General features: G+C 45.7%; 6 protein-coding genes and 1 non-coding gene across 12 annotated transcripts; 3 read left to right on the top strand and 4 right to left on the bottom strand.

Annotated features, from left to right (window-relative positions):
- Positions 1-40,684: 40,684 nt before the first annotated feature.
- On the top strand, positions 40,685-40,757 carry trnav-cac (transfer RNA valine (anticodon CAC)). The gene has a single exon. It is a non-coding gene; the product is annotated as a tRNA-Val (tRNA).
- A 6,682-nt stretch (positions 40,758-47,439) lies between these two features.
- On the top strand, positions 47,440-67,307 carry LOC144480967 (uncharacterized). 5 transcript variants are annotated; one of them, XM_078200589.1, is made up of 5 exons: positions 47,592-47,618; positions 48,918-49,029; positions 49,236-49,389; positions 59,000-59,106; positions 60,944-67,303. In XM_078200589.1, the coding sequence occupies exon 5, from the start codon at positions 61,293-61,295 to the stop codon at positions 62,091-62,093; it is 801 nt and encodes a 266-aa protein (XP_078056715.1). In that variant the 5' UTR covers positions 47,592-47,618; positions 48,918-49,029; positions 49,236-49,389; positions 59,000-59,106; positions 60,944-61,292; the 3' UTR covers positions 62,094-67,303. The 5 variants fall into 5 exon arrangements, with proteins under 5 accessions (XP_078056716.1, XP_078056715.1, XP_078056717.1 ...); XM_078200590.1 differs by lacking the exon at positions 49,236-49,389 and having other exon boundaries at positions 47,440-47,618; positions 60,944-67,307; XM_078200591.1 differs by lacking the exons at positions 47,592-47,618; positions 48,918-49,029; positions 49,236-49,389 and adding an exon at positions 58,449-58,589 and having other exon boundaries at positions 60,944-67,307.
- Positions 67,308-71,849: 4,542 nt separating this feature from the next.
- Positions 71,850-72,969, bottom strand: LOC144480867 (uncharacterized). The gene has a single exon (XM_078200493.1). It carries the CDS (start codon positions 72,572-72,574, stop codon positions 71,984-71,986), a length of 591 nt encoding a protein of 196 aa, XP_078056619.1. The 5' UTR covers positions 72,575-72,969; the 3' UTR covers positions 71,850-71,983.
- A 5,323-nt stretch (positions 72,970-78,292) lies between these two features.
- LOC144480657 (uncharacterized) lies at positions 78,293-87,711 on the bottom strand. The gene is made up of 2 exons (XM_078200254.1): positions 86,749-87,711; positions 78,293-78,649 (listed from the first exon to the last, which is right to left on the bottom strand). Exons 1-2 carry the CDS (start codon positions 87,664-87,666, stop codon positions 78,293-78,295), a joined length of 1,275 nt encoding a protein of 424 aa, XP_078056380.1. The 5' UTR covers positions 87,667-87,711.
- A 13,335-nt stretch (positions 87,712-101,046) lies between these two features.
- Positions 101,047-107,070, bottom strand: LOC144480963 (uncharacterized). Its single transcript, XM_078200581.1, has 2 exons — positions 106,945-107,070; positions 101,047-103,367 (listed from the first exon to the last, which is right to left on the bottom strand). The coding sequence occupies exon 2, from the start codon at positions 102,994-102,996 to the stop codon at positions 101,959-101,961; it is 1,038 nt and encodes a 345-aa protein (XP_078056707.1). The 5' UTR covers positions 102,997-103,367; positions 106,945-107,070; the 3' UTR covers positions 101,047-101,958.
- A 2,909-nt stretch (positions 107,071-109,979) lies between these two features.
- LOC144480656 (uncharacterized) lies at positions 109,980-126,141 on the top strand. The gene is made up of 2 exons (XM_078200253.1): positions 109,980-110,902; positions 125,250-126,141. The coding sequence occupies exons 1-2, from the start codon at positions 109,980-109,982 to the stop codon at positions 126,139-126,141; spliced, it is 1,815 nt and encodes a 604-aa protein (XP_078056379.1).
- On the bottom strand, positions 115,564-124,083 carry LOC144480960 (uncharacterized). Of its 2 annotated transcripts, XM_078200577.1 has the most exons (3): positions 123,970-124,002; positions 123,342-123,417; positions 115,564-119,332 (listed from the first exon to the last, which is right to left on the bottom strand). In XM_078200577.1, exon 3 carries the CDS (start codon positions 118,983-118,985, stop codon positions 117,915-117,917), a length of 1,071 nt encoding a protein of 356 aa, XP_078056703.1. In that variant the 5' UTR covers positions 118,986-119,332; positions 123,342-123,417; positions 123,970-124,002; the 3' UTR covers positions 115,564-117,914. The 2 variants fall into 2 exon arrangements, with proteins under 2 accessions (XP_078056703.1, XP_078056704.1); XM_078200578.1 differs by lacking the exon at positions 123,342-123,417 and having other exon boundaries at positions 115,570-119,332; positions 123,978-124,083.
- Positions 126,142-144,179: the final 18,038 nt, after the last annotated feature.

Genomic DNA, 144,179 nt, shown 5'->3' with positions numbered 1-144,179 from the left:
GGAAGGTTGTTTGCTTTTCTTCTGTTACACCCCCTTTTTTTGTTTTATCTCCCAAAAACTAAAAAGGACATGGCTGGGTATGAGTGGGAGGCCAGTATACTGCATTCGGTGTGGGATGTGGGAGTTCCTGGAGACAACTTGCCTACCGGAAGTCCATATCTGTGCCAGATGTGTGGAACTGCAACTCCTGAAGGATCGTGTAAGGGAGCTGGAGCTGAGGCTCGATGAACTCAGTTTAGTAAGGGAAAATTAGAGATTAATAGATAAAAGTTATAGTCAGGTAGTGACACCAGGGTCTCGGAAGGTAGACACGTGGGTCACAGTTAGGAGGGGTAATAGTCAGAAGGGTGATGTGCCAGAGCATTGTCGGGCAATACAGCAGGATATAGATAGGCTGGAAAATTGGGCGGAGAGGTGGCAGATGGAGTTTAATCTGGATAAATGTGAAGTGATGCATTTTGGAAGAAATAATGGAGGGAGGAGTTATACAATAAATGGCAGAGTCATCAGGAGTATAGAAACACAGAGGGACCTAGGTGTGCAAGTCCACAAATCCTTGAAGGTGGCAACACAGGTGGAGAAGGTGGTGAAGAAGGCATATGGTATGCTTGCCTTTATAGGACGGGGTATAGAGTATAAAAGCTGGAGTCTGATGATGCAGCTGTATAGAACGCTGGTTAGGCCACATTTGGAGTACTGCGTCCAGTTCTGGTCGCCGCACTACCAGAAGGACGTGGAGGCGTTAGGGAGAGTGCAGAGAAGGTTTACCAGGATGTTGCCTGGTATGGAGGGTCTTAGCTATGAGGAGAGATTGGGTAAACTGGGGTTGTTCTCCCTGGAAAGACGGAGAATGAGGGGAGATCTAATAGAGGTGTACAAGATTATGAAGGGTATAGATAGGGTGAACAGTGGGAAGCTTTTTCCCAGGTCGGAGGTGACGATCACGAGGGGTCACGGGCTCAAGGTGAGAGGGGCGAAGTACAACTCCGATATCAGAGGGATGTTTTTTACACAGAGGGTGGTGGGGGCCTGGAATGCACTGCCAAGTAGGGTGGTGGAGGCAGGCACGCTGACATCGTTTAAGACTTACCTGGATAGTCACATGAGCAGCCTGGGAATGGAGGGATACAAACAATTGGTCTCGTTGGACCAAGGAGCGGCACAGGCTTGGAGGGCCGAAGGGCCTGTTTCCTGTGCTGTACTGTTCTTTGTTCTCTTTGATCACAGAGGCACACCGCTGGTCACAGGCTTCCAGTTTGAAAACAATCCTCTCCAACCACTCCATGTCTTCTGTAATCAAGCCAATTTGTATGCAGTTGGCTACATCACCCTGGATCCCGTGAGATTTAACCTTATACAACAACCTACCATGTGATATCTTGTCAAAGGCCTTTCTAAATTCCATGTAGACGAAGTCGACTGCACTGCCCTCATCTCCCTTCCTGGTTACCCTTCCAAAAAACTCAATCAAGTGTTTACTCTGGAACGACTCTACCCATATTGAATGTGGACACACTGATATGAACTTCTGCAGCCAGAAAGAAACTAATGTTAATCTGCGATAGGATACAATAAATTTACAGTCACTGAGGAGGACCTGTCCATGTCGAGTACAAATCTGTGGAATTAGAATTGTTTACACTGAAAACAGATACAATGAAATAGGGAAGAATGCACTCTTAGTAAACATGATGGACTGGGTCTGTAGACATCAAATTTTGTGTGTTAAACTGCACTAATCCACATTGAACGCACGGGCAAATTCATGAAATAAAGTACGGTCCAATATTATGTGGGGCCACTGCTGATCCAGCTGATGCAAACATGATCATCCAAAACTCCACTGCCCGGGGCTTAACTCACAGCAAGTTCCAACCCACTCTCACCCCTCAGCTCTTCTGCATTGGATGCCTTTCAAGCGCTGTCTTAACTTTAACATTGATCCTTGTGTTCAAACCCCTCCATATCCTTGCCTCACCCAACTCTGTAATTCCAAAAGCATCTGAGATACCTGTGTTCCTCTAATTCTGGCCTCTTGTGCATTCCAAATCAAAAGAGGAAACATTTCACTCTTTTTTATAACAGGCTTTGCAGCAAGGGGAACTGGAAATCAGAAAACAACTGAGAGAAATGAGGATTGTCTGAATAAGAGTAAACTTCCTTTAAATATTCGAAATGAATTCAAATGCAAAGATTTTATTTATTCTTTAATTACGAAAAGAGAATAAGAATCCCACCTCCAGTTCTTCATTTCATTGGGTCGGGAGAATGTTAGTAATTTTCATACACTGTGCACAGACACTCCTGAAGCTCCTGCACCACTTGCAATATTACTTTTCTGAACTCAATTTCATAAGGGAATTAGACAATAATTTGAAATGTAACATGCATCGTCATCAAGAATGGTTAGCAGTGGTTAGCACTGTTGCCTCACAGCGGCAGAAACCCAGGTTCAATTCCGGCCTCGGGTCATTGCTTATGTGGAGTTTACACGTTCTCTCAGTGTCTGCATGTGTTTCCTCTGGGTGCTCCGGCTTCCTGCCACAGGTCCAAAGACGTGCAAGTAAGTTTGATTGGCCATGATAAATTGATCCTATTTTCAGGGTATTAGCAGGGCACGTATCTGAGGTTACGAGAATAGGGTGTGGGGGGATTGTGGTCAGTGCGGACTCGATGGGCAGAATGGCCTCCTGCTGCACTGTAGGGATTCTCTGATTTAGGGATGATGGGCAGAAACAAGTGTTAAATGACTGAAATTTCAAAATTCTGTTCCTGCATCAATTTCTCCACAACATTCCGAAATATCGCTCCCCAATTCTCTTGCTGGAAAGCAATATCTGGAAGTGCAGCAAGAGAACACAGTTTGGATTTCTAATCAAGTCCCTTTGGCTGTTTTCAGCAGAGTGTAACCTTGAGGTTGTTAGATTACCTTACTCGTGAATGGTCTCTGGTTCAGAACGAAGGAGAAGTAATATCCTTTCAATTTCAGAGTGAGGCGATTGATGCATACTTCAGTTTCATTGCTGAATATTTGCTACTGCACATTCCTCAGAAAAAAGAGACTCCAACCCGGCCCAGAACACAGGTTTGAAAAAACGCAGGTTGATTATATCCCACTCACTAAAGCTCCAAACAGCGTTTACACACTACCCGAGTGAATGAAACTTTATTGGAGTTTCAACCGGGAAACCGGCTAATGCTCCTCATGAATATTTCTTCTCCTGTGAAAGGGGCTAAAATCATTTCAAAATTCCTATCGGCTGCAGCAAATACTTCATGATCTGACAGCCTCTGAAGTATCGCAAAGCAATGTCTCTCTTTGCAGTATGCCGGATGACTATCTGGTAATATCATGAGAGGCATTTGGGAGATTTTCCTTCTCTTCTCCCTCGACTGCAAGCCATCAACCTCCATCTAATAAACATTCACTAACTGATTAAGTTACGCACTGTATGGCAACCTTTTCAATATGTTGTCCTTGCTGATAAAGTGAGCTGGCCACTTTAGTATACAACAGAAACTGTGGAACAAAACTCTTAGAATACAGTCTGGAAAATGAGAAGTACTAAAAGATCATGGCACTCAGAGCAAATAATGTGATGGAAGTGTTGATTGTCACTGGGCAGAAACTTTATAATTTCTGACAGTCTGTAACATACATGAATGTGCTTATTCGAGCAGGCTGGCATACTTATTAGTCGTTCCACTGAGTTACTCAATGTAATATGGACCCCTAAAAATGATGGCACCACTATTAACATATCAACATTGAACAATAAATCTTGGACATGGATTACAATGTTCGAAAGGAGGCGCAGCTAAGAAGTGGAACATGCGAATGATGTTATTGTTGATTGAGAGGAATGCATTGTAACCTTGGGGCTTTTGTAGATCGATTACTTTCTAACTTTTCAATGCATAACATGCCGAGAAATGAGGTGGAAAGCAATGTTTTGACGGTCGACAGAGAATGAGGCTTTTAATCTCAGGGTCGTGGGTTTGTCCCCTACATTGAGTGCTATCATCTTTAAATTTCGCTGTTTGCACGGATGAACTCCACCTCCCCTTTCCCTATTTAGAGGCAGCCAAAACTGAGGAGGACGCTCCATAATCCCTCAAAATTGAAAGCGTCGAAGGCCTGTGTGAGGTTAGGAAGGTCATGTCCAAGGATTGTGCGGTTCCCTGCTTTTCTCTTGGAGTTGCCATGCGGTGAAGATCATTCTGTTACCAAAAAATAAATCAAATCGAACACATATTCAGTGTAAAATGTAATTAAATCAAATCACTCGGAGCTTATGTTCTCCAGTGGCGCAATTGGTTGGCGTGAGGTACTTATAAAGCAGTACAAACAGTGGGCTATGCCGAGGTTGTGAGAACCTCACCTGGAGCAGGTGTTTTACTGCAGTTGTAACTTGTGGGGAATAGACTCTGGCATTCGATGTCCCGTTTACAGCAGATAACCTCACAGAGGAAAATAACAGAAAACAAGCGACCCTTATCCAGGAGTGGATTGGAGAGTCTGGAAGACCACCAGTGACTCAATTAATTCATCTCACATATAACATTTTCTCACTGACGATAAAGGCCAAGAGAAACTCGGTCACTGGTCAAGGAGTTGAATTAACCAGTACATATCAATCGGCTGGAAATGATTCACTAATTTTGTTCCCCATGCTCCAGGGTGACAGAAAGCATGTTCCTTTGTGCAGAATTGTAAACCTATGGAGAAAGCATACACCAGCTGGCTCTTAATACACACATGGAATAACATCAAGCTGACCCTGAGGGCGAAGCTGATTGTTTGAAGGGTGTGTGTTCTCAGCATCTTGCCGAGTGACTGTGAAACATGGACCATTCACAGACCTCACAAAGAAGCTCAATCGTTTCCATCTTGGCTGTGTGTGCGGTGCATTGTGGGTACCTACTGGCGGGACAAATTCAGGAACGATTCTGTCCTCCCACAGGCACAGCTCCCAAGTCTGTGAGACTCGTCAAATACATGCCGTGGCTGTGCTCCGTCCATATGATGAATGATTGTCACAAATACAAGGGCTTTCTGTATAGTGATGTGGCTGGAGAAAAACAGACGCTTAAATCTACTTCATGAAGTTTTACGAGCATGACACGAAGTTCCACAACATAGAGATTCTATGAGTTATAATGTGGATTTTCATACAGGAATGCCATTTACTGACTCCAGATAGAATGAGTACACTTCCCGTGGGCGGCCGTGCATCACCAAGATGACCACTGGTTACAGGGGTTTGCCAATGGAGCGAACGAGAAACATCAATCCACAACCAAAGCTGCCAGCTCTATTCCAGCACTTGTCACATCGGCCTCCCAATATTGGCCTCCTCAGCCATCAGCAAAGCTGCACAAAATGGAGACATCCCATTTGACATTGATTTATTTGTCATGAAACTCTCATCTTATAAATAGAAGGAAGCCAATGTGTTGGATATTGAATTGAATATCATTTAAAAATTAGGACACCGGATAGGCAGATATTAAATCCAGGAACAATGCTTGAATCACAATATTCTCTCTATTCCCCCTCCACAGATACTGTCTGACCTGCTGAGATTTTCCAGCATTTTCTGTTTTTGTTTCGGATTGCCGCATATTTTGCTTTTATATGTATTTATAAATCCTCATCTTCTATGTTAACAAATGGGCAGTTACGAACGGTCTATTTCATGTCCCAGCGAACTCAATCGGCGTTGACATTAGCTGAAGCAGTCACTTACGTTCCATCCAAACAGGACATATTAAGTGATATATGGGAAGTCATTTTGAAAAACACAGTTCACCCGTGACACTGGGAGTCCAAGTCCAGTGAGTTGTATTCAGTATTCCCCCAATGCTGTTTGGTTTCAATTCCCGCTCAGGGAACGAATATTTATTGATTTCAGCAAACTGTGAAGAATAACTTGATTTACTATCTGATTGAAAGCAGATCTATTAAATTCAACCGAGTGACGTTTGAAAGTTAACATCACAGCTGGAAATGTCACATGCGCAACAGGTCAAGAACAAACGCAGTATGAGAAAGATATTTACAGCCTGCAAAGCGCTGACGAAAGGGATGGGATGTAAGGTAACATCTGGATGGTAAATTGGTCAGATTTTGGCGTTCACACTGAATTATTAAACTTTTCCCTCACTCTGCAACGAAAATATTTGGAAAAGTTTCTCTCTAGTTTCGAACGGCCAGAAGCGAAAGTAATAACGATCAATGGAATGCCTGTTGTATGCTGTCACTGATTGAATGTATCACTGGGGTGGAAACCGAAAGTGCCATTTTGCAGAAGAGACTTGCTTGTGGTGAGTGCGGTCTGGCCTGGCGCGAAAAATAAAACAACAAATGCAGTATGTATAAAGCAAGTTGTGAAACAAGCTGCAAACTGAAGGTCTGGTGGTTCGAGTTTGACACTTTCACTGCTGTTTAGATTGCAGGTCAGGTAATGGAGATTTGTTGCTCTCATCCAAACCGTAAAAGCAAATGTCAGTTATTGCCTGGTGGAACATATAAAACACAATCTCGCCTCGTGTCCTGAAGTCAAGACTGAGCAAATTCAACAGGAGGGTTTCTTGTCATTTCTGGCAGGATATTGGGAACCAGACCAGGTTATGGGCAGTTTAAATGGTGCCGTCCTTCACTGCAGCTCATTCGGTTTCTGACTGGATGCGATTTCTGTTTGTTACACAGTTCAGGATGAATAGATTCAGTGAAGGAGCAGGTTCAAGCCAACTGATGGACTTTCGCAGCTCCTTTGCTGCTCATGAATTTCAGTAACAATATTGATAAAGGACATCGTTGCTTATGTGGTAGCGTAGCCGAGCAATCTAAATCGATGGATTGAGGTCTAGTTTTTGCGGAGTTGTGGGTTAGAATGCAGCCGCTGCCAGAATGGATTTGAGTTTTGGTCCCTGCAGATGAAGCCCAGCATTTTAGGTTGAAGTTTGTGCCGTGTCGTTTTTGGCAGGAAGAAAGAGGAGAGATACACCAATGTGAACAGTTTTGAGGTAAAGGGGCGTGTGCGGAAGGAATGGAGCAAATTACTGTGGATGCTGCAATCGGAAACAAAAATAAAATGCTGGAATATCTCACCAGGTCTGGCAGTATCTGTAAGGAGTGAAGAGAGCTGACATTTCGAGTCCAGATGACCCTTTGTCAAAACTGGGAGGAGTGGAGTTGCTCCGATAGAGAATACAAACGGGAACAGAGGCTGAAAGGCTGTCTGGCGGAATAAAAACAGGATTGCAAACATTGAGACTGCAATCCCGGCCCAAGGGATAGATAGGGATTTTCGAACTGAGGTTCAAATCCTGTCATGTAGCTTCCCGTCATTCCTTATTGTGACCTATTTTTACTGAAAGTTATTGGAAATGAAGCAATGGGTACAGAGATGATCAAGTCATTGCAAATCTCTCACATCCGCGTCACTGAGGGTCGAGTGATCAGGGTCGGCGCCGTGACGCGGTTTCGATGCCCAGTCATGAGTGAATAACTCTTTGTTAATTTCTTCATTTAATGAAAACACGCCTCACAGCGTCTGTGAAGGGAGCAACAAGTTAAATCTTCCAGCTGGATGAACTTGCATCAGAGCTGGAAAAGTCAGAGATGTAACATTACCGATAAACTCTGAAGATGAAGCTGGAGCCTGTTGCTAAATTTAGCTAATAGAAGCTGTCAGGAAAGGGCAGAACTGAAAACGGAAACATGGAGCTTTGATCAGTGGAGGCTGAGATCGGGTGCAATTTTCGAAAGGGAATCGATGTTCCCTTCTTCGTAAAAAAAAAAGGAAAAGCAGGACATATTTGAAGAGCTGAAGATGGTGTCGATATTGAGAATAGAATATCTGCGATTGTACAAGGAATGCATATAGGTGCAGGCAATGATTAGAAGGGAAATTACATTTTGGGCTTTATTGCCGGCAGACTGGAGTCGAGGAATAAAGAGGTGATGCTGCAGTTACAGAGGGTTTTGTTGAGACCACATGTTGACTATTCTGTGCAGGTGTGATATTCACATTTAATAAAGGATGTGTTTGCATTGGAAACGGTTCAGATAAGGTTCAGCAGATGATCACTGGGATGAGGGAGTTGTCGTGTGATGAGAGGCTGACTAAATTGGGCTGAAAGTCTCTGGAGTTTGGAAGAATGAGAGGCAATCTCATTAAACCTACACAAGTCTGATTGGGTTTGATAGGGTGGAGGCTGAGAGAGTTTTTTCTGCTGGTCGGGAAATCTAACGCACGGCAGCAGAGTCTCAGGAAGATGAGCTGTTCATTTCGGGCGAAGGTAAGGATAAATTACTTCACTGAAATGGTTGTGAACCTTTGGAATTCTCTATGCCAGACAGTTATGGATGCTCCATCATCGAGGATATTTAAGGTTGGGATAGACAGGTCTCTGGTCTCTCGGGGAATTCAGGGATATGGGGAGCTGGTGGGAAAACTGAGTTGTACCCCAAGATCAGCCATAACGGTGTTGAATTCCGGAACAGGTTGGATGTACCGATTGGTCTATTCCTGCTCCTATTTATTGTGTTCATGTGCATGATCAAACTAGTAATTCATGTTATAATAAAACGTTCTCAGAAGGTGTTGCGGCAAATGTGAAGCAGACAGAGAGTTAAGGTTCCGAGTCTAATATGACTCTTATTAAACCAGCAACTGAGAGTGAGTTACAGCATTTAGCACAATATCGAGACAGGGAATTGAATTGAATCCAGGCAGTGAAAGCCCTGAATTTAAACTCCTGTATTATTTCTGCAGTAAACTTGTTCAGGAAACTTACCTGCCAGTTGAAAGTGTGGAGGTTTGAGAGCACCTCGAGCCAAATGGACTCCCGGTATTCCTGTTTCTGCTTATATTCCCCGAAATAGATTTACTTTGTCCCCTTCTGTAACAGTGAAATATTGTCCAAACTTTGCCAGTCTTGCTGTTATTCAGTAAGTTACAATACTGTTATGACACAGAGGTTAAACCCCTATACCTCACATCGTCATCTGGAAAAATATTTGTGAAGCTGCTAACTGTTCTGAATTAACTTTCAGAAGTTTATTAATTGAAAAATACTTGTCACACACTTCGAGTGAATAATTAAACTATTAACAAAATAATTAACAAAGTATTTTATTTAAATAACCAAGAATTTTAAGTAAACAGGTAACATGTTAATTAAGGCACGGTTCGACTGAAATATTGTTCAAATAATACTAGGAACATTCATTACCAAAACTGTAACAACAAAATTTTAGTCACTCTCAAAAAAATTATACAACCAGCCTTGATGGGATTCTCAGATTTAGGAGTTCTTCAGTAGTTGTGCGCTGTCTGTAAGGTCTTTCTAATCCCGTATCCTTCTGTTAGATAGTTTTCTTAAGCGATTTTTAAACTGGCAGAGGGGGAGAACTGCTATAGAGACAAATATTTTTTTGACTGGCTGCCCTGGCCTCTGGAGATGTTCACCCAAGACGTTACCTAGAGATGGCTGTTCCTCTGGCCTTTTTTATCTGCCATGAGCTCGCAGTTATCTTGCACCACGATTGGTTTGATGCTGACAACAACAAAAATTCAAAGCTGATAGGCTCCTCTTTATCTGAGTGTTTACTTTAAACTCATAGGTTGTTAGCTGATGTCTTCATTGACTCACATCCCAACAAAATGCAAAAACTGTGGAGCCTGTCACTAAGTCAACCCTGATGTTTGGTCCCTTTCAAACAAATGTTGCAACCTGAAGTCTGTCTGTAATCTACATTTTAGCACAGAACTCAAAACCAGCATTTGAAGGACTGTTTTTTTCCCCTCCAGCAGTTTTTTACAACTCTTTTATATCTTTACAAATATTATTTTATATGTTTAGAAACTCAACTTGAAACTGGCAGATACAAACTGGGGTGCTGGTTCTCGTCTGTGTCTTTTCAGGATGGAATTCGTCTGCTCTTCATGCTCACTGAAGCACCAACGCGACAAGGAGACCATTTGCTGATTCAATCCATCCGAATAGTTGCACGGAAATGTACTGCCCAATAAGACATTGGTGTCCATACGTAAAGGAGAGAGTCCAATTGAAAAATGGTGTTGCGGAAGACGTCAAGGAGAAAAATTAAGTGAGGTATGAAGTTTTATTTGATGTGAATTTGAACTGACAGTATATGGAACATGTTTATTTTGTTTGACTATTTGGAATGTGCCGTAAACCCAAATGAAATTCTTATATTTGACCAAGCTACGTGTTAAATTGGTTGCTCTGGAAGAATATTCAATTCCTTCACTCTTCACTCACCTCCTACCCAATTTGAACATACTAGGCATAGCCTTGCGATGAGTGCATTAATTTCAACATCATGTTTCTAATGACTGGCGATAGTTTTGTCTAGATATATGGTATAAGTGATGATAAAGGAACACTGATACCCCCCGGCCCCGCACCAACGGTTGGGGCGGTACATTGGCACCGTGCGCAGCACTGCTGCCTCAGAGCGCCAGGGACCCAAGCTCGATTCACGGCTTGGGTCACTGTCTGTGTGACGTTTGCACATTCTCCCCGTGACTGCCTGCATTTCCTCCCGGGCTCCGGTTTCCTTCCAATGTCCAAAATTGTGCAGGTTAGGTAAATTGGCCATGCCATGTTCTCCCTGTGTATACGAACAGGTGCTGGCGTGTGGCGACTCGGGGACTTTCACAGTAACTCCATTGCAGTATTACTTTGACTAATAAATAAACTTTACTTCCATCCGCCCCACAACGTTCAAGTCATTATCCGATCAACCATGATCCATAAGCAGTTCTGCAAGTCTTTTTTCGTGATACTTTTAAAATCACATGCAAGTCTCTCCAAGTATCAATATTTTGATGTTTCGCGACCTTTAAAACTATTTGATTTCACATTAGCAGGGCGGAACAGAATAAGCTTGCAGACTGTCCTTTCTTACGGTTTACCGTCCACAGTTCACCTCGCCTGGCATCATCAGAAGAATGCAAACATTTGCTCTGCCTCTTTGTATAAGTCGTTAAAATAGGCTGCAAATAACTGAGGATGAGGGGCTGACCCGCGAGGCACGTCATTGTTCATCGCCATCCAACTGAAAGGTGTAACATATACCTAGGTTGTGCTTGTTCTAAATAATTTGTCTTCTTTCCATGCTGATATATTGGTCCGACTGAATGAGCCTTTATCTTGCATCTTAACTGACGTACGGCAGCATATCAACTAACTTTTGGAAATTCAGCTTATGTCATCGACTTGTTTCCCTTTAACTGACAGATCGTATCATCTGAAGATCCAGGCGGAGGGGTGGGTTGGGGACGGTGGGGGTGGGGGGCGTAATTAAGAAGCAGAGTAAAACCCTTTTGGATGCCAGGTTGACTTTTTTTTTCTCTTTGCAATGTGCAACGTTGATACTTCCTCAGTAAGTTGCCCTGTCACTTTCACGATATTGTTGTCAAGTTAACTGTCCTCTCGTTGCCTGATTTGAGTTGCATTGCTGCTCATTAAGATTGCATCCACAATTGAAAGAAGAACTCCTCAACAACGTCAATTTTCTGCGTGATGTCTTCATAGAATCGATGTGCATCCACAGGTATCGAAACGGTTTGTCCATTCAGCACTTCCAAGCAGTTTTACTCCTGCCACTGGAAGTCCACATCGAGCACAGGCCCCACGGAGTCAGCTGCAGCACCCAGAATAAGACATGATAGAAAACGTAGACAACATAAATGTAAATGGATAGAGGTAGAATAAGAGTCACTGAAAGAGTGAGAGACCAAGCCCGATGCACAGAAAAAAAATCAGCGGGGATTGAACTTGGAAGGGGCAGTTTAACTTCACCTGTCCATAAGATTAAAAATGTATATAGGCAGGGAAAACGAATATTTAAAAGATGACTCAAATTTGAACAGTGCCGAATCCAGACACCGGGACACAACTAAACGTTTTAAAACAGAATTCAGTATCTCTGAACAGTAATCCTTGATGTCATCTTAGGATGCCTTTCTTTTTACAAATGATCTGGTGCAGAAAATACAAAACAACGATATGATGAATTACTTCTTGATGGACATTACCTCTTTATCCATCTATAAGAGAATCATTTTTTGATGCAGAGTCAGCAAATGCAACCGTGAAACTGACTGAAAATATCATCACAATTCGCTGTCTAAACAGCGGCAAATTATGTCACTTCTAATAAGTCGACCACCAACCTTCTCTTTTGCATAAAATCAAAAGAATGCTCAGTTTCTCCTGAAACCTGGTGATAAATAATCTGTCGCTTTATGTAATAGTTTACAGTGAACTTTGACCTTCACGTTGGAACTGAGAACAGTGTCTCTCAATCTCTCAGCCCAGAAACCTCCCCCTCTCTCTCATTCAAATTGCACATCTCACTTACTCGCCTCAATCTGTGTTCCTCGGCCTATTACCCTCTCTGTAAACATCACACTCTCAGCCCACTTTGATTCCATTTGGTTTAATTTGATTTATTACTGCCACGTCTATTAGTATGCAGTGAAATGTATTGTTTCCTGCGTGCTATACATACAAAGCATGCCGTACATTGAGAAAACAAGGAGAGGGTGAAAAATGTTGTGTTACAGTCATAGCTCGGGTGTAAAAAACAGTGCACTTAGTGTGCGGTAGTTCATTCAAAAGTCTGATAGAAGCAGAGAAGAAGCTGCTCTTGAGTCGGGTGGTATGAGACCTCAGACTTTTATATTTTTTCCCCGACGGAAGAAGGTGGAAAAGACAATGTCCGGTGTTCATGTGGTCCTTAATAATGCTGGCTGTTTTTCAGAGGCAGCAGGAAGTGTAGACAGAGTGAATGGATGGGAGGCTGGTTTGCCTGATTGATTGGGCTAAATCCAAGCACATTTGTAGTTCCTTGGAACCTTGGGCAGAGCAAGAGCTATACCAAGCTGTGATACAACCAGAAATAATTATTTCTATAGCACATCTGTAAAGGTTGGTGAGCGCCATGGCTGACATGCCAAATTTCTGAGAAAGAAGAGGCATTGGTGGGCATTCTTAACTATAGAGTCGACATAGGGGGACCAGGTCAGGTTGTTGGTGAACTCGACGTCTAAAACCTAGAAGCTGTCAACTACTTCTACTTCATCACCATTGATGTAGACAGGGAAAGATTCTCCACTATGCTTCCTGAAGTCGATGACTATCTTCTTCGTTTTGTTGACATTGAGTGAGAGATTATTGTTTTCGCACCAGTTCACCAGATTCTCTATCTCATTCTTGTACTCTGTCTAGTCATTGTTTGAGATCCGACCCACTACGGTGGTGTCATCAGCAACTTGAAAATCGAATTGGAGAGGAATTTGGCCACACAGACATAGATGTATAAGGATTAGAGTGGGGGCTGATGATACATCCTTGTGGGTCACCAGTGTTGAGGATAATCGTGGAGGAGGTGTTGTTGCCAATCCTCACTGATGGTCTGTGGGTTAGGAACTTCAGGATCCAGTCGCAGAGGGAGGTGTCGAGGCCCAGGCCACGGAATTTGGAGATGAGTTTCGGTGGAATAATGGTGTTCAAGTAAGTATTAGGGGACATAGGTTTAAGGTGTGTGGAAAAAGTTTAGAGCAGATGTGCGAGGCAAGCCTTTTACACAGAGGGTGAATGTCTGGAAGGGGCTGCCCAGGGAGGTGGTGGGAGCAGGTATGATAGTGGCATTTAAGGGGCAACTAGACAAATACATGAATATAATGGGAATGGAAGGATATGGACTCCGTAAGTGCATACGGTTTTAGTTTCGGCAGGCATCATGATCGGTGAAGGTTTGGAGGGCCGAAGGGCCTATTCCTGTTCTGTAATTTTCTTTGTTCTTTGAAGGCTGAGCTGTAGTCAATAAATAGCAGTCTAGCACAGGTGTCTCTGTTATCTAGGTGTCCCAGGGTTGAATGCAGGGCCAGGGAGACGACATCTGTTGTGGACCGATTGGGATGGTGGACGAAATGTAGACTTCATAGAAATCATCATAGAAATCATAGAAATCATAGAAACCCTACAGTGCAGAAGGAGGCCATTCGGCCCATCGAGTCTGCACCGACCACAATCCCACCCAGGCCTTAGCCCCACTTGTGCCATGAATAACATTTCGAAGTGCGTCATAATGATTTTGAATTGATTTGATTTATTATTGTCACATGAATTAGCATACAGTGAAAAGTATCATTTATTGCGCGCTCTGCAGACAAAGCATACTAGTCATAGAGTCATAGAGGTATACAGCATGGAAACAAGCCCTTCTGCCCAACTTGTCCATGCCGCCTTTTTTTTTAAACCCCGAAGCTAATGCCAATTGCCCGCATTTGGCCCATATCTCTCTTTCCCCATCTTACCCATGTCACTGTCTAAATGCTCTTTTGAAGACAAAATTGTACCCGCCTCTACTACTACCTCTGGCAACATGTTCCAGACATTCACCCCCCTCTTTGTGAAGAAATTGCCCCTTTGGACACTTTTGTATGTCCCCCCTCTCACCTTAAGCTTAGGCCTTCTCGTTTTAGACTCCCCTACTTTTGGGAAAATGTATTGACTATCTAGTTGATCTGTACCCCCCATTATGTTATAGACCTCTATAAGATCACCCTTCAGCCTCCTATGCTCCAGAGAAAAAAGTCCCAGTCTATCCACCTCTTCCTATAACTCAAACCATCAAGTCCGGGTTGCATCCTAGTAAATCTTTTCTGCACTCTTTCTAGTTTAATAATATCATTTCTATAATAGGGTTACGAGAACTGTACACACTATTGCAAGTGTGGCCTTAGCAATGTCTTGTACAACTTCAACAAGTTGCCTCAACTCCTGTATTCAATGTTCTGACCGATTAAACCAAGCAGGCTGAATGCCTTCTTCACCACCAGTGACTCCACTTTCAAGGCGTAATGAACATGTACCCCTAGATCTTTTTGTTCTGTAACTCTCCCCAGCGCTCTACCATTAACTGAGTAAGTCCTGCCCTGGTTTAATCTACCAAAATGCATCACCTTGCATTTATCTAAATTAAACTCCATCGGCCATTCGTCAGCCCACTGGCCCAATTGATGAAGATCCTGTTGCAATCGGAGATAACATTCTTCACTGTCCATGCCACCAATCTTGGTAACATCTGCAAACATACTAACCATGCCTCCTATACTGTCATTCAAATCACTAATATAAAGGACAAATAACAGTGGACCCAGCACCGATCTCTGAGGCAGCCGCTGGCCACAGGCCTCCAGTTTGAAAAACAACCCTCTACAACTACCCTCTGTCTTCTGGCAAGAAGCCAATTTTGTATCAATTTAGATACCTCACCCTGGATCCCGTGAGATTTAATCTAATGCAACAACCTAATATGCGGTACTTGTCAAAGACCTTGCTAAAATCCATGCAGACAACATCAACTGCACTGACCTCAACTACCTTCTTGGTTACCCCTTCAAAAAACTCAATCAAATTTGTGAGACATGATTTTCCACTCACAAAGCCATGCTGACTGTCACTAATCAGTCCTTGCGTCTTTAAAGGCCTGTAGGTCCTGTCTCTCAAAATACCTTCCAACACTTTACCCACCACAGATGTGAGGCTCACTGGTCTGTAGTTCCCAGGCTTTTCCCTGCAGCCCGTTTTAAACAAAGGCACAACATTTGCCAAACTCCAATCTTCAGGCAGCTCCCGTGTGACTATCGATGATTCAATTATATCGGCTAGGGGACCTGCAATTTCCTCCCTAGCCTCCCACAATGTCCTGGGATACACCTCATCAGGTCCCGGGGATTTATCTACCTTGATGCGCTTTAAGACTTCCAGCACATCTTTCTCTGTAATATGTACACTCCTCAAGACATCACTATTTATTTCCCCAAGTTCCATAACATCCATGTTTTTCTCAACAGTAAATATGGATGAGAAATATTCATTTAGGATCTCACCAATCCCTTGTGGATCCGCACATAGATGACCTTGTTGAACCTTAAGAAGCCCTACGCTTTCCCTTGTTACTCTTTTGCCCTTGATGTATTTGTGGAAGCTCTTTGGATTTTCCTTTGCCTTATCTGCCAAAACAATCTCGTGCCCCTTTGTGCCCTCCTAATTTCTCCCTTAACTCTACTCCTACACCCCCCTATACTCTTCAAGAGAAGAGTTCATAGAGAAGGAAATGAAAGACTGCAGAATGTAATGTTACAGTCATAGCTCGGGTGCACAGAAAGAGCAACTTAATGCGAGGTAGATCGATTCAAAAGTCTGATGGCAGCACGGAAGAAGCTGTTCTTGAGTCGGTTGGTACCTGACCTCAGACCTTTGTATCTTTTTCCCGATGGTAAAAGGTGGAAGAGAGAATGTCCGTGGTGCATGGGGTCCTTGATTATTCTGGCTGCTTTGCCGAGGCACCAAGAAGTGTGGACAGAGTCAATGGATGAGAGGCTGGTTTGCGTGATGGATTGGGCTATATTCGCGACCTTTTGTAATTCCGTGCGGCCTTGGACACAGCAGGAGCCATACCAAGCTGTGATACCACCAGAAAGAATGCTTTCTGGTGCATCTGTAAAAGTTGGTAAGAGTCGTAGCTGACATTCCAAATTTCCTTTGTCTTCTGAGAAATTAGAGATGTTGGTGGGCTTTCTTAACTATAGTGTCAGCAATGGGGACCAGTACAGGTTGTTCGTGACCTGGACACATAAAAACTTGAAGCCCTCGACCCTTGCTACTTCGATGGATGTCAGAGCCACCGGACGGTCGTCATTAAGACACGCTGCGTGTTTTATCTTTGCTACTGGGTGAATGGTCGTCTTCTTGAAGCAGATTGGGAACTCAGATTGTTGTAAAGAGAATTTGAAGATGACTGTGAATACCCCCGCCAGCTGATCCACGCAGGGTGTGAGTGCTTGTCCGGGTACCGCATCCAGGCCAGTCGCTTGCCATGGGTTAACTTTCGAGAAGGCTGTTCTGACATCTGAAATGGTGACCTCAGATACATCTCCATCCGAGGCTGCCGGGGTGGAGGGCATTCTCTTGCTGACCTCATGCTTAACACGGGCATAGAACGCATTGAACTTATTAGAGAGGAGTCCGATTGAGCCAGCGATTTTACATGCCTTCATCTTGTAGCCTGTTATGTCTTGCAGACTTTGGCATAGTCGGTGGGGGCCCGTGTGGCTAGGATGGGACAATAGCTTGGTCCGGTACTGGCTTTTTGACATCTTTGATGGATCTGTGTCGATCATATCTGGCTTTCTTGTATCGGTCAGAGTTGAACGCCTCAGATCTAGACCTCAGTAAGCAGTGGATATTCCTGTTCATCCATGGTTTCTCGTTGGGAAACGCAAACAATACATTCTTGGGCACACAGTCTTCTGCACACTTCCTAATGAAGCCAGTTACTGTGGTGACGTACTCGTTCAGGCTGTTCGCAGAGTTTATAAATACTAACCAGTCCACAGACTCTGAACAGTCACATAGGAGATCTTTCGATTCCTGAGAACAACATTTCACGACTTTAGTTAATGGATTCTCCCGCTTTAGTTTCTGCTTGTAAGCCTGCAGCAGGAGCACAGACTTGTGGTCTGATTTGTCTCACTCTCTCTTAAACCAGTTGTGTCTTTCCTGATGCACACTCGCAAAGAACAAAGGGCAAAGAAATGGACAGCACAGGAACAGGCCGTCCGACCTAGGGCGGCATGGTAGCACAGTGGCTAGCACTGCAGCTTCACAGCTCCAGGGACCTGGGTTCGATCCCCTGCTTGGGTCACTGTCAGAGTGGAATTTGCACATTCTTCTCGCGTCTGCGTGAGTTTCCTCTGGTTTCCTCCCAAAATGTGCGGGTTAGGTTAATTGGCCATGCGAAATTTTCGCTTAGTGTCCTGAGATGCGTAGGTTAGAGGGATTCGTAGGTCAATATGTAGGGGTATGGGGGTAGGGCCTGGGTGGGATTGTGGTCGTTGCAGACTTGATGGGCAGAATGGCCTCTTTCTGTGCTGGAGGGTTTCTATGATTCTATGACCCTCCGCTGATCATGATGCCTTATTTTAAAATAAAACCTGCTGCACTTACTCGGTCTATAACCATCTTACCTCCTATCAATGTATCCATCCAGATGCCTCTTAAAAGTTACTCATATGCCTGATTCCTCCCCTGGCAGCGCATTCCAGGCACTGACACTCTCTGTGTGAAAAACGTCCCCCGCACATCGCCTTTAACATTACCTCCTGAATTTGGAACCACTTCCCCCTTGTAATTGACACTTTCACCTTTGGAGAAAAGCCTCTGACTATCCACCCTGTCTGTGCCTCTCACAATTTTGTAGACCTCTATCAGGCTGTTCGCAGAGTTTATAAGCCTCCGTATTTCCAGTGAAAACAATCCTCGTTTATTCAACCTCTCCCCATAGCCAGCGGAGCTGACTTCTCTCTCAGTTAAGTTACTGTTATAAACACAATTCCTCTTACAATAACTGCTTCCCCCATCAGGACGCCCTCACCCCCGCCCCATCAATCCTTCTGTCTTCCTCTTTTTGACTTTCACTCGCTCAGGGTCTTCCTCTCGCACTCTTATCCATTCATTTTCCCAGCCTCGCACCTTTTCGAGATTAAGCCCATCCCACAATTCGTCCCTCTCCCTCGTGCTCATCTCTCTCCTTCCACATCTGAGCACGTTTCTGAACTACTGTATCAGATGTGGGTCCAGTGTCATTTGGAGCCTGTGCATTGTTCGTCACAGTTAAATCTGTTATTGTACTGCTCTAAGAGGTGATGTGTTTGTATCTGCTGCAGGGCTTGAATTTTCTGAGATGTCCCATTGTTTCCAAATATTTTCTCAGTTTGAGAAGCTGCATTAGATTTCGGTACAAAAAACAAATTTATTTGCAGACTAAATAGTTCCATGTTATTGATCAACAGAATATTGCAATTTATGCGAAACTCTAACCCACTTAAATCACATCACAGAATGTGCACAGTTAAAGTTCAAACAGAGAGACACGGTAACAATTGAAACTCAATTACTGAAACGTCACAGTCCAGTGACAGATATCACTGAAACTACCTGAGATCTAGAGATGGGACTGATGATGTTTGAGTGTACAGCATCTTTCCACTTGTTATTAGTTGATAAATGTGATCAACAGAATCCAGTGCTTGGAAAGAAGTAAGTCAATTTTAAAAATAAATATCTTCCATCACTGAAATCAATGTCGTAATCTGTTTGTTCATTTTTTTTTTAAACTTCAAACCAAGTTGTTGCCACACTGTCCCTAAGGTGACTTTACGGTGTATAAATTAAAGGCTTTGGGAACATATAACGTCAGATGTGAAAGTCAGAGAGACTGCCAGCAGCTCGAAGGGACACATCACTTCACACTGAAAATGCTGTATCCAGTTCAGATAGCTGTGAAAATATTCTACCCAATCATTGTCACTATTGGTGTTCCCGGTGAGTGACTCTAACCATTGAGGTTGTGTAAATCTGTGTGTGAACGGCTCTCTAATTTTAAACTCTGACTGAAAATGCTCCATGCTGATGTCGTGGTCACTGTTATAAAGACACCAGGTGAACAATGTAATTTACTTAAATCAAATGGCTTGAAATATCTCTGTGGTTTTAACCCTTTTCATCAGCTGACAATGAGCCTCTTTGTGTTACTCACGGGTTCACCTCTCAATGAAGTTAATGTATTGAGTCGTGAACTACTCAATCTTATCTATTGTAAGATTGGACCTCAGTGAAGGTGATCTCTCTGAAATAATGTTTAGTGGGAGTAAGAATATAATGGAAATTTGAATGTGGATCACTAACCAGAGCAGAATACCTGACACCAGTGAACAAGTATTGCAGGGTATATTTGTCAGTGTATAATTGTACTGATTGTTGTTCTTTCACCTGAGTGGAATATCTGATCAAAGTCTCCATTAATATCTGGCACTATCTGTCCATGTAGAATTGTATTGTGTTTAGGAAAAGAATGGAATGAAATAAGTTGGTTCAATTTTAAATATATACCAATTTAATTTGGTGAGTGAGATGTCCATCCTGTGGAGCTGCCTCCATCGTTTATCTTTGGAACATGTTGAAAACAGGAAGAGTTTGGCTTTGTTTGGTGGTCAGGGTATGATATGAAATTTCTCCATACCTTGGCTTTGTATTGAAAAGAAAGAAGTTTCAGCTAGTTCCTGATATTTAAACAAACCAATTACAAACCGTGCAGTATTCAGCGATTGTCAAACATTTTGTGATTTGTCCACGTTTCCATTAATCTATTAATTAACTCCAATGTTTTTTTTTTCTGGATTGTTGTGGCTCTGTCTAAACTGTGTTGTTTCTTAAAGCGGTTTGTCAATCTGATCAACTGAAGCCCTAAACTCCTCGAAAGTATTGAGATGCTTGATTTCCATAGAGTGATTAGGAAACTTACTGTTCTGATCAGAATGCAGAACCTGACACTGAGCTGTGGTGAAATTAATTTCCAATTCTAATACCCAATTTGCAACTTCATAATTTATTATTAATGTGTTATTGTGTTTCAGTGTATTCTTCCACTCTGGTCATTCTCACTCTCAGTTTGGATTGGTTTATAAATTTTGAAATTATAATTTTGCTTCCTGATTCCATATTGGTGATATAAATGGTGAAGGACAGTGATCCCAGCACTGATCCTTGTGGAAACCCACTTCCCACCTTCCAGCAGTCAGAGAAAATCCCTTTAACTCCTACTCCCTATGTTGCATCTTTGTAGCCAGCTTCTAGTCATTCTGCTGCTGTTCCTCTAACTCCACTTGAACTAAGATTACTCATGAGTCTGTTAAGTATTCACTTACTGAAGGCATCTAGAAACGCCATGTGTCGGACATCAACATTCCTGATCATTGTTAAAATTCTTCAATGAAATCTGTCAAGAATGATCTTAATTTTGGAATATGTGCTGAATGCTCTTTATCACAGCGTGTGTTACTAACGTATTTTTTTACCCTTTTGAAGTTAGTTCATTAATTTATTTTTATGTTGAGGTTGTGACTGGACAACGGCTCTTTGGATTTTTAAAAATTAATTTCAGTGTAAACTCAAGAAAGTAGACATAAACCTTCTATTGTTTTCCATTCCATTGGGTAACTCCTGATGATCTGCTGCTTAAGAAGGCAGGCATGACAATTTTCTTTATTAGTCGAAGTGTGGAAGATAGGAGCAGGGAAGTCATGATGGAGCTGTATGAAACGCTCATTTGTCTTCAGCAAGAGTACTCTGAGGAGTGCTATGACCTCACAAGAAGGAGGATGTGATTGCTCCGGAACGAATGCAAAGGAGATTCACCAGGATGTTACCTGGCCTGCAGTTTTTCAGCAGTGAAGACAGTCTGGTTAGGCTCGGGTTGCTTTCCTTAACACAGTGAACACCGAACGTGGTCGCCACTGACGTATACAAAAGTAAGAGGAATGTAGATAGGATAGTTAAGAAGAAACTTTATCCCCTTAGCAGAGGGGTCAATGTCCAAGGTGTGTACATTAAGGTCAGCAGCAGGAGGGTTAGAGGGGCTCTGAGGAAAATAAAATGTTCCTGTATCATTTCAGAAATCCTGCTGGTCATCCTGCACAAGCACACTGCAATGTGGGAGCAGCCAGATTTGAAACACAATTGTAGCGAGATGATGCCTATTGAGGGATAGGGATGATTTGCTGCAATTTATAAAGCATTGGTGAGGCCACACCTGGATTGGTTGGGATTATATTCAATGGAAATTTGTAGAGTGAGAGGGGACCTCATAGAAACGTATTAAATTCTAACAGAATGAGGCAGGGTCGATTCAGAAAGAATGTTACCAAGGGTTGGGGAGTCGAGAACTCGGGGTCATAGCTTTAGGATTAGGGGGAAACCTTTTCGAACTGAGGTGAGGAGAAGTTTATTCAGTCAGAGGGTGGTGAATGTGTGGAATTCACAACCACAGAAAGTTATTAAGGCAAATGCATTCAGAATAATGAGAGGGAATCTCATAGAAACTTATAAAATTCTGACAGGATTAGACAGGGTCGATTCAGAAAGAATGTTACCAATGGTAGGGGAGTCCACGACTAGCTGTCTTAGTTTGATGATAAGCGAAAGCATTTTTAGAACTGAGGGTAGGAGAAATTTCTTCAGTCAGAGGGTGGTGAATGTGTGGAACTCACAGGCGTTCTGTGATTTCAAAAATAAATTAGATATAGCTCTAGGGGATAAAGGTATCAAAGGATATGGGGGAAGGATGAATCAAGACATTAAATTTGATGATCAGCCACAATAAAAATGAATGGTGGCGCAGTAACTGTATGGAATGAAGAGAATGGAAAAGGCATCCTGAGGTCCCTGAGATTAGGCCCTGAATCGAGGCCTACTCACAGAGGATTCAATAAACCTTGGGACCAAGGAACAGGATTCTCCCCACCCCAGTGAAACAAATCTGTCCTTTCCAGCCCCAAAACATCCCACACACAGATGGAAGGGGCAAGAGGGAAAAGAGAACCACTGTTCCTCACCTTCTGTCCCATCCGCACACACCTCATGCACCCCACAACAATAAAACAAAACGCAAGGGTATTTTATTTTACATTAATTGCAGGTTGCAACATTGAAGCAAATGGATGGAGAGAGAGAGGAAAAGTTGTGGTGACAGAGGCTGAGACATTGAATGCCTTCCCTACCCACTCCCTCAAAAAATAATAAATCCTCCAACTCGCAGCACTCTGTCTAAAAATGCAAACAGGACACAGGGATTGAGAACAAGCCTTTATCAAGGCCTGAGGTTTGATTTTTATCCCCTCCTCCCTCCCATGTGCTTTATCGTCACTGAGCTAATTTGCCATTTAAGTTGTGTGGTTACCATTTGCAGTTCTGTATATGCTGCAGGTCACTGATGCACAGCAGAATCCCACGGGCAGCAATGTTTCCACACCGCCCAAACTAGTCAGCAAGTGGCTAAAACCTCAATCGGGAAGACACTGTTCATTTCCTGAGGATACATTTCAGGATTGGAGTGTTTGAACATCACACTTTCTGGAAAGGTGTGACAGGGACATCAGCAGTGACTGCACACAGGAAAACCTCTACCCCAAATCCTGTGCCTTTTTCCCTCCACCCCAATTCCACAATGTTCAGCTATCTCTCCCCCTGTTTAACCTGATCCTCCCTTTTCTCTCTCACTCCGTAACATCAACCCTGCCTCAGCCTGTCTCCCCACTCTCTCACTTCCTCTCTCACAAGCCATACAATGGTGATACAGAGACACAGATAGAGATAGAGAGTCATGAGACAGAGGCTGAATCTATTATGAGATATTCGAAGCTGGAGAGAGCTGCTCTTTCCCTCTCTCGGCTTTGAGAGGTGGCAGCCCTTCAGATGAACTGCAGGCAGGCAGTTGATCTCTTGTTTTTATAACTGTGATGGCCTATGAATTTACCTGCATCAGGATTGATCTGATCTTTTCCACGACAATGAATTAACATTTGATAGCTTCCTGAAAGCTGAGTGTCTTCTTTGAACAGATAGGCTGAACTTAAAATTCAAGAGCCTGCAAAGCATGTTACAAAGGCAACCTTGATGCTTGGTCTTTACTACAAATCTTGCAGTCTTGGTATTCTGTCTGTACCTACATTTTAAGCCTCCAAGCATTGACACAAGTCCAACTATAAACGGACACAAAACCAGCTTTTAAAGGGACCACACTTCACAAACTCAGCTTCGCCACACCAGACATAGAGCGAGAGCGCCAACAATCAGCACCACAACAAACTGTATTCAGATGGAACCCTGTGCATTTCATTTCACGCTCAGATTTATCACTCAGACTCAGACATTTTTATTCCACAATTATACCCGCTTCAGGTTAAAGAACTTTCATTCCAGGCCATCAAGAATTATTTACAGTGAAGAGATTAATTGTTAATCTGACCTCACTGCTGTTAGTTTAGAGATTTCTGATGTAACTTGTGCACAGGAAGATCCAAAGCACAGAGGCAGTTTCAAAATTCAGTTCAAAGTTTATGATTGTTTTTTGTGTTTGAGTGTTTCTAGTTTTAATGTACAAACTGAGGCCGGAATATTTGTCGCACAGTAAGATCCCACAGGCAGTAATGTGATATCAGCTGAATATCCCCTCAGTCCGCTGCAGAAAGTGTTCATGAACTCCCTCAGTCCCATTTTTCAAGTTTAAGCTTTTTTATATTCACGGCCTTGGAACCTTCTTTGCAGTTAGTGAACTATTTTCAAAGAGGATGATCATTGTTACAACATAGAATATAGAACATTACAGCGCAGTACAGGCCCTTCGGCCCTCCATGTTGCGCCGACCAGTGAAACCAATCTAAAGCCCATCTAACCTACAATATTCCAATATCATCCATATGTTTATCCAATAACCATTTAAATGTGCTTAATGTTGGCGAGTCCACTACTGCTGCAGGCAAGGCATTCCACGCCCTTACTACTCTCTGAGTGAAGAATCTACCTCTGACATCTGTCCTATATCTATCACCCCTCAATTTAAAGCTAGGCAGGCAAAAGGCCCAGGACAGTGCATGCACAGCATGATCCCACAGCAGTTGCATTGTGAAACTTATCGAATGAGACACAGACATTCCCCCGCCTCCATCCGCACACCTTCTGTGAGATCCTTCCCTCACTGCACCCGATAAAAAAACCCACATACCTACCACTCTGTGTGCATTGTCCCAAGTCTGGAGAATTCCCTTCACTTCCCTGGAAAGATGTAACTCTCTCTTAACACTGAGACAACCTTTTAAAACAAGTTCCGCAGCAAGATTGCACAAGGTGCAGTTAGCAGTGTGGAGTGTCTTTTACACTGTTTAATGGAATGTACCCCTGAAAAGTGTGAGCTGATACACTCTGGAAGGAGTAATTTGATAAGGAAATACTCCATGAACGGTCGGACTCCAGGAAGATCTATGGCAGAATGTGATCTTGGTGTATTTGACCACAGATCTTTGAAAGCAGAAGTGTAAGTTAGTAGGGTGGTGAAAATGGCATTTGGGACACTTGCCTTTATCAAACGAGGCATAGATTACAAAAGCAGGGAAGTAATGTTGGAATTGTATAGATCTTTGGTGAGGCCCCAGCTGGAGTACTGTGTGCAGTTCTGATCGCCACATTATAAGAGGGATGTGATTGCACTGGAGGGGGTGCAGAGGAGGTTCACCAAGATGCTGCCTTGGATGGAAGATCTACATTCTCAAAAGAGGTTAGGTTATATTAACGATATTAATATTTTAGCAGAGAAGACTGAGGGGCGACCTGATCGATGTGTACAAGATCATGAGGGACGTGGACAGATTGGATGAGGAGCAACTGTTCCCCATATCTGAAGGGTAGTCACGAGGAGACATCGGTTCACGGTGAGGGCAAGGAGGTTTAGGGGGGATGTGAGAAAATAATTTTCGACCCAGAGGGTGGTGACGGTCGGGAATGTGCTGCCTGGGAGGGTGGTGGAGGCGAGTTGCCTCACATCCTTTAAAAGGTATCTGGATGAGCACTTGCCACATCATAACATTCAGGGCTATGGACCAAGTGCTGTCAGATGGGGTTAGGTGGGATTTCAGGTGTTTCTAATGTGTCAGTGTGGACTCGATGGGCCGAAGTGCCACTTCTGCACTTTATGATTCTATTATTCTATACCTCTCATTCTTGCTTCTCATCATTCTCTCTCACTCTTTCCTTCCCTCCATTTCCTCCAATCAGACAGAAACATTGAAATGGAGAAAGAGAGAGATCCAGAAAGAGAATCTTCTAAACCTGAATTAAAATGCCAGTCCTGCTGCACACTGCCCACCCCCCCCCCCCCCCCCCCCACCCCCTGTTCCTTCTCAGTCTCTAGAAAATGCTCAACTCCCTCTTTCAGTTTGGGAAGCGGCTGCTGATTCCTGCAGCACACTTTTTAAATTCTCCCAGGATGTTTCTCCACAAGTCAGACTACCTGATAGCGTTTGAGTGGAGCTGCAGTTAGTGCCTACACAGTGGAAACCCTCACACCCTGCCTCTCTTTCTCGAATGCTCTCCCTCCATCCCCATTTCTGCTTTGACCTTCCACTCACTTCGGGCCTCCCTCTTTCTCTGTTCCACCCCCTCCTTCTCTTTTCTCCTCCTGCCACTATCGCTCTCTCTAATTGTAAAGATGGATGTTCTTATCTCGGTCCAGGTCTTTGCAACTACACTCACCAGCTCTTACTCCATCCCTCTCTCTACCTTCCTATTTCTGTCCATATCTCTGCTTCTTTCCCTCTCTCTCATGTGCACTGTGTTGAAAGGAGCGATGCAATATTTCTGACCCACATTGCCAATAACCACAAACCATATTGATGTGAGGGGGTGGGAAGAATCACATCATCTGGAGGTCTCCAGTTAGGGGTCAGTGCCCAGCTCCCTGGCCCTGGAGAATAGCCTCAGTCAGAAACACTGAGATTCCTTACTTACAGAAATCAATCAATAGATCAATAAATCAATGAATTGATTAATTTATTAATTAGTAACTGCTGGGATGCTCATTTTAAAAAGTCTACCGAAGGAACGGACCCAGCTTGTTCCAATTTAAAGAGGGGAGTTTATCTCTTTCTGTCACTGAGTGGATATGTATCCAAACTCAGAATTCACATGGCGCTCAGTGGCTGGGTGGAGATTCCACCAAGCACTAGGCTGGGGGAATGAAATGTCTCCACCACCCCGCCCACTTTGTCCTCTCTGGATATGGCCACAGCGCTGCCCATGGGATCATGCTGTGCTTAAAAGCCCCACAAAGAAAGCTGGAAAGGGAGATGCAGAGATTCTGGAGGGAGGTGAACAGAAATGGGGAGAAAGCAAGTTGGAGAGAGCAATACTGGAGTGAGATAGAGAGATATGGGGAGAAACAGGAGGAGAGAGACAACAATTGGAGAGCGATAGGGAGATATGGGGTAAAGCTACAATTAGAATGAAGAATGGAAATGCACTGGATGAGCGAGAAATCCAGATACAGTGGAATAAAGCTGGTCGGAGAGAAGAAGAGTTTAGCAAGAGATAGATAGAGAAGGAAAGGAGAAAGCATAGAGAGAGGGAGAGGAGGAAGAAAAAAAGAGACAGACAGAGGATATAATCTGTAAATTAGAAGCAGGAAGGCTGCAGGGGAGAGTAAGAATGGAGAGGAAATTTGGAGAGGGAAGTTAACTAGACAAATCCTGAATTGACATCCAACTCCATCAGCTGTCCAGTCCAGAGACGTGTTAAATCTGGGGTGGGCTCTGATAATTGGGTGCAGGAAGGAATTGCAGATTCTATCTCTGTCCACTTTGGGTCTAATTGGGATCCCGTCCAGTCTGAATTAATCCTCACAAACAGATCAGATGTGAAAACCAATCTCTCTGAAATATTTGAATGATCAGAATTTGCAGATTTGCACCATCAAAGTGAGAGATGTATAATTCACAGCTTCCTGTCCCCCAGTCCCTCCTTAACCAGCGTTGTGACATTGGCTACTTTCCAATCTGCAATGTTAATCTCTAGCACAACTCCTCCAACAACACCAGCACCCCCGGAACCCCATTGGATTGATACTGAAATCCTCTTCTTACTTTCAGATCAGACTTGGAGAATGTTTACTCACTAATTTCCCGGCTATTATCCCTTTTTCTCTGACAGTTAATTTACTGGGAATTGCGATCCTGAGTCGGGGAAAGTGTGGCCTCTCCACCTGCACCACTCGCTACCTGGTGGCCATGGCAGCGGCGGATCTACTGTTCATCATCTTTAACCCCATTCTCACCATAATAAATGGTTATTATTTCCCCCTGAATTTCCTGTCCCTCACCCCTGTGTGTGGTGTTAAACAGGTCCTGCTGTTTGCAGCCAGAGACTGTTCAGTCTGGTTCACTGTCACTTTCTCCTTTGATCGATTTGTGGCCATTCGCTGCCAGAAACTGAAAACTAAATATTGCACTGGGAAAACTGCGGCTGTGGTTCTGGCAACAACCGGCATCCTGCTCTCTGTGAAAAACATCCCCCTGTACTTTACAAATAAACCTCGAAGGATAATCGAAAATGTCCAGTGGTTCTGTCAGACAAAGGCAAACTATTTCACTGATCCCGGCTGGGTTGTATTTTCCTGGTTTGATCAGGTTTTAACCCCATTGCTCCCATTCGGTTTAATCCTGGTGATTAACGCTCTGACAGTCAGTCACATTTTGGTGACCAGTCGAGTCCGGAAGGGACTGAGGGCTCAGAGTCAGGGAGAGAATCGCAGAGACCCCGAGATGGAGAGCAGAAGGAAGTCAATGATTTTACTCTTCAGCATATCCGGAGCTTTCATTCTCCTCTGGTCGGTGTCTGTTGTATATTTTATCTATTTGAAAGTGAAAGGATTAATTTACCTCACTATTCCTGAATATACATTGCAACAAGTCGGATATATGCTGCAGGATATAAATTGCTGCACAAACACATTTATTTACGCAGTGACTCAATCCAAATTCAGGGAGCAGATCAGAATCGCAGTGAAATATCCGATTAAAACAATTATTCAATGAATGAAGAAACAAAACTGACTGACAGCCAATCACAGACGGCGATCATTAACAAACTGCTTCAGCCAATCAGAGACTGGGTTGCTAACTGACCGCCTCAGCCAATCAGAGACTGGGTTGCTAACTGACCACCTCAGACAATCAGAGGCCAGATCGACGTTTGAATGAATCAGCCAATCAGAATTGCCGCTCGCTTCCTCACAGCCAAGTTCGCCAATGACTGGTCTCCGCACTTTGACAGCGGATGAGCCAATTAGAGGCTGGGCTTTCTGACTGACAACCGTGTTAGCCAATCAAAAAGCCAGCAGCTAACGGCACGCCCCCAGAACAAATCCGGGAGCTCCATTCGCTGAGCGACAGATGCTTCAACCAGTCAGGGAGCTGGTGTGAGTTTGTTTGAATCAGTGTGTGCATGTCAGTGTCAGAGTCTGTGTGTGTGTGTCTGTCAGAGTCTGTGTGTGCGTCTGTCAGAGTCTGTGTATGTGTCTGTCAGAGTCTGTGTGTGTGTCTGTCAGAGTCTGCGTGTGTTTCTGTCAGAGTCTGTGTGTGTGTCTGTCAGAGTCTGTGTGTGCGTCTGTCAGAGTCTGTGTGTGTGTCTGTCAGAGTCTGTGTATGTGTCTGTCAGAGTCTGTGTGTGTGTCTGTCAGAGTCTGCGTGTGTTTCTGTCAGAGTCTGTGTGTGTGTCTGTCAGAGTCTGTGTGTGCGTCTGTCAGAGTCTGTGTGTGTGTCTGTCAGAGTCTGTGTATGTGTCTGTCAGAGTCTGTGTGTGTGTCTGTCAGACTCTGTGTGTTTGTGTCTGTCAGAGTCTGTGTGTGTCTGTCAGAGTCTGTGTGAGTGTCTTGCAGTGTCTGTGTGCGTGTCTGTCAGAGTCTGTGTGTGTGTCTGTCAGCGTCTAGGTGTGTGTGTCTGTCAGAGTCTGTGTGTGTGTCTGTCAGTGTCTATGTTTGTGTGTCTGTCGGAGTCTGTGTGTATGTCTGTCAGAGTCTGTTTGTGTGTCTGTCAGTGTCTATGTGTGTGTCTATCAGAGTCTGTGTGTGTGTCAGTCACTGTCTATGTGTGTGTCTGTCAGAGACTGTGTGTGTGTCCGTCGGTGTCTGTGTATGTCTGTCTGTCAGTATCTATGTGTCTGTATGTCTTTCAGTTTCTATGTGTGTGCCTGTGTCTGTCAATGTTTGTGCGTGGCAAGGCATTTGATAAGGTGCCACATGCAAGGCTTATTGAGAAAGTGAGGGGACATGGGATCCAAGGCGACATTGCTTTGTGGATCCAGAACTGGCTTGCACACAGAAGGCAAAGACTGGATATAGATGGGTCATATTCTGAATGGAAGTCGGTCACCAGTGGAGTGCCCCAGGGATCTGTTCTGGGACCCTTACGCATTGTGATTTTTATAAACGACCTGGATGAGGAAGTGGCGGGGTGGGTTGGTAAGTTTGCTGATGGCACAAAGGTTGGAGGTGTTGTGGATAGTGTGGAGGGATGCCAGAAGCTGCAGCGAGACATTGATAGGATGCAAGACTGGGCGGAGAAGTGGCAGATGGAGTTTAACCCAGATCAGTGTGAGGTGGTTCATTTTGGCCGGTCAAATAGGATGGCAGAATATAATATTAATGGTTGGACTCTTGGCAGTGTGGAAGATCAGAAGGATCTTGGGGTCCGAGTCCATGGGATGTTCAAAGCAGCTGTGCAGGTTGAGGCTGTGGTGAAGAAGGCGTATAGTGTACTTGCCTTCATGAATCGAGGAATTGAGTTTAGGAGTCGTGAGATAATGTTGCAGCTATATGGGACCCTAGTCGGACCCCACTTGGAGTACTGTGCTCAGTTCTGGTCGCCTCATTACAGGAAGGATGTGGAAGCCATAGAAAGGGTGCAGAGGAGATTTGCAAGGATGTTGCCTGAGTTGGGGGGCATACCTTATGAGGATAGGTTGAGTGTGCTCGGCCTTTTCTCCTTCGAGAGACGAAGGATGAGGGGTGACCTGATAGAGATAGGCGGCAGATTTCCTTCCCTAAAGGACATTAGGGAACCAGATGGGATTTTCCAACAATCGCCACTCTGGCGCAATGGTTAGTATTGCTGCATCACTGCGCCAGGGAGCTGGATTCAATTCCGGCCTCGGGTCACTGTCTGTTGTGGAGTTTGCACGTTCTCCCCGTGTCTGTGTGGGTTTCCTCCGGGTGGTCCGGTTTCCTCCCACAGTCTAAAAGTATGCGGGTTAGTTCGATTGGCCATGATAAATTGCCCCTTAGTGTTCGGGGGATTAACATGTTAAGTACAAGGGATTACAGGGATAGGGCCTGGGTGGGATTGTTGTCAGTGCAGGCTCGATGGGCTCCATGGCCTCTTTCTTCGCTGTAGGATTTCCTTGATTCTATGATAATCGACAATGGTTTCATGGTCATCAGTAGATTCTTAATTCCAGACATTTTTTATTGAATTTAAATTCCACCACCTACCGTGGCGGGATTAAAACCTGGGTCTGCCTGGGTCTCTGGATTACTAGTCCAGGGACAATACCACCATGACACTACCTGCCCTATCAGTAGATTCCTGAGAAAGAGGGATAAATTATAATATTACAGTAAAATAGCAACATACAAAGAGATAGGCTGAGAATTAATCAAAAGAAAGGTCTTATTTAAGTTTCTGTTATTCCCTTAGAGGATGAGACGATGTTAGTCGTAAATGAGAATTACGGGATGTCGAACTATGAACCAGTATGATTTGATCTGATTTATTATTGCCACATGTATTGGTATACAGGGAAAGGTATTGTTTCTTGTGTGCTGTACCGACAAAGCAAAACGTTCATAGAGAAGGAAAGGAGAGGGTGCAGAATGTAATGTTACAGTCATAGCTCGGGTGTAGAGAAAGATCAACTTAATGCGAGGTAGCTCCATTCAAAAGTCTGACAGCAGCAGAGAAGAAGCTGTTCTTGTATCGGTTGGTACATGACCTCAGACTTTTGTATCTTTTTCCCGACAGAAGAAGGTGGAAGAGAGAATGTCCGGGGTGTGTGGGGTCCTTGATTATGCTGGCTGCTTTTCCCAAGTCAGTGGGAAGTGTAGACAGAGTCAATGGATGGGAGGCTGGTTTGAGTGGTGGACTGGTCTTCGTTCAGGACGCTTTGTAGTTTCTTGCGGCCTTGGACAGAACAGGAACCATACCAAACTGTGATACAAAAAGAAAGAATACTTTGTATTGTTCATCTGTAAAAGTTCGTGAGAGTCGTCGCTGACATATTGAATTTTCTGAGGCTCCTGAGAAAGTCGAGGCGTTGGTGGACTTTCTTAACTATAGCGTCAGCATGGAAGGACCTACTGCACAGTAAGGTACTCAAAACGCGTTGCTTTTGGAATCTGAAGGGTCAAAATGGAAGTTCAAAATAAAACAATCACTCTCAGGAGCTAAAGACAAAAAGTTGACTCAATGATTGAAACTGAAAGGCTGCTTGACTCAATAATTTAAAGTAAAACTTATTTTTTGAGCGTCACACGTAGGCATACATTAACACTGCAATGAAGTTACTGTGATAATCCCCTCGTCGCCACACTCCATCACTTGTTCGGGTTACACTGAGGGAGAATTTAGCATGGCCAATGCACCTAACCAGCACGTCTTTCGCACCGTGGGACGAAACCGGAGCACTCAGAGGAAACCCACCGAGGCATGGGAGAATGTGCAGATTCCACACAGACAGTGACCCACATGATCGGTGCGGGCTTGGAGAGCCGAAGGGCCTGTTCCTGTGCTGCATTGTTTTTTGTTCTTTGTTCTTTGTTCAACCCAAGGCTGATAAATTCCCGCCGAGGTCAACAGACCTTTGCATGGTCTTTCTCGCCCGCTACGGTTCCTGTGGCTGGCGGGACGGGAACATTCTGCCCAGGGTGTGAAAGTTGAAGGTTCAGGGTATGTTGTCTGTCTTTTAAACATGTCCTGCATCTTATGGGCTCTGGTCTCTGGATGGCGTGTTTATAAAACATGGAGAAGGAATGGGAAATAAAGACTACAAGGCTTTTATTCCATTGTTTATTTAATTATTTCATAATTGTACAATTTAACTTACATATCAACCATGGAAGAGGTATCTGCCGCTGTAAATCTGCACTTTCACAGTCTTGATTGATGAATACAAGGAGGATTGATGAATAAGAATTGTTTCGCAAGATCATGACAGGAGCTCACTCTCAAAATGACTCTTTGCCTAAAGGATTCTCTCACGATGGGGTGATTCCAGACTCTGAGTCCCGCTTGTTCACACAGGCCATGTTGACCCTTACACTGCTGTGTTGCCCTTAAAAGGACAATCACCACAGCCGTACACACGCATGCTGTGAAAATTGAACGTTCAGGATCTGTGGTCCGTCTTTTAAACAAGTCCTGCAGCTTATGGATTCTGGACTGTGGATGGCGTGATCAAAGAACAAAGAACAATACAGCACAGGAACAGGCCCTTCGGCCCTCCAAGCCTGCACCGATCATGTGCTCCTAACTAGACCATCCGTTTGCATCCCTCTATTCCCAGTCTGTTCATGTGCCTATCCAGATAAGTCTTAAATGATCCTAGCGTGACTGCCTCAACCACCTTGCTTGGCAGTGCATTCCAGGCCCCCAGCACCCTCTGTGTAGAATACAGCCCCCGCATATCTGTCTTGAACCTTGCCCCCCCCCCACCCCACCCCCCCCCCCCCCCTTACATTGAACTTGTGACCCCTTGTGTTTGTCATTTCTGACCTGGGAAAAAGCTTCCAACTGTTCACCCTATCTGTGCCCTTCATAATGTTATAATCTTCTATTAGGTCGCCCCTCAACCTCTGTCTTTCCAGGGAGAACAACCCTAGTTTACTCAATCTCTCCTCATAACTAATGCCCTCATTCGGTTTAATTGGTTTTAATGAGATGATTTTGTTTCTATTAACTGTTCACAATCCAGCTCAGAGATCGGATTCAGTGTGAGGAGGTGAGAATGCTTTGCTGGTTTTTGTACGGACTAACTGCGACTCTGTAACTGCGGTTCAGCGCACACTGTTACAGATACACGGCAGAGACAGAGACACGGACCCCGGTGATATTTAATGGAGCTGTTTTCTTGTCTCTGTCCAAATTAGCAGAAAACTGGTCCGAAAAATCAGGAGACTTATCCCCCTTCCCCTTGCCGTAACTTTTCAATAAATATCTCGGAGCTTCTCCGGGGTACAGGATGTACCAGAATAGAGTTTGGTCAATGTATTTAGCTTTATAACTGCAGTTCAAAATTACCGTCTGTACTTCCTGAACCGTTCATTCAGGCGGCTCCTGGGAAACTGAAGTTTGGCCATTGGTTCCTGTAACAACATATAGACTGTGTGAGAAATCTGTGAGTGAATATAACCCATTGAACACACACTGAGGATTTGAGCTCAGACTCACGGGGCAGCATGTCCATTATTATCAGTAGAACACGCAGGGAACATGTGGTTCCTGACTGGACAGGAACAGCGACACTGTTTAAAATATGTTGTTGCTTCTAGTCTTATATCACGGAGTAAACTCAGATCAGAGGCAGCTTCAATAATTGGCAAATTGGGGGGTTTTCTCAGTGTTGCAATTGGCTGGTCCCCTTGAGATGACGTCAGCTGTGGACCAAACACTGTTAGTGGAGGACTAAACACAGCTGGCTCCCTCCAAACACATTCCATCCCGGGCTGTGTGTGTTTTTCTCACTCTCTTTCTCTCTCCATGAAAGGTGAATAACGTTATCAGTTACACTGTCTCTTTCTCGGTTAACCCTCTTTCGTTCGAACTCAATGTCCCCCTTTTTATAGATAGATTATCTTTCTAAATAAAGTTAAAAGTGAAATAAATAATTTACCCTCATTTACTCTGTGGGTATTAATGAGTGCATCCACTGCATGAACATAATAGTAGTTACTGCTTTATTTATACCGGGGATAAGTATTCACCCAAGTCCACATTGACTTGCGTTTCCACTGGGATTACTCTTATACTGGGAAAGTACTGATTCAATCAGTCATTATTTCTGTCCAGAAACTTCAAAATGTGACAAGTCTCAGTGTGCCTTTAATATTGGATCACATTTAACAGGTTCCCCTGACAGATAGGCATCTGATACAGAAAGATTGGAAGTACTGATTTATTAAGTTATTCACTCGGGACATCTGTGGGTTTTGTGATTGGGATCAGGAAATGATTGGATTTATCCAGGAATAATCTGAGCGCCAAATGTCACATTTCCCCAACAGTGACAATCACTGACGTTAGGGAGGGAAAGCCACTCAGCTGGGGCAGCATTGTCAGGTTCATCATCTGTACATTTTCTCTGAAATTCAATGCAATGTGTTTTGCGGACAAGGAACCATTGATTGAGGACCTGCGCCAGTTTTTGTACGAAGCCCGCGGGATCCTCATTCAGTGTGGGTCTCAGTGCACAGTAATACACGGCGTTATCTGTCATCTTCAAATCTTTCATGGACAAGTGAAAAGTGCTTTGTGTCTCGCTGAGATTCCAGCTGAAATGTTTAAAGCCGGGAGCCGTATCGGTAAATCCATAACTCTCGGCTCTGAGCAGATACTGAGGAGCTCGGTGTGGATACTGGCGATACCAGAACAGGACACAGACTGTAGGTAAACCCTATACAGAGTAACTGCAGGGTATTGCTGAATCTTCACCCTCTGCTGCTTCAACTCTTGGTTCTGACTGGGACACAGTCGCCGTTACTCATCTCTGAAAATAGACAACAGACACGCAGCGGTTTAGAAGGAGTAACAACAACGGAATAATCGCCTAGAAATGGAAATGGGCAATTAATATGGTGATTGGCGGATTTCAGTCAAAGGTTCAAAATGACCGTCCTGTGATCAGGACAATAAGAAGTTTCACAACACCAGGTTAAAGTCCAACAGGTTTATTTGGTAGCAAAAGCCACACAAGCTTTCGGAGCTCCAAGCCCCTTCTTCAGGTGAGTGAAGGGGCTTGGAGCTCCGATAGCTTGTGTGGCTTTTGCTACCAAATAAACCTGTTGGACTTTAAGCTGGTGTTGTTAAACTTCTTATTGTGTTTACCCCAGTCCAACGCCGGCATCTCCACATCACCAGGACAATAACCAGAGACAGACAGACTTTCACCTCCATAGTTCCAGTCTGAACACCAGAAACAGAGTGATCACTGTCTGCATAAGACCTGGAAATGGAGAAGTTGAAACAATCAGTGGAATGGTATGAGGCCGAAAGTCACTTCGTCTCTCCGCCCATTTTTACATCTTCAAACAGACGCTTCCTCTCGAAGGGAATCGTGATTTTTCATAAGTGATCAGAGAGCGCCCTCCCGTGGACAGCAATGCCGCATATTGGAAACAGATACACACACGGTCACCTGTAAAGGCTGATAGATAGATATCTAGATAATAGAATCATAGAATCATAGAATTTGTACAGTACAGAAAAATGCCATTCGGCCCAACGAGTCTGTACCGATCACAAACCTACCCAGGCCCTCTTCCCGTAACCTCATACATTAACCCCGCGAATCCCCCTGACACTAGGGTCAGTTTATCATGGCCAGTCAAACTAACCTGCACATCTTTGGACTGTTGGAGGAAACTGGAGCACACGGAGGAAGCCCACGCAGACACGGGGAAAGCAGATACACACACGGCCACGTGCAAAGACCAACACGTGTCAGGATATATAAACATATAGATAAAAGCCCAGACACAGACATCAATTCCAATGTCCCTCGTTATAAATCCGGAATTATTCTGTAGATTTCTGACACATTAGTCTGAGTTGCTAACTATGAAAACACACGAATAACTCCAACTCCGTGTTCACTAGAAGCCTCGTGAACCGCACAGAATCAACAAAAGCATCGACACAGGGACAAGTAAACACAGTGATCGATTCTCAAACTGATCGACTCAAACATAGACACACAGACAATCACTAAGGAAGATAAACAAACAGACTAAAACAGCCACTGACACACTCAAGAGAAGTTCACCCATGGACAATGTCAAAAGCGTACTAGCTCCAGAGTAACTTTCTGAACTGGAATTCCCTGGGGTCGTGTCAGTGCGGCAATATCGTGTTAGATATTCATTGCGATGGAACTGCCCATTTTAACAACAGGAACAGCCAGAAATCTATTTCTCATCAATGGTGATCATTAATTGATGACTCAACAGTGGACACTTTTGGAGAATAAGCAATAATGGATGTATTTATTTTTACAGCCAGACATATTCTGGATGTGTCCATATCATGTTTAAAGTTTATTTATTAATGTCACAGCTGGATTACATTAATACTGCAATGAAGTTACTGTGAAAATCCCCTAGTCGCCACACTTCGCCACCTGTTCGGGTACACGAAGGGAGAAATTTAGCATGGGAATGCACCTAACCAGCACGTCTTTCGGACTGTGGGAGGAAACTGGAGCAAATCCACACAGACACAGGAAGGACGTGCAAACTCCACTCAGACCCAAGCCAGGAATCGAACCCGAGTCCCTGGCGCTGTGAGGCAGCAGTGTGCCACTGTGCCACCGTGCCACCCCGTGTGAGGTCAGTGTAGGTAAGACAGATTCCCCACCCATTCTCGAGGTTGCCAGATCGGATGTTCGGGACACAGGAGGACAACACAAGGAGACTGCTTCAGGTATAGGTGATTCATTCTCCTCTGTTATATTCCACACTCTGGAAAGTTGTGGAGTTAATTAGTTATATTATATATAATTCAGAAATAATGGGGAGATGCTTCATCCGATTAAACTCGTTTTGTAAATTTTGTAAATTTGTAAATATATGTTTACATTGAAAACTATATTGGGAAGCTATATCCAATACTTCATGCCATTGGGTCAGGGAAACGTTGTTACTTAAAGCAAACTGTACATGGATTCCACAGAAACTCCTTCTTCAAATGGGGATTGGACAATGACTTGAAAGGGAGAAAAATCAGCTTCATGGAATGAGAGAAGGAAATTGAAATGAGAACAAAGAACAGTGCAGCACTGGAACAGGCCCTTCGGCCCACCAAGCCCGCACCGATACATCAGTTTGGTAGCTCATCATAATATAACTGGCAGAGGCATTAAGGACACCATGCACTCTGGACATTCTCTCCTTCACCTTCTTCCTTCGGGAAAAAGATACAAAAGTCTGAGGTCACGTACCAACCGACTCAAGAATAGCTTCTTCCCTGCTGCTGTCAGACTTTTAAATAGATTTACCTTGCATTAAGTTGATCTTTCTCTACACCCTAGCTATGACTGTAACACTGCCTTCTGCACACTCTCATTTCCTTCTCTATGAACGGTTTGTTTTGTCTGTATAGCGCAAGGAACAATACTTTTCACTGTATGTTAATACATGTGACAATAATAAATCAAATCAAATCAAAATCATTCTTGGAGCAATATGTCGACAGCAGTCCCAATGAGTGTTGCAACATTTCAAGAGAGTCCCATTGGGTCCTACGGACGCCAACAGTTTCTGTAGTGTATTCACCTCATTGGTTGCATTCACCTCACACACAAAAGGTCCCTAGTTCAAAACCATGCCGAATTATTAAAATTTGTTCATTAAGGGTGAGGGAGGTGTACATGATTGAAATTTGTTGCTGAACATTATCCGAAACTCAATATTAAAGCCATGTTATCTTTGCTCTGACCTCAGCCTCAAAATCTTTCAGCAAAATCAGAGATCTTGTATTTTTATGACGCAATGAGAGGAAATAGATGTTCCTGTTTTGACACCGTGGACATATCAGCAACTCATTCAGTCCACAACAGAATTTAATGGCTTTGTTGATGCAGATTAACAAAGTGAATCATCATCTGAACCATGTCTAATCGGATTGTGTGCTCAAAAAGGCAGACACAAGTGAAACTGTAACTGAACTAGAGGAAATGGCGCACATTGCGCGGAACCATTATTTTAACGTCGTTCTTCAGAGGAAACAAATAGGGAAAACCACTCAGACAGTTGAGGAAATCGAGAATCAGTGCGTATGTACTGGACTTTCCTGCAGCTGAACGGGATTTAGACGCCTGAGTGTTTCACACACAGAATAAAGGGGGATCAAGTATAACTAACAAGTCATTCTTAAATCTATTCCCTTCAAAGATATTTGATTTTGTTTAAAAGCTGATTGTGGTCAATCTCAATGAAGCACCGTGACATGTGTATTACCCAGTGACTCGACTCCTTTTGTTGTCCAGCCATGTTTGCAATTCAATATTGTCTATTTCGGAGATATTTCATTCAGAATGAGGAGATATGTAATTAATAAAAATATATTAATATTAAACATTGAACAGCGAACAAATATTGGGTAGAACTGGTTGAAATTATTCGAAAGAAGATGAGAATGATAGAACATAGAACATAGAACAGTACAGCATAGAACAGGCCCTTCGGCCCACGATGTTGTGCCGAGCTTTATCTGAAACCAAGATCAAGCTATCCCACTCCCTATCATCCTGGTGTGCTCCATGTGCCTATCCAATAACCGCTTAAATGTTCCCAAAGTGTCCGACCCCACCATCACTGCAGGCAGCCCATTCCACACCCCAACCACCCTCTGCGTAAAGAACCTACCTCTGATATCCTTCCTATATCTCCCACCATGAACCCTATAGTTATGCCCCCTTGTAATAGCTCCATCCACCCGAGGAAATAGTCTTTGAACGTTCACTCTATCTATCCCCTTCATCATTTTATAAACCTCTATTAAGTCTCCCCTCAGCCTCCTCCGCTCCAGAGAGAACAGCCCTAGCTCCCTCAACCTTTCCTCATAAGACCTACCCTCCAAACCAGGCAGCATCCTGGTAAATCTCCTCTGCACTCTTTCCAGCGCTTCCACATCCTTCTTATAGTGAGGTGACCAGAACTGCTCACAATATTCCAAATGTGGTCTCACCAAGGTCCAGTACAGTTGCAGCATAACCCCACGGCTCTTAAACTCCAACCCACTGTTAATAAAAGCTAACACACTATAGGCCTTCTTCACAGCTCTATCCACTTGAGTGGCAACCTTTAGAGATCTGTGGATATGGACCCCAAGATCTCTCTGTTCCTCCACTGTCTTCAGAACCCTACCTTTGACCCTGTAATCCACATTTAAATTAGTCCTACCAATGAATCACCTCACATTTATCAGGGTTAAACTCCATTTGCCATTTTTCAGCCCAGCTTTGCATCCTATCTATGTCTCCTTGCAGCCTACAACAGCCCTCCACCTCATCCACTACTCCACCAATCTTGGTGTCATCAGCAAATTTACTGATCCACCCTTCAGCCACCTCCTCTAAGTCATTAATAAAAATCACAAAGAGCAGAGGACCAAGCACTGATTCCTGTGGCACTCCGCTAGCAACCTGCCTCCAATCCGAAAATTTTCCATCCACCACCACCCTCTGTCTTCGATCAGACAGCCAGTTACCTATCCAATCGGCCAACCTTCCCTCTATCCCACACCTCCTCACTTTCATCATAAGCCAACCATGGGGGACCTTATCAAATGCCTTACTAAAATCCATGTATATGACATCAACTGCCCTACCTTCATCAACACACTTAGTTACCTCCTCAAAAAATTCAATCAAATTTGTGAGGCACGACTTGCCCTTCACGAATCCGTGCTGACTATCCCGTATTAATCCGCATCTTTCTAAATGGTCGTAAATCCCATCCCTAAGGACCTTTTCCATCAATTTACCAACCACCGAAGTAAGACTAACCGGTCTATAATTACCAGGGTCATTTCTATTCCCTTTCTTAAACAGAGGAACAACATTCGCCACTCTCCAGTCCTCTGGCACCATCCCCATGGACAGTGAGGACCCAAAGATCAAAGCCAAAGGCTCTGCAATCTCATCCCTTGCCTCCCAAAGAATCCTAGGATATATTTCATCAGGCCCAGGCGACTTATCGATGCATTAATTATTGAGCAGAAATCATTGCTCCCTTAGATATTTGCCGGACGACCGCTTATAAATGTTGAAGTTCAAGATGAGTTGAGAAATCAGGTTGAAAGAAACGATTTTTGTCTTGTATTAAGTGACATGGACTCTCAGTATAACCAGTCGAGCCTGCAGCAACACAGTCGAGTTGAACATTGTGGTCAGGCCAATTGGCGGCGCTATGCTGTCAGCTGTTTCTGTAGTGTAGTGGTTATCACGTTCGCCTCACACGCGAAAGGTCCCCGGTTCGAAACCGGGCAGAAACATTTATTGAAATTATTCATTTTGTATGAGGGAAGTTTTGCATGGTTTCAGTTGTTGCTGAACATTATCCGAATCTCGATGTTGCAGCCATGTTATCTTTGGTCTGACCTCGGCCACAAATGCTCTCAGCAAAAGCAGAAATGCTGTATTTTAAGACGCAATGAGGAAATAAATGTTTGTACTTTGACACCGTGCGCATATTAGCAACTTGTTCAGTCCATAACAGAATTTAATGGATTTATAAATGCAGACTAACATAGTTAATCACCATCTGAAACATGTGTAATAGCAGTGTGTGCTCATAAACACAGACAGAAGTGAAAGTGTAACTGAACTAGAGGAAATGGCGCACATTTCCTGGAAGCATATTTTTAAAATTGTTCTTCAGAATAAAGAAATGGGAAAAAATCACTCAGGCAGATGAGTAAATCGAAACTCAGTGTAGATCTGCTGGACTTTTCTATAGATGAACGGGATTTAGGCGCCAGAATGTTTCACGCGCAGAATAAAGAGGGATCAAGTATAACTAGCAGATCATTCTTAAACCTTTTCCCTTTAAAGATATTTGATATTGTTTAAAAGCTGACTATCTCAAATAAGCACCATGGGACGTTTACTACCCAGTGACTCGATTTCTTTTATTGGTCAGTCATGTTTGCAATGCAATGTTGCATATTCCCGAGATATTCAACTCAGAATGAAGATGCATGTATTCAATACATGTATTCATATTTAATATAGAACATAGAACATAGAACAGTACAGCACAGAACAGGCCCTTCGGCCCACGATGTTGTGCCGAGCTTTATCTGAAACCAAGATCAAGCTATCCCACTCCCTATCATCCTGGTGTGCTCCATGTGCCTATCCAATAACTGCTTAAATGTTCCTAAAGTGTCTGACTCCACTATCACTGCAGGCAGTCCATTCCACACCCCAACCACTCTTTGCATAAAGAACCTACCTCTGATATCCTTCCTATATCTCCCACAATGAACCCTATTGTTATGCCCCCTTGTAATAGCTCCATCCACCCGAGGAAATAGTCTTTGAACGTTCACTCTATCTATCCCCTTCATCATTTTATAAACCTCTATTAAGTCTCCCCTCAGCCTCCTCCGCTCCAGAGAGAACAGCCCTAGCTCCCTCAACCTTTCCTCATAAGACCTACCCTCCAAACCAGGCAGCATCCTGGTAAATCTCCTCTGCACTCATTCCAGCGCTTCCACATCCTTCTTATAGTGAGGAGACCAGAACTGCACACAATATTCTAAATGTGGTCTCACCAAGGTCCAGTGCAGTTGCGGCATAACCCCACGGCTCTTAAACTCCAACCCCCTGTGAATAAAAGCCAACACACTATAGGCCTTCTTCACAGCTCTATCCACTTGAGTGGCAACCTTTAGAGATCTGTGGATATGGACCCCAAGATCTCTCTGTTCCTCCACTGTCTTCAGAACCCTACCTTTGACCCTGTAATCCACATTTAAATTAGTCCTACCAAAATGAATCACCTCACATTTATCAGGGTTAAACTCCATTTGCCATTTTTCAGCCCAGCTTTGCATCCTATCTATGTCTCCTTGCAGCCTACAACAGCCCTCCACCTCAACCACTACTCCACCAATCTTGGTGTCATCAGCAAATTTACTGATCCACCCTTCAGCCACCTCCTCTAAGTCATTAATAAAAATCACAAAGAGCAGAGGACCAAGCACTGATCCCTGTGGCACTCCGCTAGCAACCTGCCTCCCATCCGAAAATTTTCCATCCACCACCACCCTCTGTCTTCAATCAGACAACGAGTTACCTATCCAATCGGCCAACCTTCCCTCTATCCCACACCTCCTCACTTTCATCATAAGCCGACCATGGGGGACCTTATCAAACGCCTTACTAAAATCCATGTATATGACATCAACTGCCCTACCTTCATCAACACACTTAGTTACCTCCTCAAAAAATTCAATCAAATTTGTGAGGCACGACTTGCCCTTCACGAATCCGTGCTGACTATCCCGGATTAATTTGCATCTTTCTAAATGGTCGTAAATCCCATCCCTAAGGACCTTTTCCATCAATTTACCAACCACCGAAGTAAGACTAACCGGTCTATAATTACCAGGGTCATTTCTATTCCCTTTCTTAAACAGAGGAACAACATTCGCCACTCTCCAGTCCTCTGGCACCATCCCCGTGGACAATGAGGACCCAAAGATCAAAGCCAAAGGCTCTGCAATCTCATCCCTTGCCTCCCAAAGAATCCTGGGATATATTTCATCAGGCCCAGGGGACTTATCAACCTTCAGTTTATTCAAAACTGCCAGGACATCCTCCCTCCGAACATCTATTTACTCCAGCCTATTAGCCTGTAACACCTTCTCTTCCTCAAAAACATGGCCCCTCTCCTTGGTGAACACTGAAGAAAAGTATTCATTTTCATCACCTCGCCTATCTCTACTGACTCCATACCCAAGTTCCCACTACTGTCCTTGACCGGCCCTAACCTCACCCTGGTCATTCTTTTATTCCTCACATAAGAGTAAAAAGCCTTGGGGTTTTCCTTGATCCGACCCACCAAGGACTTCTCATGTCCCCTCCTAGCTCTCCTAAGCCCCTTTTTCAGCTCGTTCCTTGCTAACTTGTAACCCTCAATCGAGCCATCTGAACCTTGTTTCCTCATCCCTACATAAGCTTCCCTCTTCCTTTTCACAAGACATTCCACCTCTTTCGTGAACCATGGTTCCCTCACTCGGCCATTTCCTCCCTACCTGACAGGGACATACCTATCAAGGACACACAGTATTAGTTCCTTGAAAAAGTTCCACTTTTCATTAGTGCCTTTCCCTGACAGTTTCTGTTCCCAACTTATGCCCCCTAATTCTTGCCTAATCGCATCATAATTACCTCTCCCCCAATTGTAAACCTTGCCCTGCCGTACGGCCCTATCCCTCTCCATTGCAATAACAAAAGACACCGAATTGTGGTCACTATCTCCAAAGTGCTCTCCCACAACCAAATCTAACACTTGGCCCGGTTCATTTCCCAGTACCAAATCCAATGTGGCCTCACCTCTTGTCTGCCTATCCACATATTGTGTCAGGAAACCCTCCTGCACACACTGCACAAAAACTGCCCCATCCGAACTATTTGACCTACAAAGGTTCCAATCAATATTTGGAAAGTTAAAGTCCCCCATGACAACTACCCTGTGACCCCCACACATATCCATAATCTGCTTAGCAATTTCTTCCTCCACATCTCTATTACTATTTGGGGGCCTATAGTAAACTCCTAACAACGTAACCACTCCGTTCCTATTTCTAACCTCAGCCCATATTACAACAGTGTGCAGATCCCCCTCGAAGTGCCTTTCCGCAGACATTAAACTATCCTTGATTAACAATGCTACTCCTCCACCTCTTTTACCAGCTTCCCTACACTTGCTGAAACATCTATACCCCGGAACGTCCAACAACCATTCCTGTCCTTGTTCTACCCACGTCTCCGTAATGGCCACAACATCGTAGTCCCAAATACCAATCTACGCCACAAGTTCATCTACCTTGTTCCGGATGCTCCTTGCATTGAAGTAGACACACTTCAACCCACCTTCCTGTCTACCGGTACCCACCCTTGACCCTGATATCTTCCCCAATACCTCACCACCCTCAACACTGACTTCTGGACTACAACTCCTTTTCCCACTCCCCTGACAAATTAGTTTAAACCCCCCTGAAGAGCCGTATCAAATTTCCCTCCCAGGATATTGGTGCCCCTCTGGTTCAGGTGCACCCCATCCTGTTTGTACAGGTCCCACCTTCCCCAGAATGTGTTCCAATTATCCACATATCTGAAATATTGAATAACGAAACAAATATTGAGTAACTAGCCAATGTTTCGAGTTTGGATGACCCTTCATCAGAGCTAAGGGCAAAGAAAATCAGACAAGATTTATATTATGAGGGTGGAAGGGGGGATGCTGTAATTGGACAAAGGGAATGAAAAGCAGAATGCGGAAGGCTGAGAGAGGTGTGAAAAGTGTTAATCAGAATGGTACAGCAGAGGTACAGATGGTTTGCCCTGAATGGAGGGGGGTTGGTGGGGGGGAGGAGGGGGGTTGGTGGGGCGGAGAGAGGGGAGTGGTTGGAGAGGACACCGGGTGCGGGCGAGAAGGAGAGCAGGAATGAAGAAGTTGTAAAATGGACGTGAGAAAGAAGTATGATAAAATGGATGAATGAGATGAAAAGAAGAAACAAAATGAAATAAAATAAATGGAAATGGGGTGAAGGTGGAGGGGAGAATCATGGTCTGAAGTTCTTGAACTCAATGTTCAGTCTGGAAGGCTGTAAAGTGCCCAATCAGAAGATGAGGTTCTGTTCGTCCAATTTGCATTGGGGTTCACTAGAACATTGGAAAAGGCCAAGGACGGACACGTGGGCAGGAGAGCAGGGTGGTGTGTTGAAGTGGCAAGTGACCGGAAGCTCTGGGTCCTGCTTGCAGACGGACTGAAGGTGTTCAACAAAGTGGTCACCCAATTTGTGTTTGGTCTCTCCGATGTAGAGTAGACTGGATTGAGAGCAGTGAATTGAATAGACCAGGTTGGAGAAGGTGCATGTGAAGCACTGCTTCACCTGAAAGGACGTTTAGGACCCGGGAGGTGAACAGGGAGGAGGTAAAGTGGCAGGTGTTGCACCTTCTACTATTGCATGGGAAGGTGTTATGGGTAGGGGATAGGATGTTGGGTGGGATGGAGGAGTGGACCAGGGTATCCCAGAGAGGACGATCCTTGTGGAATGCTGGTGGTTGGGGGGGGGGGGGGGTTAAAGGGAAGATGTGTTGGGTAGTGGCATCATGCTGGAATTGGCAGCAATGGCAGAGGATGATCCTTTGAATGCGGAGGCTGGTTGGGTGAAAAGTGAAGACAAGGGGAACCCTGTCCTGGTTCTGGGAGGGAGGGGAGGGAGTGAGAGCAGTGGCGGGGGGATGGGTCGGACATGGTCAAGAGCCCTGTCAACAACAGTGGGTGGAAAAGCTCAACTGTTGAAGAAGAAAGACATATCTGCAACGCTAGTTAGGAAAGTGGCATAATCAGAACAGATGCGGCGGAGGCGAAAGAATGAAGAGAATGGGATGGAGTCCTTTCAGGATGTGGGGTGTGAAGAGCTGCAGCCAAGATAGTTGTGGGAGTCGGTGGGCTTGTAATAGGTACTGGTGGATAGTCTAACCATGAGAACCTGCAGCAACACAGCAGAGTTGAACCTTGCACACAGGTCGATTGGCTGCACCTAACTGCTGGTAGTTTCTGTAGTGTAGTGGTTATCGTGTTTGCCTCACGCGTGAGCAGTCCCTGGTTCAAAACCAGACAGAAACTTTATCATTTCAGGAAGTATGCATAATGTTGGTTATTTGCTGAACATTATCCAATTCTCGATGTTGCCATATTATGTTTGTTTTGACCTCGGTCTCAAATGCTTTCAGGAAAATCAGAAATGCTGCATGTTTAGATGCAGTTGCAGGAAAGAAATGTTTGTATTTTGACACCGTGCATATATTAGCAACTTGTTCGATGCATGGGTTTATAGATGTAGACCAACATAGTTAATCACCATCTGAAACATGTCTAATAGTAGTGTGTGCTCATAAAGACAGACACAAGTGATACTGTAACTGAACTCGAGGAATTGGTGCACATTGCACAGAAACATCTTTTTAAAATCGGTTTTCATAATAAAGATATCGGGAAAACCATTCATGCTGATGAGGAAATCGAGGTTCAGTGCGGATCTACTGGACTTTCCTATAGATTAATGGGATTTAGGCACCAGGATATTTCACACCCAGAATAAACTAACTGGTCATTCTTAAATCTCTTCCCATTAAAGATATTTGATTTTGTTTATAAACTGATTGTGGTCAATCTCAAATGAGCATCATGGGATGTGCATTAACCAGTGACTCGATCTGTTTTGTTGGTCAGTCATATTTGCAATTCAATGCTGCATATGTCAGAGATATTCAATTCAGAATCAGGAGATGCAGAATAAATAAATGTATCGATGTTAAATGTTGAATAATGAAACAAATACCTGGTAAAATAGATTGAGAATGATGCATTTACCACAGTGGTTCATTTTCAGTTTTGTTTCAGATTCCAGCATCCACAGATTTTTGCTTTTATTTATTCGCTCTGACCTGAACCTCAAAATTCATTCAGGGCGATCGGAAATACTGAATTTTCATGAGAAGAAAAAGGTGGTGTGTGGGAGGAAGCAGGAACACCTGGAGAACGTGCAGACTCCGCACAGACAGTCACCCCAAGCCGAGAAACAAACCTGAGTCCCTGGTGCTGTAATGGCTGTCCAAAGAGAGAATGTGACGGCCATTAGCAGTATTTTCCCCTGGTTTCTGTGGCTATAGCTCATCTTTCATTCCCTCACCCTGCAGTATAAATATATCCCACTTTCTATGTCTTTTTGCTTTGACAAAAGGTCATCTGGACTCAATATTGCAAATATCTCTGACATTAAGTGATGTCCATCTTTGTGCGGGGCAAATGTGCTCCATTTGGACAGAAGGTGGAGAGTCGGAACAGATGTGCCCCTAACAAAGATGGCGACGATGTGGGGCGGGACTTTAGGCGGTGCCGGCAGAACGCGAAGGCGGCTGGGCTTGCACACGCGCATTGGAGCGGGAGTGTTTTGTTGACGGAAGCGCGCGGCTTCTTCTCTTGATCGGAATCAGATTTGAAAGGGGGGACGATTAACGGTCGGCGGCGTTGTCATGGCGGCAGGGGCGGGGCTTGTCAACCGCGCGCGCTGGCACAAGTGGACACTCGAGTTTAACCTGAGTGGCAGCAGCAGGTGCGGAGGCCGCGCGGGAAGCCGGGGGCTCGAGTAGGAGGCAAGCCGGGTCAGCCCGTCTCTCCTGAGGGGAGGCCACCGCACACTGACCTGGGGATGTGGAACCAACCCAAAACTTCCCAACCCCGGGTTTTTCACGCCTCTTTTACCCCTCACCGAGCTCCTGCCGTGGTTCCCCGTGGACGGCAAGGAGAGTGCGCCAATCAGAATAGAGAGTCTGAGTCTTGATCTTGCAGGCAGCAAGGCTTTATTTTCCAATACAAGTCAACAAAGCCGGGATTTCCGGATGAATCCAAAGAACCAGCGCGCTTACAGTCTCTTTATACACATTTTAGCTTCATATCTCATCATTCTTATCTTACATTCAAGGCTATCTTTGCAGACCCAAGGCCACTTTTCGTTAGTCGCCATTGTTTACTAGACCTACCTTATCTGTCTTCTTTTTGATTGGTCACTCATGAATGTGCTATGATATCATTGTGGTTTCATCTTGCCTTTTTGTCTGAAGTTTGTTATCTATTTCCAAGGTTGTCGTTTGCTCAACTATTGTGGGGCATCCTGCTAAGCCCAGTCCTTTTTGAAGATGTGTGTTTGTTTGACTATCTTAGGTTCATTTAGGAAATTACTTTCAGCTTCTGTGTGTTTGCTTGACTTCTTTTAGCCTTCATGTTCATCCATGTGTATTGGCCTGGTAAGATAATGTGCACTTAAAAGGGTACAAGTGTATGCTTAATAAGATATGTGATGATATGTGAGGGCTTCTTAGGGAGTGATTATCTTTTTCTATGTTAATGATTATCTCTTACACTCCTCATCACAAAGCAGCCCCTCAAATCCCCCAGAAACCACTCGGACCCAACTTGGCATCTTTTCCCCAGGTCATGACCCTGAGATGCCCTTTTGGTTTCAGCCCCTCCACCTGATCAGGTGCCAACTGCGGTGGTGGTTGGGGGAACGATTGCTCGTTTCCAGGACCCGGTGCTGAACTGGATCTCTCTCAATGTCCCGCAGTGTTCGTTTTCAAGATACAATTTGGTATATTAGGTGATTTTTTGCTTTGTCCCTAAATGGAGGGCAAGTGGATTGGCACCCTGATTATCAATTGACACTAATCCACTTCTGCCATCCTCCATTCCCGTGGCAGTTCAGTGGACACAACGGCAGTGTGTTTCTGAGGTTTGCCCAAGCTTTAGTTCATGCTGGCACTATTGCCACCACGTTGGGGTCCTCAACAGAGAGACTCCCTCTTTAAAGAAGGTCTTGAAAGGGTGACCAATTTGTGTTTTCTGTTTCTCATAGGAGCCGTGATCAACAGTGTGGCCAGAGAGACTCCATGTGCCCAGTCGCATATTCGGACAAACAGCTACCGGACATCTGCGTCCAAGAAACAGACCGGATCCTAGTTGAGAAAGTAAGTTGGATTTGAATGTGTCTTTAGTGTGTGGCTGACAATGCCCCTGGTTTGTCCACGGTGGTGAAGTACCTTGATGAACCACAGCAGCCTGTGTGATAAAGGGTTAATCGTCATCCTTACTTCCAGGCCTGGGTATAAGATCAGCATATGGCCTCCCCTAACCGGCCCTCTTTACTGATACCCTGCTCACTTTCTGTTTTCAGCGCTGCTGAGACATCGTCTTGGGCCCATTGAAACAGTTGCCCATGAATCTGTTCATCAGGTACATGGCTGGCAACACCATCTCCATTCTCCCCATCATGATGGTGTGCATGATGGCCTGGAGACCTATACAGGCCTTGGTGTCCATGTCAGCAAGTGAGTATTGTCTTGGATCGACGGCTCAGAAGCAGCTCTGAACCGGCATCACTTGAGCAGCTTAGAATAGAGTTCTGAGAGTTGGGCAAGTAAGGGAGTTAGGGAAGGAAGGAAAAGAGGTGCTGTTTTACTTTCTAACTTTCTCAGCCTTTAGGAAGTGATCTTACTCTTCTACAGGAGAAGAAGCTAGATTTTTGGTGAGTATCTGCTAAGTGACTAAGATTTATTCTTTTCCTAAAGATCAAAATAGTATTGCAATAGGTGATAAGGTTAATAGAATACTTAAAAACAAAAATAAATTATCATTGGATAAAATAAATAGTTTATTAGTACACATTCAAGCTGCAGCATTTGGGAGCTCCTGGGTGTCAGTTTGATCCAGGGCAAACAGGCATAGAAGTTTACAGCATGGAAACGGACCCTTCGGCCCAACTTGTCCATGCCACCCTTTTTTTTAAACCCCTGAGCTAGTCCCAATTGTCCGCATTTCGCCCATATCCCTCTATACCCATTTTACCCATGTAACTGTCCAAATGCTTTTTAAAAGACCACATTGTACCCCCCTCTACTACTACCTCTGGCAGCTTGTTCCAGACACTCATCACCCTCTGGGCGAAAAAATTGCCGCTCTGGACACTTTTCTATCTCTCCCCTCTCACCTTAAACCTATGCCCTCTAGTTTTAGACTCCCCCTACCTTTGGGAAAAGATATTGACTATCTAGCTGATCTATGCCCCTCATTATTTTATAGACCTCTATAACATCACCCTCAGCCTCCTAAGCTCCAGAGGAAAAATGTCCCAGTCGATCCAGCCTCTCCTTATAACTCAAACCATCAAGTCTGGTAGCATCCTAGTAATTCTCTTCTGCACTCTTTCTAGTGTAATAATATCCTTTCTATAATAGGGTGACCAGAACTGTACATAGTATTCCACGTGTGGCCTTACCAATGTCTTGTACAACTTCAACAAGATGTCCCAACTCCTGTATTCAATGTTCTGACCAATGAAACCAAGCATGCCGAATGCCTTCTTCACCACTCTGTCCACCTGTGACTCCACTTTCAAGGAGCTATGAACATGTACCCTTAGATCTCTTTGTTCTGTAACTCTTCCCAACGCCCTATCATTAACTGAGTAAGTCCTGCCCTGGTTCAATCTACAAAATGCATCACTTCGCGTTTGTCTAAATTAAACTCCATCTGCCATTCGTCAGCCCACTGGCCCAATTGATTAAGATCCCGTTGCAATTGGAGATAACTTTCTTCACTGTCCACTATGCCACCAATCTTAGTGACATCTGCAAACTTACTAACCATGCCTCCTATATTCTCATCCAAATCATTAATATAAATGACAAATAACAGTGGACCCAGCACTGATCCCTGAGGCACACCGCTGGTCACAGGCCTCCAGTTTGAAAAACGATTCTCTACAACCACTCTCTGTCTTCTGTCAAGAAGCCAATTTTGTATCCATTTAGATACCTCACCCTGGATCCCGTGAGATTTAACCTTATGCAACAACCTACCATGCAGTACTTTGTCAAAGGCCTTGCTGATGTCCATGTAGACAACATCAACTGCACTGCCCTCATCTACCTTCTTGGTTACCCCTTCAAAAGACTCAATCAAATTTGTGAGACATGATTTTCCACTCACAAAACCATGCTGACTGTCCCTAATCAGTACTTGCATCTCTAAATGTTTGTAGATCCTGTCTCTCAAAATACCTTCCAACAATTTACCCACCAAGATGTGAGGCTCACTAGCCTGTAGTTTCCAGGCTTTTCTCTGCAGCCCTTTTTAAACAAAGGCACAACGTTTGCCACTCTCCAATCTTCAGGCACCTCACCCGCGTCTATCGATGATTCAAATATCTCGGCTAGGGGACCCGCAATTTCCTCCCTAGCCTCCCACAATGTCCTGGGATACACTTCATCAGGTCCCGGGGATTTATCTACCTTGATGCGCTAGTGTCACAAGTCGGCTTACATTAACATTGCAATGAAGTTACTCTGAAAATCGCATAGTCGCCACACTCAGGCGCCTGTTCGGGTACACTGAGGGAGAAATTAGCATGGCCAATGCGCCTAACCAGCAAGTCGTTTGGACTGTGGGAGGAAACCGGAGCACCCGTGTAGGTGTACGAGGCAGACTGGTGCAGGAGGTGAAGTTGCATGGGATCAGAGGTGAGCTGGCAAGGTGGATACAAAACTGGCTCGGTCAAAGAAGACAGAGGGTAGCAGTGGAAGGGTACATTTCTGAATGGAGAGCTGGGACAAGTGGCGTTCCTCGGGGATCAGTGCTGGAACCTTTGCTGTTTGTAATATATATAAATGATTTGGAGAAAAATAGAACATAGAACATAGAACATTACAGCGCAGAACAGGCCCTTCGGCCCACGATGTTGCACCGACCAGTTAAAAAAAAAAAAAAAAAACTGTGACCCTCCAACCTAAACCAATTTCTTTTCGTCCATGAACCTATCTACGGATCTCTTAAACGCCCCCAAACTAGGCGCATTTACTACTGATGCTGGCAGGGCATTCCAATCCCTCACCACCCTCTGGGTAAAGAACCTACCCCTGACATCGGTTCTATAACTACCCCCCCTCAATTTAAAGCCATGCCCCCTCGTGCTGGATTTCTCCATCAGAGGAAAAAGGCTATCACTATCCACCCTATCTAAACCTCTAATCATCTTATATGTTTCAATAAGATCCCCTCTTAGCCGCCGCCTTTCCAGCGAAAACAATCTCAAATCCCTCAGCCTCTCCTCATAGGATCTCCCCTCCATACCAGGCAACATCCTGGTAAACCTCCTCTGCACCCTCTCCAAAGCCTCCACATCCTTCCTGTAATGTGGGGACCAGAACTGCACACAGTACTCCAAGTGCGGCCGCACCAGAGTTGTGTACAGTTGCAACATAACGCTACGACTCCTAAATTCAATCCCCCTACCAATAAACGCCAAGACACCATATGCCTTCTTAACAACCTTATCTACTTGATTCCCAACTTTCAGGGATCTATGCACACATACACCTAGATCCCTCTGCTCCTCCACACTATTCAAAGTCCTCCCGTTAGCCCTATACTCAACACATCTGTTATTCCTACCAAAGTGAATTACCTCACACTTCTCCGCATTAAACTCCATCCGCCACCTCTCGGCCCAACTTTGCAACCTGTCTAAGTCTTCCTGCAGACTACGACACCCTTCCTCACTGTCTACCACACCACCGACTTTGGTGTCATCAGCAAATTTGCTAATCCACCCAACTATACCCTCATCCAGATCATTAATAAATATTACAAACAGCAGTGGCCCCAAAACAGATCCCTGAGGTACACCACTTGTAACCGCACTCCATGATGAATATTTACTATCAACCACCACCCTCTGTTTCCTATCCGCTAGCCAATTCCTGATCCAATTTCCTAGATCACCCCCAATCCCATACATCTGCATTTTCTGCAGAAGCCTACCATGGTGAACCTTATCAAACGCCTTACTAAAATCCATATATACCACGTCCACTGCCTTGCCCCCATCCACCTCCTTGGTCACTTTCTCAAAAAACTCAATAAGGTTAGTAAGGCACGACCTACCTGCCACAAAACCATGCTGACTATCACCTATCAATTCATTACTCTCCAAATAACTATAAATCCTATCCCTTATAATTTTTTCCAACATCTTGCCGACAACAGAAGTGAGACTCACCGGTCTATAATTCCCGGGGAAGTCTCTGTTCCCCTTCTTAAACAATGGGACAACATTCGCTAACCTCCAATCTTCTGGTACTATACCAGAGGCCAACGACGACCTGAAGATCAGAGCCAGAGGCTCTGCAATCACTTCTCTTGCCTCCCAGAGAATCCTTGGATAAATCCCATCCGGACCAGGGGATTTATCTATTTTCAGACCCTCCAGAATATCCTGCACATCCTCCTTATCAACTGTAATACTGTCTATTCTACTCCCTTGCAACCCAGTGTCCTTCTCAGCTATATTCATGTCCCCTTGCGTGAACACCGAAGAGAAATATTGGTTCAATGCTTCACCAATCTCCTCCGGTTCCACACATAACTTCCCTCTGCCATCTATAACTGGCCCTAAACTTGCCCTAACCAACCTTCTGTTCTTGACATACCTATAGAACGCCTTAGGATTCTCTTTAACCCTATCCGCCAAAGTCTTCTCATGTCCCCTTTTAGCCCTTCTAAGCTCGCTCTTCAACTCCCTCTTAGCCAATCTAAAGCTTTCTAGTGCACTACCCGAGTGCTCACGTAACTGGTTTGATTAGTAAGTTTGCGGATGACACAAAGGTTGGTGGATTTGTGGATAATAATGAGGACCATCGGAGGATACAGCAGGATATAGATCAGTTCGAGACTTGGGCGGGGAGATGGCAGATGGAGTTTAATCCGGACAAATGTGAGGCAATGCATTTTGGAAGGTCTAATACAGATAGGAAATATACAGTAAATGGCAGAACCCTTAAGAGTATTGATAGGCAAAGGGATCTGGGTGTACAGGTACACAGTCACTGAAAGTGGCAATGCAGGTGGAGAACATAGAACATAGAACATTACAGCGCAGAACAGGCCCTTCGGCCCACGATGTTGCACCGACCAGTTAAAAAAAAACTGTGACCCTCCAACCTAAACCAATTTCTTTTCGTCCATGAACCTATCTACGGATCTCTTAAACGCCCCCAAACTAGGCGCATTTACTACTGATGCTGGCAGGGCATTCCAATCCCTCACCACCCTCTGGGTAAAGAACCTACCCCTGACATCGGTTCTATAACTACCCCCCCTCAATTTAAAGCCATGCCCCCTCGTGCTGGATTTCTCCATCAGAGGAAAAAGGCTATCACTATCCACCCTATCTAAACCTCTAATCATCTTATATGTTTCAATAAGATCCCCTCTTAGCCGCCGCTAAGGTAGTCAAGAAAGCATACGGCATGCTTGCCTTCATCGGCCGGGGTATTGAGTTTAAAAATTGGCATGTCATGTTGCAGCTTTATAGAACCTTAGTTAGGCTGCACTTGGAATATAGTGTTCAATTCTGTTCACACTCCGAGAAGGATGTGGAGGCTTTGGAGGGGGTACAGAAAAGATTTACCAGGATGTTGCCTGGTATGGAGGAGAGGTTGGAGAAACTTGGTTTGTTCTCACTGGAACAACGGAGGTTGAGGGGCGACCTGATAGAAGTCTACAAGATTATGTGAGGCATGGACAGAGTGGATAGTCAGAAGCTTTTTCCCAGGGTGGAAGAGTCAATCACGAGGGGGCACAGGTTTAAGGTGCGAGGGGCAAGGTTTAAAGGAGATGTACGAGGCAGATTTTTTACACCGAGAGTAATGCGTGCCTGGAATTTGTTGCCGGGGGAGGGAGTGGAAGCGGTTACGTCAGAGAATTTAAGGCGTGTCTTCACAAATACATGAATAGGATGGGAATAGAGGGATATGGTCCCCGGAAGGGTAGGGGTTTTTAGTTAAGTCAGGCAGCACGGTCGGTGCAGGCTTGGAGGGTCGAAGGGCCTGTTCCTGTGCTGTAATTTTCTTTGTTCTTAGTTCTTTGTTCTCACCCGGAGGAAACCCACACAGACACGGGGAGAATGTGCAGGCTTTGTGGACTGTGACCCAAGCCAGGTCCTGATGCTGCGAGGCAGCAGTGCAAACCACTGTGCCCTACACAGAGGTGTTGACTTGACAAGTTATCCATGTTTTCGGAGCCATTTCTTCATGTCCTGGTCTGAGAAGGATGGAGAGAAGTCTGTCCATAAGATATAGGAGCAGAATTAGGCCATTCGGCCCCTTGAGTCTGCTCCGTCATTCGATCATGGCTGATATGCTCCTCATCCCCATGTTCCTGCCTTCTCCCTATGACCTGTCAGAAGTGTGATCACAATGGTATTTGCTTTTGTCTTTTTAAAGTTTATTTATTAGTGTCACAAGGTGGCTTGCATTAACACTGCAATGAAATAACTGTGAAAATCCCCCAGTTGCCACACTCTGGTGCCTGTTCGGGTACACTGAGGGAGAAGTTAGCACGGCCAATGGACCTAACCAGCATGATTTTCGGACTGTGGGAGGAAACTGGAGCATCCGGAGGAAACTCACAGACACAGAGAGAACGTGCAGACTCCGCACAGTCACCCAAGCTGGGGATCGAACCTGGGTCCTTGGTGCTGTGAGGTAGCAGTGCTAACCACTCTGCCACTGTTATGTCTCTCACAGAAGGAATTCTAGAAAGAGAGATGGACCAATTGAAAGCTGCAGATGGCATCTTGTGTAACTCATTTGTCACGCAGCCATCGAATGATTACAATACAGGAGGTTGTTTAGCTTGTTAGGTCAATGCTTTTGCTCTGGGTTGAACAAACCAATCAGTCTCACTCCTCTGCCCTATTCTCATAGCTTTCTTTCTCTCCAGGGTCTTGTCCAATTTCCTTCCCTTTGTTGTATCAGTTTGAGCTGAAGTGGAGATGGAGGAGAAGCTGCTGGATTTAACGTTAAGGGCTTCAAAACCCACTCAGTTTCACAATGTAAAATTGTCAAGGGAGCCAGATTCTAGGGGAGATCAGGTTGAAAACAATACCCTTATAATGTAAAAGGGTATTGCTTAAGGAATAAGTATTCCTGCAGATGCTTTTTATCTATTGTACTTATGCACATTTTTAAAATACCCATGGGATTTGGGTGTCATTAACTGGATCAGCAGCAAATATTCCCCATCCCCAGGTACCTGTAGGGTTGATGATGTTTGACCTTCTTGAACCGCTGCAGTCCGTGTGGTGAAGGTGCTGCCACAATGCTGTTAGGTAAGGAGTTACAGGTTACTCACCCAGTGAGGATGAAGGAACAGTGATAGAATGTCCAGTTTAGTGACAATAGTTTGTAATTATACCCTGCTTTTAATACAATAAAACTTTCAGATACTTCACAGTAAATGTTACCAAGAAACATTTGCCACTGAGCCACATAAGGACATTATTAGGCCAGGTGACAGCTTGGTCAAAGAGGTGGTTTCAAGGCGGAAAGTGAAGTGGGGAGGATTCAGGAGGAAATTGCAGGGACCGGGGTCTAAGCAGCTGAAAGAATGACAACCACTGGTGGAGTGATGAAAATTGGGAGTGTTGAAGAGGCCTGAAGGAGATTCCAGAGAGAGCAATGATTGCAGCCATGCAGAAAATAAGGATGAGAATTTTTAAGCTTTGTTGCTTCTTAAACGGAAGCCTTTATAAGTCAGCTGGCACAAGGGTGATGGACGAACCGGACTTGATGTGAATAAGCACCCGGGCAGCAGAGTTTTGGATCAACCCAAGATTACAGGGAGATTGAATGTGGGAGGCCGGCTGGGAGTTTGTTCGGAGAGTTAAATCTCGAGGCAGCAAAGGAATGGATGTGGATTTCCGCAGCAGGTGAGCTGAGGACAGGACAAAGTGGGGCGATGTCACTGAGGTGGAAATAGGTAGTGTAGGTGGTGATGTGGCAAATGGAGTTAAATACAGATCAGTGTGAGGTGTTGCATCATGGAAAGTCAAACCAAGGTAGAACTTTCACGGTGAATGGGAGGACCTCAGGGAGTATCGTGGAACAGAGGGACCTTGGAGTTCAGGTGCACGGTTCTCTTAAGGTGGAGTCACGTGTAGATAGAGCAGTGAAGAAGGCTTTTGACATGCTGGCCTTTATCAGTCAGGGCATTGAGTATAGAAGTTGGGAAGTTATGTTGCAGTTGTACAGGACTTTGGTGAGGCTGCACCTGGAATATTGTGCTCAGTTTTGGTCAGCTTGATTTGGAAAGATGTTATTAAACTGGAGAGAGTGCAGAAGAGATTTACAAGGATGTTGCCAGTACCCAAGTTACAGGGAGAGATTGGACGGGCTATGACGTTTTTCTTTGGAGCGTAGGAGACTGAGGGGTGATCTTATAGAGGTGTGTAAGGTCATGAGAGGCATGGAGACAGGCCCTTCGGCCCAAACTTTTTCCCAGGGTTGGGGAATTAAGAATTAGAGGGCATAAGAGTTAAGAGGAGAAAGAATTAATGGGAACCTGAGGAGCAGCTTTTTTACACAGAGGGTGGTACGTATGTGGAATGAGCGGCCGGAGGAAGTGGTTGAGGCAGCGACATTGTCAACATTTAAAAGACATTTGGACAGATACATGGATAGGAAAGGTTTAGAGGGATATGGGCCAAATGGAGTTAGCTTACATGGGCATGTTTGGTGGGCATGGACCAGTTTGGGCCGAAGGGCCTGTCTCCGTGATGTATATTCTGTGAGGATATGTTTGGAAGCTCAGTTTGAAGTGAAACATGTCACTGAGGTTGTGAATACTCCAGTTCAGCCTCAGACAGTCACAATGGGGACAGATGGAGTCAGTGGTTCGGAAGTGGAATTTGTTGCAAAGCTGAAGATGATAGCCTTCATCTTCCAATATTTAACGAAGGCAATTACTACTCATCCAGTCCTGGGTGTCAGACAAGGGAGTGTTGTGGGAAATCATCACTCGGAGTCAGACTTAAAGATTCAACGTGCAGCTTATTGAACAAAGCTTTGGGAGAAGTGCTTGGCACACCCCGCACGCTCGCAGTCAACTTCTCAATTTTAAAATGGCAGCTGAGCTTTTATACATTTCAAAGAGTCAACAAGTACAGACATGAGCAGTTATTATATCATTAGCCTTGGTTAATTACACATTAGCCAATTATACCCCCCGAGCAACAATTGACCTCCAATCACATTCCTTCAAAAACAACTGTTAACAAAAACCTATTGTTTCGGTTCCGCTTTATCTTAAGCTAAGTTGACCATCTGGACCTCACGGTCTGGTTTTTTGTCTGTTCCGCAGTTTTACTTCCTTCTATTGCTCCGGATGCATCTGCTTATCTTGTTCCTCTAGTTCGTTTTTTTAAGTCAACAACAGGATGTTCTTTGCTAACCACAAGATAAGTGTTCGTCCTGCAGGACTGCAGTTCGTCCTGCAGTCACGCATGTATTAGCTTTCAAAAGCCACAGTCTTAATTTTGCTCCAACAGGGAGATGGTGTGTAAAATTGGAGAGAATTTGGAGGTGATGGTGCTCACATACACCTCTTAACCTGCACACTGAGAAGGATCAGGATAACGGTTTTAAGGTTCAAACCACTAGCGCCAGAGACTCGGGTTCAATTCCAGCTTCAGGTGACTGTCTGTGTGGAGTTTGCACATTTTCCCGATGTCTGTGTGGATTTCCTCTGGGTCTCTGGTTTCCTCCCACACTCCAAAGATGTGCGGGTTAGGTTGATCGACCATGCTAAATTGTCCCTTTGTGTCCCAAGATGAGGGAGAATGAAAGGGGGAATTAGTGGTGTACGTACATCAGGTTACAGGGATAGGGCCTGGGTAAAGGTGCTCTGTTAGAAACTTGGTGCAGACTCGACGGGCTCAAAGGCCTCCTTCTGCACTGTAAGGATTCTGTGATTTTGGAATCTCCTTTTACAGGGGGTTAGAAGAGGAGGATTTTCACAGCAATCTCAAACCCCCCCAAAAAATGTGTATCTCTTAATTTCAAACCACAATTGACACATGACTCTTGCAATCTCCATTTACAGGGAGTTAGAATATTTGAAGATTGCGATTTTTCTCTGATTCCAGTGCTTCTGACATCTTTCCAGCTGCAGGAAGTTTTAAATTTGAAAACTGTGAAATTGTTCCAGAGGTGAGTATTAACCTATAATTTAGAGTTTCAGTACTGTGCTCTTATCTGTGCTCTGGTTCCACGTCTCTGGGGCTGGTGTGGCTCCGTTACTGTGGATCTGAAACCATGTCCATCCATTGCTTTGTTTCACCCCTGCCCTCCCTGATCACCTCTCTGTCATTGTCAGTTCAGAGAAGGATCTGCAGGCTGATAGCTGGGATGAAGGGATTGTTTTGTGAGGAAAGTTTGGGCCTGTACTGACTGGAGTTTAAAGGTGACCATAGTATTGACATCAGATTGTGAGGTAGTGATTAGTATAGATGAAGAGAGGATGTTTCCAATGTTGGGGATTCCAGAATTAGTCGGCAGATTGTCAAAATAAAGGCTCCCCCATTTCTGATGGTGAGGAGGAGAAATGTCTTCCCTCAGAGGGCCGTTAGTCTTTGCAATTCTCTTCCCCAGAGAGCAGTGGAGGCTGCATCATTAAATATACTCAAAACACAGAGATTTTTGATCAAAAAGGGAGTCAAGGGTGACAGGAAGAAAAGTGGAGTTAAGATCACAATCAGATCATAGATTAATATCATAGATTAATATCATAGAATATCATAGAATATCATAGATCAGCCTTGATCTTGATGGGGAGGTGATGGCCTTGTGGTATTATTGCTGGACTATTAATTCAGAAACTCAGTTAATGTTCTGGGGACCCGGGTTTGAATCCTGTCATAGAATCATAGAAATCCTACAGTACAGAAGGAGGCCATTCAGCCCATCGAGTCTGCACCGACAACAATCCCACCCCACAGCAGCTGGTGGAATTTGAATTCAATTAAAAATATCTGGAATTAAGAAATTACTGATGACCATGAAACCCTTGTCGATTGTTGGACAAACCTATCTGGTTCACTAATGTCCTTCAGGGAATGAAATCTGCCATCCTTAACTGGTCTGGCCTACATGTGACTCCAAAACCACAACAATGTGGTTGACTCTCAACTGCCCTTCAAGGGCAACTAGGGATGGGTAATAAATGCTGGCCAGCCAGCAACATCCATGTCCCATGAATGAATAAAAAAATTTAACTTGAACAGCTTGGTGGGCTGAATTTCTAACTATTTCTTATGATCTGTCAGGAACATGAAATGGTGAGTGTCGATCAGCATTAATTAGCACCTTCAGGAGAATTGGGTGGGTGTATATTAGAGTTCAAAGTTTATTTATTAGTCACAAGTAAGGCTTATATTAACACTGCAATTTCAGTGACATTGGGATTGATAGGTTTCTAGATATTGAAGATATCGATGGATATGGGGGACAGTGTGGGGAAAATAATGCAGAGGTAGATCAACCAATAATCTGAATGAATGGTTGAGCAGACTCGATGGGCCGAATGCTGACTGCAGCTCCTATTTGTTCTGATTTCTGTGCTGGACAGGAAGCAGTGAGCATGGATCTGTCAATCAGCCTCAATCAGCACCTTCAGGAGAATTGGGAGGGTGAATATTAGATACAGCAGAGTGAGAATGGAGGGAGAGTGTGTGGGATGGAGATTCACAGCTTTTGGGGAATGAGAGAGGAAAGAACATTCATTAGAATCATAGAATTGCTGCATCTTATCAACCGTCCCTGAGCTTTCACAATGAATCCCACTTCTGAAGACACCCTTATCTCTGACTTGTCTGTGCTGCTGGCAGTCTCACAAAGCAGCTGCCTGTGTGCTGATACGGGAGGCCCTGCTGGGCAAGTTTAATGCTCCATGACTGTGTCTTTAATGAATGCTCCATAAACTAGAAATGTAGATTTGAATTTCGATCGTATTCTGAATTGCAATGTTTTTTTCTAAATTGACTTACAGGATATTAGACAAGGAGAAATCAGACAGAAATCTCCAACATCACATCGAGATCTGACAGAGTGACTCGACTTCTTGGGACCTGAGTATCATTGGCCTTTGAATCTAGCAGGAGAAATGCTTGTTTGGCCTCTTCACTTCAAAAGATTGTAAACATCACTGTTACTAGAAATGCACTGAGATACACACACCCGAGTGAGAGTGTTCCAGTGCACTGAGTGTGGAAAGAGCTTTAACCAGTTACACAGCCTGAAAATACATCGCAGCATTCACAGCGGGAGAGACTGTACCCATGTTCTGTGTGAGATTTAACTGATTGTTTAACCTGGAGAGTCACAAGGACACCCGCACCATGGAGAAACCGTGGAAATGTGGGGACTGTGGGAAGGGATTCATATCCCCATCTCGGCTGGAAATTCATCAACGCAGTCACACTGGGGAGAGACCATTCAGCTGCTCTATGTGTGGGAAGGGATTCACTCAGTTATCCAGCCTGCAGAAACATAATCTCACTCATACCAATGAGAGACCATTTAAATGCTCTGACTGTGGGATTGGTTTTAAAAGCTCTCAGTATCTGATGTCCCATCAGCGCATTCACACTGAGGAGAGACCATTCAGCTGTTCTCACTGCTCAAGGAAATTTAGAACTTCATCCCACCTGCAGATACACCAGCGAGTTCACACTGGGGAGAGACCGTTCACCTGTTCTGTGTGTGGAAAGGGATTCACTCAGTCATCCACCCTGAAGACACACCGAGTCACTCATACTAATGAGAGACCCTTTAAATGCTCTGACTGTGGGAGCGGCTTCAAAAGCTCTGGAGAACTGGTGTCCCACCAGCGCATTCACACTGAGGAGAGACCGTTCAGCTGCTCTCACTGCACAAAGAGGTTTAGAACATCATCCAACCTGCAGATACACCAGCGAGTTCACACTGGGGAAAGGCCGTTCACCTGCTCGGTGTGTGGGAAGGGATTCACTCATTCATCCCACCTGCGCAGACACAATCTCACTCACACCGATGAGAGACCGTTTAAATGCTCTGACTGTGGGAGCGGATTCAAAAGCTCTCAGGTACTGATGATCCACCAGCGCATTCACACTGAGGAGAGACCGTTCAGGCTGCTCTCAATGCTCAAAGAGGTTTAAAACGTCATCCAGCCTGTGGGAACATCAGCGAGTTCACACTGGGGAAAGACCGTTGACCTGCTCGGTGTGTGGGAAGGGATTCACTCATTCATCCCACGTGCGCAGACACAATGTCACTCACACCGATGAGAGAGCCTTTAAATGTTCTGACTGTGGGAGCGGAGTCAAAAGCTCTGGAGAACTGGTGTCCCACCAGCACACTCACACCGGGGAGAGGCCATTCCCCTGCTCTGTGTGTGGGAAGGGATTCACTCATTCATCCAGCCTGCAGAAACACAAAGCCACTCACTCCAAGGAGAGCCCCTTTAAATGCTCTGCCTGAGAGGCCGGCTTCAGAAGCTCTCAGGAACTGATGATCCCCGAGCACATTCACACCGGGGAGAGGCCGTTCAGCTGCTCTCACTGTTCTAGGAGGTTTAGAATATCGCCAACACTGCTGAAACACCAGTGAGTTCACACCGGGGAGAAACCATTCACCTGCTCGGTGTGTGAGAAAGGATTTACTCAGTTATCCAGCCTGCCCAGGCACAACATCATCACACCCAGGAGAGACCCTTTAAATGTGGGCGTGGCTTCAAATGCTCTCGGGAACTAATGTCCCACCGGTGAGTTCACACCAGGCAGAGGCTGGTCACCTGCTCTGACTGGGAAGGGATTCACTCAGTCAGCAAACTTGGTGAAACACCAGTGAGTTCACAAGTGATTACAATTCTGGGATTATTCTTGTGAATCTTTCTTGCCCCTTCTCCAGTGCCTCTATTTCCTTTTTCTAAATAGAGATCATAGATACCCTACAGTACAGAAAGAGGCCGTTCGGCCCATCGAGTCTGCACTGACCACAATCCCACCCTCAGGCCCTACCCCCATATCCCTACATAATTACCCACTAATCCCTCTAACCTACGCATCTCAGGATGCTCAAGGCAATATTTTTTGGCATAGCCAATCAACCTAACCCGCACATCTTTGGACTGTGGGAGGAAACCGGAGCACCCGGAGGAAACCCACGCAGACACGAGGAGAATGTGCAAACTCCACACAGACAGTGACCCAAGCCAGGAATCGAACCCAGGTCCCTGGAGCTGTGAAGCAGCAGTGCTAACCACTGTGCTGCCCATTAAATTACCTGCATTGTCAGGTTCTCAAACCAAACCGCAGCAAACTAATCCTGCCGTGTGCACAACAAAGAAATGAGCAAGACTTCGCAATCACAAACAACAACAATGGGGCTCGTCTGGGATTTGAACCCGGGACCTCTCGCAGACTCGCGAATCTTAACACCCAAAGCGAGAATCATACTCCGAGACCAATGAGCCGCCACTATGACAACTATGACACTATCACAAATAGAACGGTACAGGACAGGAACAGACCCTTCAGCCCACGATGTTGTGTCAAACATGATGCCAAATTAAACTATTCCTTTCTGCCTGCCTTGGTCCATATTCATAGAAACCCTACAGTGCAGAAGGAGGCCATTCGGCCCATCGAGTCTGCACCGACCATAATCCCACCCAGGCCCTACCCCCACATATTTTACCCGCTAATCTACACATCCCAGGACTCTAAGGAGCAATTTTTTAACCTGGCCAATCAACCTAACCCGCACATCTTTGACTGTGGGAGGAAACCGGAGCACCCGGAGGAAATCCACGCAGACACGAGGAGAATGTGCAAACTCCACACAGACAGTGACCCGAGCCGGGAATCGAACCCGGGACCCTGGAGCTGTGAAGCAGCAGTGCTAACCACTGTGCTACCGTGCCGCCATATTCCTCTATTCCTTGCATATTCATGTGCTTATTTAAAACCCCCTTAAACGCCCCTATCATATCTGCCTCCACCAACACCCCTGGCAGCGCGTTCCAGACACCTACCACTCTCTGTGTAAAAGAAAAACTTGCCCCTCACATCTCCTTTGAACTTTCTTGAATCCCAAGATCCCTCTGTACATTAACTGTCTACTTATCCTTAATATTTGATCTCCCAAAGTGCAGCACCTCACACTTGTCTGGATTAAAATCCATCTGCCATTTCTCCGCTCATATCTGCAGCTGATCTACCTCCCACTGTAACCTTTGACAACCTTCTACACTATCTACAGCTCCATCTAGCTTTGTGTCGCCTGCAAGCTTACTAACCCACCCATCCACATTTTCAACCAAGTCATTGATATATATCACAAATAGTGCAGGTCCCAGTACGGATCCCTGCAGAACACCACTGGGAATGGACCTCCAGTCAGAAAAACACCCTCCACCACTACTCTCTGACTTCTATGGGCAAGTCAATTCTGAATCCAAGCGGCCAAGTCACCGTGAATCCCATGCATCTTAATCTTCTGGATGAGCCGACCATGAGGGACCTTGTCGAAAGCCTCACTAAAATCCATGTACACAACATCCACTGCTCTACCCTCATCGATCACCTTCGTCACCTCCCCGATAAAATCGATCAAGTCAGTAAGATGTTGACGGTGCTCCCACTGCAGTCCTGTGATGAAAATATAGACTGGTTGGTGAAATGTAGATAACAGGTAGAATTGATATCTAATGAGGACTTTATACTTTAGAATTGAATACAGGGCTCATTGTTACTAACGGGGAAAGAAGGGTTAAAACCCTTACCCAGAATCCTTTTCACACACACGTGGACATCTCTGAATCTGACGCACACCAAATGGAACGTTACACAAGGGGCTGGAATTCACTGGAATTTCTTAACAACCTTTCAATAGAAATGTCCTGGTACCGACTGTGACAAAGGACACAACAGACAGCAAGAACCAGGAGGAACCTTTAACACAGAGAATGTTAATAACCTTGTTCAGGACACCGGTGCCAGGCACAGGAGGATCCCAGGAAAAACGGAACATTTAATTTCTGTCTGTTTCACAATTCTAAATGACTGATTCTTTAACAAAGGAATGTTTAAAAACAGCATTGTGATATTCCAAGGTCAGTGTGTCTGGGAAAGGCGCACACTGATGTGTTTTTATTTTGAACAGGAGGATCCATTGAAAAGCAGCTCTGGACGATACGAGCACCTCCTGACCTAATTTCAATTCATTTCAAATCACCCATCACTTTCCGTGGAATATTCTTTATTCTTTCCTGGGATGTGGACACTGCTGGCAAAGCCCCAGCACACGTTGCTCAGCTCCTAATTGCCCCTGAACGGAGTGACTTGCTCGGCCATTTCAGTGGGACAGTTAAGAGTCACCCACATCGCTGTGTGGGTCTGGATTCACATGTAGGCCTGACCGGGTAAGGATGGCAGATTTCCTTCCCTGATAGGGAGCATTAATAGAGTGAACTGGACAGGTTTTTACAACAATCGATGAAAGTTTCATGGTCACCGTTTCTGACACTAACTTTATATAATTCCAGATTGATTCACTGAATTCAAATCCCACCAGCTGCCTGTCCCCGGATCCTTTGCTGGGTCTCTGCATTACTCGGCCAGAGACATTCCCACTACCTCCCCCTGAATGGAATATTCCACACAACCCCTTAGTTAAACAGGAAGTAGAAAAGAGAAAGGCTTTGACCTTTGGATGACCTCATCACCAACTACAGAAACCTTAAAGCTGACCATTCTGTAAAAGTTTATAAACTTTATTTTTATAAAACACAGAGTAAGAAACAGGTGAAAAGTAACGATGGACGTTCCGACTGACATCAGAAACATTGATTGACCGGATAAACACTCACTGCATCACAGAGCGATCCTCAACCATTAAAGAATTGACCCACAATAAGGAATGAGAGAGCTTTATAAAAAGGGGCAGGAGTTTACACAGAGAGGTGACACCCACAGCTGCTCAGGATGATGGCATTCAGTTCAGGAAGGGGATAAAGTGAGAAGCTTTTGTGATTCAAGACAGAAGTATTAAACAATCTGGAATCAGTGCTTCTCGAGCTTGCTGACGAGCCGAACACTTCAATTAATCTCATCATAAAAACTCCCCAGTGTAAATAACATGGATTTGGCTGACAAATGTTGAAACGTTGGTTTAGAGCCACAAGTTTCGACTTCCCATTTGAGCCTGGGGCACCTTTCTGTCTCTCTGTTGCTCGTGTCAATGACAGTCAGGCAACGGAGCTGAGGGCTGAACTTAGCTGAGAATAACGGGGCCTGCGCCCCAGTTGGGATACTGCACTGGTAGAGAGATGGGAAGGTACTGGAGTGGGAAATGGGCCGCCAATCAATCAGGACACGGGAGGGGGTGACTGGGGCTGATGGTGACGTGACCCCCGGGGTTCAGTGTCCCTGTGTCCAAAGCGGGGAGTGTAAGGGAAATTGTACTGGATATTGTATGAGTTAGGTATGGAATTCAGATTCATAGGTCTTAGTGAAATGATAAAGCAGATTTAGGTGAGTAGTGAGATGGGTATGTAACCAATGTAACCTAAAGTAACCTCGTGTGACCTAATGTAATCAAACCTAGAATGGATGACCTAATGTAATCAAGTATAGTTGATATGATCAAAGCAGAGGAAGCAGAGAAGTAGTATAGCAGTCACTAATTAACGAAAGCAAACAATAGTCACTTGGGAGAACAATGAATACTGCTCAGTGGTTCAACTTAATGTTGGTCCATAATAAAAAGAGAGAATAAAGTGAGGATGTTTTTTCTAACACATTCGGCCTAAGTCAGCAAAACCACGATTATTGTACAAGCAGAGAAGTTTACATAAGGGCAAGAATTATAACCACCATATAACCACCATGGTTTAAGAAACAAAGAGATGTAACAGGGAGCGACCAATCGCGAATAAAACAGATAAAGAGTCAACTAAAAACAATGGTGGCCAAAGGAAGGTCCGGTTGTAAAGTAAGATAAGAATCAAGGTCGGATTGTAAAGTAAGATAAGAATCTTGAGATATGGAGCTGAAATGTACATTAAAAGACTGTAAGCCTGAGGGCTCGTCGGATTGTTCCGGACATCCCGACTTTATTCTGTTGTGCTGCGAAATAAAGTCTACTGCTTGGAAGATCGCTGCTCAGACTCTCTGTTTTAATCGATGTGAATAAATTGTCGTCCTGGGGAACCACGACAGGAGTCACGGGAACAGGGGACAGAGCAGCTGAAGAGAAACCATTTGTGTCCAGAACATTGTGAACATCCCTTTACTCTGGCTGTCTTTGATCCTCAAGTCATTTTCTGTTTGTTTTAACCATGTTCTGTTTCATTAATAAACTTTTATCAGTAAAAATATTTGATTTTTCTGGACATTTCCTGATGAGATTGATGCACTTTCGGGAAAGTGGGTGAGAGGGGTTGGCAGGCTCTTTAACATGCTGGGCTTTCAAGAGAGCTGTTAAACATGCTCTATCTCTGATCCCTCACTCAACTTCACTCCGTTATTTTCCATTTCTGTTCTGGTCCCGCCTGGAGTAACATCTACTCGATCTTTTCTTCTGAAAGAGCACCGTGAGTTCCAGGTTACTCGTACATAAGGACAGATGCTTCAAGCAACAGATCAAGCATGGATGTAAAAGATTCTCCAGCTCTCTCTTTACCCCTATCCAAGTTGTGGACAGTTCTTACTCTGTGTTATTTCCCCCAAGCCCTTAATTGTCCCAATCTATAATATCATTTTACTGTAACTTTCCTCACTGTGTGTCCATGTGCAGTGTGTTTAATTGGATCCTGATTGTTTTGAACTCAGCAGTGCTAACCACTGTGGCACCATGCCACGCTAACAAGTCTTGTTATCTGTTTTTTTCTATTCTGTCGGCCTCAGAAGGGAACATTTTATAATTCCCACAGCATTTTAAACATTCTTTATATCTTTATAATTCTAAACGTTATAAACTTTTGTGTTCAAATTTACATTTCCAACCTAACAACTGTATTAATGAATCATTTATTCTTTAATTGTCTCTCAATTCAGGCTGTCCATTTAACTAATTTCCTGCTTTACAATTGTGGGAACTTCAGTCCACAGATAAGGGAGTCAAATGCATTGTTAAAAGCAGGATGTTCTTTATATAAATAAATAACAAAGTTTAAAAATAATTGGCAACATTGGAACCAGCCTGGACTTGCAGACTGAAACCCCACCCAAAGCCCGCACATGCTCAGAAGGGAGAGAGGTTGAGAAGAACACTCTGTAACAATTCTCCCCTTAAATTTCAATCCCCCATCAGGACAGAAATACAACAAAAGTAATGTTTTTAATGACACGGAAGTCTGTCAGGAGCTTTGCGGTTGCATTGCAACCTGTACAATACCACTGGTAAATCTTGTAATGATGGATCTGGAATGGGAGGTGAAGAGGTTGTTTGAGAATCTGTACATGAACATTCCTCTTCCACTCCCACAGCAGAGTCAACTGGCAAAGCTGGAACCATTTCCTGGTGAACATCCACAGCAGCATGACCCTCTGCCATGTTCTCAGTAATGGTTGCTGACTCTGAAACTGTTCCTGACTCGGGGTCACACCGCAAGCGAATATGGTCTTGGTGTCTGCGAACAACTCTTCCGTTTTACAGTCTCACCACCAAAGATACTGGACCACTTTGGTTTAAAATTATTCCCGGTAACCACCTTTGGTTACTCCCAAAGTTTCTGAGTAAACCTGATCATCCGGTTTGAACTGCCTCTCTTTGGCGCGGTAGTCCTGTCCCTCCTTCTGCTTCTCTTGTCTCCTGCTCACTTTTGCTCTGAGATCTGGATGAAGCAGATCCAGATGAGACTTCAACCTTCTACCTAAAAATTCCACAGGAGAGTGTCCGGTTGTGGATTGTGGTGTGATGCGAAACTGGAACAAAAATCTTGAGAGCTTGTTCTTAAAGTATCGCCTGCCATTCTCTTCAATCCCTCCTTCAGAGTTTGAACAGCTCTTTCTGTGAGACCATTTGTAGCCAGATGAAATGGTGCAGTACGCACATGGCGTTGACCATTCCTTTACAGGAATTCCTGAAACACCTCACTTGTAAACAGAGTGTCGTTATCTGAAACAAGCCAATCTGGTAACCCAGGGCTTGCGAAAATTTGACAGAGCTTCTCTATTGTCACAGGAGCCGGAATATTACTCATGGTCTGTGCTTCCAACCATTTTGAATGCACATTTACAACAACCAAACACATGTGATTCATGAAAGGTTCCCCAAAGTCCACATGTCTGGACAACGGCCTATCAGGCCACTCCCAAGGATGAATTGTGTTGGAGGGAATGAACTCAGAAGAATCATAAGAACATAAGAAATAGGAGCAGGAGTAGGCCATCTGGCCCTTCGAGCCTGCCCCGCCATTCAACAAGATCATGGCTGATCTGAAGCGAATCAGTTCCACTTACCCGCCTGCTCCCCATAACCCCTAATTCCCTTATCGATCAGAAAACTATCTACCCGTGATTTAAACATATTCAACGAGGTAGCCTCCACGACTTCAATGGGCAGAGAATTCCAGAGATTCACTACCCTCTGAGAGAAGAAGTTCCCCCTCAACTCTGTTCTGAACCGGCTCCCCCTTATTTTGAGGCTGTGCCCTCTTGTTCTGGTTTCCCTTCTAAGTGGAAAGAATCTCTCCACCTCTACCCTATCCAGCCCCTTCATTATCTTATATGTCTCTATAAGATCACCCCTCATCCTTCTAAACTCCAACGAGTACAGACCTAATCTGTTTAATCTCTCCTCATAAGCTACACCCCTCATCTCCGGTATCAACTTGGTGAACCTTCTCTGCACTCCCTCCAAGGCCAATATATCCTTTCGCAAATAAGGGGACCAAAACTGCACACAGTACTCCAGTTGCGGCCTCACCAGTGCCTTGTACAGTTGCAGCAAGACCTCCCTGCTTTTATATTCTATCCCCCTCGCGATAAAGGCCAACATTCCATTCGCCTTCTTGATCACCTGCTGCACCTGCAGACTGAGTTTTTGCGATTCGTGCACAAGGACCCCCAGGTCCCTCTGCACAGTCGCACGATGTAATTTTTCTCCATTTAAATAATATTCCAATTTACTATTATTTCTTCCAAAGTGGATAACCTCACATTTGCTAACGTTATATTCCATCTGCCAGATCCTCGCCCACTCGCTCAGCCTATCCAAATCTCTCTGCAGATCATTCAACACTCAATCCTGATTCAATCGACAAACAATTTATTGAGTTATTCAGTCCCAGCGGGGAGAACCCACAGGGACTGACAAAGAACAAAGAACAGTACAGCACAGGAAACAGGCCCTTCGGCCCTCCAAGCCTGTGCCGTTCCTTGGTCCAACTAGACCAATCGTTTGTATCCCTCCATTCCCAGGCTGCTCATGTGACTATCCAGGTAAGTCTTAAACGATGTCAGCGTGCCTACCTCCACCACCCTACTTGGCAGCGCATTCCAGGCCCCCACCACCCTCTGTGTAAAAAACGTCCCTCTGATATCTGAGTTATACTTCGCCCCTCTCAGCTTGAGCCCGTGACCCCTCGTGATCGTCACCTCCGACCTGGGAAAAAGCTTCCCACTGTTCACCCTATGAATACCCTTCATAATCTTGTATACCTCTATTAGATCTCCCCTCATTCTCCGTCTTTCCAGGGAGAACAACCCCAGTCTACCCAATCTCTCCTCATAGCCAAGACCCTCCATACCAGGCAACATCCTGGTAAACCTTCTCTGCACTCTCTCTAACGCCTCCACGTCCTTCTGGTAGTGCGGCGACCAGAACTGGACACAGTACTCCAAATGTGGCCTAACCAGCATTCTATACAGCTGCATCATCAGACTCCAGCTTTTATACTCTATACCCCGTCCTATAAAGGCAAGCATACCATATGCCTTCTTCATCACCTTCTCCACCTGTGCTGCCACCTTCAAGGATTTGTGGACTTACACACCGAGGTCCCTCTGTGCTTCTATACTCTTGATGGCTCTGCCATTTATTGTATAACTCCCCCCTACATTAGTTCTTCCAAAATACATCACTTCGCATTTATCTCCACCCAACAAAGAAAACCATCAATTCTTATCCAGTTACTCAGCCCATCCTGACTGGACACAATCCAATCAGAATGGTTATAGATTACATTAATTATATTGGTGCAATGAAATTAGTATCTGGGCATTATGGGGTTTTGTGATCACCTCATGAACAGATAGGTGCCCCATCATGATGTTTTCCGGACCCCCTTATCTACTATCCTTGGGCTTTCTTTGGTACCAGACTCCCTTGGTTTGAAAAGGGGTGGATTAAAAGTTCTCAAATGGACATCAGCACCCTTCCTTTGTTTTAATCTAACGAACACACGGTCTGGGAATCATTTCTATTTAATAATCTCACATTTTAAACTTTTTCCTTCAGTATCCAATTCTAGAATTTTCCTTTTCATTGTGTCAATTGCATCAGGAATAAATCTTTGGACCTGACAGGAAGTTTAACCCAAGATCAATCCAACACAGGATTGGTCAGAATCATTTCACATGTCCCAAATTTTAAATAACCATTACAAATTAAAACTCTCATTCTCACATGTGTGAATTGTATCCGGATTAAAATTCCCGCATGTTTAGTAAAATATCCTGGAATCCTGTCTCTGGCCAGTAAATATGGCTCCAGGTTCATAACTTCTGAACAAAAAAACTTTGTTAATTACAGTTCCCTTTTTAAAATCTGTTTGATTTAAATCACAGATAGAAGACCTCAAAGCTTGAAGCATTCAACCCACAAATATTATCCATACACCAGCAGAGAAACTTCACACGTGCTTTACAACAATAACTGAAATAAATTCCTTAAGCGTTCTTGTAGTTCTCTTTTTAAACTCCCAGAAATACCTTTAATTGAAGACTCGAGACAAGGTTAATTCCCCAGATAAACTTTAACAAATGCAGTTGTGGAAGTAATTGAGAGCAGAAACAATAACAACACAATCCAATCCCTGAAATCACTCGTGAACATGTTGGTGTCTCAGCAGCTTGGATGAAACTCTGAAGCCCTTCCCACACATAGAGCAGGTAAACGGTTTCTCCCCAGTGTGAACTCGCTGGTGTCTCCGCAGGCTGCATAAGTCAGTGAATCCCTTCCGACACTGAGAGCAGGTGAACTGCCTCTCCCCAGTATGAGCTTGCTGGTGTCTTTGCAGGCTGCGTAACTGAGTGAATCGTTTCCCACACTGGGAGCAGGTGAATGGTCTCTCCCCAGTGTGAACTCGCTGGTGTCTCCGCAGGTTGGATAATCGAGTGAATCCCTCCCCACACTGAGAGCAGTTGAATGGTCTCTCCCCAGTGTGAACTCGCTGGTGTGTCCGCAGATTGGAAAGCCGAGTGAAACCCTTCCCACACTGAGAGCAGGTGAATGGCCTCTCCCCAGTGTGAACTCGCTGATGTCTCTTCAGGTGGGATGACCGAGTGAATCCCTCCCCACACTGAGAGCAGGTGTACGGCCTCTCCCCAGTGTGGCTGCGCTGATGAGCTTCCAGCTCTGATGGGGCTCTGTATCTCTTCCCACAGTCTGCACATTTCCATGGTTTCTCCATGGTGCAGGTGTCCTTGCCGCTCTCTTGGGTGGACAATCAGTTGAAGCCTCGTCCACACATAGAACACACCGAGTACAGTCTCTCCCCACACATAGAACACACCGAGTACAGTCTCTCCCCACACATAGAACACACCGAGTACAGTCTCTCCCCACACATAGAACACACCGAGTACAGTCTCTCCCCACACATAGAACACACCGAGTACAGTCTCTCCCCACACATAGAACACACCGAGTACAGTCTCTCCCCACACATAGAACACACCGAGTACAGTCTCTCCCCACACATAGAACACACTGAGTAGAGTCTCTCCCCACACATAGAACACACCGAGTACAGTCTCTCCCCACACATAGAACACACCGAGTACAGTCTCTCCCCGCTGTGAATGCTGTGACATTTATTCAGGCTGTGTAACTGGTTAAAGCTCTTTAGCCAGTGCACTGGAACAGCGCACATCCGGTCCTCCAGGCGTTGCCATTGGTCAATGTGCCGCATGTCGACAATGAGGGGGCGGAGCCCGGGCCCACGTGGGGGTGGGCGGGGCTTTGACCGCCCGCCGCGCTGAGCTGGTGTCCAATCCGCAGTGTGCTGCTTCTGTAACCAGCGATATTGCTGCCAATGGGACACTGTGTGCTGGGAACGCCCCTCTGAGTCATTGTGACGGCACAATGGAGCCCTGCCTGAATCAGCCAATAGCAATCACTCTGCTCCGCGGTGACGTCTCCGGGTTCAGGCGCGCGGACCCGGGAGCCCCGCCCCCACCCATTGTTCCCCCAGCCTGTACATTCCACACATTGTTAGTCCAGTCAGATAGACATATATCTGTCTGGCCGCCTGCATGGAGATTTCCAGCTCTCTGTGTCCAGGGCAGGAAGCAGTGAGCATGGATCTGTCAATAAATAGAAGGGGGCAAGGGTTTGATCAGCAGAGAGCCAGCATTGAATCAGTGGACCGAATGGCCCCATTCTAGACCTTAACGTCTGACTGATCTAAGGAGAGAAATTTCAGCTGCTCCAGTCTCTCCAACTGAATTGCCTCATCATAGAATTGTACAGTGCAGAAGAGGCCCTTCAGCCCATCGAGTCTGCACCCACACGCAAGAAACAACTGACCTCCCGCCTAATCCCATTTACCTGGCCCATAGCCTTAAATGTTCTGATTTGCCAAGTGCTGATCCAGGTACTTTTTAATGATGCGAGATGCCATTCTCGCAAATCTCCTCTGCATCCTCTCGAAGAACTTCACATCTTCCCTAAAGTCTGAGGGCCATATATCAGATCCCATTCTCAAGGGATAGAATTGAACAGAAGGGAAGTTATGTTTGACTTGATTAGAAGCATGGCTATACTGCGCTGGGAATACTGTCATCATTTGTGATCTCCATTTAGAATCATAGAATTCCTCCAATGTGGAAGGAGGCCATTCAGCCCACTAAGTCTGCAATGACTCTCCGAAAGTTCATCCCAGCCAGGTCCACCCCACCCTATTCTTGTAACCCCACGTATTTGCCACAGCTAATCCACCTAATCTGCACATCTTTGGACTGTGGGTGGAAACCAGAGCGCCTGGAGGAAACGCATGCAGACATGGGAAGAATGTGCAAACTCCACACAGACAGTGACCCAAGGCCAGAACTGAACTCAGATCCCTGACGCTGTGAGGCAGCAGTGCTAACCACTCTAGAAATGGATGCACTGGAGAAAGGGCAACAAAGATTCACAAGAATAATCCCAGAACTGAGAGCATTTAGCCCTCAGGAAAGGCTGGGGCTGCTGATTGTTACAAAGACATTATCAGTTTAAATTAGGTTTATTTTTGGTCTTTTATTCTGTTCCAATTTGGCTGTACACTGCCCAATTCTGGATCCCAAATTGTCCTTTTAAAGGGTTAGAATTTGGCAGAGATATAACCATCAAGCAAAGAGTCAGACACCAAATCAGTCAATTGTATCAAAGTTTATTGATTATATGCAACTTTTGGAAACTGATGATGGGATGTCGGGTAAACTTTACTCATAAATGATACTCTCCCAACTCCACACTTTTAAATCCAAGAGAAGTGGATGACAACGTGAACTCCTGGAGCTTACAGAGAAACAGTCACTGCCTCCCAGAAGCACAGATGGCACCTTCCTGGGGTTTCGACGGCAGGGAACCCATCACTGAACCAGTCCCTGGACTAACTACTCATCTTTTTTTAATTCATTCGTGGGACATGGGCATCGCTGGCTGGTTAGCATTTCTTGCCCATCCCTAGTTGCCCTTGAGAAGGTGGTGGTGAGCTGCCTTTTTGAATCGCTGCAGTCCATTTGCTGTGGGTTGACTCACATTGCCGTGAGGGGGGGAATTCCAGGATTTTGTCCCAATGACTGCGAAGGAACAGCGATACATTTCCAAGTCAGGATGGTGAGTGACTTGGAGGTGAACTTGCAGCTGGTGGTGTTCCCATGTATCTGCTGCCCTTGTCCTTCCAGATGGAAGTGGTTGTGGGTTTGGAAGGTGCTGTCCAAGGATCTTTGGTGAATTGCTGCAGGGCGTCTTGTACACACTGCTGCTACTGAGCGTCGGTGGTGGAGGGATTGAATGTTTGTAGATGTGGTGCCAATCAAGCAGGCTGATTTGTTCTGGATGGTGTCAAGCTTCTTGAGTGTTGATGGAGCCGCACCCATCCAGGCAACTGGGGAGTATTCCATCAAACTGCTGACTTGTGCCTTGTAGATGGTGGATAGCCCTCTGGGGAGTCAGGAGGTGAGTAACTTGCCACAGTATTCCAAACCTCTGACCTGCTCTTATAGCCACTGTGTTTATGTGGTGAGTCCAGTTGAGTTTCTGGTCAATGGTAACCCCAACGATATTAACAGTGGGGGATTCAGTGATGGTTACACCATTGAATGTTAAGGGGCGGTGGTTCGAGTGTCTCTTATTGGCGATGGTCATTGCCTGGCATTTGTGTGGCATGAATGTTATTTGCCACTTGTCAGCCCAAGCCTGGATATTGTGCAGATCTTGTTGCATTTGAACATGGACTGCTTCAGTATCTGAGGAGTCACGCATGGTGCTGAACATTGTGCAATCATCGGCAAACATCCCCATTTCTGACCTTATGATGGAGGGAAGATCATTGATGAAGCAGCTGAAGATTGTTGGCCTAGGGCACTACCCTGAGGGACTCCTGCAGAGATGTCATGGAGCTGAGATGACTGACCCTCCACAACCACAACCATCTTCCTATGTACCAGGTACGATTCCAGCAAGCGGAGAGTTTGCCCCAGATACCCATTGATTCCAGTTTCATTCCGGCTCCTTGATGCCACACTTGGTCAAATGTGGCCTTGATGTCAAGAGCTGTCACTCTCACCTCACTTCAGGAATTCAGCTGTTTTGTCCATGTTTGGACAAAGGCTGTATGAGGTCAGGAGCTGAGTGACCCTGGCAAAACTCAAACTAGGCGTCACTGAGCAGGTTATTGCTGAGCAGGTGCTGCTTGATAGCACTGTTGATGACCCCTTCCATCACTTTACTGATAATCGAGAGTTGATTGATTGGGCGGTAATTGGCCGGGTTGGATTTGTCCTGCTTTTTGTGTACAGGACATACCTGGGCAATTTTCCATATTGTTGGGTAGATGCCAGTGTTGTAACTGTACTGGAAGAGCTTGGCTAGGGGAGCGGCAAGTTCTGGAGCACAAGTTTTCAGTACAAAGAAGAACAACAAAGAACAAAACAGCACAGGAACAGGCCCTTCGGCCCTCCAAGCCTGAGCCGCTCATGTGCCCAACTAGATCATTTGTTTGTATCCCTCTATTCCCAGTCTGTTCATGTGGCTATCTAGATAAGTCTTAAAAGATCCCAGCGTGTCCGCCTCAATCACCTTGCTTGGCAGTGCATTCCAGGCCCCCACCACCCTCTGTGTAAAATACGTCCCCCTGACATCTGTGTTGAACCTTGCCCCCCTCACCTTGAACCCGTGACCCCTTGTGCTCATCACCTCCGACCTGGGAAAAAGCTTCCCAGTATTAAAGTACTATTGCCGGAATGTTACCAGGGCCCATTGCTTTTGCAATATGCAGTGCCTCCAACCGTTTCTTGATATCACATGGAGTGAATCAAATTGGTTGGAGACTGGCATCCGAGATGCTGGGGGCCAGTGGAGGAGGCCGAGATGGATCATCTCCTCTTCCCTGAGCTTTATTGGAAACTACCTTCACGTTGATAGGAGGAAGCTCGACTATCCCTGAAGATCCAAACCGCTTCTCCCACATTCGATGTTCACAAAGGTGGATCCCGGAAACCCCCCTTTTTACACCCAAAAGATGTCGTGAGCCTACCTGAGGCAAGTGGTTGGAAACGGCTAAGAGGTCTATAATTTGTCAATCGAGTCAACTCCATTGCTTCCAGTTAATCACTGGTCTTCAACTTAGGACAATGCCTTCCTTTCAGCTATGTCTGTTATCTTGATGTCTTTACAGGAATCCCATTCATTCAGACAGACTCAACAGTCAAGGGCAGTGTGTGTGTCCCTGATAGGGAGAGAGTCCAAGGCTCATCCCATTTCTTTCCCAGCTCTGACATGTCCTCAGAAGAAAAGCTGATGGAGAAATACAGAAATATCCTAAAGTGACTTCTCATTAACTGCTGATTATTAATAACTTATCCTTCAATTGAAACTTAACTGAGCTTCACTATTTGGTCAGTCGCCTGTTTCTGGCTGATTTCTATTGATGTAATAACCCTTCATGAATACATGTGAGTGATTATACTGAACATTAAATGGCTTCTTATCTCTGTGCGAGAACAAAATAACATTTTGACCTTTCATTGCTGTGAATGTAACTGGAATTAAACTGAAAATGGTTGGGTTTCACTAAACTCTAGCGTGCAGACTTAGTTACACGACTGGCCTGGCCCTGTGCTGTAGACTCAATGGAACGGAGACAAATGTAGTATTTTAGATCTACCTGTAGTGGTGGAAAAACACTATTTATTATCCAGGAAAAAAGAAATATCCTTCATCAGCTTTTGTGGATCATTTCAGTGGAAATGTGCTCTCTCAGGCTCAAAGAGCATCAGCCCACTGGAAGCAAAGTTGTGAGACCGGCCAGTCCAGCAGAAAGAAACCCTCCGACCCTCCCACTTCACCAACTGTCAGAATGAACATGGTTCAGTCCTGGATGTGATTAACAACAGCAATAACAGCAGAATCCAACCCCTGTCATCACTTGCAAACTCGCTGGTGTCTCAGCAGTTGGGATGACTGAGTGAATCCCTTCCCACACTGAGAGCAGGTGAACGGCCTCTCCCCAGTGTGAACTCGCTGGTGTGTCAGCAGATGAGATGAATCAATAAATTTCTTCCCACAGTCAGAGCAGATGAACGGCCTCTCTCCAGTATGAGCTCGCCGGTGTCTCAGCATGTTTGATCGCAGAGTGAATCCCTTCCCACACACAGGGCAGGTGAATGGCCTCACCCCCAGTGTGAGCCCGCTGGTGGTTCCACAGGGTGAAAACATCCCTGAATCCTTTCGCAAAAGCAGAGCAGCCAAAGGGCCTCTCTCCTGTGTGAACCCGCTTGTGTATCAGTAAGTTTGATGGCTCAGTAAATCCCTTCGCGCACTCAGAGTAAGTGAAAGGTCTCTCCCTGGTGTGAACTCGCTGGTGAATCTGCAGGTTGATGAACTGAGTGAATCCTTTCCCACACACGGAACAGATAAAAGGTCACTCTCTGGTGCGGACTCGCTTGTGTGTTAGCAGGTTTGATGATTCAGTGAATCCCTTTCCACACTCAGGGTAGGTGAATGGCCTCTCCCCAGTGTGAACTCGCTGATGTCTCAGCAGGCTGGAAGACTGAGTAAATCTCTTCCCACGTTCAGAGCAGGTGAACGGTTTCTCCCCGGTGTGAATTACCTGGTGTTTCAGCTGGCTGGATAACTGAGTGAATTCCTTCCCACACTCTGTGCATTTGTACGGCCTCTCTCCAGTGTGAACTCGCTGGTGCATCCGCAGGATGTTTAACTCAGTGAATCCATTTCCAGACTGAGGGCAGGTGAACGGTCTCTCCCCGGTGTGACTGCGCCGATGGGTTTCCAGTGCAGATGGGAACTGGAATCCCCACCCTCAGTCTCCACATTTCCACGGCTTCTTCATGGTGCGGATGTCCTTGTGACTCTTTGATTTGATTCATTATTGTCACATGTATTAGTATGCAATGGAAAGTATTGTTTCTTGCGCGCTATACAGACAAAGCATACTATACACAGAGAAGGAAAGGAGAGGATGTAGAATGTAGTGTTAGTTATAGCTAAGGTGCAGAAAAAGATCTCCAGGTTTGACGATCAGTTGAAGCCTCATCCACACACAGAACACGGGTACAATCTCTCCCGCTGTGAATGCTGTGATGTATTTTCAGGCTGTGTAACAGGTTAAAGCTCTTTCCACACTCAGTGCACTGGAACACTCTCACTCGGGTGTGTGTGTGTCTCAGTGCTTTTCAAGTCACACCAACGATTAAAGTCTTTTGAAGCAGACAGAACAGAGAAACATTTCTCCTTCTAGATTCAAAGGCCGATGATATTCAGGTCCCAATGAATTAAGAGACTCTGTCAGATGTTGTCTTTCATCTGTCAATCCTCGCCTTCTGATATCCTGTAAAAGAAGTTTACAAAATACATCAGTGTCAGCACTGGATAGAAATTCAAAACAGACAATTCTAGTTTTGATGGAACATTCTTTCCTCTCTCATTCCCCAAAAATCATAAATCTCCATCCCACACACACTCCCTCCATTCTCACTCTGCTGTATCTAATATTCACCCTCCCAATTCTCCTGAAGGGACCAATTCTTGCTGACCAATAGATCCATGCTCACTGATTTTATATATGTTTATTGGACTAAAAACCGATGTAATACACAGTACTGTGTTACTGGATATATGGGGATGTGCGGAAGAACTTGATTTCAGCAGCATGTGGAAGTGGAGGTAGATGGCACCAGAAGGAAATAAACTGACAAATTTACCTGCAAAGGGGATATGGAGGGGGACTGGGACTGACTGAATGTAACCAGTACTTTAAAATTATAAGGGTCGAGAAAGGGTAAACAGAACTGACATGTTTCCCATAGCAGAAGGTGCGATTACCAGGGAGCGTAGGTTTAACACAGAAAATGCCAGAGCTCAAGAGTCTGATGAAGGGTCAACCAGACTTTAACGTTGGTTCTATTCTCTCGCCACAGATGCTGTCAGACCTGCTGAGATTTTCCAGCATTTTCACTGTTTTTTTGTTCAGATTGCAGCATCTGCAGTATTTTGCTTTTCACATAGATTTAAAGTGACTGGTGGACAGTTTAGAGGGGACAGGAGGGAAAACCTTTTCTCCCAGGTCGGCATCTCAAATTCAGCCCAAGGTGAGATGAAGCTGAAACGAGAGTCGGCATGGACTCGAGTTACTGAATGAACTCCTTCTGTGCTGTAATGACTCTGACTGGAAACATACAGCATAGCGACAGTATTATATTACTAAACTAGAAATAATCATAAATGTATTTCATTACAGAACTACAAATAATATATCTAATCTGTATCATATAATAACACTAGATATATCTCTGTCCTATATTAATTTACTGTCCCCTTAAATGTCAGCCATCTCCTGGAGAAACCAGTCCTTTAATTTAATAACATTCGGAAAGAGATCATCATTTTAGCCAGACAAATCAATGTGTCAAGCTGAGGGAGCAAAGGATGTCAATGCATTTAAAATAGAGAGAGAGACCTGGGCCAACCTTTCCAGAGTCTGCACCCTCCCTGGATTCACTTATTTTCCTTCAGTAGCTGCAAGTCCCCAATTTCCCCCCAGAATGAGAAAAGAAATGGAAAGAAGGAGAAAATAAAGTCTTTTACTCACAGATGTTGCCTCTTTTTAGGTCAAACCAAATAAACAAACTCAGATTAAGTCAGGACAGATGTTGGAGACAGGAAGAGGTTTCAATCTTCATTCACACAAAGCCCGCGCTCTGATTGGCTGGAGGACCACAGTCCTTCCGGTCCTCCAACTCTTCGCATTGGTCAACACCTCAGCCTGAAGGTCAGGCTTTGGGCTCGACCCCACATATGCGCCGCTTCCCCTCTCCGTTGTTCATGCGCAGTCCCTGGTCACCTCCCGCGCGGCAGATAGAGCGGTTTCCCAGCGCGGGGGAGTGAGGGAGCTGCGGCCGCCATTACGCATCTGGAGCCCTGTCTCCAAACTTCTTAGACTGGGATGGCAAGTGGGAGTTGGGGGAGGTGGGGGGAGGGGGGGGGGGGGGAAGGGGGTGCGCAGTGACCCCACCTTGACACTAAGTACATGTGGGGAGTCATTGGATTGGGTTGGGATGTCCCCTTAGCACAACAGTTTATTAACTTCTGGTGGAACGATTTAGCCTCCCAACTCCTGGGAATTAATCCTTAAATTGACAAATGCCCCTTCCAACACGCCCTTCCCCCAACTTCCTCTCCGTCTTCTCACTTCCCCGTCCACCTCACCCCGTCTCCCTTCCCCATCTCCTCCTACCTTCCCCCCTCCATCCCTCTCACCATCTCCCCCCTCTCTTTACCGGTCCCCCTTCTCCCGACACCCCTCCCCCTCGGACCACCCCTCCATCCACCAACCTCCCACTGCTTCCCATTCCACCCCACCCTCCCCTCAACTTCCACCCCCACCTTCCCCGTCCCTTTCCACCCACCACCCTCCCCACCCTCTCTCCTTGGAGAGAACATTCTTAATTAACCTATGGAGGCAAGATGTTCTTGCCTCCATAGGTTAATTAAGAGTGATTCCAGGGGTTGAATTCTGCTGTTATTGTTTCTGCTCTCAATTACATCCAGGACTGCATTTTGTTCATTCTCACAGTTGGTCAATGGCGAGAGTCGGAGGGTTTCTTTCTGCTGGACTGGCCGGTCTCATGACTTTGCTTCCAATGGGCTGATGCTCTTTGAGCCTGGGAGAGCACATTTCCACTGAAATTATCCACAAAAGCTGTTGAAGGACATTTATTTTATCCTGGGCAGTAAATAGTGTTTTTCCCTCCACCACAGGGAGATCTAAAATAAATACAGAAAGAACTGGAAAAACACAGCAGGTCTGACAGCATCTGTGGAGAGAGAAACAGAGTTAATGTTTCACGTCCAATGTAACTCTACTTCAGAACTAAAGAGAGGGAGAAATGTGATGGGTTTGATGCTGCTGAGAAAGGGGGGAGGGGCAGGTAGAACAAAAGGGAAAGTCAGGGATTGGTTAGAGGATGGGTGAGATTAAATGACAAAAATGTCCTGGAACAAAAGGCAAAGGGAGAGGTAATGGTTGTGGTAAAGAAACAAATTAATTGGTCCAGAGTAAGTGTTAATGGCAGAATAAAGGACAGCTCTGTCTGGCAGCAAAAAAACATGAAAACAAGATGCAGACTGGCACTCGGCAAAAAAGACAAATCAAAATGAAGAGAGAGTTCAGGGTGTGAAGTTGTTGAACTCAATGTTGAGTCCAGAAGGCTGTAAAGTGCCTCATCGGAAGATGCGGGGCTGTTTGTCCAGCTTGTGTTGGGTTTCTCCGGAACATTGCAGCAGGCCGAGGACAGAAATGTGAGCGTGAGAGCAAGGTGGTGAATTCTAATGGCAAGCGGAAGGTCAGGGTCATGCTTGTGGACTGAGCGGAGGTGTTCCACAAAGAGGGCAGGGAACAGGCTACAGATGAATTAAAGAGAAACCATTTGGATCCAGAACATTATGAACATCCTTTTACTCTGGTTGTCTTTGATCCTCAAGTGTTAGTTTTAACCATGTTCTGTTTCATTCATGAACTTTTATCAGTAAATTTTGATTTTTCTGGACTTTTCCTGATGAGATTGATGCACTTTAGGGAAAGTGGGTCCCTCGAAGGTAATTGGCAAAGGAGCCAGAGGGGGAGATGAAATTTTATTTTATTTTTTGACACAGCGAGTTGTTCTGATCTGCCTGAAAGCAGATTCAATAGAATCTTTCCAAAGGGTAAAAACTTGAAAGGGAAGAATTTGCAGGGCTGTGGGGAAAAAACAGAGCAGTTGGATGAATCAGAGGGTCATTTCAAAGAGATAACAGGGACAAGATGGGCTGAACGGTCTCCTCCTGCAGACTGTCAATCTCAGCCTCCTGCTTTTGTGCAGGTTAAATGGGACAGATTTCAGTGCAGCCTCTCCCCTGTATCTGTCTCTTTAGCTCTGAGTGACCGATATAACAATTGGTTGAAGGCCCATTTCCCACTCAGTCCTCCAACGCCTTCCTGTCTCTCCATTAGTGCGACGCCCATGGCAGTTTCCCAACTGGGGCGCAGGCCCCATTATTCTCAGCTAAATTCAGCCCTCAGCTCCGTCACCTGGCTGTCATTGACACGAGCGATAGTGAGACAGAAAGGTGTCCCAGGCTCAAATGGGAAATCAAAACTTGTGGCTTGAAATGAACTGTTAGAATTTCTGTGACATTCAATCATTTTTAAAAATGAATTCTAAACCCAGTGAATAAATTAAAGAATCACATGACAAAACTTCAAGTTTTTTGACATTTACTCCAACAAACTGGAAGCAACAATGACTAAACGCTGTTCTTTGTAGGGAACATAGCCCTTACACTGTAAAATTTAACTTTGCCCTTTTATTCTTAACACAATCAAATATCCCACTCAACCGTTATATTTTACTCTGTCTCCAAAATTCTCCAAAAACCAGTCCAAAGTGATTCTTCACTCCCCAAGTGTTTATTTCCTTTTCCAGTCTGGCAACCTTTAATCCCAGAACTGTCTTTCACAGTGATGGTTCTCCTGGACATTTTCCCACTAACACAGCAAGGTGAATCTTCCAGTCTTGTTTCACAATTCTCAGGAATTTGTGACCAACATTCGACATCGGAGCAGAAGTCGGCCATTTGGCCCTTTGAGTCTGTTCCACCATTTATTTACATCATGGCTGATCTGTTTGTGTTGGGTTCCTCATATTCTAGTTCTACACCCGATACTTTTGATTCCGTTACCCAACAAGAATTGGCATAAAGGCAAAATTCTGCTGTTGTTGGAATCTGAAACAAAAACAGAAAATGCTGGACAATCTCAGCAAGTCTGACAGCATCTGTAGAGAGAGAATATAGACAACATTTCAAGTCAGGATAACCCTTTGTCAGGGCTGAAGAGAAGGAAAATCGGACAAAATTCATATTGTAAGGGTCAAGAATTGGGAAGCAATCTTTTAAACCTCCTCTGAACCACTTTCAATGCATTTGTATCATTTCTTAAATAGGAGACAAAGCTGCACCCAGTGTTCAAGATGCAGTCTCAGCAACGCCCTGTATAACTGAAGCAGAACATCTTTACTTCTATGTTCAATTTCTCTCGTAATAAAGGATAACATTCCATTTGTCAGAACTTTGATTTATTTGAACTAAGATTTATGGGGGTTCTCTTGTTTACAATAACCTCCCCAATCGTAAATCACACCAGGTTCCAGTGACTTAACCATATGGCAAGAAAGAACACTTTAAATGGTGAAATCAGAAACTTTATTAATCATTAAAAATGTAACAAGTCAGAAAGATAAAAAACAGAGTGTGGATTAACAGTTAATAGAGAAAGTTTAACTTTAACAATTGAACAGACTTCTCTCCATCCCTCTCCGTCCAGGACATGAAGTGACCGCTCCAAAAACATGGATAACTTGTAAAACCAACAGCTCTCCACACCTCTCCGTAAACATATCTCCCTCCACCTCTCTCTACCAAATTACCTTCTCAAGACCACTTTTTTATACTTTAAAAATGTCAAAAGCCCATCTTAGCCAATTCCCATAAATCTTCAATTATGAACTAAAATAGACACACGAGTTTCCGGGCGATTTAAAAACAAATGAACTGTCTGCTGAAAGGGTTAACTTTTCTACAGAACCTAAAGGGGTGGGGAGTGAGCAGCAAAAACTTGGCAGACAATTACATCACTTTACACAAGTTTAAAACAAAACAAATGGTTTTAAACTTCATCTATTAATTTTTTTGTTATATTCTTCAACCTATTTAATTTGATCAGTTTTTGTTAGGGATGGGTAACTTCTGTTCTTTATAAACTGATTCACTCATTTTGTTTATTCTCCATGGGCTCGGAGAATCAGGACCCAGACTTTATCATCCTTATCCTTTCTCTCCCTTTGCCACCACTCCCTCTGTTTTGCGGGAGGGCCGTGGGGATTCCAATCAGAACTAATCATTTTATCATAAAAGTGAAATATTGCGGATGCTGGAATCTGAAACAAAACGGAAAATGCTGGAAAATCTCAGCAGGTCTGACAGTATCTGTGGAGAGAGAATAGAGTCAATGTTTCGAGTCTGGATGACCCTTTATAAGAGCTCTTCTGAAGTGTCATCCAGACTCGAAAGATTGGCTCTATTCTCTAATCAGTTTAATCGATAAGTTTCTTGTTCTTAGTTTCCAAATGGCAGGAAGAGACCTGTCCAGTCCCCACTCGAGCTTTGATTTTTCACTGGCCGTGCTTGGGTAAGACTATAACCATTAGAATCTACTCTCAGAGATCTGCTTTTCAGTCCAGTGCTACTTGGAGTATACCGTCACTTCACCGACTATCAGGTCACAAGTCCCTCACAGTTCTGAGCACAAATTTATGATAAAATAATTTAAACATGCCTGAGAACGCTTCTTAACTTCTTAGTCAGCTTCCTACCCCGTTTGTTGATTAGTCAGACCCTATTTTTACAGATTCCAGGTATCTCAGTCGCTGAACACCAGCCAGTCCTGCAATAATCTCATAGAATCTCTGCAGTGCAGAAGGAGGCCATTCGGCCCATCAAGTCTGCACCAACCACAATCCCACCGACCCTATCCCCATAACCCCATGCATTTACCCCGGCTAGTCCCCCTGACACTAAGGGGCAATTTAGCATGGCCTATCTACCTAACCCGCACTTCTTTGGACTGTGAGAGGAAACCGGAGCACCCGCAGGAAACCCACGCAGACACGGAGAGAATGTGCAAACTCCACACAGACAGTGACCCATTGGGAATCGAACCCGGGTCCCTGGAGCTGTGAGGCAGCAGTGCTAACCACTGTGCCACCGTGCCGCCCTAGTTTAATTCTAACTCATTCTGAGTAAATATTCTCACCAAGTCCTCTGTTGGGGCCCTGCTAAGCAGCTTTAATGGTCCGTGATTGCAGAAACTGAGCAGTCACAGGAATGTGGTCAAGATAGTCCAGTCCCACAATGCCTCACATTCAATCTGTAGTCCTTCAATTATAACAGAATATGTGGCTGTATGTAGCTGCCTCGGCCGTGGTCAACCCCAACACTGCCTTCCTGAACTGCTACAATGCCTGAGGTGTAAGTACACCCACAGTGCTGTTAGGGAGGGATTTCCAGCTACACATTCCTGACTTTCACTAGACTGTAGGTGGATACCAGATTGATATATTCCATTCAACCACACCCAAGGTGAGTTCTTCAAATTCCTTTATTGTCCAGGACAATATATTCACAATATCTTCAAAACAGAAATTAAACATTCCCATTTGATTTCAGGTATTAACATATTCTGTTAGTTTGTTCTTTATTGTCGATGTCAGGCTGGGGTTGTTCCCCTTGGAGCAAAGGAGGTTGAGGGGAGATTTGATAGAGGTGGACAAGATTCTGACAGGTTTAGATAAGGTGGACAAAGAAAAGCTGTTCCCATTAGCTGATGGGACAAGGATGAGGGGGGACACAGATTTATGGTTTTGGGTCAGAGAGGAAAGGGGGATGTGAGGAAGAATATTCTGATGCAGCGAATGGTAATGACCTGGAACTCGCTGCCTACGAGGGTGGAGGAAGTGGAGACAATAAACAATTACAAAGGAAATTGGATGGGCGTTTGGGAGGTTTCAAACAGAAATAGTGACTCTTGACTTCCTAACACCCTGTCACTCTGTGATCCGTGTGAAATTTGAAACCAGGGATTCGCAACAAGACTCAAAGAGCATCAGCCCACTGGAGGCAAAGTCATGAGACCGGCCAGTCCAGCAGAAAGAAACCCTCCGACCCTCCCCATTGACCAACTGTGAGAATGAACAAAATGCAGTCCTGGATGTAATTGAGAGCAGAAACAATAACAGCAGAATCCAACCCGTGTGATCACTCGTGAACTTGTTGGTGTCTCTGCAGGTGGGATGACTGAGTGAATCCCTTCCCACACACAGAGCAGGAGAACGGTCTCTCCCCTGTGTGAACTCGCTGGTGTCTCCACAGGTGGGATAACCGAATGAATTCCTTCTCACATTGAGAGCAGGTGAATGGTCTCTCCCCAGTGTGAACTCGCTGGTGTATCTGTAGGTGGGATAACCGAGTGAATCCCTTCCCACACTGAGAGCAGGTGAACGGCCTCTCCCCAGTGTGAACTCGCTGGTGTATCTGCAGGTGGGATAACCGAGTGAATCCCTTCCCACACTGAGAGCAGGTGAATGGTCTCTCCCCAGTGTGAACACGCTGGTGTCTCAGCAGGCTCGATGAATCACAGAATCCCTTCCCACACGGAGAGCAAATGAATGGCCTCTCCCCAGTGTGAAGTCGCTGGTGTCTCTGCAGGTGGGATGACCGAGTGAATCCCTCCCCACATTGAGAGCAGGTGAATGGCCTCTCCCCAGTGTGAACTCGCTTGTGTGTCTGCAGGTGGGATGATTGAGTGAATCCCTTCCCACATTGAGAGCAGGTGAATGGCCTCTCCCCAGTGTGAACTCGCTGGTGTGCCCGCAGGGTGGATGAACAAGCGAATCCCTTCCCACACTGAGAGCAGCTGAATGGCTTCTCCCCAGTGTGAACTCGCTGGTGTATGCGCAGGCTGGATAAATGACTGAATCCCTCCCCACACTGAGAACACGTGAACGGCCTCTCCCCAGTGTGAACTCGCTGGTGTGACTGCAGGCCGGATGACTGAGTGAATCCCTCCCCACACTGAGAGCAGGTGAATGGTCTCTCCCCAGTGTGACTGCGCCGATGAGCTTCCAGCTCTGATGGAGCTCTGTATCTCTTCCCACAGTCTGCACATTTCCATGGTTTCTCCATGGTGCAGGTGTCCTTGCCTCTCTCTTGGGTGGACAATCAGATGAAGCCTCGTCCACACTCACAGCACGAGTACAGTCTCTCCCCGCTGTGAATTATGTAATATTTATTCAGGCTGTGTAACTGGTTAAAACTCTTTAGTCAGTGCACTGGAACACTCTCACTCGAGTGTGGCAGTGTGTTGGTGCTTTTCCAGTCACACTGACATTTGAAATCTTTTCAAATCAACAGACTGGACACCAATTTCTCCTTCTAGATTCAAAGGCCGATGATATTCAGCTCCCAAGGAATATGACTCTGTCAGATCTAGACGTGACGTTTGAGGTTTCGGTCTGTGATTCCTCTTTCAATATCCTGGAAAACAAGTTTACAAAAGTCATCAGTGTCAGTACAGGATAGAAATTCAGAACAGACAATTCTAGTTTCTATGGAACATTCTTTCCTATTTCAGTCCCAAAAAGCTGTGAATCTCCATCCCACACACTCTCCCTCCATTCTCACTCTGCTGTATCTAATATTCACCCTCCCAATTCTCCTGAAGGTGCTGATTGAGGCTGATTGACAGATTCATGCTCACTGCTTCCTGTCCTGGACACAGAGACCATAACAAATAGGAGCTGCAGTCGGCCATTTGGCTCATCGAGACTTTTAAACTATTCAATGAGATAATTCGTTCATCTACCTCAGCATCATTCTCCCCGCACTAAACCCATATCCCTTGATATCTTCAATATCTAGAAACCAATCAATTTCTCTCTTGAAAATAGTTGATGACTGAGGTTTCACTGTCCTCGGGTTGAGAATTCCAAAGCTTTACCGCATCCTTGAGTGAAGAAATCACCCCACATCTTAGCTTTTGCTCCATCTTCTTGTCTGTTCCCCATAATCCTTGACACCCTTGTCAGTCAAAAATCTGTCTAACTGGAATATATTCAATGATCCTCAGCCTCCACTGGTCCCTGTAGAAGAGAAATCCAAAAGACTAACAACCCTTTGAGGGAAGAGATGTCTGGAAATATATAACGTAGCTACAGTTCCATATTACAAGATATTCAGATCCCAAGGAAAATGACTGTCTAGATGTGATGGTTGAGATTTTTGCTTGTGATTCCTCATTCAAAATCCTGTGAAATGAGTTTGCAAAAGTCATCACAGTCAGTATAGGATAGAAATTCAGAGCAGACAATTCTAGTTTCTATGGAACATTCTTTCCTATTTCATTCCCAAAAAGTTGTAATTCTCCATCCATATCTATGGATTCTATTTAAAAATGAAAGTGGATGGGCACTTGAAGGAAATTAACTTTCAGGAGAATGAGGATATCGAGTGGGAATGGGACTGGAATGTCATACAGAGAGTCAGCCTGGACTCGATTTACCGAATGGATTCCTTCTGTGCTGTAATGACTTTATGACTGGAAATGTATAACATCGCTACAGCCTTATATTACAATGCAAGAAATGATAATAAATGTATTTTATTACAGAAACATATCATATGGGTATCATATAACAACACGAGACATATCTCTGTCCTATATTAATGTACTGTACCCCTTAAATGTCAGCCATCTCCTGGAAAGCTGCCCTTTAATGTGAACATTAGGAAAAAGACCATCCTTTTCGACAGACAAATAAATGTGTCAAGCTGAGGGAGCAAAGGATGTTTACCAGGCTGATTCAGGGAATCGCAGGACTGATGTATGAGGAGAGACTGACGAGGTTAGGATTGTTTTCGTTGGAGTTCAGATGAATGAGGGGGGAATCTGATAGAGACTTATAAAATTCTAACAGGTCGAGACAGGATAGATGCAGGGAGGATGTTCCCGATGGAGTCCAGAACCGGGGGTCACAGTCTGAGGATTCAGGGTAGACCATTTAGGACGGAGGTGAGGAGACATTTCTTCACCCAAAGAGAGGTCACCCTGTGGAATTTATTACCACAGGAAGTAGTTGATGCCAAAACATTGAATGTATTCAAGAGGCGGCTGGATAAAGCACTTGGAGCGAATGGGATCAAAGGTTATGGGGAAAAAGCAGGATTAGGCTATTGAGTTGGATGATCAGCCATGATTGTAATGAATGGCAGAGCAGGCTCGAAGGGCCAAGTGGCCTCCTCCTGCTCCTATCTTCTATGTTTCTATATCAATGTCTTTAAGAGAGAGAGAGACCTGGGCCAACCTTTCCAGAGTCTGCACCCTCCCTGGATTCACTTCCTTTCCCTTCAGTTGCTGCAAGTCCCCAATTTCCCCCAGAATGAGAAAATAAGTGGAAAGGGGGAGAAAAGAAAGTGTTTTACTCACAGATGTTGGCCTCTTATTAGGTCAAACCAAATAAACAAACTCAGGAAGTTTGAGTCTGTCTGAAGCTCAATCCGCATTCACACAAAGCCCGCGCTCTGATTGGCTGGAGGACCACAGTCCTTCCGGTCCTCCAAATCTTCCCATTGGCCAGAGCTGGTCAGGGGCCGTGAATCAAAAGTGCGCATGTGCGGATTTTGGGCGACTGCGCATGTGCGGGTGTGGGGCGGGGCCCGGGACAAAGCCAACTCACTGACCATTGTCTGTCCGGGTCTTCCAGCCTTTCCCATTGGGCAACAGCTAAGCGCGGTTGGAGGGCAAAGTCCCGCCCACCGCCATGTGGGGCTCCGCCCCTCATTGTCTGTCTGCGGGGAATTGACCAATGGGAACTCTGGAAGACCGGAGGGTCTCTGGTCCTCCAGCCAATCAGAGCTCCCCCATTGTCTGAATGCGGAAGTTGGACAATGAGCTTGTTCAGCTGCTCATTCCTGCCCAGCAAAGCTGCTGCTTCTCTCTCTCTGAATGGAGATTGAGCTTCAGACAGACTCAAACTTCCTCCCGTCTTCAATATCTGTGAGTAAAACATTTCTTTCCTCCACCATTCCATTTCTTTCTTCATTCTGGAGTTGTATTTTTAACTTCCAGGTCACTCGCTGCTGAAATATAAATCCTCCTTACATTCTTCATGTATCTCTCACCAGGTAATACAATGTATTACACACATCATCAGTCTGCTCATTTGTGTTCAAATGTAAAGCTTTAACGTGGCTGTCAGCTTGAAGATTTTCAGCTCTCTGTGTCCAGGACAGGAGGAAGTTTAACCGGGTGCTCCGGTTTCCTCCCACAGTCCAAAGATGTGCGGGTTAGGTTGATTGGCCAGGTTAAAAATTGCCCCTTAGAGTCCTGGGATGCGTAGGTTAGAGGGATTAGCGGGTAAAATATGTGGGGGTAGGGCCTGGGTGGGATTGTGGTCGGTGCAGACTCGATGGGCCGAATGGCCTCCTTCTGCACTGTAGGGTTTCTATGATATTAGTCTTCTATGATAAATCTTGTATCTGTTCTGTCTGCTTCAGAAGGCTTTTAACATCAGTGTGACTGGAAAAGCACTGAGATACCCACACAGTAGTGAGAGTGTTCCAATGCGCTGACTGTGGAAAAAGCTTTAACTAGTTACACAGCCTGAAAAAACATCAGACCATTCACAGTGGGGTGATAACTTTTGCATTCTGCGCCTGGACAAATTTTCAACTCATCATCACTCATTCAGAAGGACACCACAACATGAAAAAACTGTGGAAATGTGGGGACTGTAGGAAAGGATTCCAGTTCCCATCTGCGCTTGAAGTTCATCGACGCAGTCACACTGGGGAGAAGCCATTCATAGAAATCATAGAAACCCTACAGTGCAGAAGGAGGCCATTCGGCCCATCGAGTCTGCACCGACCACAATCCCACCCAGGCCCTACCCCCATATATTTACCTGCTAATCCCTCTAACCTACGCATCCCAGGACTCTAAGGGGCAATTTTTAACCTGGCCAATCAACCTAACCCGCACATCTTTGGACTGTGGGAGGAAACCAGAGCACCCGGAGGAAACCCACGCAGACACGAGGAGAATGTGCAAACTCCACACAGACAGTGACCCGAGCCGGGAATCGAACCCGGGACCCTGGAGCTGTGAAGCAGCAGTGCTAACCACTGTGCTACCGTGCCGCCCTCAGTGTGAAATGGGATTCAGTCAGTTCTCCAGCCTGCAGAAGCACCAGCGAGTTCACATTGGGGAGAAGCCATTCACCTGCTCTGAGTGTGGGAAGGGATTCACTCGGTTAACCAGCCTTCGGAGACATAATGTCACTCACACTAGTGAGAGGCCCTTTCAATGCTGACTGTGGGAGGGATTTCAAAAACTCTGTCAATGTTGGTTCACCAGCATATTCATTCTGAGGAGAGACCATTCTGCTGCTCTGAGTGTGGGAAGGGATTCACTGAGTTATCTAATCTGCTGAGACAAAATCACTCACAGCAATGAGAGACGCTTTAAATGCTCTGACTGTGGGAGTGGCTTCAAAACTTCTTTGGAGTTGATGTCCCACCAGCGCATTCACACTGGGGAGAGGCCATTCACCTGCTCTCAGTGTGAGAAGGGATTCAATGATTCAACCTACCTGCAGAGACACCTTCAAGTCCACACTGGGGAGAGGCCGTTCACCTGCTCTCAGTGTGAGAAGAGATTCAATGATTCAACCTACCTGCAGAGACACCTTCAAGTCCACACTGAGGAGAGGCCATTCTCCTGCTCTCAGTGTGGGAAGGGATTTTGTGATGCATCCCACCCGCAGACACCCCAGTGAGTTCACAAGTGATGACAGGGGTTGGATTCTGCTGTCATTGTTGCTGTTAATCACATCCAGGACTGAACTATTTTCAGGGCTGTCCCCTTTGAGTGCCCAGACAAAGAGTTTTGGAGTTTTTCAAAGCTACAGCTAATAATCTGGTAGTCCAGCTGGTGGCCCACCAGAGGGGCCTGAATAATACATTACACAGACAGTTATACTTTCAGATCCAGTCACAAGGAATTAGCAAATACCAATCAAATCTGTATATTTGTTCAGAGATTATCCATCTCCACTCAACTAATAGTTAGGATTACATCATGTGTGAGTATAGCTGTCCAATTATCATTTGTGCACATTTCTGGGATCCTTTGTATGGTTTGCTTCAGTTAAAAGACTTAATTTTAAGATATTCCTGTCTATGTAACTACTTAGGCTGAGCTTTAAAGCGAACTTGGTCACATTTTAAAACTCAGCTGGGAATTCTGGGACGAGTTTAGAAATTGACTGCATTCTTTGAAAATACAATGTTAGCAGAAACAATGCTTTTCATAAACAACATTTTTCATGGCCACAGCTGCCAATTGTTTATGGAATTTAGGGACACAGTTTGTACCAGCAATTTCAATAACACGGGGAAGAATTCATATATTGCAGTAAAAGTTATCTGTCTAGTTTGTTCAGCCCAGTGTGAGGTTTGAGTTCAGGTCTGTACAGGGCCTGGCTGTGAAGCCAGTCTCCAACATTTCTCTCTCTCTCCACTTCTGTCGTATTAATTTTAAGTTTTATTCAAGAAAGAAAATCATCTTAAATTCGTACCAAGTGCTACCCATGTCTATTCTAAGGAATGAATGGACCCCGACAGAAGCTGATCCTGTGCAAGGTTTGGATCGAATCTGTATCAGGACGAGCTTCTGCTGGTCCCTCTCTCTCTCAAGTAAACATTTTTTTGCTTTCTGTAACGTGTTAATTTTTAAATGATGCTCAATAAATGGAGTTCAACTTTGGACCAGTGCGGTCTACGTCTATTCTAAGGAATGAACAGACCCTATAGCATCTACTTAATTATGTCATCGAACATGTATTTTCTGTACTTATCTATGAACTTTCAGGCACGAGTACGATAGATAGATGTCTGACTAGTGGTGTATCAAACTCCCTTGCTCATTGTCCCTTGTTCTAATGGGCACTCATAAGCTGCAGCTGCAAATGGTTCAATTGAATTCTTGTGCGCACACTGCATGATTGGAGCCTCCCTTGCAATTCAAAGTTTTGTGGTCCTTGACTATTATCTGGAGGCCGCCTAGTTCTGAGGCATCTGGTTTCTCAGAGCTTCTGTCTTTGAGAACTTAGCAGCTTATGTGATTATTAACCCTTTCAGTTCCCCTTTTGACCTTTGGTGATCACCCAAACAGGCCAACATGATGTTACAATGATGGGCGGCACGGTAGCACAGAGGTTAGCACTGCTGCTTCACAGCTCCAGGGACCTGGGTTCGATTCCCGGCTTGGGTCACTGTCTGTGTGGAGTTTGCACATTCTCCTCGTGTCTGCGTGGGTTTCCTCCGGGTGCTCCGGTTTCCTCCCACAGTCCAAAGATGTGCGGGTCAGGTTGATTGGCCATGCCAAAATTGCCCTTAGTGTCCTGGGTTGCGTAGGTTAGAGGGATTAGTGTGTAAATATGTAGGGATTTGGGGGTAGGGCCTGGGTGGGATTGTGGTCGGTGCAGACTCGATGGGCCAAATGGCCTCTTTCTGTGCTGTAAGGTTTCTAAGTTACAAGCATCTCTCCCTTTCTTCTGAACAGCAGGCACTACAAATGGACTTCAGTTCCACACTCAATGTGTAGCTTGGTCAATGAAAGCTGCTGCCATACCCCACAGTACAGTAAAACGTGTTATTGGTCTAAATGGGCATGATCGATTTCTAATTTGTTTCTTGAGGGTGCTAATCATCTATTGATATCATTTTCCATTGTCTCCAATTTTGTGCAAAACCAGATAAACTAAACTCAGGGGTCCCATAGTCCCCCTGACTAGCCGTCTGAGGTATCAATTACTTGTGGGACCCTCCCCGTCATTAAAGTTTGTTCCTGCTACTTCTTGCTAAGATTAAAGAACACTTTGATATCTCCATTGCCCATTTGTCCAAGATGGGGGAAATATGGTGTCGATGTTTTGGACAGGTTGGTCAGAACATTGACTACAGGAGTTGCGACGTCTTGTTGAAGTTGTACAAAACATTGGTACGGCCACCCTTGGAATACTGTGTACAGTTCTGGTCACCCTAATATGAGAAAAAATATTATTAAACTAGAAAGAGTGCAGAAAAGATTTACCAGGATGCTACCGGGACTTGATGGTTTGAGTTATAAGGAGAGGCTGGGTAGACTGGGACTTTTTTTCTGGAGCGTAGGAGGCTTTGGAGTGATCTTATAGAGGTCTATAAAATAATGAGGGGCAAAGATCAGCAAGATAAGCAACATCTTTTCCCAAAGGTAGAGGAGTCTAAAACTAGAGGGCGTAAGTTTAAAGTGAGGGGAAGAGATACAAAAGCATCCTGAGGGGCAATTTGGTCACACAGAGGGTGGTATCTGGAACGAGCTATCAGAGGTAGTAATAGAGGCGGGTACAATTGTCTTTTAAAAAGCATTTAGACAGCTCCGTGGATAAGATGGGTATAGAGGGATATGGGCCAGATGTGGGCAAATAGGATTCGCTTAGTGGTTAAGAAAAGGGTGGCATGCACAAGTTGGGCTGAAGGGCCTGTTTCCATGCTGTAAACCTCTGACTCTATGAGGTTATTTGAAGATTACAATTACTCCTCTCTTGTTATTTGGAATGAGTTACTTTACTTTCCTCATAACCTTAAAACACATCTCAGTGCTTGAAAGTGATTGGTCTGCTTGATATAACAGTACACTCAGCTAATGGATATTGTGTGGCTCGGTTTAGCTCAGTTGGCTGGTGAGTGATGCGGAGTGACACCAACAGTGCGGGTTCAATTCCTGTACCGGCTGAGGTTAATCGTGAAGGCCCCACCTTCTCAACCTTGCCCCTGGCTTGGGGTGTGGTGATCCTCAGGTCAAATCACCAGTCAGCTCTCCCCCTTCAAAGTGGAGAGCAGCCTATGGTCATCTGGGACTACGGAGATTTGACTTTATACTTTTTATTAAAACATAAAGGAACCAAAGAGTTACAAAAGCTTATTACAGAACTTCATTCTAAACTTATTAAATTAAAGATGGTTACACAGTGTGAAATAAAGTGACTTCTCTGGAACATCACAGGTTAAACAGCACTAATTTAATGCACAAGTCTGGATATTTTAACAGTTGTTTTTCTGAGTATGATGGACTTTGGATTTCGAGAACCAAACGGATCATTTTAATTGCGAGGGAGGTCGATAGTTTGGACCAGTCATTGTTCAACCTTATGATCAAGGCAAAATAATGTGGATGCTGGAATCTGAAACCAAAACAGAAAACAGTGGAAAATCTCAGCAGGTCTGGCAGCATCTGTGGAGAGAGAATAGAGCCAACGTTTCGAGTCCGGATGACTCTTCGTCAGAGCTGTTGTTCAACCTTGACATCTTGCATTGCTGCTTTAAGGCCAAATGTTCTTTCTCCCTTGTCCATTCTGAGTTTGATGCTAAAATCAAGTCATGTGATGAACTTTTGTCCCAGAATTCAGAAAAAAATCATATTGAGGTGACACAAGAGGTGTGTGTAAACTAAATTAGAATTCATCATTTAATGTTGGTTTCTCTACCTTGAGGCAAAGATTTCCTGGGCGTTTGATGACCCACATAATACCTCTACTGCTGTGTATCAAATATCTCACATTGCGCTTTCTCCTGTTTGAACCATGCAGGAAATTGGACCTGTTTTTGCTAAAACAATGGCTGGTACCCATTTCTTAGTTGCAGAGCTCACACACAATCTCCTTGTTGAAACAAGTGTTGTTTTGCCCTCCTGTCTCACCTAGTAACATGAGATTGCTGTTGATGATCTACTAACTCTGAAGTTTCTGGAGATGATAAATCAAACATAGTTCTCAACTTTCTTTAAGAGGAGTAATGCAGGTGAACTTTGGGGTCGCAGGAGTTTTCTATAAGATGCCACTTTTTCTTCAATCTGAGCATCCAGACCCGGCCACCAAAAGTAACAATGTGCTCCTTCCTTCATCCAGACTATACCAGGATGTCCTTCATGTATTTGTTCAAGAATTCTCCCATGCAGACTAGGAGGAATGATCACTCAGGTTCCCCACAATAGACACCCACATTGGACAGTCCACTCAAGCTTTCTTGATACACGTGGTTTCAAATCAGGAAGCAAAGGATGTGTTCCAGCTCTCGGTGCTCACTGAGCCTTGATTGCAGTTGAAGAAAGTGGTAAATATCTGGAACCCACTTTTGATGAGGGAGGGTGACGCAGAGATAATGGAATGTTTCCAAAAGGAAATTGGATGGGCAATTGAGGGAAGAAAATCGACAGGGATTCGGAGAGAGAACAGTGCAACGGTTTGATTACAGAGAGCCAGCATGGACTCAATGGGCTGAATAGCCCCATTCCCAATCTTAATGCCTAATCTAAAGAGAGAAATTTCAGCTGCTCCAGTCTCTCAAACTCACTGAAGTCCCTCATCCCTGGAGCCATTCTCGTAAATCTCCTCTGCACCCTCTCTAAGAACTTCACATCTTTCCTAAAGTGTGAGGCCCATGTGTAGGGTTCCATTCCAGAGGGATAGAATTGAAAAGCTGGGATGTCCTGTTCAACTTGTTTCGAACCAGGGTCACACTACACTGGGAGCACTGCCAACATTAGTGATCTCCATTTAGAAAAAGGAAATAGAGGCACTGGAGAAGGAACAACAAAGATTCACAAGAATAATCCCGGTGGGTGTGCCCCTACACAACAAGTACTCCTGCCTGAGTACTGCTGGGGGGGACAGCCCGCCTGGGGGAAGCAGCAGTGGCCGTGTCTCCGGGGTGGAGTCCGGCCCTGTAACTCAGAGGGCTAAGGAAAAGAGGAGGAAGGCAGTATTAATCGGGGACTTGACAGTCAGGGGGACGGACAGGCGATTTTGCGGAGGCAGGCGGGAGTCTTGGATGGTGGTCTGCCTCCCTGGGGCTGGGATCCAGGATGTCGCTGGGCGAGTCCCAGAAATCCTGAGGTGGGAGGGAGAGGAGCCGGAGGTAGCGGTACATATTGGTACCACTGATGTGGGTAGGAAGGGGTCATGAAAAGAGAGTATAGGGAATTAGGGAGACAGCTGAGAAGGAGGAAAGCAAAGGTAGTAATCTCAGGATTGCTGCCTGTGCCACGGGAAGGTGAGGGCAGGAATGGAGTGAGATGGAGGATGAATGTGTGGCTGAGGGACTGGTGCAGGGGGCAGGGATTCAGGTTCCTGGACCATTGGGACCTCTTCAGGGGCAGGTGTGACCTGTACACAAAAAATGGGTGGCACTTGAATCCCAGGGGGACCAATATCCTGGCGGGAAGGTTGGCTAAGGCTACTGGGGAGAGTTTAAACTAGATAGGTTGGGGGGAGGGGATCAAAATGAGGTGACTGAGAGTGAGGAAGGTAGCTCGCAAACAGAGAAGGGTTATAGGCAGTGCAAGAGGGCGGATGGACAGGGAATAGAGAAGGGGAGAGCTCAGACCAAAGGATTGAGATGTGTTTACTTTAATGCCAGGAGTATAGTGAATAAAGGGGATGAGCTCAGAGCATGGATCGATGCCTGGAAGTATGATGTGGTGGCCATTACGGAGACTTGGATGTCTCAGGGACAGGACTTGGATACTCCAGGTGCCGGGATTCAGATGTTTCAGGAAGGACAGGGAGGGAGGCAAGAGAGGGGGTGGAGTGGCACTGCTGATCAGGGATAGTGTCACAGCTGTAGAGAAGGTGTATGCTGTGGAGGGATTGTCCACCGAGTCTCTGTGGGTGGAAGTTCAGAGTGGGAAGCGGCCGGTCACTTTGCTGGGAGTTTTCTATAGGCCGCCCAATAGTAACAGGGAGGTGGAGGAGCAGATAGGGAAACAGATCCTGGAGAGATGCAGTAATAGCAGAGTTGTTGTGATGCGTTATGCAAGTTATTACCAACTATGGCAAAGAATGGTTAAATGCTTGGAATAAATAGCCTCTTCATGGAGGAAAACAGGAAGCTCCTACAGAATTATGTTTTGATCAATACACAATATGTAGTTTATAAATATCTAATATATAATTGGTTCAGGGTCTGATTTTATTCTCGGGTCTATATGGCAGTGCTATACTGTATAATAAAAATAATCAAGCGGCAGTTGTATCATACCACTTTACACATCACAACCGTGATATCCAAACCCTTTTAACATCAGTTGTTTCTATTTTTAAACTGAGTTCCAGATTAAGACCCCTGCATTTTAGAAACATAACAGGTGCCAAATGAAAATCAAAGTTTGTACAATACATACTGGTTAATGGATTAGAAACGTTATGGTTTGATTTTTAACTGGCTAGAATTTGAGCTTTGCCCAAACCTTGAACAATAAATGGCACATGTTGTGATGGGAGACTTTAATTTCCCAAACAGAGATTGGAATATCCCTTGGGTAAGGGGATTGGATGGGGAAGAGTTCGTTAAGTGTGTTCAGGAGGGTTTCCTGACACAGCATGTGGACAAGCCTACAAGAGGAAAGGCTGTACTTGATCTGATACTGACCAATGAACCTGGACAGGTGTCAGATCTCTCAGTGGGAGAGCATCTTGGGGATAGCGATCATAACTCTATCTCCTTTAGGCTTGCATTGGAAAAAGAGAGGATCAGGCAAGCTAGGAAAGTGTTTATATGGAGTAAGGGGAAATATGAACACATTAGACAGCAAATTAGAGGAGTAAATTGGAAGGAGGTATTCTCGGGGAAATGTACTGAAGAGAGGTGGCAGTTTTTCAAGGAATGTCTGTCTAGATTTCTACAGGACAACGTTCTGAGCAGACAGGGAGGTGTTGGTCAGTTAAAGGAACCGTGGTGCACGAAAGCTGTGTGGGACCTAGTCGAGAAGAAAAGGAAAGCGTACAAAAGGTTCAGAGAGCTTGGCGAAGATAGGGATTTAGAAGAGTATATTGCTTGTAGGAAGGGACTAAAGAAGGAAATGATGAGAGCCAGAAAGGATCACGAGAAGGCCCTGGCAGGTAGGGTTAAGGAGAACCCGAAGGCATTCTATAAATATGTGAAGAGTAAAAGGATGAGACGTGACGGAATAGGGCCTATAAAAGGTGAAGGCGGGAAAGTCTGTACGGAACCAGTAGAAATGGCAGAGGTGCTCAATGAGTATTTTGCCTCGGTTTTCACAGAGGAGAAAGACCTGGGTGTATGTACTGTGGGCGTGCGGTGGACTGAAAGGATTGAGTATGTGGATTTTAAGGAAGAGGTTGTGCTGGAATCTTTGAATGGCATCAAGATAGATAAGTCGCCGGGTCCGGATGGGATGTACCCCAGGTTACTGTGGGAGGAGAGGGAAGAGATTGCAGAGCCTCTGGCGATGATCTTTGTGTCGTCGATGGAGACGGGAGAGGTGCCGGAGGATTAGAGGATTGCGGATGTGGTTCCTATTTTCAAGAAGGGGAATAGGGATAGCCCAGGAAATTACCGACCGGTGAGCCTAACCTCAGTGGTTGGTAAACTGATGGAGAAGGTCCTGAGGGACAGGATTTATGAGCATTTAGAGAGGTTTAGTATGCTCAAGAATACTCAGCATGGCTTTGTCAAGGGCAGATCGTGCCTTACGAGCCTGGTGGAGTTCTTCAAAAATGTGACTAAACACATTGACGAAGGGAAGGCGGTAGATGTGGTTTATATGGATTTTAGCAAGGCGTTCGATAAGGTCCCCCATGCAAGGCTTCCAGAAAAAGTGAGAGGGCATGGGATCCAAGGGGCTGCTGCCCGGTGGATCCAGAACTGGCTTTCCCAAAGGAGGCAGAGAGTGTGTATAGATGGGTCTTTTTCTAAATGGGTGTCGGTCACCAGTGGTGTGCCCCAGGGATCTGTTCTGGGACCCTTGCTGTTTGTCATTTTCATAAATGACCTGGATGAGGAAGCGGAGGGATGGGTTGGTAAGTTTGCCGACAACACGAAGGTTGGTAGGGTTGTGGATAGTCTGGAGGGATGTCAGAAGTTACAGAGGGACATAGATAGGATGCAAGACTGGGCGGACAAGTGGCAGATGGACTTCAACCCAGATAAATGCGTCGTGGTCCATTTTGGTAGGTCAAATGAGATGAAGGAGTACAATATAAAGGGAAAGACGCTTAGTACTGTAGAGGATCAGAAGGACCTTGGGGTCCGGGTCCATAGGACTCTAAAATCGGCCCCGCAGGTGGAGGAGGTAGTTAAAAAGGCGCATGGTGTGCTGGCCTTTATCAATCGAGGGATTGAGTTTAGGAGTCCGGGGATAATGATGCAGCTATATAAGACCCTCGTCAGACCCCACTTGGAGTACTGTGCTCAGTTCTGGTCGCCTCACTCTTGGAAGGATGTGGAAAAGATTGAAAGGGTGCAGAGGAGATTTACAAGGATGCTGCCTGGATTGAGTGGCATGCCTTATGAGGATAGGCTGAGGGAGCTCGGTCTTTTCTCCTTGGAGAGACGAAGGATGAGAGGAGACCTAATAGAGGTGTATAAGATGTTGAGAGGCATAGATCGGGTGGACTCTCAGAGGCTTTTTCCCAGGGTGGAAATGTCTGCTACGAGAGGACACAGGTTTAAGGTGCTGGGGGGTAGGTACAGGGGAAATGTTCGGGGTAAGTTTTTCACACAGAGGGTGGTGGGTGAGTGGAATCGGCTGCCGTCAGTGGTGGTGGAGGCGAACTCAATAGGGTATTTTAAGAGACTCCTGGATGAGTACATGGAGCTTAATAGGATGGAGGGTTATAGGTAGGTCTCGAAGGTAGGGATGTGTTCGGCACAACTTGTGGGGCCGAAGGGCCTGTTTGTGCTGTAGTTTTTCTATGTTTCTATGTTTCTAACTGAGAGCATTTAACCCTCAGGAAAGATTGGCGCTGCTTTTCTCGAGAAAAGAGAAGACTGAAGGGTGACCTGATGGAAGTCTTTAAGATTATGAAGGGGTTCAATAATCCAACAGGGATTTCAGTGAGAAACCTCTTTACCCAGCGAGTGGTGAGAATGTGGAACTCACCACCACAGCGAGTGGTTGAGGTGAACAGCATGAATACATTGAAGAGGAAGCTAGATACATACATGAGGGAGAGAGGAATAGAAGGATATGCTGATGGGGGGAGATGAAGAGGGGTGGGTGGAGGCTCATGTGGATCATAAATACTGACACAGACCAATTGAGCCGACTGGCCTGGCCCTGTGCTGTAGACTCAATGGAACAGAGACAAATGTATTTATCTACCTACAATGGGAGGAAAACCATACCATCCAGGATAAAATAAATGTCCTTCATCAGCTTTTGTGCATCATTTCAGTGGAAACGTGCTCTCACAGGCTCAAAGAAACCCTCCGACCCTCCCACTTCACCACCTGTCAGAATGAACATGGTTCAGTCCTGGATGTGATTAACAGCAGAGTAACAGCAGAATCCAACTCCTGTCATCACTTGTGAACTCGCTGGTGTCTCAGCAACTTGGATGACTGAGTGAATGTTTTCCCTCACACAGCACCGGTGGATGGCCTCTCCTCGGTGTGAACTCGCTGGTGTCTCTTCAGGGTATTTGAATGTCTGAATCCCTTGTCACACACAGTGCAGATGAACGGCCTCTCCCCGGTGTGAATTCGCTGGTGTCTCAGCAGGGTGGATGACCACCTGAACCTCTTTGTGCAGTGAGAGCAGCTGTATTGTCTCTCCTCAGTGTGAATGCGCTGGTGTGTCTGCAGATTGGATAACTGAGCAAATTCCTTCCCACACACAGAGCAGCTGAACGGCCTCTCCCCGGTGTGAACTCGCTGGTGGTTCAGCAGAGTGGATGAATCTCTGAATCCATTCCCACAATCAGAGCAGATAAACAGCCTCTCCCCAGTGTGAACTCGCTGGTGTCTCCGCAGATTGGATACCTGAGTGAATCCCTTCCCACAATCAGAGCAGGTAAACGGCCTCTCCCTGCTGTGAACTAGCTGGTGATCCTGCAGGGTGGATGCACGTTTGAATCCCTTCCCACACGTGGTGCAGGTGAATGGTCTCTCCTCAGTGTGAAGTCGCTGGTGCGTCAGCAGGTTGGATGAATTTGTGAATCCCTTCCCACACACAGAGCAGGTGAATGGCCTCTCCCCGGTGTGAACTCGCTGGTGTGTCAGTAGATTGGATGACCGAGCGAAACTCTTCCCACACTGAGAGCAGGTGAACGGTTTCTCACTTGAGTGAACTCGCTGGTGTGTCAGCAGGTGGGATGACTGAGTGAATCCCTTCCCACACACAGAGCAGGTGAACGGTCTCTCCCCAGTGTGAACTCGTTGGTGTTTCTGCAGATTGGATAACTGAGTGAATTCCTTCCCACACTCAGTGCAGGTGAACGGCCTCTCCCTGGTGTGAACTCGCTGGTGTCTTCGCAGGCTCGATGAATCAGTGAGTCTCTGTCCACACACAGAGCAGGTGAATGGCCTTGACCCAGTGTGACTGCGTCGATGAGTTTCCAGCTGAGATGGATACCTAAATCCCTTCCCACAGTCCCCACATTTCCAGCCTACCTCCATGATGTGGTTTTGTTGTGAATCTCTAGGTTGGATGATCAGTTGAAGCCTCGTCCACACACAGAACACGGATACAGTCTCTCTCTGCTGTGAATGATGCAATTCTTTTTCAGGCTGTGTAACTGGTTAAAGTCCTTTCCCACAGTCAATGCACTGGAACACTCTCCCTTGGGTGTGTGTGTGTCATGTGTGTGTGTCTTGGTGCTTTTCCAGTCACTCTGACGTTTAAAGCCTTCTAAAACAGCCAGAACAGAGAAGAATTTCTCCTTCAAGATTCAAAGGCCGATGATATACAGATCCCGATGAATTGAGTGACTCTGTCGAATCTTGTTTAGTTTGAGATTTCTGTCTGTAAGTCCTCAGCTTCTAATATCCTGTGAAAGGAGTTTGCAAAAGTAATCACTGTCTTCTTTTTAGGTCAAACCAAACCAAGTAAACAAACTCAGATTAAATCAGGACAAAGTAAAAGGGGCAGCTCCCCAAAAAGGAGGGGGAATAGCCCGAACAGAAATCAAAGTACAAAGGAAACTTAAAAACATCAAATTAAAATGTGATTATTGGGGTCAATAATGCACCCCAACCCCTGCGGTGCCCAGCGGGCGCGGAAAGCGTCAACCTCGCCCGTGGACACCGCATGCTCCCTCTCCAGGGACACCGCCGCGAACGTAGCCGCGGTAGAGGGGAAGACAGTCAGGATGGACGGCCCCCTCGATCGCCCGCAGCCTGGACCGGTAAATGGCGCGTTTCGCCAGGCCCAGGAGCAGGTTCACGAGGAGGTCGCCATCCCGACCCTCCCCTCTCCGCACCGGGTGTCCGTAGATCAGGAGCGTGGGACTGAAGTGCAAACAGAACATCAATAAAAGGTTCTTCAGGAAAACATAAAGGGAGTGCAGCCTAAGACACACAACATAGACATGGTCCACGGACTCCACAAGGCCGCAGAAAGGGCAGTCTTCGGAGCCCGTGAACCAGTGAATCCTACGGTTGTGCGGAACTGCTGCATGCATCACCCTCCACCCCAGGTCCCCGACGGAATTGGGGGAGATCCCTCCGTAGAGGGACCTCCAGCGGGGAATCACTGTCAGCACAGGGTAGAAATTCAAAACAGACAATTCTAGTGTTTCATGGAACATTCTTTCCTTTCTTAAAGAACAATGAAAATTACAGCACAGGAACAGGCTATTCGGCCCTCCAAGACTGCATCAACCATGCTGCCCAACTGAACTAAAGCCCCCTTCCCTTACGGGGACCATGTCCCTCTATTCTCATCCTATTCATGTATTTGTCAAGACGCCCCTTAAAAGTCACTACCGTATGTGCTTCCACTACCTTCCCCGGCAGCAAGTTCCAGGCACCCACCAACCTGTGTGTAAAAAACGTGCCTCGTCCATCTCCTTTAAACCTTGCCCCTCGCACCTTAAACCTGTGCCCCCAAGTAATTGACTCTCCCACCCTGGGAAAAGGCTTTTGACTATCCACTCTGTCCATGCTCTCAATCCCCAAAAGCTGTGAATCTCCATCCCACTCACCCTCCCTCCATTCTCACTCTGCTGTATCTAATATTCACCCTCCCAATTCTCCTGAAGGTGCTGATTGACAGATCCATGCTCACTGCTTCCTGTCCTGGACACACAGCTGAAAGTTTCCATGCAGGCTGCCAGAGATATATGTCTATATGACTGGATTAAAAATGTGAGATTGTACAGACTGGACTCACTTCCTTTTCCTTCAGCGGCTAAGGGTGGACAAGTCACCAGGACCCAATGAACTGACAACGAGGCTTTTAATGGAGGTTGCTGAAGAGATAGTGGACACTTTGGTTGAAATTTTTCGTAACTCGCTAAATTCCGGAAGAGTATCAGAAAGTTGGAAAACAGCCAATGTGACTCCCTGGTTCAAATAGGGAGAAAGGCAGAAGGCAGAGAACTATCGGCCAGTTAATTTATCATCTATTATTGGCAAGACGCAGGAGTCAATAATCAAAGAGGAAGTAGCTAATCATTTAAGAAAGTTGAATATAATCAAACCTCGTCAACATGGTTTTATGAAAGATAAATCATGTTTGACAAATTTGCTCGAATTCTTGGAGGATGTAAGAGGGAGTGTAGATCAAGAGCAATCTGTAGATGTAGTGTATTTAGATAGGGCAGCACCGTGACACAGTGGTTTGCACTGCTGCCTCACAGCGCCAGGGACCCGACTTCAATTCTGCCCTTGGTTGACAGTCTGCGTGGAATTTGCACATCCTCCCCGTGTCATAGAATCATAGAAACCCTACAGTGTAGAAAGAGGCCATTCGGCCCATCGAGTCTGCACCGACCACAATCCCACCCAGGCCCTACCCCCATATCCCTACATATTTACCCGCTAATCCCTCTAACCTACGCATCTCAAGACACTAAGGGGCAATTTTAGCATAGCCAATCAACCTAACCCGCACATCTTTGGACTGTGGGAGGAAACTGGAGCACCCGGAGGAAACCCACGCAGACACGAGGAGAATGTGCAAACTCCACACAGACAGTGACCCAAGCCGGGAATCGAACCCAGGTCCCTGGAGCTGTGAAGCAGCAGTGCTAACCACTGTGCTACCGTGCCGCCCATGATACCATGATAAATTGCCCCTTTGTGTCCAAATAGGTGGAGATTAGGGGATTAGTGGGGTAAAAATGTGGGCTTATGGGGATAGGGCCTGGGAAAGATGCTCTGTTCGAGAGTCGGTGCAGACCAGATGGGCCAAATGGCCTCCTTCTGCACTCTAGGGATTCTATGATTTCCAAAAGGCATTTGACAAGGTGCCACATAAGAGGCTGGCGCATAAAGTAAAGGCCCATGGAATTGATGGAAGTGTATTAGCATGGATTGAAAACTGACCGTCACATAGAAAACAGAGCGTTGGAATAAATGGGTCATTTTCAGAATGGAAAGATGTAACTAGTGGAGTACCACAGGGATCAGTTCTTGGCCTGCAATTGTTCATTATTCAATTAATGACCTGGAGGAAGGAACAGAATGTAAGGTTTCCAAATGATATGAAGATAGGCGGAAGGACATGTTGTGATGAGGATATTTTGATTCTGCAATGGGATATAGATAGATTGGCTGACAAAAACCTGGCAAATGGAGTTTAATGTGGAGAAGTGGGAGGTCATGTATTTCAGTAGGAGAAATCAAAAGGGAGATTATCTACATGGAGCGGCACTGCAGGTGAGTGAAGTACAGAGGGATCTGGATGTTCTTGCACATGAATCACAAAAGGCTAGCAGGCAGGTCCCACAATAGGTAAGAAGGAAAATGGAATTTTGACCTTTATTGCAGTTTTAAAACAGGGAGGTTGTGTGGTAACTGCATAGGGTGTTGGTGAGGCCTCACCTGGAATACTGTGTAGTTTTGATCTTCTTACTTAAACAAGGATATAGTAACATTGGATGTAGTCCAAAGGAGATTCACCAGGCAAATTCCTGGGTGAGAGGGTTGTCTTATTAAGAGAGAATAAATTGTCTAGGTCTGTATTCCTTGAAGCTTTGAAGACAAAGAGGTGACTTTATTGAAACATTAGATCCTGAGGGGGCTTGACAGGATAGATGGTGAGATATTTTTACAAGTGCGAAAGTCTGAAACAAGCTAAATGGTCGGTCATTTAAAACTGAGGTGCACAGAAATTTCTTCCCCCAGAGGGTGGTGAATGTCTGGAATTCTCTCCCCCACAGGTGGAGGCGAGACCACGATAAGTATTTAAAGTGGAGGTGGATAAATAGTTGATAGATCGAGGAATAGAGGGCTATGGGAAAAGGCTCACAAAAGGAGTTGAAACCGGCATAGATCAGCCATGAAGGGCCTGCTGGCCACTCCTGCTTCTATTTCTCGTGATCAGTTGCTGCAAGTCAACAGTTTCCCCCCAGAATGAAAAAAGGAATGGAAGGGGGGGAGAAAAGAAAATGTTTTACTCACAGATGTTGGAGAGACAGGAGGAAGTTTGAGTCTGTGTCTGAAGCTCATTCTTCATTCAGAGAAAGAGCAGCAGCAGCTTTGCTGGGCCGGAATGAGCAGCTGAACAAGCTCATTGTGCAACTTCCGCATTCAGACAATGGAGAAGCTTTGATTGGCTGGGGGACCAGAGTCCTTCCGGTCCTCCAGAATGCCCATTGGTCAGAGCCTGTGAGAGGCAGCGAGCGGAGCAGAGTCCTTCCGGTCCTCCAGAGTTCCCATTGGCCAATCCCCCGCAGACAGACAATGAGGGGCGGAGCCCCACGTGGGGGTGGGCGGGACTTTGCCCTCCAACCGCGCTGAGCTGTTGTCCAATGGGAAAGGCTGGAAGACCCGGACAGACAATGGTCAGTGCGCCGGCTTCGTCCCGGGCCCCGAACCACACCCGCACATGCGCATTCCCCCAAAACTCGCACATGCGCATGTTTGATTCACTGTCCCTCACCAGCTCTGGCCATTGAAAAGAATTGGAGGACCGGAAGGCCTCAGGTCTTCCAGCCAATCAGAGTGTGGGTTTTTGTGTGAATGAAGATGGGGCATCAGAGAGGCAGAAACTTCCTCCTGTTCCAACATCTGTGAGTAAAACACTTTCTTTTCTCCACCCTTCCATTTCTTTTCTCATTCTGGGGGAAATTGGGGACTTGCAGCAACTGAAGGGAAAGGAAGTGAATCCAGGGAGGGTGCAGATTGTGGAAAGGTTGGCCCAGGTCTCTCTCTCTGAAAGACATTGACATCCTTTGCTCCCTCAGCTTGACACATTGGTCTCTTTCCTAATGCTCACAATTAAAGGGCTGGTTTCCCCAGGAGATGGCTGACATTTAAGGAGACTGTAAATTTATATAGGTTAGAGATATGTTCAGTATTGTCATTAGGCAAGATTAGATATGTACGGTTCTGCAATAATGTACATTTATTATTATTATTATTTCTAATCTGTAATATCATACAGTAGTGTGACATTAGTGTTTCTTTACGAATTTTTGTCTCTCAAAATCATGATCTCTGCTGTTGTAAATAAACCTTTTCAGGTTTTTTTTACATTATATGGCACCGGCTTGTCTACAAAGAGTCCTTTATTTGCTCCTTAAGTGGCTTATATAGAGGTTGTTTGTTTTTACTTTGGGATTGGAGAAAAAAAAATTGGTTTGCAGGTCAGGTGACAGAAATTCTTTCATTTCCAGTTCTGAGCTGCAGTTTAGTTTTAGAAAGGGTATCACGCTGAAAAGAGACGTCTCTCTCGCTTTCTCTCCCCTGTTTTATTTGGAAATTCTGTTGGTTATCTGAAAGTAAGAAGTTTAACAACACCAGGTTAAAGTCCAACAGGTTTATTTGGTAGCAAAAGCCACACAAGCTTTCGGAGCTCCAAGCCCCTACTTCAGGTGAGTGGGAATTCTGTTCACAAACAGGGCATATAAAGACACAAGTTATTCATGTAAATTGAGTCTGTGTCTTTATAAGTTCTGTTTGTGAACAGAATTCCCACTCACCTGAAGAAGGGGCTTGGAGCTCCGAAAGCTTGTGTGGCTTTTGCTACCAAATAAACCTGTTGGACTTTAACCTGGTGTTGTTAAACTTCTTACTGTGTTTACCCCAGTCCAACGCTGGCATCTCCACATCATGGTTATCTGAAAGCCAGGTCTTGCCTTCCTGAAGAAAATATTCTGCTGTTGATGGCTTGCCTGGAGTCTCCTTCGTGGTTTTGGGAAGCTGTTCTGACTTCAAACTGCTCTGTGATTCAACAGAACTGCAGCATTCATCCAAAGGACTTAATTCCACTGCCACGTGAGCTTGAGTTTGTGCTGTGTTAAACCTATGAAAAAGGGTGTTTATGTGATTGTTTGATTGGGACAGTTCCTATATTCATTAAGGGTTAGGCATTATCTTGGTTGTTTTGTTTGTTTGTAATTGATAAAAGTTCTTGCTAATTTTCTTACTATACATGTTAACTATATTCTTAAGCAAACTTTGTCAAAAGCTCCCTGGTGGGTTATTTGAATCATACCTGAAGTGAAACATTTCATGCCAAATTCAAGATGTAAAACGTATGATTCAGGCGGGTTCCATAAAACATTTTGGAGTTTCTAACCTGAGCCCGAACATGTAGCTACGTGATATATTTCCAGTAATAGAGTCATTACAGCACAGAAGGAGTCCATTGAACCACTCGGGTCAATGCCGACTCACTGTCAGTGTCGAGTGGACCCCATTCTGCAGCACCTCCAATTTAATTTCCAAGTTATTGATCATCTCTACTTGACTACCCTCACAAGCAGTCCAAGATCATGATCAATCACAGCCCCCTGTATCTTAGCCAACTGAAACAATTCTATCCATTAAACACATTTTTAGTCCCGTAATAGAGACATAGATCTGTCTGGCCGCCTGCACGGAGAATTTCAGCTCTTTGTGTCCAGGACAGGAAGCATTGAGCATGAATCTGTCCATCAGCTTCAATCAGCACCTTCAGGAGAATTGAGCGGGCAAATATTAGATACAGCAGAGTGAGAATGGAGGGAGAGTGTGTTGGGTGGAGATTTATAGCTTTTGGGGAATGAGAGAGGAAAGAATGTTCCATAGAAACTAGAATTGGCTGTTCTGATTTACTAATCTGTGCTGACACTGATGCATTTTGTAAACACCTTTCACAGGGTATCAGAAGGTGAGGATTTACAGACAGAAATCTTGAACAAATGTCAAGTTCTGACAGTCATTCAGTTCATCTGGACCTGAATACCATCGGCCTTTCAATCTAAGAGGAGAAATATTTTTCTGTTCTGTCTGCTTCAGACTTTTTTTTCGCATAAATGTGACTGGACAAATGCCGAGACACACACACACCCGAGTGAGAGTGTTCCAGTGCACTGAGTGTGGAAAGAGCTTTAACCAGTTACACAGCCTGAAAATACATCGCAGCATTCACAGTGGGAGAGACTGTCCCCGTGTTCTGTGTGAGATTGAACTGATTGTTTAACCTGGACAGTCACAAGGACACCCGAACCATGGAGAAACCGTGGAAATGTGGGGACTGTGGGAAGGGATTCAATTACCCATCTCTGCTGGAAACTCATCGCCGCAGCCACACCGGGGAGAGGCCGTTCACCTGCTCTGATTGTGGGAAAGGGTTCACTCAGTTATCCACCCTGCGGACACACCAGCGAGTTCACACTGGGGAGAGACCGTTCACCTGCTCTCAGTGTGAGGAGGGATTCAGCCAGTTATTCAGCCTGCAGATACACCAGCGAGTTCACACTGGGGAGAGACCATTCGCCTGCTCTCAGTGTGGGAAGGGATTCACTCAGTTATCCCACCTGCAGAGACACCAGCGAGTTCACACTGGGGAGAGACCGTTCACCTGCTCTCAGTGTGGGAAGGGATTCAGTCAGTTATCCAACCTGCAGACACACCAGCGAGTTCACACTGGGGAGAGACCATTCACCTGCTCTCAGTGTGGGGAGGGATTCACTCAGTCATCCCACCTGCGGACACACCAGCGAGTTCACACTGGGGAGAGGCCGTTCACCTGCTCTCAGTGTGGGAAGGGATTCACTCGGTTATCCGACCTGCGGATACACCAGCGAGTTCACACTGGGGAGAGGCCATTCACCTGTTCTCAGTGTGAGAAGCGATTCACTCAATTATCCAGCCTGCAGACGCACCAGCGAGTTCACACTGGGGAGAAACCATTCACCTGTTCTCAGTGTGAGAAGCGATTCACTCAATTATCCAGCCTGCAGACGCACCAGCGAGTTCACACTGGAGAGAGGGCGTTCACCTGTTCTCAGTGTGGGAAGGGATTCACTGACTCATCCAATCTGCAGACACACCAGCAAGTTCATACTCGGGAGAGACCATTCACCTGCTCTCAGTGTGGGAAGGGATTCAGAGTTTCATCCCAGCTGCTGAGACACCAACAAGTTCACGAGTGATTCCAGGGGTTGGATTCTGCTGTTATTGTTTCTGCTCTCAATTACATCCAGGACTGCATTTTGTTCATTCTCACAGTTGGTCAATGGGGAGGGTCGGGGGGTTTCTTTCTGCTGGACTGGCTGGTCTCAAGACTTTGCCTCCAGTGGGCTGATGCTCTTTGAGTCTCGTTGCGAATACCTGGTTTCAAATTTCACACGGATCACAGAGTGACAGGGTGTGAGGAAGTTAAGGGATAGTCACTTTTTGTGTTTGAAACTCCCCCAGATGTCCATCCAATTTCCTTTGTAATTGTTTATTGTCTCCACTTCCTCCTCCCTCGTAGGCAGCGGGTTCCAGGTCATTACCATTCGCTGCATCAAAATATTCTTCCTCACATCACCCCCCCCCCCGCATCTCTGACCCAAAACCTTAAATCTGTGTCCCCCTCGTCCTTGTCCCACCAGCTAATGGGAACAGCTTTTCTTTGTCCACCTTATCTAAACCTGTCAGAATCTTGTCCACCTCTATCAAATCTCCCCTCAACCTCCTTTGCTCTAAGGCAGGGGTCTCCAAACTACGGCCCACGGGCCACATCCGGCCCGCAGCGGGCTAACATCTGGCCCGCAGCCAGTGGGGCGGGACGTGATTCCCGCTGCCGAAAACACTCCCGCGTCCGGAACACCGCCGCTGACTCAGGATCCGGACGCGGGGACGGAAGCCACAGGACGGACATTTGCTTCCACTCCGCGCGGTGTCTGATGGACCCATGGGAATCCCCGCCCTCTTTACCGGCCTATTGTCCAATCAGAGCTGCCGTCCTGTGACTGACAGTTCATTAAACGAATCAGCAATTGAGACATCTGTTACCCAATTGCCGCTCTGCATTGACTGAGTGACAGCTGCTTTATCCAATCCATAAGCTCCGTCTGAAATGAGCGAGAACAATGACAATGATGGCGGCAATTCAGACCAATTCAGTTATGGAAGGAAAAAATAAAAGAAAAGTGGACAGTGAGTGCTGCCTGTTTAATGAAGAATGGGGTGTAAAGTACTTCTTTGTACAAGCAGGTGATAAAGCCTTGTGTGTCATATGCAACGAAACTGTTGCAGTTTTGAAGGAGTACAATGTACGTCGGCACTATGAGACCAAACATGAAACAAGTTATTCCCAATTCACAGGAACACAGCGTTCAGAAAAATTTGAATCAATGCAACGCAGGTTGCTTTCCCAACAAGCTTTTTTTACACAGAAGATGAAGCTTTAACCAGGGCCAGTTACAAACTAGCTTACATGTTGGCTAAAAGAGGAAAGCCATTCACCGATGGAGATCTCATCAAAGAGTGTATAAGGGAAGCAGTAGAAGAGTTATGCCCAGAAAAAGCAAATCTGTTCAAAATCACCAGGCTTGCGCCAAATACTGTTGCTCATAGAATTGAGGATATAGGAAGCAATATATATCATCAAATTACAGACAAAGCGAGAAATTTTCAGTTGTATTCTCTCGCACTTGATGAATCAACTGATGTGTGTGACACATCACAACTCCTAGTATTCATCCGTGGCGTCGACAGTGAATTTAATGTGACACAAGAATTAGCATCAGTGCATAGCATGCACAGCACAGTAACTGGAGAAGACATCTTCAAAGAATTGCAAAAAACTGTGTTAGAATGTAACCTGGAGTGGAATAAACTGCAATGCGTGACAATTGATGGAGGAAAGAACATGTCTGGGGTGAAGAAAGGTTTGGTTGGACAAATCACAAAAGCTTGTGAGGTTGGTGGATTCTCAAAGCCCATGATTCTGCATTGCATTATCCATCAATGAGCATCGTGCGGAAAATATGTGGATATGTCTTGCGTTCTGAAACCTGTTGTTTCAACAGTGAATTTCATTCAATCTCACAGGCTTAATCATCGCCAGTTTCGTGATTTTCTGAAAGAAACTGATTCTGAGTTCGGTGACTTGCCTTATTATACAGCAGTTCGATGGCTTAGTTGTGGAAAGGTTCTATCACGGTTCTTTCAGCTCAGAGAGGAAATTGATTCCTTTCCAACAGAAGAATCGACCCGAACCACTTTTATCAAACACTGACTGGCTTTGGAAATTGGCATATTTTGCAGACGTGACAGGCCATATGAATCAATTGAATCTGAAGTTGCAAGGTGAAACAAATTTGATTTGTGATCTATTCGCGCATGTCAAGGCATTCAGGGCAAAACTGATGCTATTTCAAGGACAACTGTAAGTTCATAACTTGGTTCATTTTCTATGTTGTGAAAAATTTCATGAAGAAAGTGAAGCAGAATTTCCTTCTTTATTTGCAACAGAAATTATTAAGGACTTGCAAAAACAATTTCAGGAACGATTTTCTGATCTTGATGGAAACACAGATGAAATAAAGCTGTTTCAAACTCCATTTGGCTGCAATGTTGAAACACTCCCAAGTCAGTTTCAAATGGAAATTATTGATCTCCAATCAGATGACATGCTGAAAGACAAGTATAAAGAAGGAAATCTGATCCAATTTTATAAATCTTTGCAGCCTGAGCAGTTTACAAATTTGAAGCGATTTGCTTGTGGATTTGTATCAGTTTTTGGTACAACATATCTGTGTGAACAAACATTTTCAAAAATGAAGGATGTCAAGTCCAAATATCGAGCAAATTTATCTGATGAGCATTTGAAGTCCATTCTAATAATTGGCTCCTCAAGCTTGAAACCTCAGTTCAGCAATATTTTGAAATTAAAAAAGCAGTTCCATCATTCCCATTAATCTTGTGCAAAACTTCATGATTTATTGGTTACGATTGAAAACTCCAGTTGCCAGAATTGTGTTGAAAGGTGCAGACTGAATTTATTTTTGTTCGTCCTTTATTAATGGTTCAAGTTTATTTTGAATTTCTTTGCTTTGTTTTACTGAAGTTCTTTCTTGGGGCATGTTTATTTTTCTTATTGTGTGTCACAAAATGGGGCAAATTCTCATTTCAAGTAAACATTTGTAAAATTTCAGTAAATAAAATTAATTAAAAAACGAATAGCCTGCTTTTCTCATCTGCAATTAAGACATTGATTATTTTGTCAGAGCGTTTGCTAATGTTTGACATCTTTACTCATTATATATCATTTCTCAGTGTTAAGCACGACATTGTTTCTTTGTAATTGTCACATTTCTCTTTTGTTCTGAATCATATCATGCTGATTACAAAGATGATCCAAATAAAACTTATTCATTCATTTAAATTTTATTCATTCATTTATGAAACTTTTTTTTTTCTTTGGCCCCCGAAAATGTGTAAAATATACGATGTGGCTCCCGTACTGAAACGTTTGGAGACCCCTGGTCTAATCGATCACTGTCTTTTAGTCACGATGGCAGGGGATGGCATTTTTCTCAAGAGCACAACACACAGGGGTCTCTGTTCACTCAATGTCTGTTCAAGGCAGAGCAACAGCCACCATCCAATGAGTTCCTGTGCCCATTCCTCAGTGCAGAACCCCTTCAGCCTGCTGCTCCCATAGTCCTCAGCCTGATACAGAGTTAGCTCTTTTAACCAACAGCCTTTGCTGCTGCCTTCATTTGCTTTATGGTTACACATCAGGTGAAACTCACTTTGGATGAGTCAGGAATTACGGTTGGGAATGGCGCCATTCGGCCCATTAAGCTTATGCTGGTTCCCTGTGAATCCAACCACTGCCCTGTTCTATCCCTGTAGGTTTATTTCCCTCAATTGCCCATCCAATTTCCTTTTGGAAACATTCCATCATCTCTGTTTCTCTGCCCGTCGTAGGAAGTGAGTTCCAGATATTTACCACTTTCTTCAACTGCAAATGAGTCTCAGAGCAGAGGAGGCCATTCCTCCCATTGTACCCATGATATCCCTTTGAACAAGCTCATTAATCCTATATTTCATTTCAAATCTGTCCAGTTCCCTTTTGAAAGATCCAGTTTAATTTTCTTCCTGCACCATTTTCAGACAGTGAATTCCAAATCACAACAACTCATTCTGTTTTAAACCAAATAATTTCACAATATATTGTATTTGGATTTTCACGGGGGATTTGGAAACGGAGTGAAAGACATGGTTGTTACTCAAAATTAAGACTAGTCTTTATTAATGATCTCTGTGAGCGGACTGAGTGTGATATATCCAAGTTTGGGAACTATTTCTAAAAGGAAATTACATTTCTCCAGCTCCTTGCATGACCCCAAGATCTTGGAAAGTGTTTTACAGCCAAGTCCTTTCAAAGTGTGGTCACTGTTGTGATGTAGGAAACTGTAGGGGTGCCTCAGAAATGAAAATGATCACTTTCATCTCTATTGACAGTTAAAAGTAACAAGGTCAAGGAAGCCATGTTAAACTCTTAACATGTGATGAGATCTTTATACAATAAAGCTAAAAGTCTCTCGACACTGCTGAGCAAGCAGTAGTTGTCCAAACTAAGGAATTCTTCAATCATTTTGATAAGCGAGAGGACATTATATTCTGTCAAAGTCCGGCTCAAGAATGAGGCTGATTGTTCAACCTGATCAAGATTAGTAAGAAAGAAACCTATTGTCTTCCACTTTTCATTTTTGAACCCAGTGTATCTTGTATTAACTATTGCAGGGTTCTCTGGAGGCAAGGTATCGCCAAAAGCTTCAGTCAATACAGAGACTCACGAAAGCCAGTGTTCCGGTTAAAGACGTATCTTTATTAACCAACGATCGATGGGAGAATGAGCATTGGGCAGTCCAATGCCTTGCTGCAAGAGAAGACACTGAGCATTCCAACACCACTCTGAGGTTACAAACATCAGACAGGCCAATTATACCTTTCCCAAGTTTACATCTCCCACCTTCTATTAATTATGAACCAGTCAGTTTCAACACAAATCAATCACAATTAATACCTGTTATATACTTGAGCCAATTGCATTTACCCTTTGACCTCATGGGGTTTCACTGATCTGTAAAATCCAGATGCTTCCTCCCTCTGTTTGAATCATAGAATCCCGACAGTGCAGAAGGAGGCCATTCGGCCCATTGAGTCTGCACTGACCACAATCCCACCCAGGCCCTATTCCCATAACCCCATGCATTTACCCTAGCTAGTCCCCCTGACACTAAGGGGCAATTTAGCTTGGCCAACCCACCTGACCTGCATGTCTTTGGACTGTGGAGGGAAACCGGAGCACCCGGAGGAAACCCATGCAGGGGAGAATGTGCAAACTCCACACAGACAGTGACCTGAGACCGGAATTGAACCCAGGTCCCGGGCCCTGTGAGGCAGCAGTGCTAACCACTGTGCCACCGTGCTGTCCACTCTGTTGCTCAGCAACCGCTAACCCTTGGCCACAAAGGTGCAAGTGAAGGTTCCCACCAACTCTTGCTTACGTCAATGGCCAGGCCAGATAGAGGTACATTCTTGCGTCTGAAAAGGCCGTCCTTATCTGGACAATCTAGAATTGAACAATTCTATTCATAAGGGACTCTGAGAAGGCCTGCTTTATCTGCACAATATGAACTACCACATTCATGAAGGGGCCGAGGAGACCTTGCTGCTTGTAACTGTTACTGATAAGAACTTATACATTCTGTAGTTCCATTGTCCTCAAGATTGTGGTTCATCTCAATATGCTTCTTACCCCATTAGGCTTTGAGGCAACCTGCCTTTGGCTAAAGTGTACAGATTTCTTTAATGTACAGCTAAAATACATTTTTAAAGATCCAAAATACATGTTTAAATCAGAACTACTTGACCAAATCTCATACTTAGTTAAATATCTTACTGTATTTATCTGTGTCTTATGTAGACTGTCCCCCTGTTGGATTGTAAACCTAATCTTGGGTCTTTTCACTTTTTAGAATTTTATTAGTAACTTAAACCCCTGGTTACTTGAAATTTCTATAACCTACTAGGAATTTCCCCAGTATAACCACATGTATTAATTAAAGATTACTGTAATAATTAGCTACCAGTCAGTAACAGATGACTGACTAAGTGGTGAGCCTTAATTGAATTATAGTTGAAGGATCAATAATGAGTTAGTTCACAGAATCACAGATTACTGCAGTGCAGAAGAGGCCCTTCGGCCCATCGTGTCTGCACCGATGCATGAAATGCCCTGACCTGCTCACCTAATCCCACTTGCCAGCACTTGGCCCATAGCCTTGAATGTTATGGTTTGCCAAGTACTGATCCAGCCACTTTTTAAACGGATGTGAGGCATACTGAAAGACTGATTTTTATTTGCTGTAAAATGTAAAAGTTTAATTGCTGTGTATGTAAAGAATGTGCAGTGAAGATAAATGTACTGGCGAGAGAGACCTTCCAGCTCTGATTAGCCTCAACATTTGAAACTGTGTGAATAAGGGATTGTACAGAATCAGATAAAGGGACAGTATGAAACAATGCTATTGTATTCCTGATAATGACAGAAAGTGAGGCAAGTAATTGAGGATCCAATTAAAGTAATCTCGTGACAAAATTGCTTTGTTTCTTTCCAACAACCATTACCTCCCCCTTTGCCTTTTGTTCCAGAACATTTTCGACATTTAATCTCGCCCGTCCTCTAGCCAATCCCTGACTTTCCCTTTAGTTCTACCTGCCCCTCCCCCCTTTCTCACCAGCATCAAACCCATCACATTTCTCCCTCTCTTTAGTTCTGAAGTAGAGTTACATTGGACGTGAAACATTAACTCTGTGTCCCTCTCCACAGATGCTGCCAGAGCTGCTGCGCTTTTCCAGTTCTTTCTGTATTAATTTTAGGTTTACCTGCAGTGGTGAAAATCACTATTTTCTATCCAGGATAAAGTAATTGTCTTTCAGCAGTTTTTGTGGGTCATTTCAGTGGAAATGTGCTCTCCCAGGCTCAAAGAGCATCAGCCCACTGGAAGCAAAGCCGTGAGACGCCCAGTCCAGCAGAAAGAAACCCTCCGACCCTCCCACTTCACCAACTGTCAGAACGAACATGGTGATGTGATTAACAGCAGCAAGAACAGCAGCATCCAACCCCTGTCATCACTTGTGAACCCGCTGGTGTTTCAGCAGGTTGGATAACTGAGTGAATCCCTTTCCACACACAGAGCAGGGGAATGTCTCTCCCCAGTGTGAACTCGCTGGTGTCTCCGCAGTGCGGATGACCATTTAAACCTCTTTGCACAAAGAGAGCAGCTGAATGGTCTCTCCTCAGTGTGAGTGCGCTGGTGGGACATCAGATCCTGAGAGCTTTTGAAGCCACCCCCACAGTCAGAACATTCAAAGGGTCTCTCATTGCTGTGAGTGATTTTATGATTCAATAGGTGGGATAACTGAGTGAATCTCTTCCCACACACAGAGCAGCTGAACGGTCTCTCCCCAGTGTGAACTCGCTCGTGGTCCCTCAGATCCGAAGCACGTTTGAATCCGCTCCCACAGTCAGGGCATTTAAAGGGTCTCTCCTGGGTGTGAGTGACTTTGTGTTTCAGCAGGTTCGATGACAGAGTGAATCCCTTCCCACACACAGAGCAGGTAAATGGCCTCTCCCCAGTGTGAACTTGCTGGTGTGCCCACAGGCTGGATAACTGTGTGAACCCCTTCCCACATACGGTGCAGGTGAACGGCCTCTCCCCGGTGTGAACTCGCTGGTGTGTCTGCAGGTGGGATGACCTTCTAAACCTCTTTGTGCAGTGAGAGCAACTGAACGGTCTCTCCTCAGTGTGAATGCGCTGGTGGAACACCAGTTCACCAGAGGTTTTGAAGCCACTCCCACAATCAGAGCATTTAAAGCGTCTCTCATTGGTGTGAGTGGCTTTGTGATTCAGTAGGTGGGATGACTGAATGAAACCCTTCCCACACAGGGTGCAGGTGAATGGCCTCTCTCCAGTGTGAACTCGCTGGTGTGCCCGCAGACCGGATGACTGAGTGAATCCCTTCCCACACAGAGAGCAGGTGAATGGCCTCTCCCCAGTGTGAACTCGCTGGTGTCTTTGCAGGGTGGATAACCAAGTGAATCCCCTCCCACACTGAGAGCAGATGAACGGTCTCTCCCCAGTGTGACTGCGTCGATGAATTTCCAGCCGAGATGGAACTTTATATCTCTTCCCACAGTCCCCACATTTCCATGGTTTCTCCATGTCACAGGTGTCCTTGGCTCTCTCTTGGGTGGACAATCAGTTGAAGCCTCGTCCACACACACAACACGAGTACAGTCTCTCCCCGCTGTGAATGATGTGATATTTATTCAGGCTGTGTAACTGGTTAAAGCTCTTTAGTCAGTGCATTGGAACACACTCACTCGAGTGTGGCAGTGTGTTGGTGCTTTTCCACTCACACTGATGTTTGAAATCTTTTCAAAACAACAGATCGGCCAATACTACTTCTAGATTCAAAGGCCAATGATATTCAGGTCCCAAGGAATATGACTCTGTCAGATCGAGATGTGACATTTGAGATTCCTGCCTGTGATTCTTTTTTCAATATCCTGTAAAAGAAATTTACATAAGTCATCAGTGTCAGTACAGGATAAAAATTCAGAACAGACAATTCTAGTTTCTATGGAACATTCTTTCCTCTCATTCCCCAAAAGCTGTGAATCTCCATCCCACTCACTCTCCCTCCATTCTCACTCTGCTGTATCTAATATTCACCCTCCCAATTCTCCTGAAGGTGCTGATTGAGGCTGATTGACAGATCTATGCTCACTGCTTCCTGTCCTGGACACAGGGACCATAACAAGTAGGAGCTGCAGTCGGCCATTCAGCCCATCGAACTGCCTCAACCATTCATTGAGAATTGGCCGATCTACCTCAGCGCTATTTCCCACGCTATCCCCCACGTCGTTCAATGTCTTCAATATCTCAAAACTTATCAATCTCCAGCTTGAAAATTCTACATGGCTGAGGCTCCACAGTCCTCTGGGATGCAGAATTCCAAAACCTTACCACATCCTTGCGTGAGGAAATCCCCCCTCACCTTAACTTTATCTGCATTCTCCGACCTGTTCCCCATAACGTTGGACTCCTTTATGAATCAAAAATCAGTCCAACTGACCCTGGAATATATTCAATGACCCTCAGCCTCCACTGATCCCTGTGGAAGAGAAATCCAAGACTAACAACTGTGTGTGAAGAGGTGACTGGAAATATATAACATAGCAACAGTACTATGTTACACAGCGAGATATAATTATAAATATACTTAATCATATCTCTGTCCTATATTAGTGTCCCTTTAAATGTCAGCCATCTCCTGATGGAAACCACCCCTTTAATTGTGAAGATTAGGAATGAGACCATCCTTTTCAGCCAGACAAATAAATGTGTCAAGCTGAGGGAGCAAAGGATGTCAATGTCTTTAAGAGAGAGAGAGAGACCTGGGCCAACCTTTCCAGAGTCTGCAGCCTCCCTGGATTCACTTCCTTTCCCTTCAGTTGCTGCAAGTCCCCAATTTCCCCCAGAATGAGAAAAGAAATGGAAAGGGGGAGAAAAGAAAGTGTTTTACTCACGAATGTTGGCCTCTTTTTAGGTCAAACCAAATAAACAAACTCAAGTTAAATCAGGACAAAGTAAAAGGGGCAGCTCCCCAAAAGGAGGGGGAACAGCCCGAACAAAAATCAAAGTACAAAGGAAACTTAAGAACATCAAATCATAATGTGATTATCAGGGTCGATAACGCACCCCAACCCCTGCGGTGCCCAACGGGCGCGGAAGGCGTCAACCTCGCCCGTGGACACCGCATGCTCCCTCTCCAGGGACACCTGGCCGCGAACGTAGCCGCGGTAGAGGGGCAGACAGTCAGGATGGACGGCCCCCTCGATCGCCCGCTGCCTGGACCGGTAAATGGCGCGTTTCGCCAGGCCCAGGAGCAGGTTCACGAGGAGGTCGCCATCCCGACCCTCACCTCTCCGCACCGGGTGTCTGTAGATCAGGAGCGTGGGACTGAAGTGCAAACAAAACATCAATAAAAGGTTCTTTAGGAAAACATAAAGGGAGTGCAGCCTAAGACACAAAACATAGACATGGTCCACGGACTCCACAAGGCCACAGAAAGGGCAGTCTTCGGAGCCCGTGAACCAGTGAATCCTACGTTTGTGCGGAACTGCTGCATGCATCACCCTCCACCCCAGGTCCCCGACGTAATTGGGGGAGATCCCTCCGTAGAGGGACCTCCAGCGGGGACCTCCGCCGCCCGGCGGCAACAAGGCCCGCCAAGGTGTATCCGGGCGACAGGCGAGGAGGCGGTAGTGGAAGGTGTGCAGCAGCAGCCCGCACAGGAGACGCCTCCGCGCGGTAGAAAAAGGCACGGAGGACATTTCCGCGAGGCGGCTCAGGCTGTGGGGCACCTCACCCAGGGTGGGGGGGTTGAGGTTTTGGGCCAATGTGGAATTCTGTCCGAGCAGGGGAATGCTCGGGCGGGGTCCCACCGCACGCCTGCGCTGCCTTGGGTTTGCGTGCAGTTTCGGGGCCGAGCACGGCCGTCCTAAGGTCTAGGATGGCTTTGGCCGCGCGCCGGACGGTCGTCCCCACGCGCTCAGCCAGCACGCGGGGACTCATCCAGCCCGCTCCTCCGCCATCGAGCACGTCCCCGATTCTGGTCACCCCGGCGTCCACAGCCCCCCTCTCCGCCAGCCACCTGAAGTCATACGGCTGGAGGAGCGGATTCCTCAGCAGCGGCTCTCGCACGAGGAGCTACTCCTGACGGGGGAGAGCTGCGTCACGAGGCGACCTTGTTCCAGACAGTGAGGAGGTCCTGGTAAAAGACGGGCAACTCCTGCAGGGCGGTCGAAGCACGCCCCAGTTCGATATGCAGGAGCTGCACGTCATAATTGAGGCCGTGCCACTGGCGGAAGAAATACGTCGCCATGGCACACCATCGTGGAGGGGGCTCAACGTAAAGGTACCTCTGCAGGGCCTGGAGGCGGAAGGTCGCTATCTGAGTGCGAAGGCACACCAGACCTTGTCCGCCCTCCTCAAGCGGGAGATACAGGACCGCAGCAGGGACCCAGTGCAGTCGATTGCCCCAGAAGAACCGCACGAGGGTACTCTGGATATCGGTGACAAAGCCAGGGGGAGGGGTCAAAGGGACCAGCCGGTACCACAGCATGGAGGCGACCAGCTGGTTTATGACGCGAGCTCGCGCCCCGTAGGACAGCACTCGGAGCAGTCCTGTCCAGCGATTCAGGCGGGCGGAGACTTTGGCCTCCAGCTCCCGCCAGTTCACCGGCCAGGATTCCTCGGCTGGGCAGAGATGGGCCCCCAAGTAGAGGAGGTCGGTCCTGCTCCAGGTGAAAGGCCTGAGCTCCTCCGGTAGGGGGTCCCCGGGAGGTGTCGGTTGTGCTGGCTTGGGGTCGCCTACCCCCCATTGGGTTGGTGGTCGGCGGCCTTGGAGACGGGGCAGTTCTTTTTAAAGTGCCCCGCCTCCTTACAGGCATGGCACCGCACACCGTCCGCGGACCAGAAGACCGGGTAGGTGACTCCCTCGAAGGGGATGCCAAAACCTCCCTCCAGGACCTCCTCCCGGGCCAGGCGGACAAATACCTGGCGCCGGAAGGAGTAAACGTGTCGGAGGGAGGGGTCCCTAAGGCCGAGCGGGATCGGCTGCACCCCGGACCTGACCTCCCCCAGTAGATGGAGGTGGGGGAGGAGGAGCTCACTCGGTAGGAAGGGCGGGACGTTCGAGATGATGATCTTATGAGCGGTCGCCTCCAAAGGGTCCACCGCCAGGAACGTCCCGCCCACCGTGAGCCCCCTCTCCAGGGCGAGGTGGACCGCCCGCTCGGCCTTCAGGAAAAATACGGCCCGGCCGTACATCTTGGAGGCCACGACAATGGCTGAGGGGCCGACAACCCCAGCCATTGCCTTGACGCAGGCCTCGATAGACATGTCGGGGTGGGCGTAGCACTTCACCCCGAGCTGCCGCGTGATTAGGGAGAATGGCGGCAGGGCCTTGGGAGCGGCGGGGGCTCCGGCCGCCACCACACCCGCATAGGTGGGCCGAGAAGGCCCTGCCACCGGCGACGCTGGCGAGGTCGCCATGGTTGCTTGACGAGTGCTACATCCACTCTGAGGCTGCCCGGATGCACGGCAGGGCGTATATGTGTGTCCATGGGAAGGGATAGAGGTGTCGGGTAGTAGGGAGGAATAGATAATGGGCCTCTCTGCCCAGGTGGCAAGGCGGGGTCAGAGAGGGAAATAAGGGAGGGTGGGGTAGGTGGGTGGGGGTTCAGGTGCTCACTCCCTGGAGCTAGAGGAGGTTGGAGGAGCAGGAGGGAGGACAAGGGTCAGGGCACTGAGGAGAGCCGGTGCCCCAGTCAGAAGGGAGGCGGTGCCGGTGTTGGGGGCAGCAGCAGTGGGTAGGGGGACTTTGCTCCTTCAGCCCTCTTGGGCACAACAGTTCAAGTCCAGAGTGTCTTCACACCCCCCCCCCCCCCCCCCCCGTAGATGGAAATCAGTCTTAATATTCTTCCCCCTCCCTCCCTTTCAGGCACCGACCTTCTGATGATGAGGGCACCAGCCCAACCACTCAGTCCCTAGATGTTGATATGTTTAAGTCGCGCTGTCCTCCCTCCTGTAGATGGAAAAAAACAACAAAGAGAAACTCTCTCTGTGTCTCCTCTCCCTCTCTCCCTCCAGGGAGAGAGCACCCTCCAGTAGCCGGACGGCAGGCAGGCAGGCCAGACGGCAGGCAGGCAGGCAGGCCGGACGGCAGGCAGACAGGCCGGACGGCAGGCAGACAGGCCGGACGGCAGGCAGACAGGCCGGACGGCAAGCAGGCAAAGGCGACTCCTCCTCCTCCTGCCTTCCTTCCTTCTGGCTGGAACTCGAGCACTTTGGCAGAAACAGCAATGGCTCTCAACAAAAACGGGCGTCTCCAGTGAGCAAGCTCTGCAACTCACGGATGTTGGCCTCTTTTCAGGTCAAACCAAATAAACAAACTCAGATTAAATCAGGACAAAGTAAAAGGGGCAGCTCCCCAAAAAGGAGGGGGAACAGCCCGAACAGAAATCAAAGTACAAAGGAAAGAGCTAGATGTTGGCCTCTTTTAAGGAAATCAGTGATAAATTAGTTATCCGCCAGAGTTCGATGTCATCTGACCGCTTGTTTGGAGAATAAAACATACTTAGGTACCTCGCTTCATCTGGGATATGAAGCTTGAGTAATCCATGTCATCAAAATAACTCCCTTCCGACAGGAGGAAGTTTCAGCCTGTTCTGCAGCTCAATCTGAGTGTCACAAAGACCTGATTGGCTGGAGGACCAGAGTCTTTCCGGTCCTCCAAGTCTTCCCATTGGTCAACACCCCAGCATGAAGGTCAGGAGGCGGGCTACCCCGCTCATGCGCAGTTTCCCCTCTCCCTTGGACATGCGCAGTCCTGTTCCGGCGGGGGGGCGGGGGGGAGGAGATCACCGAGCGGCTTCTCGCTCTGGCCGGAGCCGTCAGCCGGTTGCCGGGAAACCTTGGCTGGTGGAAGTTCAGGGGGAGGGGGGAAGCAATGGGAGGGGGCGGGGCTTCCGTGTCCGCGCGCCCGCGCCTGCGCACTGGAACCCCATGACGTCATTGCGGAAGAGACTGATTCTTATTGGCTCATTCAGGCAGGCTCCATTGTGGAGGTCACAATGCGGAAGCTCGATTGATTCAGATTCAGACTCAGTGAAACTTCCTCCTCTGGGCAACATCTGGGAGGAAATCAATGTTTCCCCCTTTCCATTTCTTTTCTCATTCTGGGGGAAATTGGGGACTTGCAGCAACTGAAGGGAAAGGAAGTGAATCCAGGGAGGCTGCAGACTCTGGAAAGGTTGGCCCAGGTCTCTCTCTCTCTTAAAGACATTGACATCCTTTGCAATGTTCCACACGAACTAGAAATGTCTGTTCTGAATTTCTATCTTGTTCTGACAATGATGACTTTTGTAAATTCTTTTTACAGGATATTAGAAGGGGATGATTTGCTGATAGAAATGTCAAGATCTAACAGTCACTCAATTCATGGGAGCTGAATGTCATCGGTTTGAATCTGGGAGAAGAAACGTTTGTCTGTTTGAATTGGCTTGAATCATTGGTGTGAACAGAAAAGCATCAAGGCCCGTGCAACCTGAGTGACAGTGTTCCAGTCCCGAGTGACAGTGTTCCAGTCCCGAGTGACAGTGTTCCAGTCCCGAGTGACAGTGTTCCAGTCCCGAGTGACAGTGTTCCAGTCCCGAGTGACGGTGTTCCAGTCCCGAGTGACAGTGTTCCAGTCCCGAGTGACAGTGTTCCAGTCCCGAGTGACAGTGTTCCAGTGCACGTATTGTGAAAAGTGCAGGAGAGACAGAAAGACACTCAGATCATGGAAAAACCATGGAAATGTGGGGACTGTGAAAAGTCATTCCGTTCCCCATCGGTGCTGGAAATTCATCGACGCAGTCACACTGGGGAGAGGCCATTCACCTGCTCCAATTGTGGGAAAGGGTTCACTCGGTTATCGATCTTGCTGACACACCAGCGAGTTCACACCGGGGAGAGGCCATTCACCTGCTCTGATTGTGGGAAGGGATTCACTCAGTCATCACACTTGCTGATACACCAGCGAGTTCACAATGGAGAGAGGCCATTCACTTGCCCCGTGTGTGAGAAGGGATTCAGTGATTCATCCACCCTGCAGACGCACCAGAGAGTTCACACTGGGGAGAGGCCGTTTATCTGCTCCGTGTGTGGTAAAGGATTTGCTCAGTCATCTAACCTGTATTCACACCAGCGAGTTCACACCGGAGAGAGGCCGTTTCCCTGCTCTGTGTGTGGGAAGGTATTTACTAACTCCGCCAACCTGCTGAGACACCAGCAACTTCACACTGGGGAGGCTTCCTTCACCTGCTTTGAGTGTGGTAAAGGATTCAGTGATTCATCCAACCTGTTTTCACACCAGCGAACTCATACTGGGGAGAAGCCATTCACCTGCTTTCTGTGTGGGAAGGGATTTAGTCAGGCATCCAGCCTGCAGACACACCAGCGAGTCCACACCGGGGAGAGGCCGTTCACCTGCTCAGTGTGCGGCAAGGGCTTCAGTAATTCGTCCAACCTGATTTCACACCAGCGAGTTCACACTGGGGAGAGGCCATTTAACTGCTTTGTGTGTCAGAAGGGATTCAGTCGATTATCTAACCTGCTGACCCACCAGCGACTTCACACTGAGGAGCGACCGTTTACCTGCACTGAATGTGGAAAGGGATTCACACGATCATCCCACCTGCTGAGACACCAGCGAATTCACAAACGATTACAAGCATTGGATTCTGCTGTTAATCACACCCAGGACTGAACCACGTTCATTCTGACAGTTAGTGAAGTGGGAGGGTCGGAGGGTTTCTTTCTGCTGGACTGGCCGGTCTCATGACTTTGTTTCCAGTGGGCTGATGCTCTTTGAGCCTGGGAGAGCACATTTCCACTGAAATGATCCACAAAAACTGGTGAAGGATGTTTATTTAATCCTGGATCATAAATAATGTTTTTCCTACCACTACAGGTAGATCTAAAATAAATACATTAGTCTCTGTTCCAGTGAGTCTACAGCACAGGGCCAGGCCAGTCGGCCCAATTGGTCTATGTCAGTATTTATGCTCCACATGAGCCTCCACCCACCCCTCTTCATCTCCCCCCATCAGCATATCCTTCTATTCCTCTCTCCCTCATGTATGTATCGAGCTTCCCCTTCAATGTGTTCATCCTGTTCACCTCAACCACTCGCTGTGGTGGTGAGTTCCACATTCTCACCACTCGCTGGTAAAGAGGTTTCTCATTAAATCCCTATTAGATTATTGAATCTCTGAAAATACACACAGCATTTGTAACAAAAAGGATGAATTGTCAGCGCGGATAGAGATAAATGTGTGTGTCCAGATAGACATTACAGAGACTTAGTTGAAAGGAGACCGAGGCTGGGATCTAAATATTGAAGGGTATTTGACATAATGGAATGGCAGGAAGCTAGGAAAAGGTGACAGGATCTCTGCCATTAACTAACGATGACATTAGTTCAGTAAGAACTACCACCTTAGCCTGAAAGATCAGGATGAAAGATCGGTTTGGGTCGAGATAAGAAATAGAAAAGGTATGAGGTCTCTTGTGGGATACTTAATGGGCCTCTTACCTAAGTTACACTGAACTGATTTCTTTATTTTGAACATGACACTATAACAGTATATTTATTTACTGGTGTCACAAACCAGTTTACATTAACACTGCAATGAAGTTACTGTGAAAATCCCTGAGTTGCCACAACCCAGCGCCTGTTTGGTGACTCTGAGGGAGAATTTAGCATGGCCAATGCACCTGACCAGCACGTCTTTCAGACTATGGGAGGAAACCACAGCACCCGGAGGAAACCCACGCAGACACGGGGAGAACGTGCAGACTCCGCACAGACAGTGACCCAAGCTGGGAATTGACTATGGGTCCCTGGTGCTGTGAGGCAGCAGTGCGAACCACTGTGCCATCGTGCTGCACTCAGATACTATATTGCACTGCTCAGAAATAAAATAAACACCTGATCAAAAAGGACTAGGAAAAAGTACAAACTTATAAATCTCAACTCCTTTTCACAAATACAGATCAAATACTTCATCATTCCCAGTTCCCAGTCACATCATTTTCTCATTATTGTGTTCTGATTATTCAAATAATATCTCTATTAAACTCATAGATAATACCATTATTTAATTCCATGACTTTATATAAACTAACATTTGAAGCTTATACATTGTTTTAAAACTGTATTTACACATATTTTCAAATCTTCACCCAAAGCATTCCAAACATTCATCCACAAACTGAAATATACACAGACTTCAAAGTTGTACAAACATAACATTTTTTAAACTTGCTTTTTTCTATTTAATTTATGATCATCATCCCTTAAAGTCAACAGTTTCTTTGCAAATTTTCAGGCAATGATTCCTCTTTTGCTTCATCCAAAATCATTGCAGTTTTCAGTTCAACTGACTCCCTAAACTTCAAAACCTGGACATTTTATAAACAATTTGTTGCTAAGTTCTTGAAAATTCACTTTATTACGATTCATTTGGCTTTTTTCTGTAACATATAGATTGAATTAATAAAGTTAAAGTTTATTTATTAGTGTCACAAGTCGGCTTACATTAACACTGCAATTAAGTTACTGTGAAAATCCCTTCGTCACCACACTCCAGTTCGACGACACTGAGGGAGAATTTAGCATGGCCAATGCACCTAACCAGCACGTCTTTCGGACAGCGGGAGGAAACTGGAGCATCCGGAGGAAATCCACGCAGACACGGGGAGAATGCGCGGACTCCACACACTGACCCAAGCCATGAATTGAACTTGGGTCCCTGGCACTGAGAGGCAGCAGTGCTAACCACAGTGCACCATGTCACCCAAATATTCATGCTTTATAATGTCTCCCCAAACCTCTGAAGAATCATCTCAAGTGAACAATGCAAAATATACAATGACTGCAGATCCAATATAAATTTAGTTTTACTCAGAATTTCAATACTCTTTGATTATTTTGTTTTAATTTTTTGTATATGTGGTTTCCAACGAAATGTATGGTCTAGGAGAACACCCAGAACTATATTTCCATATTGGGCAGGCAATGGTGTGGTGGCAGTGTCACAGGACGAGTGACCCAGAGACTCAGGGTAATGCTCTGGGGACCCGGGTTCGAATCCTATCATGGCAAATGGTGAAATATAAATTAGATGAAAGTCTGGGATTAAATGTCTAATGATGATTAGAAATTATTGTTGATTGTCATAAAAGCCCATCTGATGCCCTTCAGGGAAGGAAATCTGCCAACCTTATCTGGACTGGCTGACATGTATGGCTACTCTGTAAGGAGTGTGCTGACACACCAGAGAGTTCACACTAGAGAGAGACCACTCAAATGCCTCGATTGTGGAAAGGGATTCCCTACCTCTTCTATCCTGCTAAAACACCAGCGAGTTTACATTGGAAAGAGGCCGTTCACCCGTTCTGAGTGTGGAAAGGGATTCACTGATCCATCCTACCTGCTGAAACGCCAGCGAATTCATAACGGGGAGAGGCCATTTATCTGCCCAGAGTGTGGGAAGGGATTTACTCAAATCATTCAACCTGCTAAAACACCAGCGAGGTCACACCGGATAGAGGCCGTTCACCTGCTCTGAGTGTGGGAAGGGATTCACTTAGTCATTCACCTTGTTGAAACACCAGCGAGTTCACAGTGGGGAGAAGCCATTCACTTGCTCCAGTTGTGGGAAGGGATTTATTGATTCATCCACCCTGCTGAGACACCAGCGAGTTCACACCGGAGAGAGGCCGTTCACTTGCTCTGAGTGTGGGAAGGGATTCAGTCAATCATCCAACCTGGTAAAGCACCAGCGAATTCACACTGGGGACAGGCCATTCACCTGCTTCAAGTGTGGGGAAAGATTCACTTAGTTACCTCACCTGCTGAAACACCAGCGTGTTCACAAGTGACTGCAATGACTGGATTTTGCTGTTTATCACATCGAGGTCCTAACTATTTTCATTGGTGTCTGTTTCTGCTCATGTTAATAAACACTGGCCCAGTTATAAGGTTTGTATTGTGGGTGGAACTCAAATACACAAACTTTTAGTGTGAAGAATGCTTTTAATACCTCAAACATGTTAGTTCCATTTGAAGGGCTTCCCCCCCTCTCCCCGTCTCCTTCATCCTCACCTCCAAAAACAAGTGTGAGGAGCTCATGGAGCTTCTTTGTCACCAAGATTGAGACAATCTGATCAGCATCTCTACTAGACCACCAGGTCAAACTGTCTCTAAATTTCCTGCTTGTCTGAATCCTGAACTTGTAAAGTCACGGTAGCACAGTGGTTAGCACTGCTGCTTCACAGCTCCAGGGTCCCGGGTTCGATTCCCGGCTCGGGTCACTGTCTGTGTGGAGTTTGCACATTCTCCTCGTGTCTGCGTGGGTTTCCTCCGGGTGCTCCGGTTTCCTCCCACAGTCCAAAGATGTGCGGGTTAGGTTGATTGGCCAGGTTAAAAATTGCCCCTTAGAGTCCTGAGATGCGTAGGTTAGAGGGATTAGTGGGTAAATATGTGGGGGTAGGGCCTGGGTGGGATTGTGGTCGGTGCAGACTCGATGGGCCGAATGGCCTCCTTCTGCACTGTAGGGTTTCTATGATTTCTATGAAAAACAGGAAGTGCTGTAAAAACTCAGCAAGTCTGACAGCATCTCTGGAAAGAGAAACAGAAGAGTCATATTGAACTTAAAACATTAAGTTTCTACTATTCATTCGTGAGACATGAGATTCGCTGGCCGGGCCAGCATTTATTGCCAATCCCTAGTTGCCCTTGGAGGGCAGTTGAGAGTCAACCACATTGCTGTGGCTCTGGACTCACATGTAGGCCAGACCGGGTAAGGTGAGCAGATTTCCTTCCCTAAAGGACATGAGTGAAGCAGATGGGTTTTTCCGACAATCGACAATGGTTTCATGGTCATCAGTAGATTCTTAATTCCAGATTTTTTTTATTGAATTCAAATTCCACCACCTGCCGTGGCGGGATTTGAAACCGGGTCGACAGAACATAAGCTGAGTTTCTGGGTTAAAAGTCTAACGATAATACACTAGGCTATCACCTCCCCGTCTTTACAGATACTGTCAGACCTGCTGGGATTTTGAAGCAATTTCTGCTTTTAGAATGATGGTGAATGCTGGAAAAATGCTGTCAAACCAGACATTGGTGTAAAACTGGGATCTATTACTAAATGAAAGTGAAACGGCAAGTTAAAGTTTCCAGTCTGAAAATTATTGTGCTCATTATACTTCATCTGCCATTTTAAGGCCGGTTTTTAACTCATTTAAATTAAACCTGTTTAAAATATATTTGTTAAAGTCAACATTAAAACACTAGTTGGCGGAGTTCACAGGAACCTATTAACTGCTGGGAAAATTATACAACAGACATTGGATCTCTATATAGAGAAGTGTGTTTGCAGGAATTCCCTGTTTTGTGGAGTGTGTGTGTTAGACACCAGGATAACTAAAAATACACAAACCTGGAACATCAATGATGATGTGATTCTGACAGTTATTCTGGGATCACTCCCACTGTGAAACTTCAGCACTGGCCCTGCTGAAGGTTGTAGGCTCAGGGAGTGGGGCCTCCAAGAGGGATGGTTGAGGACTCTGGGTCTGAACTCGGAGTTTAGAAGGATGAGGGGGGATCTTATTGAAACTTATAGGATACTGTGAGGCCTGAATAGAGTGGATGTGGAGAGGGCGTTTCCACCAGTAGGAAAAACTAGAACCAGAGGGCACAACCTCAGGCTAAAGGGACGATCTTTTAAAACAGAGATGAGGAGGAATTTCTTCAGCCAGAGAATGGTGAATCTGTGGAACTCTTTGCTGCAGAAGGCTGTGGAGGCCAGGTCATTGAGTGTCTTTAAGACAGAGATAGATAGGTTCTTGATTAATAAGGGGATCAGGGGTTATGGGGAAAAGGCAGGAGAATGGGGATGAGGAAAGTATTAGCCATGATTGAATGGCAGAGCAGACTTGATGGGCCAAGTGGCCTAATTCTGCTCCTATGTCTTATGGTCTCTGGTGATGGTCAGGCCAGGTTAATTCAATCTCACCATACACATAGCATGTGGATTTACATGGTCATAGTCTGAATGTATTGACACAGGCTGATCCAGTTTATTTACACAATATCTCCCTGTCGTTTGCACAACTTGGCTACATTTAAGTTCAGCGGTGTTCCAGCTGTTGGGTTTATGTAAATAAATATTAAATAAATAAATTTATGTAAATAAATAAAGCGATATCTTGAGGAGTGTACATATTATGATTACCGAGAAGGAGTTGCTGGAAGTCTTAAAGCACATCAAGGTAGATAAATCCCCAGGACCTGATGAAGCATACCCCAGGACATTGTGGGAGGCTAGGGAGGAAATTGCGGGTCCCATAGCAGAGATATTTGAATCATCGATAGTCAAGGTGAGGTGCCTGAAGATTGGAGAGTGGCAAATGTTGTGCCTTTGTTTAAAAAGGGTTGCAGGGAAAAGCCTGGGAACTACAGGCCAGTGAGCCTCACATCTCTGGTGGGTAAGTTGTTGGAAGGTATTTTGAGAGACAGGATCAACAGACATTTAGAGACACAAGGACTGATTATGGACAGTTAGCATGGCTTTGAGAGTGGAAAATCATGTCTCACAAATTTGATTGAGCTTTTTGAAGGGGTAACCAAGAAGGGAGATGAGGACAGTGCAGTTGATGTTGTCCACATGGACTTTAGCAAGGCCTTTGACGAAATACCACATGTTGCATGAGCTTAAATCTCATGGGATCCAGGCTGAGGTAGCTAAATGGATACAAAATTGGCTTGAAGACAGAAGCCAGAGGATGGTTGTAGAGGGCTGTTTTTCAAACTGGAGAACTGTGACCACCAGTGTGCCTCAGGGATCAGTGCTGGGTCCACTGTTGTTTGTCATTTATATTAATGATTTGGATGAGAATATAGGCAGCATGGTTAGTAAGTTTGCAGATGACACCAAGATTGCTGGCATAATGGACAGTGAAGAAGGTTGCAATGGGATCTTGATCAATTGGGCCAGTGGGCTGATGAACGGCAGATGGAGTTTAATTTAGATAAATGCGAGGTGATGCATTTTGGTAGATTGAACCAGGGCAGGACTTACTCAGTTAATGATAGGGCATTGGGAAGAGTTACAGAACAAAGATCTAGGGGTACATGTTCATAGCTCCTTGAAAGTGGAGTCACAGGTGGACAGAGTGGTGAAGAAGACATTTCAGCATGCTTGGTTTCATTGGTCAGAACATTGAATACAGGAGTTGGGACGTCTTGTTGAAGTTGGACAAGACATTGGTAAGGCCACACACTTGGAATACTGTGTACAGTTCTGGTCACCCTATTATAGAAAGGATATTATTAAATTAGAAAGAGTGCAGAAAAGATTTACTCGGATGCTACTGGGAATTGATGGTTTGAGTTATCAGGAGAGGCTGCATAGACTGGGACTTTTTTCTCTGGGGCGTAGAAGGCTGAGGGGTGATCTTATAGAGGTCTATAAAATAATGAGGGGAATAGATCAGATAGATAGTCAATATCTTTTCCCAAGTTAGGGGAGTCTAAAACTAGAGGGCATGGGTTTAAGGTGAGAGGGGAGAGATACAAAAGTGTCCAGAGGGGCAATTTGTTTACACAGAGGGCGGTGAGTGTGGAACAAGCTGCCAGAGGTAGTAGTAGAGGCGGGTACAATTTTGTCTTTGAAGAAGCATTTAGACAGTTACATGGGTAAGATGGGTATAGAGGGATATGGGCCAAATGTGGGCAATTGGGACGAGCTTCGGTGTTTTAAAAAAAAAGGGTGGCATGGACAAGTTGGGCCTGTTTCCATGCTGTAAACCTCTGTGACTCGATGTTGTACATCAGGTTGGCTTTGCTTTTTTGCTTCAGTGACAGATGTCATCTCTGCTGAGTGGGTCTCAAACCAGTCTTTGTTGTGGGTTCCACCTTTACCAAATGTTGCTGCTGCTGTGTCAGAAATGATTGAACTCAGCATTTATCAATATCAGTGTTGATTGTTGAAACTTTTATCGATGTGACTGTGAAATATTCCTTGATAATTTAGATGAAGTCTGAACAAATTGTCAGTAAGGATTAATCAGCACTTCCTAGTTGGAGATGTTGAGAATTGGAAGAGGGTATAATATAAATGGTGGAAAAGAGCAAATTCCAGTTATCAAAGCCCATAAAATTTCCATTAAAATTCACCACCGGGGTGACCATTGAAAGAAAACTTGCCCTGAATGTGGGAGACACAGAATCTGTGAGAAACAGCTCCTCCAATCAGATTTGGGCTCTCCCACTCTTGCTGCTCCTCCAGTTCAGTCCAGGATGTGACTAACAGCAAAATCCAATCACTGCAGTCACTTGTGAACTTGTTGGTGTCTCAGCAGAGTGGACAACCGACCAAAGCTCTTCCCGCACACAGAACAGGTGAAGGGGCTCTCCCCAGTGTGAACTTGCTGGTGTCTTGGAAGGGTACATGTCTGATTGAATCTCTTCCCACACACGGTGCATGAGAACGGCTTCTCCCCAGTGTGAGTGCGCTGGTGCACAGTGAGGTCAGATGATCGCCTGGACCCAGTCCCACAGCGAGAGCATCTGAATGGTTTCTCGTCAGTGTGGACCTGTTGATGGGACATCAGCTCCCCAGAGCTTTTATAGCAATTCCCATACTCTGGGCATTTAAAAGGTTTCTCATCAGTGTGAACTCGCTGGTGTGTTAGCAGCGTTGATGACCGATTGAATCCCTTTCTACACACGGAACAGGTGAATGGCTTCTCCCCAGTGTGAACTAGTTTGTGTGCCTTGAATGGCAATGACTGAGTGAATCTTTTCCCATACACAGAGCAGATGAATGGCCTCTCTCCAGCGTGCATTCACTGGTGTGTCAGCAGATTAGATGACTGAGTGAATCCCTTACCACACATGGGGCAGGTGAATGGTCTCTGCCCAGTGTGAGTGTGCTGGTGTGTCAGCAAGTGGGATGAGGCACTGAATCCTTTCCCACACTCGGAGCAGGTGAAGGGCCTCTCCGCGGTGTGAATTCACCGATGAATTTCTAGACTAACTGGAGAATCAAATTCCTTCCCAAAGTCCCCACACTTCCACAGCTTCTCCTCAGTGTGACTGTGCTTGTGGTTCGACAGGCCAGATCGGCTGATGTCTTGTCCACACACAGAAGACATGCACTGTTTCTCTTCATTGTCAACGATGCTTTTTCCTTCCATGTTCAAAATCCGATGGGATTCAAGTTATGATAAATTGGGAAACTCTGTCCCATCCTGATGTGATGTTTTGTTTCAATTACCCAACTGCAAATCTTCCCCTCCTAATGCCCTGTGAAGGATATTTCAGTAAGAAGTCTCACAACACCAGGTTAAAGTCCAACAGGTTTATTTGGTAGCAAATACCATAAGCTTTCGGAGCGCTGCCCCTTCGTCAGATGGAGTGAAAATCTGTTCTCCAACAGGGCACAGAGACACAGAAATCAAGTTACAGAATACTAATTAGAATGCGAATCTCTACAGCCAGCCAGGTCTTAAAGGTACAGATAATGTGGGTGGAGGGAACATTAAACACAGGTTAAAGAGATGTGTATTGTCTCCAGACAGAACAGCTAGTAAGATTCTGCAAGATCAGGAGGCAAGCTGTGGGGGTTACTGATAATGTGACATAAATCCAACATCCCGGTTTCGGCCGTCCTCATGTGTGCGGAACTTGGCTATCAGTTTCTGCTCAGCGACTCTGCGCTGTCGTGTGTCGTGAAGGCCGCCTTGGAGAACGCTTACCTGAAGATCCAAGGCTGAATGCCCGTGACTGCTGAAGTGCTCTCCCACAGGAAGAGAACAGTCTTGCCTGGTGATTGTCGAGCGGTGTTCATTCATCCGTTGTCGTAGCGTCTGCATGGTTTCCCCAATGTACCATGCCTCGGGACATCCTTTCCTGCAGCGTATCAGGTAGACAATGTTGGCCGAGTTGCAAGAGTATGTACCGTGTACCTGGTAGATGGTGTTCTCACATGAGATGATGGCATCCGTGTCGATGATCCGGCATGTCTTGCAGAGGTTGCTGTGGCAGGGTTGTGTGGTGTCATGGTCACTGTTCTCCTGAAGGCTGGGTAGTTTGCTGCGGACAATGGTCTGTTTGAGGTTGCGTGGTTGTTTGAAGGCAAGCCAAGGCGGCCTTCACGACACACGACAGCGCAGAGTCGCTGAGCAGAAACTGATAGCCAATTTTCGCACACATGAGGACGGCCTAAACCGGGATGTTGGATTTATGTCACATTATCAGTAACCCCCACAGCTTTCCCCCTGATCTTGCAGAATCTTACTAGCTGTTCTGTCTGGAGACAATACACATCTCTTTAACCTGTGTTTAATGGTCCCTCCACCCACATTATCTGTACCTTTAAGACCTGGCTGGCTGTAGAGATTTGCATTCTAATTAGTATTCTGTAACTTGATTTCTGTGTCTCTGTGCACTGTTGGAGAACAGATTTCCACTCCATCTGACAAAGGGGCAGCGCTCCGAAAGCTTATGGTATTTGCTACCAAATAAACCTGTTGGACTTTAACCTGGTGTTGTGAGACTTCTTACCCCAGTCCAACGCCGGCATCTCCACATCAAGGATATTTCAAACAGAAAAAAGGGCGTTAGAGACAACCCACAAAAACAGGTTGTGAAATTGAGCAGAATGAATGTGATATTTTGTGGGAACGAGGCAGTGAGCAGAGAGACAGATTTTACACATCTCCAGTTGACCAGAACTTTGTCAGAACCTCCAAAACTCTCACCCTCCACCATCTTGAAGGATTGGGATAGCAGGAAATGTGAACACCATCACCTACAAATTCCTCTCCAAGTCACACTCTGTCCTGACATCCAGTACGCGATGAGCAGAAATTTCCTTCATTTAAATATGAACAAAGAACAAAGAACAATACAGCACAGGAACAGGCCCTTCGGCCCTCCAAGCCCGCGCCGCTCCCTGGTCCAAACTAGACCATTCTTTTGTATCCCTCCATTCCCACTCCGTTCATGTGGCTATCTAGATAAGTCTTAAACGTTCCCAGTGTGTCCGCCTCCACCACCACCTTGCCCGGCAGCGCATTCCAGGCCCCCACCACCCTCTGCGTAAAATACGTCCTTCTGATATCCGTGTTAAACCTCCCCCCGCCTCACCTTGAACCTATGACCTCTCGTGAACGTCACCACCGACCTGGGAAAAAGCTTCCCACCGTTCACCCTATCTATGCCTTTCATAATTTTATATACGTCTATTAGGTCATCCCTCATCCTCCGTCTTTCCAGGGAGAACAACCCCAGTTTACCCAATCTCTCCTCATAACTAAGCTCCTCCATACCAGGCAACATCCTGGTAAACCTCCTCTGTACTCTCTCTAAAGCCTCCACGTACTTCTGGTAGTGTGGCGACCAGAACTGCACGCAGTATTCCAAATGCGGCCGAACCAACGTTCTATACAACTGCAACATCAGACCCCAACTATTATACTCTATGCCCCATCCTATAAAGGCAAGCATGCTATATGCCTTATTCACTACCTTCTCCACCTGTGACGTCACCTTCAAGGATCTGTGGACTTGCACACCCAGGTCCCTCTGCGTATCTACACCCTTTATGGTTCTGCCATTTATCGTATAGCTCCCCCCTACGTTAGTTCTACCAAAATGCATCACTTCGCATTAATCTGGATTGAACTCCATCTGCCATTTCTTTGCCCAAATTTCCAGCCTATCTATATCCTTCTGTAGCCTCTGACAATGTTCCTCACTATCTGCAAGTCCAGCCATTTTCGTGTCGTCCGCAAATTTACTGATCACCCCAGTTACACCTTCTTCCAGATCGTTTATATAAATCACAAACAGCAGAGGTCCCAATACAGAGCCCTGTGGAACATCACTCGTCATGTTGTGGAGATGCCGGCGTTGGACTTGGGTAAACACAGTAAGAAGTTTAACAACACCAGGTTAAAATCCAACAGGTTTATTTGGTACCAAAAGCCACACAAGCTTTCGGAGCTCCAAGCCCCTTCTTCAGGTGACATTTCTTCAGGACACTCACCTGAAGAAGGGGCTTGGAGCTCCGAAAGCTTGTGTGGCTTTTGCTACCAAATAAACCTGTTGGACTTTAACCTGGTGTTGTTAAACTTCTTACTGTGAACACCACTAGTCACAGGCATCCAGCCAGAAAAAGACCCTTCCACTACCACCCTCTGTCTTCTGTGACCAAGCCAGTTCTCCACCCATCTAGCCACCTCCCCCTTTATCCCATGAGATCCAACCTTTTGCACCAACCTACCATGAGGGACTTTATCAAACCCCTTACTAAAGTCCATATAGACGACATCCACGGCCCTTCCCTCGTCAACCATTCTAGTCACTTCTTCAAAAAACTCCACCAGGTTAGTGAGGCATGACCTTCCTCTCACAAAACCACGCTGACTATCGTTAATGAGTTTATTCCTTTCTAAATGCGCATACATCCTATCTCTAAGAATCCTCTCCAACAACTTCCCGACCACGGACGTCAAGCTCACCGGCCTACAATTTCCCGGGTTATCCTTCCTACCCTTCTTAATTAACGGGACCACATTAGCTATCCTCCAATCTTCTGGGACCTCACCTGTGTCCAGTGACGAGACAAAGATTTGCGTCAGAGGCCCAGCGATTTCATCTCTCGTCTCCCTGAGCAGCCTTGGATAGATTCCATCAGGCCCTGGGGATTTGTCAGTCTCTATATTCCCTAAAAAACCTAACACTTCCTCCCTTGTAATGGAGATTTTTTCTAACGGGTCAACACTCCCCTCCGAGACACTCCCAGTCAACACATCCCTCTCCTTTGTGAATAACGACGCAAAGTATTCATTTAGGATCTCCCCTACTTCTTCGGGTTCTAAGCATAATTCCCCACTTTCGTCCCCGAGAGGTCCGATTTTTTCCCTGACAACCCTTTTGTTCCTAACGTATGAATAAAATGCCTTGGGATTCTCCTTAATCCTGTCTGCCAAGGACATTTCGTGACCCCTTTTTGCCCTTCTAATTCCTCGTTTGAGTTCTTTTCTACGTTCTTTGTACTCCTCCAGAGCTCCCTCCGTTTTTAGCTGCCTGGACCTAACGTACGCCTCTCTTTTCTTTTTGACCAATCCCTCAATTTCCCTGGTTATCCACGGTTCTCGAATCCTACCCTTCCTATTCTTCTTTTTTACGGGCACATGCCTATCCTGCAGCCCTAACAACTGTTCCTTAAAAGACTCCCACATGCCAGATGTGGATTTACCCTCAAACAGTCTCCCAATCAACAGCTGCCAATTTCTGCCTAATCCCACTAAAATTAGCCTTGCCCCAATCCAACACCTTACCCTTGGGACACCACTCATCCTTTTCCATCACTATCCTAAAGCTAACAGAATTGTGGTCACTATTTGCCACATGTTCCCCTACCGAAACTTTGAAGACCTGACCAGGCTCATTCCCCAGTACTAGGTCCAGTATAGCCCCCTCTCTAGTCGGGCTATCTACATATTGTTCCAAAGAACCTTCCTGTACGCATTTTACAAATTCCTCCCCATTCAGACTCCCAGCCCTACGCGATTTCCAGTCTATACCAGGGAAATTGAAGTCTCCCACTACAACAACCCTATTTTTCCTGCACCTATCCAGTATCTCCTGACATATCCGTTCTTCCACTTCCCTTGGGCTGTTGGGGGGCCTGTAGTATACCCCCAACATAGTGACTGCGCCCTTCCTGTTTCTGAGCTCCACCCACAGTGACTCGTTACACGACCCCTCTGAATTGTCCTCCCTCTGCACCGCTGTAATATGCTCTCCAACTCATACTGCTACTGCCCCACCTCTTTTGGCCCCTCCTCTGTCTCGCCTAAAACACTTGTAACCTGGAATATTCAGTTGCCAGTCCTGTCCCTCTTTCAACCAAGTCTCTGTCACCGCAACCACATCCAGATAAGCTGAAGAACAAAGCCATTGTCTTCAATTCCAGATACAAACTCTACTCCCTAACCACTGGCTCCATCCCTCTCCCGGGGAATTCTCTGAGGCTGAACCCTGGTTCACATTAACCTCAAAATATTTCACCACAAGATCAGTTTTCAGCAAGATATCTGTATCATCAGCAAGACTATTTTCACCTCAATAACATTGCCCGACTGTACCTAGTGTAACAGAACAGAACCTAACTGTGTATGTTTGATAAAAAATAGCCTTATTGCATTTCTTATCTCGAATACGTTTTGGTTGAACAACAACAAATAAGCTGACTGACCCTCTGTCGGTGAGTCCCCAAAACAAAAGCATTCACTCTCTGTTTCAGGAATGTCCCATTTCCAAGCTGTGTCTAAAGTGCTTCTACCAGACCACGTGGAAACAGCACTGCCCAACTTCAAAGGGAGCTAGCGGAAGGCCATTTCCATTTGGCAAACCATGCTTGCTAGCGGTGTCTGTGAGTCTACGGAGATAATGCCTTCCCAAATACCAAACCCTCAACAGACTTAACTATCCTCTTTCTACCCATGTTGGCTGAGACATTATCAGCCTGGAACAAAAAGCCAACTGCCTGAAACTGGATAAACATCCTTTGTTGAAGTCACTGTGCCGAGGTGAGGTCACATGAGCTGAGACTCTGGCTTGTTGAACAGGTTAATGTTGCCTTCCTGAGCTGCGGGCTTCAGGCTGCTGTTTAACTTCTGACTGGCAGGCCACACTGAAGCAAGCCCTGGTCAGGCTGGACAACTAGCCCCATCCAACCTGGCTCTACTTTTTGTACCATCGCTGATAAATTAGATTCATCTCCGTGTGCCTACTTCATCCTGTCACATCTGCACCAGTGGAGAAGAGGATTTTATAACCGGTTTTCAGCCTGCTGACCTCTGCGAGAGAATCACTCACTAGACTTTGATTCAGGATCCTGGAACTCATGTGAACCAATGTTTATCTTCTCCATGTCTCTGCATTGTTACACATTCTTTTAAGTCTTCCTCTCTTTACTGCATGACTGTGGAGGAGGACATTGCAAAGACTCTATCACAGTTTCTGAATATGTGCAATAAACTAACCTTCTGAGTTAATGCTACCTTGAGTTTGCTGTGGGTTTATTAGTAGAAATCAGATGACACAAAAACCGAGGGATTGGGAAACATTCCACCAATTATTTTTTTTAAATCTAAATATCAGTGAACTGAGCCCGCTCCTGTCCATAACACAAGTCTCAATTCACCTGCTCCTGAAACTCTGGTCCCTTCCTTTGGTACTTTTAGACTTAACTATCCTAAGGCATTCCCAACCGGCCTCCCATATTCAACCTCCCAGTAACCTTGAGGACATCCAAACTCTTCTGCCCGTGTGTTCACTCACACCAAGTCTTGTTCATCCATTCACCCCTGTGCTTTTTGACCAACAAAGAATTCAATTTAAGACGTATTTAAATTTTAAAATTCTCAGCCTGGTTTTCAAATCCATCCACGCTCTTGTTCCTCCGTCTCTGTGATTTTCTCCAGACACAAAATCCTCTGAAATATGTAATTCCATCCTGTTGACTATCCCTGATTTCAATCACTCCACCATCGGTGACTGTTCTTTCAGTTGCCAAGGTCACAAGCTCTGGAATTTCCTTTTTAACCCTCTCTGTGTCTCTACCCCGCTTTCCTCTCTTAAGATTCACCATAAAACCTACCTCTTTGATGAAACTTTCGTTCACCTGCCCCAATATTTCATGTGGCTCAGTGTCAAACATTTCTGTGAAACACTTTGGAACACCATATTACATTAAAAGTATGATATAAATACAAATTAGTGTAGTTAACTTGGACATATATCACTGTTCCTTCATCCTCACTGGGTGAGTGACCTGTAACTCCTTACCTGACAGCATTGTGGCAGCACCTTCACCACACGGACTGCAGCGGTTCAAGAAGGTCAAACCTTACCTTCCCCACAGGGAACTGAGGATGTGGAATATTTGCTGGGATCTGTGGAGAGAGATTATAATTACAACGTTAGGCTGGAGAAACTGGGGTTGTTCTCCTTGAAGCAAGGTCTATTGAGGGGAGATTTGATCGAGGTGCAGAAATTTATAACAAATGAATGTCCTTCCTGAAGCCACATTTGTCCAGTGGGGCCTGGCCCCGGGAGAAAGCGCTGCAGCTGCCGTTGTGTTGGGTGTTGAGGCGGTGCCGCTAGTTCCTTATTGGGGGTGTTGAGGCCTCCACTGGGTGTGTGGAGCCTCCTGTGGTAAACCACTGTTATCTGTAGTTGTTAACCACTGTAGTTAGTATTTCTCAGTACCTGTATATGGGGCACGTCCCTGTCGGTTCCGCTCAAGTCTCCTCCCCCTGGTCCGGGTATAAAGGCGGTGGCTCCTCCCCCTTGCCTTCAGTACAGACCAGATCACCGACAGGGATGGCTCCAAGTTCTTGCTAATAAAAGCCTATTTGTCTTGCTCACAACTAGTCGGGACTCGATTGATAGTGCATCAATTTTATTAGCAAGTTTATTTTTGAAGAATAAGAACATAAGAACATAAGAAATAGGAGCAGGAGTAGGCCATCTAGCCCCTCGAGCCTGCCCCGCCATTCAATAAAATCATGGCTGATCTGAAGTGGATCAGTTCCACTTACCCGCCTGATCCCTATAACCCCTAATTCCCTTACCGATCAGGAATCCATCTATCCGTGATTTAAACATATTCAACGAGGTAGCCTCCACCACTTCAGTGGGCAGAGAATTCCAGAGATTCACCACCCTCTGAGAGAAGAAGTTCCTCCTCAACTCTGTCCTAAACTGACCCCCCTTTATTTTGAGGCTGTGCCCTCTAGTTCTGGCTTCCTTTCTAAGTGGAAAGAATCTCTCCACCTCTACCCTATCCAGCCCCTTCATTATCTTATAGGTCTCTATAAGATCCCCCCTCAGCCTTCTAAATTCCAACGAGTACAAACCCAATCTGCTCAGTCTCTCCTCATAATCAACACCCCTCATCTCCGGTATCAACCTGGTGAACCTTCTCTGCACTCCCTCCAAGGCCAATATATCCTTTCGCAAATAAGGTGACCAATACTGCACACAGAATGGAGCAGTTACTAAAACCCGAATGGCTGAATCTGGACCTGCAAGCTGCAGGAGCTTCAAACACGTTTGACCACTGGCTGCAATGCTTCGAAGATTACATCGAAGCCTCCGCTGCCATCAGTACAGATGCTGACAAACTACGGGTGCTCCGCGGCCGGGTATGCGACGGAGTATACGCTACGATCTGAGACGCGGAAAATTACACGACTGCTATCGAACTGTTAAAGGGCCTGTATAATAAACGGCCGAATGAAGTCTACGCGAGACACCTCCTCGCTTCGTGCAGACGGCAGCCAGGTGAATCAGTCGACCAGTTCCTGCGCGCGTTGCGTCTGCTTGCCCGGGACTGTAACTGTAGGTCTGTGACTGCCACTCAATATACAGAGGACTTAATCCGGGATGTCTTTGTCACGGGCATCGGAACTACTTATATCCGGCAACGGCTGCTGGAACAGGGTGCGCTGGACTTAAAGAAAACGGTGCAACTGGCTGAATCCCGAGAAGTGACCTCACAATACCTCGAAGCCTACTCACCTGACCACGTGGGCGCATCGTGGACATCGCAGCCGTCGCTACCGGGAGGACCACAGCCCTATGCCGCCCCACGCCTCACCGGTGACCTGACCACTGCAGCAACCTCTGGAGGCCCGAAATGCTACTTCTGCGGCCTGGGTAAGCACCCCTGACAACGCTGCCCAGCGAGGGAGTCGTTCTGCTCCGCGTGTGGGAAGAAGGGGCACTACGCCAAGGCCTGCTGTAAGTCTACCCCCAAATCCACGAGCGTCACGTGTGACCCACGGGGGCCGCCATCTTGGACGCCCCCGGCTGCGTGCAACCCACGGGGGCCACCATCTGGGACGACCCCGGCCGCGTGTGACCCGCGGGGGCCGCCATCTTGGACGACTCCGGCTGCGTGCGACCCGTGGGGGCCGCCATCTTGGACGACAACGGCCGCGAGTGACCAGCAGGGGCCGCCATCTCCTACCTCATCAGCCCCCTACGGCTATCTGCAGGATTCAACGGTGGCATCGGTGACCCTGGACCAGACCAAGCCTCATCCTCTCGCCAAGTCCATGATGGACATTGAGGTAAACAGGCACAGGCAGCATTGTTTGTTTGACAGCGGGAGTACGGAGAGCTTCATTCACCCTGATACGGTGCGCCGATACGCCTTTCCCGTGTGGCCCGTCAAGCAGATAATCTCCATGGCATCGCAATCCCGCTCCGTGAATGTCCTCGGCTGCTGTGTGGTGACCCTGAAGGTGCGGGGCACGGTATACGATAACTTCAGGCTCCTCGTGCTGCCACACCTCTGCGCTTCCGTACTCCTGGGGCTAGACTTCATGACCCACCTGAAGAGTGTCACTATACAGTATAATGGGCCTTTTCCCCCGCTCTCCGTCTGCAATCAGCAGCGTCTAAATTGCCCACCGCGCACCACCTGCAGTCTCTCGACTCTTAAGATCGCCCCTCCCTCCTTGTTTGCGAATCTCACTCCCGACTGCAAGCCTATCGCCACCAAGACCAGGCGGTATAGTGCTGGAGACAGGGCCTTTATCAGGTCCGAAGTCCAGCAGCTCCTCAAGGAAGGGATCATCGAAGCCAGTACCAGCCCCTGGAGAGCACAAGTGGTAGTTGTTAAGTCCAGGGAGAAACACAGAATG

Source organism: Mustelus asterias, chromosome 30 (assembly GCF_964213995.1).
Source record: "Mustelus asterias chromosome 30, sMusAst1.hap1.1, whole genome shotgun sequence".
Taxonomy (NCBI): Eukaryota; Metazoa; Chordata; class Chondrichthyes; order Carcharhiniformes; family Triakidae; genus Mustelus; species Mustelus asterias.
This window is presented reverse-complemented; position numbering and strand designations above follow the sequence as displayed.

Coding starts and splice junctions, on each gene's coding strand:
- LOC144480967 (XM_078200590.1), top strand. CDS start 61,293: ATGGAGAAACCGTGGAAATGTGGGGACTGTGGGAAGGGATTCATATCC.
- LOC144480867 (XM_078200493.1), bottom strand. CDS start 72,574: ATGGAGAAACCATGGAAATGTGCAGACTGTGGGAAGAGATACAGAGCC.
- LOC144480657 (XM_078200254.1), bottom strand. CDS start 87,666: ATGGAGAAACCATGGAAATGTGCAGACTGTGGGAAGAGATACAGAGCT. Junction 78,650..86,748: donor TGCAGAGACACCAACAAGTT/CACGAGTGATCA, acceptor GAAACCCATCGG/CGCAGTCACACCGGGGAGAG.
- LOC144480963 (XM_078200581.1), bottom strand. CDS start 102,996: ATGGAGGTAGGCTGGAAATGTGGGGACTGTGGGAAGGGATTTAGGTAT.
- LOC144480656 (XM_078200253.1), top strand. CDS start 109,980: ATGGAGAAACCGTGGAAATGTGGGGACTGTGGGAAGGGATTCAATTAC. Junction 110,903..125,249: donor AGACACCAACAAGTTCACGA/GTGATTCCAGGG, acceptor TCATCGACGCAG/TCACACTGGGGAGAGGCCAT.
- LOC144480960 (XM_078200578.1), bottom strand. CDS start 118,985: ATGGAGAAACCATGGAAATGTGGGGACTGTGGGAAGAGATATAAAGTT.